The 144,179-nt window shown below is 43.0% G+C and overlaps 2 protein-coding genes across 4 annotated transcripts; one reads left to right on the top strand and one right to left on the bottom strand.

Annotated features, from left to right (window-relative positions):
- Positions 1-70,472: 70,472 nt before the first annotated feature.
- Positions 70,473-134,168, bottom strand: LOC311145922 (putative E3 ubiquitin-protein ligase RNF144A-A). 3 transcript variants are annotated; one of them, XM_084182306.1, is made up of 8 exons: positions 134,043-134,168; positions 95,491-95,641; positions 92,023-92,127; positions 86,545-86,605; positions 82,047-82,266; positions 77,535-77,682; positions 75,202-75,291; positions 70,473-72,161 (listed from the first exon to the last, which is right to left on the bottom strand). In XM_084182306.1, exons 2-8 carry the CDS (start codon positions 95,623-95,625, stop codon positions 72,030-72,032), a joined length of 891 nt encoding a protein of 296 aa, XP_084038432.1. In that variant the 5' UTR covers positions 95,626-95,641; positions 134,043-134,168; the 3' UTR covers positions 70,473-72,029. The 3 variants fall into 3 exon arrangements, with proteins under 3 accessions (XP_084038432.1, XP_084038434.1, XP_084038433.1); XM_084182308.1 differs by lacking the exon at positions 134,043-134,168 and adding an exon at positions 133,385-133,517 and having other exon boundaries at positions 70,494-72,161; XM_084182307.1 differs by lacking the exon at positions 70,473-72,161 and having other exon boundaries at positions 74,811-75,291.
- On the top strand, positions 87,108-91,189 carry LOC311145857 (leukocyte elastase inhibitor-like; the record flags this gene model as incomplete). The annotated part of the gene is made up of 4 exons (XM_084182199.1): positions 87,108-87,142; positions 89,849-90,219; positions 90,550-90,823; positions 91,177-91,189. 4 exons carry the CDS (start codon positions 87,108-87,110, stop codon positions 91,187-91,189), a joined length of 693 nt encoding a protein of 230 aa, XP_084038325.1.
- Positions 134,169-144,179: the final 10,011 nt, after the last annotated feature.

Here is a 144,179-nt window from a genome sequence, read left to right as displayed (position 1 = left end):
CCTTGTCGGGTGTGGCAGGGCTTGCAAACTATCACGGGTTACAAAGGGACATTTCAGCTGCAAACTGCCCAGTGATGCGAGCCCACCAGACAAGCTAATTGCCTTCTGTGCTTGCTTTGAGGCAAGCAACACTGAACCATGTGTGAGAGCACCAGCTGTTCCGGAAGACTGTGTGATCACGGTCTCCGTAGCCAATGTGAGTAAGACCTTTAAACAGTTTAACATTTACAAGGCCTAGGGCAGACGGGTTACCAGGACACATACTCAGAGCATGCGCTGACCAGCTGGCAATTGTCTTCACTGACATTTTCAATCTCTCTCTGACCCAGTCTGTAATACCTACATGTTTCAAGCAGACCACCATAGTCCCTGCGTCCAAGAACCTGTCCAAAGTAACCTGTCCAAATTACTATTGCCACATAACACTCTGTAGCCATGAAATCATCACAGACACCCTGGACCCACTCCAATTCGCATACCGCCCCAACAGATACACAGATGACGCAATCTCTATTGCATTCCACACTGCCCTTTCCCACTTGGACAAAAGGAACACCTACGTGAGAATGCTGTTCATTGACTACAGCTCAGCGTTCAACACTATAGTGCCCTCCAAGCTCATCACTAAGCTAAGGACCCTGGGACTGAAGACCTCCCTCTCTAACTGGATCCTGAACTTCCTGATGGGACGTCCCTAAGGTGTTGAGGGTAGGCAACAACACATCTGCCACTCTGACCCTCAACACGGGGGCCTCTCAGACAGTGTGGTGCCAGGACAACAACCTCTCCCACAACGTCAGCAAGACAAAGGAGTTGATCATGGACTACAGGAATCGGCGGGCCAAGCACGCCCCCATTCCCATCGATGGGGCTGAAGTGGACCGGGAGCATCAAGTTTCTCAGTGTCCACATCATTAAGGTTCTATCATGGTCCGAACACAGCAACACAGCTGTGAAGAGGGCACGACAACACCTACTCCCCCTCATGAGGCAGAAAAGATTTGGCATGGGCCCTCAGATCCTCCAAAAGTTCTAGAGCTGCACCATTGAGAGCATCTTGACTGGCTTCATCACCGCTTGGTATGGCAACTGCTTGGCATCTGACCACAAGGCACTACAGAGGGTAGTGCGTACAGCCCAGTACATACAGCTGAGCTCCCTGCCATCCCGTACCTCTATACCAGGCGGTGTCAGAGGAAGGCTCTATAAATTGTCAAAGATTCCAGCCACCCAAGTCATAGACTGTTCTCTCTGCTACTGCACGGCAAGCGGTACCGACGCACCAATTCTAGAACCAACAGGACCCTGAACAGCTTCTACCCCCAAGCCATAAGACTGCTAAATAGTTTCTTAATAGTTAACCAAATAGCTACCCGGACTATCAGCATTGATCCTTTTTCCACTAAAGTTTTTTACTCATCACAGATGCTGCTGCTACTGTTTACTATCTGTCACTTTGTTCCTAGTTATATGTACATATCTACCTCAGTTACCTCGTACCTCTGCACATCGACTCGGTACTGGTACCCCTTGAATATAGCCAAGTTATCGTTACTCATTGTGTGTCAATTATTACTTCTATTATTACGTGTTTTACTTTTCTATTGTTTCTCTATTTTCTTTCTCTCTGCATTGTTGGGAAAGGCCAGTAAGTAAGCATTTCACTGTTAGTCCACACCTGTTGTTTATGAAGCATGTGAAGAATAAAAATGTATTTGAATGTATTTACAGCACACAAGGACATCTACAGCCTGCATGTATAATGCATGAAATGACATGGGAGGGTGAACGTACTGTACAGAAGCACACCTTAGGTTTTCATCACAGGGGGTGGATTTGCAGTAAGGCTGCTTGATGCCACAATAATAGAGTCATGCACAGACAAGACAATCACAGTTTTTCGTCTCTCTCTCTCGCTCTCGCTCTCTCGCTCTCCCTCTCCCTCTCGCTCTCGCTCTCACTCTCAAACACACACACACACACACACACACACACACACACACACACACACACACACACACACACACACACACACACAGCCTGACAAAGGGGAGAGAATTAAATTGTTGTGACAGCCATTCATTCCCAGTTGCTACCTCCAGTGCCATTCTTCTCTAACTAAAGCAATTTACATGGTTTAATGATGCATCTGCAATGGTCCTGGGTGTAATGGAGACTTAAAGGCCCAGTGCAGTCAAAATATGTTTTATATATATACACACTATGAGGTTGGAAAAAATACTGTGACACTGTGGATAATGCCCTTTAAGTGTAAGACCTGTTTTAAAAGACTGCCTGAAATTTCAGCCTGTTTTGGTGGGATGGAGTTTTGGCCTTCCGTGGGGCTAATCACCATACGGTAAATTAGTTAACAGACCAAGAAGAACGTGAGTTTCAAACCTCTCTGCCAATAACAGCTAATTTTCAGTTTTCCCCTCCCCACTTTGCTAAGAAGCTATTTTTGTTTATTTTTTGCCTTTATAATTGAAAACAATCAAAGTAAGGTACTTAAAGGTCCAATGAAGTAGTTTTGTCTCAATATCAAATTATTTCTGGCTAACAATTAAGCTGGTGAGCCAAGGAGCCCCATCTATCTGCTTTTAATTTTGCTTAACAGGGGATGCAAATTACAGACCAATATCCTTACTTAATAGTGACATCAAGATAAAGTTTAGTTTCCTCACAATACAGCTAAGGTCAAAGTCACAGTGTATTGAGGTGCTAGGGCGGTAGCAGCATGTGCTGATTGCTCTCATGAAAAGTGCATGTAGATGGGTGAGGGGTCACGGGAGCTTCATTCTGTTTTCATGTACCCTATCTCCCTAGCCAAGCTGTAGGTGTCTGCGTGTGAGCTGCCGCTTGCTTTTGGCCTTGACAGCACACGCTGTAATTGGCTCACTAAGGTGATATGGTAATCGTGTGAGTGGCACCTTCTCTGGGAAAGTTTGAAGGTGGAAGAGGATGTGTAGAGTTTGGTACCGGGGGGCTGTAAACTTGTAGCAGGACTATATTTAGTGCAGATAGATATGGTGCTCCGCGTTATCCAATGCAAAATTACTTGAAGCCAATGATATTAAGCATATTTTCCTGATACAAAAGCAAATCCCCAAACACAATACCATGCATCCCTCTGAAACAGTGTTACAGCATGCGTCAAAATCACACAACCTACTGTTGGCATCATCAGTAAGAGAATTGACATGTTTCTCAATTGTTATGATTCTACTGCACTCTGCCCCATTCTATGTGGTCCTCTGTAGCTCAGCTGGTAGAGCACGGCGCTTGTAACGCCAAGGTAGTGGGTTCGATACCCGGGACCACCCATACACAAACATGTATGCACGCATGACTGTAAGTCGCTTTGGATAAAAGCGTCTGCTAAATGGCATATTATTATTATTATTATTACTATGAGCTGAAGTTGGACATGGCCCTAAGAAGTCTTCCCTGAGAGCTGAGATGTGTGTGTTTGTGTGTGTGTTTATGGCAAGAGTGGTCCTCCTCTCCTTCATCCCTGGCTTGTCCTGCCTAGCTTGGCTCCTGGCGTGGAGGAAGGAGAACTGTTCCTGTTCCTCAGGTCTGTCCTCATGCTGCACACAGATGGTTATTATGGAGCTGCACATAAATTGATTATGTTGGAAATTAACTGTTGCTGTCAAAGGCAGCTGCCAACCTGTCCCAGTGTGTCCCTCTGCCCGCTGATGCATAGGATCCAGCTGATAAGCCAGATGTTGCAAAGCATGCTGCTCATTTTAAGGTCAGCACAAAAGTGGTATGGGTCTCCGACTCGCTGGCTTTGAAGTCAGTGCACCGCTCACCCTCTCGCCTTTTTGGGGGATTCTGATGTTTGCCCTTACAAAAATGAATTTGTTGCAGCAAACTTCCCGCAAGTTTGCGGCAAATTTGCTGCAAACTAAATAGTGTTCCACAAAATGTTGCCATAAGGTTTTTTTCTGGCAAAAACCTGTGGCAGCAATACTTATTGCCACTAGCAGTTTACCAGAAGCAGTTTCTGGTGAACACATGAGTTCCAAGACCAGTAACCGTTGATGACCAATCATTTACAAAATAGCCTCCAACACTCTACTCAGCAAATTGGATGTAGTCTATCACAGTGCCATCCGTTTTGTCACCAAAGCCCCATATACTACCCACCATTGTGACCTGTACGCTCTTGTTGGCTGGCCCTCACTACATATTCGTCACCAAACTCACTGGCTCCAGGTCATCTATAAATCACTGCTAGGCAAATCCCCATCTTATCTTAGCTCACTGGTCACCATAGCAACACCCACCCGTAGTCTGCGCTCCAGTCTGCACTGGTCATCCCCAAAGCCAACACCTCCTTTGGCCGCCATTCCTTCCAGTTCTCTGCTGCCAATGACTGGAACGAACTGCAAAAATCTCTGAAGCTGGAGACTCTTATCACCCTCAATAACTTTAAGCGTCAGTTGTCAGAGCAGCTTACCGATCACTGCACCTGTACACAGCCTTGCTGAAATTAGCCCACCCAACTACCTCATCCCCATATTGTTATTTATTTTGCTAATTTGCACCCCAGTATCTCTATTTGCACATCTCTTTTGCACATCTATCATTCCAGTGTTAATACGAAATTGTAACTATTTTGCACTATGGCTTATTTATTGCCTTACCTCCATAACTTACTACATTCACACACACTGTATATATATTTTCTGTTGTATTTTTGACTTTATGTTTTGTTTACCCCATATGTAACTCTGTGTTGTTGTTTTTATCGCACTGCTTTGCTTGATCTTGGCCAGGTCGCAGTTGTAAATGAGAACTTGTTCTCAACTGGCTTACCTGGTTAAATAAAGGTGAAATAAAAAAATATTTTAAAATATTTAAAACAAACAGAGGGATTTGAAAAAACTGTTGTAAAATGTAAACCAAGGTACACTACATGACTAAAAGTATGTGGACACCTGCTTGTCGACGATCTCATTCCAAAATCGTTGGCATTTAATATGGAGTTGGTCCCCTCTTTGCTTTCCACTAGATGTTGGAACATTGTTGCAGGGACTTGCTTCCATTCAGCCACAAGAGCATTAGTGAGGTCGGGCACAGATGTTGGGCGATTTGACCTGGCTCGCAGTCGACGTTCCAATTCATCCCAAAGGTGTTCGATGGGGTTGAGGTCAGGGCTCTGTGTAGGCTAGTCAAGTTCTTCCACACCGATCTCGGCAAACCATTTCTGTATGGACCTCGCTTTGTGCACGGGGGCATTGTCATGCTGAAACAGGAAAGGGCCTTCCCCAAACTGTTGCCACAAAGTTGTAAGCACAGAATAGTCTATAATGTCATTGTATGCTGTAGCGTTAAGATTTCCCTTCACTGGAACTAAGGGGCCTAGCCTGAACCATGAAAAACAGCCCCAGACCATTATTCCTTCTCCACCAAGCTTTACAGTTGGCACTATGCATTTGGGAAGGTAGCATTCTCCTGGCATCCGCCAAACCCAGATTCATCCGTCGGACTGACAGATGGTGAAGCATGATTCATCACTCCAGAGAATGCGTTTCCAATGCTCTAGAGTCCAATGGTGGCAATCTTTACACCGCTCCAGCCGATGCTTGGCATTGCGCATGGTGATCTCAGACTTGTGTGTGGCTGCTCGGCCATAGAAATCCATTTCATGAAGCTTCCGACAAACTGTTCTTGTGCTGACGTTGCTTCCAGAAACAGTTTGGAACTTGGTAATGAGTTTTGCAACTGAGGACAGATGATTTTTACACGCTACGCGCTTCAGCATTCGCGCTCCCGTTCTGTGAGCTTGTGTGGTCTACCACTTCGTGGCTGAGCAATTGTTACTCCTAGACATTTCCACCAGCACTTACAGTTTACCGGGGCAGCTCTAGCGGGGCAACATTTTTATGAACTGACTTGTTGGAAAGGTGGCATCCTATGACGGTTCCACATTGAAAGGGACTGAGCTCTTCAGTAAGGCCATTCTACTGCCAATGTTTGTCTATGGAGATTGCATGGCTATGTGCTCAATGTTTTACACCTGTCAGCAATGAGTGTGGCTGAAATAGCCGAATCCACTAATTTGAAGTGGTGTCCACATACTTCTGTATATATAATGTATCTAGCTAGCTACTTACCAAAGTTGTCCTCTCTAACTTATTCAACTTCCTAATAAACTTTAAAATTGTGTTAGCTAATTGATGCCTAGTTAGCATGTCATTTTTTATTGGATAGAGTGAAACACATTTTGTTGATACCAGTTTCAATCTGCCAGCGCCACTGACTGGCTAGCTAGCGAATGTTAGCTATCATATTTTTGCACAATTAATGTGATAGCTAACTAATTAATTGCCTAAACACATTTTTGGTGAATATGTTGCTGTCTTTTAATACCAATATGCATGTCAATACATTGTCACTGTTCAGTAGCATGTTAGCAAGCACACCAGCTAAGGTAACAACAATATCAGATGTATACCCTTTCCCTACCCGTACTGTTGGAAGAGGTTATATTGGGCATCAACACCCTAGAAAGATGTTTGTGGTGCACTCACTCATAACACTTTTTTTGGTGATAAATCAGTGTATCATCTTCAAGCTTGATTAGGTAAGCAAATGCATGTATTATTCTCATAGATTTAGCCCGTACCCCCCCCCCCCCCCCCCTTCATTGGTCGCTGAGTCTACCTTTCAAGATGCCAAAATAGAAAATGTTTTCATTAAATGTTTTCAGTATCCTAATTTTATTTTGTGTTTTCTGATTCTTTCAGTGCATGCATTCAACAAGTTTCGGCCGCCATCTCCAAAAGTTCACTCAAAAAGGCAATAGTTCTGAACTGGGTTTGATTTGGTTTTTGTTGTTTTAATTATTACATTTGTTTTAATAATCTTTTAAACTTCCATTAGTTGAAAGCTAATGCTCAGTTATCACTTGGCTCATGTAAATTCTATAGTTGCCCCTTTAAACATCCTAAGGTCAACAACCCCATAGTGTTCACATTTCTCTCCTGTAAATGTTGTAGCTACATAAAAATAAACTTTTTTTTCATTAGCCTGCTGATGATTTGATGCGTTATTAGATTTATTTTGTACCTCCCGAGTGGCGCAGTGGTCTAAGGCACTGCATCGCAGTGCTAGCTGTGCCACTAGAGATCCTGGTTTGAATCCAGGCTCTGTCGTAGCTGGCCGTGACCGGGAGACCCATGGGGCGGCGCACAATTCGTCCAGGGTAGGGGAGGGAATGGCCGGCAGAGATGTAGCTCAGTTGGTAGAGCATGGCGTTTACAACGCCAGGGTTGTGGGTTTGATTCCCACGGGGGGCCAGTATAAAAAATAATGTATGCACTCACTAACTGTAAGTTGCTCTGGATAAGAGCATCTGCTAAAATGTAAATGTATCTGTGAATACATATTCATTTGGTATGTTTAATTTACTTTTCACTGTGAGAAGCAAGTTCATTTAAAGTTATATGTGATTTGGTTTATGTAGATACAACATTTCAATTTTGTTAACTTTCCCCCTTCTGATAACCAGGTGGCGAATCGCATCTCTGCATGTCTGGCAGACATATCAGTGTGGATGTCGGATCACCACCTCAAGCTGAACCTCGGCAAGACGGAGCTGCTCTTTCTCCCGGGGAAGGACTGCCCGCTCCATGATCTCGCCATCACGGTTGACAACTCCAATGTGTCCTCCTCCCAGAGTGCAAAGAACCTTGGCGTGTCCCTGGACAACACCCTGTCGTTCTCCGCTAACATCAAAGCGGATCCTGCAGGTTCATGCGCTACAACATTCGCAGAGTACGACCCTTCCTTACACAGAAAGCGGCACAGGTCCTAATCCAGGCACTTGTCATCTCCCGTCTGGATTACTGCAACTCGCTGTTGGCTGGGCTCCCTGCCTGTGCCATTAAACCCCTACAACTTATCCAGAACGCTGCAGCCCGTCTGGTGTTCAACCTTCCCAAGTTCTCTCATGTCACCCCGCTCCTCCGCACACTCCACTGGCTTCCAGTTGAGGCTCGCATCTACTACAAGACCATGGTGCTTGCCTACGGAGCTGTGAGGGGAACGGCACCTCCTTACCTTCAGGCTCTGATCCTACACCCAAACGAGGGCACTACGTTCATCCACCTCTGGCCTGCTAGCTCCCCTACCTCTACGGAAGCACAGTTCCCGCTCAGCCCAGTCAAAGCTATTCGCTGCTCTGGCACCCCAATGGTGGAACAAGCTCCCCCATGACGCCAGGACAGCAGAGTCACTGACCACCTTCCGGAGACACATGAAACCCCACCTCTTTAAGGAATACCAGGAATAGTATAAAGTAATCCTTCTTCCCCCACCCCCCATTTTAAAAAAAAGGTGGTTGTCCCACTGGCTATCATAAGTTGAATGCACCAATTTGTAAGTCGCTCTGGATAAGAGCGTCTGCTAAATGATGTAAATGTAAAATATAAATGTTAACACACAGTAACCAAAAACCTGATCTATTTTGCATATTCATACTGAGTTTGCAGCAAACAGTAGAATGTTCGCCACAATTTTTCCAGAATTGTTTGCCAGAAGTTACATTTCTGGCATTTAGCAGACGCTCTTAGCCAGAGCGACTTACAGGAACAATTAGGGTTAAGTGCCTTGCTCAAGGGCACATCGACAGATTTTTCACCTAGTCGGCTCGGGGATTAGAACCAGCGACCTTTCGGTTACTGGCACAACGCTCTTAACCACTAAGCTACCTGCCGCCCTAAGTTCACAAGTCGTTGCCAATTTGCCGCAACAGTTTGCCACAAAACTAATTTGGATGAGAAAATATGAGCTTGCTGCAAATTTGCGGAAAATTGGCCAAAGGTTTGCCACAACTGTTTGCTTGTTTTTTCGGTAAGGGTGATGTGTGAGATTTTTGTGTTATGTTGTGATTTAATGTTAGGGAGTGATAGTTGATGTAGTTTGATAATGTATTTTCTTTGTTGTCTTGATTGGTCAGTGATATGTTTTCAGGGTCAAGAGAAGACAACGGTTGTTTGAATCCCTTTGATTTTGTTTTCCTTCTACTGTAATTCAATTCCCTACTGAGGAAGTTTTTGTTGGGTCACCAGTGACTGTTTACTTTGTCCATGTGCATGGTCTATAAAAATGGCTTCTGCTAAATTACCTTTAACCCGTTGGAAAATTAAGTACGCCTTTGTAATGTGCCAAATGACAATGTATCCAACAGAATCTCCAAGCCAAGTGTCTTCTAAAGCGACCAGAAGCTCATTTCAGGTTTGCATGGATGAGCATGGGTCGCTCCCAGGTTCCTGCCTTGAGGGACAGGCGAGAAGACGCCAATTCAGCACAAACTCAGGTCTTAGGGGGGGGGCTTTACATTGTTATCCACGGCTGACCTTGATTCCAGTCCCATTCCTGGATGTTTCTTTATGCATGGCAGGGTACTGAGTGTTGCCTAATTGTGAGCCAAGCAGGGAGGAGAGAACCCCCTGTGATTCCAACACAGGCCAAATCCCTTCAAGAAGGCTGCCTTCCGTGGAAAAGCATATCAAGTTTTGATGAGGTGTCCCACTTCAGAGAGATGGATGCAATACATCCAAATAACAGGAAATACGAGAAAGGTCTTAAACTACTAATAGTACATTTTTGTGAGCTGGAAGTTCGGAAAAGCCCTGTTTTGGTTTCTTTGTTATGTGTTTTTGTTGTTTTCTTCTACAATGTCCTTTTGCATGATACATACAGTAAGTATGTCCAGCACAGGCCTTTAGTCGATCGAGCCGGTCGGATCCTGTTGCATACATTAATATGAATGATAGCAGGTGATAACATGTTGTGTCTCTGGGATGTGTGACGCTGTTGCTGACACATTCCTCTCACACCCCAGATGTACTGGAGCTAGGGAGGCTGTCACTCAATCTGCACACAACACCGTCACAACACCGCCCAACACCAAACAAGTGAGAGATATCTGAAATGGAGGCAAATAAAAATACTTTTTATAATTCTTCAGCTCTCTTATGTGATGATAAAGCTGCAATGCTGGTGTGTTTTGTATCTAATATTTCTGATTTATTTTAGTATAGGATCAAATCTTTCCTTGTGTGTGTTAGAGGTGACAGGACAGTGAGTCCTATCTTTATGTCTTACCAAGTCAGTGAGATGTGGGTGTAAACGATTCCACTCCCGTTGATGTTATCAAAACATCTTTTTTCATTAACCCACAAACTTTCCCCTTAGCTTCCTGAAATATGTAATTATGGGAGACATCAATAGTGGGGAATTATCTGTTTACTGAAAGCGCCATTCAGAGTAATCTATCTCCATCTTTGTAATTCACATATGAGTCAACATAATTTACTTCAACAGTGCTTAGTCAATCGACATTATTTGATGTGACTATGTACTGTAGTTATTTCTAAGATGTTGTGTCGGGGGTTGGTAGAAATGACTTGAACTTGTTTTGAATCGTTTGTCGACAGTGGTTTTGAGACTGTTACAGTAATGGTACTTGCAACAGAACTGCATTGCTTTGCAAAATGGAATTGCACTGTTCATATTGGATGGTGAAGCCTCACACATACAATATGTAAATGAGTTACAGCAACACTGATGTAGAAGTATAAATTGTTTTCCCAAAGGGGAATACTTATTAAATATGGGAAATTTAACATATTGAAGAATTCAATGTTTATCTTCTTCTACAAAAGGCGCTGCTTTAGAATATCTTTGAACATCCAGATGGGGGAAAAGCCAGGCAAAACAATGTGCGTTTATTGTTTCCCAACTTAGATTAAGAAAGAGATGGGAGGATTTCTGGTGATTTACACACCTCTTTAAAACGGCAGAAATATCTCTGCTGCTATATCAGGCTGGAACACCTTGGCAGATAGGGGCTCAGAGGTAGCACAGACCCAAATGAAACTTTTCCTGCTTAAATGGGAAAAAAGGGGAGATATTTTCCAATCACCGCTCCGCCAAGTTCTCATTGTTCTGGGGAGCTGTTTGCCATTCTGCACGATTAACAATATTATCTGTACCTGCCCGAGTCAGCCTGGCAGTCCTTGGGCCATTGTGTTCCCGTCATGGGTGACTGCTCTGGGCCCGGTGTGTCATGCATGCTCCCCCCTCCTCCCATCACTGGGGACAGGCTTGGCTGGGTCCAGGTGGGACGTGCTGGCATTTGGGCCTGCGTCCGCAGCAGGAGGGACCGGGCCTTCACAAGCGCCCCAGCCGTGGCAGCCCCAACACAGTGGCAAGGCAGGCAGGGAGGGGACAGGGTGAAGAGGGTGATCTCTAGGGGCCACATTTGTGTGCCCTGAGCATGCCGTCTCCATCTGGCCCCTCTGCAGTGAAGAGTGAGTGGCAGCAATATGGCATTCTCTCAAAATAAGTATCTCTCTCTCTCTCTCTCTCTCTCTCTCTCTCTCTCTCTCTCTCTCTCTCTCTCTCTCTCTCATACTGTTGCTTTCTTTCTCTCTCTTTCTTTATTTTTTCTTTCTTTCTTTCTCTCTCTCTGTCACACACACACATTGTAATTTGTAATGCACATCTTTAAAAATGGGTAATAGTCTATTCTATCAAAACCTAATAAATGCCACCACTTAAAGAGATTCTCTGGTACTTGTGTATACTTGTTAGCCAGTAGTTCTGAAAGTAGCATTCATGAGCCAAAAGTGGTCCCCGAAATTGCGTACTACATCACATATGTGCACCACATCATTGCTATCTCTCTCTCACTCTGCTGTGTGTGCCTCTTGCTAGCTGTCACTCAAATGGTGAGGTGCTGAAGCTCATTGGCTAGAACTGAAATTGCTAGGGGGCTGGCCCATATAGGGTAAGGTTTGTTTGGGTTTTCCCCAATCCCCACAGATGTAAATGTGAGATTAGTATACCTGCAAGGTCCTATTTGATTGTGAGCTCTCTCTCTCTCTCTCTCTCTCTCTCTCTCTCTCTCTCTCTCTCTCTCACACAAAGGGCTTTATTGGCATGGGAAACATATGTTTACATTGCTAAAGCAAGTTAAATAGGTAATGAACAAAAAAATGAACAGTAAACAATACACTCACAAAAGTTTCAGTGGAGTTTCCTTTGATTAAATCAGGAATTCATTGCCCAGGTGGCTGGTCCCTTCTCTACCTCATCTGCCCCCTCACCCTTCTCCCCTATACTGAATAATTGACTCAGCTGCAGCCTTTGTGATATAATAACCAGTTTACTCCACAGAATGACATTTCATAGGCCCTGCGCCGGCATAAAGCTAATTGTTCTAGCGAGAGGGAGCCGTGTGCCAGCTAATGATAAGAGGAGAAGCGGGTGGTTGTGTCTGTGCTGCAGGCCTGCGGATAGGGTGGAAGTGACATTTATCTCCTGCACTGAACCCCAACCCTATCCACACACACACACACACACACACACACACACACACACACACACACAGCAGAGCCAATGAGCTCCCTGCCACACTGTTACTGTAGTTGTATTACTTTTCAATAACCAACTGTATGTGTGTGTGTGTGTATGTGTGTATGTGTGTGTGTGTGTGTGTGTCTCTCCCAGGAGCTCAGTAGGCTGCCCTGCAGAGAACAGATAGGATGTTTAATTTTGGGGCGAAAGCTTCCCATTTTCTCCTCTCTCTGTTCCTCACAATGAGAAGAAATAGGGAAAATGAGATAGGGAGGGATGAGGGGGGAGGGGGGGGTCTTTTTATGTTTGATACATTTTCGAGCTCTGTGTTGGTTACTTTTGCATGCTGCTAGGCAACTTCTATGTGTCTTTGTTTGAAGAACAATGTGGAAACATGGTGGATAAGATATTCGGTCTAAACCACTCATTCTATTCTAAATAAGCAATGGCATGAATGGGATTTTCTCTCGTAGAATCCGCAAGATGTTCCTCTCAACAATACTTTCATCTTGATATACAATAATATGATATCCAATATATAATAACTTTCCATTTTAAGTAATTAAATTAAGAATAATGGTTTGATTTGAATGTTTCTCTGTTTGAATGGCATTTAACTATGGTAATGTGACATCCACTGGAATTCAAGCGCTGATGATAAGTCAACAGATGTAGATTTCTGAGCAGGGGTGTGTACTACACAAACTGTAGGCACAGTCTGTAAGGAAATGATTCCACTGTTGAAACATGACATTAATTGGATAGTGTCTGTCTTGACCTTTCAGTACAAGGTTGAGGTCTTTGCGGCCTCCATCTTGTGATTAAATCACATTCTTTATCGAGAGAACGATAACTCACAGCAGGAGAAACCTGCTGCATGAAATGTTTTGTATTGATCAAATGGTTCTGTCTAGAGTTTCAATAGATAGGAGAGGGAGGAAGGAGAGGGAGGGAGGGAGGGAGGGAGAAGAGGGAGGGAGGAGAGGGAGGGAGGGAGGAGAGGGAGGGATTAGAGGGAGGGATGAGAGGGAGGGAGGAGAGGGAGGGATTAGAGGGAGGGAGGAGAGGGAGGAGAGGGAGGGAGGAGGGAAGAAGAAAGAGAGAGAGAGGGATGGAGAGAGAGAGGGAGAGACAGAGAGAGAGAGGGATGGAGAGAGAGAGGGATGGATGGAGACAGAGAGAGAGAGGGATGGAGACAGAGAGAGGGATGGAGACAGAGAGAGAGAGATAGAGACAGAGAGAGAGAGGGATAGAGACAGAGAGAGAGAGGGATGGAGAGAGAGAGGGAGAGACAGAGAGAGAGAGGGATGGAGAGAGAGAGGGATGGATGGAGACAGAGAGAGAGAGGGATGGAGACAGAGAGAGGGATGGAGACAGAGAGAGAGGGATAGAGACAGAGAGAGAGAGGGATGGAGAGAGAGAGGGATGGATGGAGACAGAGAGAGCAGTAGCGCAGTAGCCTATCTGTAAGCCAGATAATGCATTGCATTTGGCTATATATTCCTTGTCATCTGTGATATGAAACACACTTACACTCTATTCAATCGTGAAAGTTCAGTTTTACAGCATGATTGAAATTTAAAGGCAATGTTCCTGCTTTAGCAGAGACTGCATTCACAGTAAATGTTTACATTTATATTGCAGAATCTGTAATGCTTAGAGCCCTTAGACATTTAGAGAATGAGTGAAAGAATATGTGAGCTCTCTAGACTGTAGCACATGAGAAATGACCTATGTCTGGTGTCAACATTGCTATTGATTTGAAGTCCTATAAAAGCATTGATTTGATTGAATTTCGACCATGCCCCTGACATTGGTACTGTCATCACAACGAGTATGCCACTTCAGCTCAGTCCTCTCACACATTTACATCAAATGCAAGTTGACGTCTACAGACCAAGTCATGTGACCTCTTTAGACACCCTGGAGGAAAGAGGTCTCAACGTAACCATTCCCACTTATACGAAGTGGCCGTAAGTGGGATTTTAATGCATATTGGTCTTAAGAATGTATTTCATAGGCCTAAAATATAACATAATATTTCAACATTTGTTGATATTAATCATATATTTGGAGATACTAGGACTATTTATATTCTTTAAGATCTAAGACAATAGTCTCTGGTTTAATCAGCAGATTTACAGCTACAGTAGGAGGCTGTCTGCAGCACATTGCTCCTCCCAATAGACCCAGCTGCTGCTCCCAAGAGGCCCAGTTGCTCCTCCCAAGAGGCCCAGCACTCAATAACCAACCAAGCAAGACCCTGCTTACTGTAGCTGTACTGTACAGCAACAGACTTAGGAGCCTATTGCAATTTCAGGACCTACAGTATATGAGTCTGTGGTATGATATACAGTTCAGTAGTATAGTACATGTCGCTCTCTTTGTCTACTGACTGCATGTGAGGGATTTAATGACACCACAACCTTGCACTGAAAGTCCTCTACCTACCAACCCTTAACAGAGCAAAAAGAGAGTCCAGGTGGAAAAAGTTCCAACTTTAGCACCTAGAATAATTATACCATCAGAAAAGAGCAGGCGGTATTGCTGATGTGTGGATATCTGTGGAGTTCTTATGACACCGCGTTTAGCCCTACCACATATCTGCTTCTCATCCTCAGCCTGAGCTGGTGTTTGACGTGAGAACACCGCACCTGCACCTGCACATGAGCCCTGCGACAGCTGTGTATGGTGGTGGCTCTGCAGTGTGGAGAGTGTTGCTACACACACACGCACACACGCACACACACACACACACACACACACACATATACGCACGCACGCACACACACACACACACACACACACACACACACACACACACACACACACGAAGGTTGGAATACTTTGCTAAACTGCACGACGCCTCCATACTGCACTTCTGCAGCTCAACTTCCCATCCACTCAGACAGGAAGAGAGAGTTCAAGTTCAGGCTGTGTTCAGTTCTTGCCCTGAAGACTTCACACACATCACTATGACAAGTCCTCAAAATCAAACCGATGGCCACCTCCCACACCTCTATAAACCATCACATCATCATCATCATCGTTATCATGATCATAGTCATCATCATCATCACAAAGTGATGTGTAATAAACTACCTGTAAACTACAGGTAACTGCCAAAATAAAGGAAACACTTGAGTAAATGAGGGATAAAAAGTATATTGAAAGCAGGTGCTTCCACACAGGTGTGGTTCTTGAATTAATTAAGCAATTGACAACCCATCATGCTTAGGGTTATGTATAAAGTTGCCCATTATTTTGGCTACCATGGCTAGAAGAAGAGATCTCAGTGACTTTTTGGACGACATGGTTCCAGTAATGCCTGGCGAAAACCAAACTCTGAATTCCACAGTAAGAACATCATACCAAAGGTCAATCATGGTGGTGGTGGTGTGATGGTTTGGGGATGCTTTGCTGCCTCAGGACCTGGACAACTTGCCTTAATAGAAGGAACCATGAATTCTGCTCTGTATCAGAGAATTCTACAGGAGAATGTCAGACCATCCGTCTGTGAGCTTAAGCTGAAGCGCAGCTGGGTCATGCAGCAAGACAATGATCCAAAACACATAAAGTCTACATGGAAATTGCTAAATAGCAACAAATTGGACGTTTTGGAATGGCGTAGTCAAAGTTCAGACCTAATCCCAATTGAGATGTTGTGGCAGGACTTGAAACAAGCAGTTCATGCTTGAAAACCCACACGTCACTGAGTTAAAGCAGTTCTGCATGGAAGAGTGGGCCAAAATTCCTCCACAGCAACGTGAGAGACTGATCAACAACTACAGGAAGCATTTGGTTGGAGTCATTGCAGCCAAAGGTGGCACAACCAGTTATTGAGTGTAAGGGGGCAATTACTTTTTCACACAGGGGAATTGGGTGTTGCATAACTTTGTTTATGAAATAAATGAAATAAATATGTAACTGTTGTGTTATTTGTTTACTTATGTTCCCTTTATCTAATATTAGGTTTTGGTTGAAGATCTGATAACATTCAGTAATACATTTACATTTACGTCATTTAGCAGACGCTCTTATCCAGAGCGACTTACAAATTCACAAATATGCAAAAGTAGAGAAAATTAGAAAGGGGGCAAATACTTTTTCATAGCACTGTAAATGCGAAAACACACACACACACATTTTGTGACTAAACTTCACAAAAATAATACATTATATTACCAAACCAAGATAAATGACATAAAAAAACTATGGAAAAAGACTTAGGAGTACCTTAAATGATATTATGGCCAGAAAACCCAATTAATCTCCATCATTCATTGAAGTTGATGGGTCAGTTATAACAAAACAACTGCCTAAAGGCATGGAAGGAAGCTAAAGTAATTCCACTGCCTAAAAAAAGCAAAATCACCCTTTGCTGGCTCTAACAGCCGCCCAATCAGTTTGCTGCCTGCTCTTAGTAAACTGATGGAGAGAATTGTGTTTGACCAAATACAATGCTATTTTTCAGAGAACAAGTCAACTACTTCAGCATGCATATACACTGAGTGTACAAAACATTCTGAACACCTGCTCTTTCCATGACATAGACTGACCAGGTGAATCCAGGTGAAAGCTACAGTGCCTTCAGACCCCTAGACTTATTCTAAATTGTGTTGTCTTACAGCCTGAATTCAAAATGGATTAAATTGATTTTTTTCTCTCACCCATCTACATACAATACTCTATAATGAAAAAGTGAAACGTATTGAAAATTAAATACAGACATCTCATTTGCATAAATAAATGCAAAATAAAAAAGTTGTAATACAAAATAAAAAAATAATATATTGACCCCCTGAGTCAATACTTTGTAGAAGCACCTTTGGCAGCTATTACAACTGTGAGTCTTTCTGGGTAAGTCTCTAAGAGCTCTCCACACCTGGATTGTGCAACATTTGCCAATTATTATTTTCCAAATTCTTCAAGCCCTGTCAAATTGGTTGTTGATCATTGCTAGATGATCATGTTCAGGTCTTGCCACAGATTTTCAAGTATACTGAACAAAAATATAAATGCAACATGTAAAGTGTTGGTCCCATGTTTCATGAGCTGAAGTAAAAGATCCCAGAAATGTTCCCAGAAATGTTCCATACGCACAAAAAGCATTATTTCTCTCAACTTTTCTTCACAAATTTGTTTACATCCCTGTTACTGAGCATTTCTACTTTGCCAAGATAATCCATCCACCTGACATTTGTGGCATATCAAGAAGCTGATTAAACAGCATCATTACACAGGTGCACCTTTTGCTGGGGACAATAAAAGGCCACTCTAACATGTGCAGTGTTTTCACACAACACAATGCCACAGATGTCTCAAGTTTTGAGGGAGTGTGCAATTGGCATGCTGACTGCAGGAATGTCCACCAGAGCTGTTGCCAGATAATTGAATGTTAATTCAAGGTCAATGTCTTTTTTGAGAATTTGGCAGTATGTCCAACTAGCCTCACAACCGCAGACCACATGTATGGTGTCAAGTGGGCATGTGGTTTGCTGATGTCAACGTTGTGAACAAAGTGCCCCATGGTGGCGGTGGGGTTATGGTATGGGCATGCATAAGTTACGGACAATGAACACAATTGCATTTATCGATGGCAATTTGAATGCACAGAGATACCGTGACGAGATCCTGAGGACCATTGTCGTGCCATTCATCCGCCGCCATCACCTCAAGTCTCAGCATGATAATGCACTGCCCCATGTCGCAAGGATCTGTACACAATTCCTGGAAGCTGAAAATGTCCCAGATCTTCCATAGTCTGCATACTCACCAGACATGCTCTGGATTGGGATGCTCTGGATTGACGTGAACGACAGTGTGTTCCAGTTCCCACCAATATCCAACAACTTCACACGGCCATTGAAGGGGAGTGGGACAACATTCCACAGGCCACAATCAACAGCCTGATCAACTCTATGCGAAGGAGATGTGTCGCGCTGCATGAGGCAAATGGTGGTCACACCTGATACTGACTGTTTTTTTCTGATCCATGCCCCTACCTTTTTTAAAAGGTATCTGTGACCAACAGATGCATATCTGTATTCCCAGTCATGTGAAATCCATAGATTAGGCCCTAATTTATTTATTTCAATTGACTGATTTCCTTATATGAACTGTAACTCATTCAAATCTTTGAAATTGTTTCATGTTGCGTTTATATTTTTCTTCAGTGTTATCTTATCTTGATTAGATAAGTATTCAACCCCCTGAATTAATACATGTTAGAATCACCTTTGGCAGTGATTACTGCTGTGAGTCTTTCTGGGTAAATCTCTAGGAGCTTTCCACAACTGGATTGTGCAACATTTACCCATTATCCATTTCAAAATTCTTCAAGCTCTGTCAAATTGGTTGTTGATCATTGATAGACAACCATTTTCAGGTCTTGCTATATATTTTCAAGCAGATTTAAGTCAAAACTGTAACTCAGCCACTCAGGAACATTCACTGTCTTCTTGGTAAGCAACTCCAGTGTAGATTTGGCCTTGTGTTTTAGGTTATTGTCCTGCTGAAAGGTGAAATAATATCCCAGTGTATGGTGGAAAGCGGACTGAACCAGGTTCAGGATTTTGCCTGTGCTTAGCTCCATTCCGTTTCTTTTTTTATCCTGAAAATCTCCCCAGTCCTTAATGATTACAAGCATACCCATAACATGATGTAGCCACCACTATGCTTGAAAATATGGAGAGTGGTACTCAGTAATGTGTTGTATTGGATTTGCCCCAAACATAAAACTTTGTATTCAGGACTAAAAGTGAATTTTTTGCCACATTCTTTGCAGTATAATTTAGTGTCTTGTTGCAAACAGGATGCATGTTTTTGAATATTTGTATTCTGTCACTTAGGTTAGTATTGTGGAGTACTACAATGTTGTTGATCCATCCTCAGTTTTCTCTTATCACAGCCATTAAACTCTGTAACTGATTTAAAGTCACCATTGGCCTCATGGTGAAATCCCGAGTGGTTTCCTTTCTCTCCGGCAACTGAGTTAGGAAGGACGCCTGTATATTTGTAGTGACTGGGTGTATTTTCTGAAAATGTAATTAATAACTTCACCATGCTCAAAGGGATATTCAATGTATTTTTTATTTTTTTACCAATCTACCAATAGTTGCCCTTCTTTGCGAGGCATTGGAAAACCTCCCTGGTCTTTGTAGTTGAATCTGTGTTTGAAATTCACTGCTCGACTGAGGGACCTTACAGATAATTGTATGTGTGGGGTACAGAGATTACGTACTTATAAAAAAATTATAATGTTAAACACTATTATTGCACACAGTGAGTCCATGCAACTTATTATGTGACTTGTAAAAAATGTTTTATTATGTTAATTGTTAAGCTATTTTTTTATCCTGAAATTATTTAGGCTTGCCAATAACAAATGGGTTAAATACTAATTGACTCAAGACATTTCAGCTTTTCATTTTTAATCAGTTTCTAAAACATTCTAAAAATATAATTCCACTTTGACATTATGGGGCGTTGTGTGTAGGCCAGTGACATATACAGTATCAGTCAAAAGTTTGGACAAACCAACTCATTCAAATGTTTTTCTTTATTTTACTATTTTCTACATTGGGGAATAATAGTGAAGACATCAAAACTATGAAAACTATGAAATAACACATATGGAAACACATAGTAACCAAACAAGTGTTAAACAAATATAAATATATTTTATATTTGAGATTCTTCAAATAGCCACCCTTTGCCTTGATGACTGCGTTGCATACTCTTGGCATTCTCTAAACCAGCTTCATGAGGTAGTCACATGGAATGCATTTCAATTAACAGGTGTGCCTTCTTAATTTGTGGAATTTCTTTCCTTCTTAATGCATTTGAGCCAATCAGTTGTGTTGTGACAAGGTAGGGGTGGTATACAGAAGATAGCCCTATTTGGTAAAAGACCAAGTCCATAATATGGCAAGAACAACTCAAATAAGCAAAGAGAAATGACAGTCCATCATTACTTTAAGACATGAAGGTCAGTCAATATGGAACATTTCAAGAACGTTGAACGTTTCTTCAAGTGCAGTCAAAAAATCCATCAAGCGCTATGATGAAACTGGCTCTCATGAGGCCCACCACAAGAATGGTAGATCCAGAGTTACCTCTGCTGCAGAGGATAAGTTCATTAGAGTTACCAACATCAGAAATTGCAGCCCAAATAAATGCTTCACATTGTTAAAGACATATCTCAACATCAACTGTTCAGAGGGGACTGTGTAAATCAGGCCTTCATGGTCGAATTTATGCAAAGAAACCACTACTAAAGGACACAGATAAGAAGAAGAGACCTGCTTGGGCCAAGAAACATGAGCAATGGACATTAGACAGGTGGAAATTAGTCCTTTGGTCTGGAGTCCAAATTTGAGATTTTTGGTTCCAACTGTCTTTGTGAGACGCGGAGTGGGTGAACGGATGATCTCCGTATGTGCAGTTCCCACCATAAAGCATGGAGGTGTGGGGGTGCTTTTCTGGTGACATTGTCTGTGATTTATTTAGAATTCAAGGCACACTTAACCAGCATGGTTACCACAGCATTCTACAGCGATACGCCATCCCATCTGGTTTGGGCTTAGTGGGACTATCATTTATTTTTTAACAGGACAATGACCCAACACACCTCCAGGCTGTGTAAGGGTTATTTTACCAAGAAGGAGAGTGATGGAGTGCTGCATCAGATGACCTGGCCTCCACAATCCCCCAACCTCAACCCAATTGAGATGGTTTGGGTTGAGTCGGATGGCAGAGTGAAGGAAAATCAGCCAACAAGTGCTAAGCATATGTGGGAACTCCTTCAAGACTGTTGGAAAAGCATTCCAGGTGAAGCTGGATGAGAGAATGCCAAGAGTGTGCAAAGTTGTCATCAAGGCAAAGGGTGGCTATTTGAAGAATCTCAAATTTAAAATATATTTTGATTTGTTTAACATGTTTTTGGTTACTACATGATTCCATATGTGTTATTTCATAGTTTTGATGTCTTCACTATTATTCTACAATGTAAATAATAGTAAAAATTAAGAAAAACCCTTGAATGAGTCGGTGTGTCCAAACTTTTGATTGGTGCTGTATATTTATTTCAATTGAATCCATTTTAAATTCAGCCTGTAACAACAAAATGTGGTAACAAGGGGTGTGAATACTTTCTGAAGGCACTGTATGATCCCTTATTGATGTTACTTCAATCAGTGTGCAGTCGTGGTCAAAAGATCTGAGAATGACACAAATACAAATTTTCACAAAGTCTGCTGCCTCAGTATTAATGATGGCAATTTGCATATACTCCAGAATGTCATGTAGAGTGATCAGATGAATTGCAATTAATTGCAAAGTCCCTCTTTGCCATGAAAATTAACTTCATCTCAAAAAAAACATTTCCACTGCATTTCAGCCCTGCCACATAAGGACCAGCTGCCATCATGTCAGTGATTCTCTTGTTAACACAGGTGAGAGTGTTGACGAGGACAGGGCTGGAGATCACTCTGTCATGCTGATTGAGTTAGAATAACATACTGGAAGATTTAAAAGGAGGGTGGTGCTTGAAATCATTGTTCTTCCTCTGTTAACCATGGTTACCCGCAAGGAAACACGTGCCGTCATCAGGCAAGGATATTGCTGCTAGTAAGATTGCACCTAAATCAACCATTTATCGGATCATCAAGAACTTCAAGGAGAGAGGTTAAATTGTTGTGAAGAAGGCGTCAGGGCGCCCAAGAAAGTCCAGCAAGCGCCAGGACCATCTCCTAAAGTTGATTCAGCTGCGGGATCGGGGCACCACCAGCGCAGAGCTTGCTCAGGAATGGCAGCAGGCAGGTGTGAGTGCATCTGCACGCACAGTGAGGCCAATACTTTTGGAGGATGGCCTGGTGTCAAGAAGGGCAGCAAAGAAGCCACTTCTCTCCAGGAAAAACATCAGGGACAGACTGATATTCTGCAAAAAGGTACAGGGATTGGACTGCTGAGGACTGGGGTAAAGTCATTTTCTCTGATGAATCCCCTTTCTGATTGTTTGGGGCATCCGAAAAAACACCTTGTCCAGAGAAAACAAGGTGAGCGCTACCATCAGTCCTGTGTCATGCCAACAGTAAAGTATCCTGAGACCATTCATGTGTGGGGTTGCTTCTCAGCCAAGGGACTGGGCTCAATCACAATTTTGCCTAAGAACACAACCATGAATAAAGAATGGTACCAACACATCCTCAGAGAACAACTTCTCCCAACCATCCAATAACAGTTTGGTGATGAACAATGCCTTTTCCAGCATGATGAAGCACCTTGCCATAAGGCAAACGTGATAACTTGGCTCGGGGAACAAAACATCAACAATTTGGGTTCATGGCCAGGAAACTCCCCAGACCTTAATCCCATTGAGAACTTGTGGTCGATCCTCAAGAGGCGGGTGGACAAACAAAAACCCACAAATTCTGACAAACTCCAAGCATTGATTATGCAAGAATGGGCTGCCATCAGTCAGGATGTGGCCCAGAAGTTAATTGACAGCATGCCAGGGCGGATTGCAGAGGTCTTGAAAAAGAAGGGTCAACACTGCAAATATTGACTCTTTGCATAAACTTAATGTAATTGTCAATAAAAGCATTTGACACTAATGGAATGCTTGTAACTATTCAGTATACCATAGTAACATCTGACAAAAATATCTCATTACACTGAAGCAGCGAACTTTGTGAAGACCAATACTTGTGTCATTCTCAGAACTTTTGACCATGACTGTAGATGAAGGGGAGGAGACAGTGTCACGATCGTCTACCAATGAGGAGGACCAAGGCGCAGCGTTGAAAGCGAACATATTTATTAAATTGGAATGATCACATGATCAAAACAACAGACGATAACGTGATGTCTACGGTTTTACACAAACCAAAATAGAACAAAATCCCACAAACCCGAATGAAAAACAGACAGTTTAAATATGGCTCCCAATCAGAGACAACCCACGACAGCTGACACTCGTTGCCTCTGATTGGGAGTCACTCTGGCCAACATAGAAATAAACACCCATAGAAACAAAACCCATAGATTTACACACCCTGGCTCAACATAACAGTGTCCCCAGAGCCAGGGCGTGACAGACAGGTTAAAGAATGATTTTAAAGCCTTGATACAACTGAGACATGGATTGTGTATGTTTGCCATTCAGTGTGTGAATGGATAAGACAAAATACTTAAGTGCCTTTGAAAGGGGTATGGTAGTACAGTATGTGCCAGGCGCACCAGTTTGTGTCAAGAACTGTTATGCTGCTGGGTTTCACACGCTCAACAGTTTCCTGTGTGTATCAAGAATGGTCCACCACCCAAAGGACACACAGCCAACTGTGGGAAGCATTGGAGTCAACATAGGCCAGCATCCCTGTGGAACGTTTTTGACACCTTGTAGAGTCCATGCACCGATGAATTGAGGTTGTTCTGAGGGCAAAAATGGGGGTTGGGGGGGGGGGGGGGGGGGGGTGGTGCAACTCAATATTAGAAAGCTGTTCTTAATGTTTTGTACAGTCAGTCTAGAGAAGGGCACTCAACTTGTACTGCACTGACTCAGATGACAGATGATTGATTAAAATGAATGATAGTTGGAGCTGTATTGTTAGATTTCAGTGAAGCCTTTAATGTTATTGATCATAAATGGTTATTAAAGAATCTCACTTGTTATGGCTATACATCACCTGTCATCACATGGTTGTAGAGTTATTTATCCAATAGAACACAGAGAGCGTTCTTTATTGGAAGCTTCTCTAACATCAGATATGTGACTCGTTTCAGGAAACTAGTCGCGGGTCACAGAAAATGTGTTTTTTGGCAAAAATGCCTTCTAGAACATGTGAACTTTCATGTGCCTTTATAACAAACGTGTTTGCCATCTGTAAATACAAATACAATTGTTAAATTATGAGCCTAGTTGGTTAAGCCACAGAAAAAGACAGCAACCTTCCCACTAGCCATGATTGGCTGAGATAATGAGTTCGGATTGGTCTGCCATATAGCACACTTCTGTCTATATTTGATTGCAAATATGTTGAAAAGAGAGCACACAGAAGGCTGTTGTATAAAACTCTTGATTACATCTTCAAACTAAGGGAAACCATGTTATCCGTGACAGAGAGGGAGAAGCGTCCATCCATGTACAGTGAGTGAAAAAATCCCCTGCTGATTTTGTACATTTGCCCACTGACAAAATAAATGTTCAGTCTATAATTTTAATGGAAGGTTTATTTGAACAGTGAGAGACAAATAACAACAACAAAAAACCAGAAAAACGCATGTAAAAATTTTTATGAATTGATTTGCATTTGAATGAGGGAAATAAGTATTTGACCCCCCTCAATCAGAAAGGTTTCTGAATCCCAGGTGTCTTTTATACAGGTAACGAGCTGAGATTAGGTGCACACTCTTAAAGGGAGTGCTCCTAATCTCAGCTTGTTACCTGTATAAAAGACACCTGTCCACAAAAGCAATCAATCATATTCCAAACTCTCCACCATGGCCAAGACCAAAGAGCTCTCCAAGGATGTCAAGGACAGGATTGTAGACCTACACAAGGCTGGAATGGGCTACAAGACCATCGCCAAGCAGCTTGGTGAGACGGTGACAACAGTTGGTGTGATTATTCGCAAATGGAAGAAACACAAAATAACTGTCAGTCTCCCTCGGCCTGGGGCTCTATGCAAGATCTCACCTCGTGGAGTTGCAATGATTGTCACGCCCTGACTCTGAGGACTTGTATTTGTTGAGTTAGGGTGTGTATGTTCCGTGTAAGGTATGTTGTTTGTATGCTACCTTGGCCTTCACGTTTCGTTTGTTGTTTTGTCGTGTGTTTAGTCGTTAATAAACATGTATGCTTATCACGCTGTGCCTTGGTCCGTCTCGTTCGTAAACGACCGTGACTATGATCATGAGAACGGTTAGGAATCAGCCCAGAACTACACGGGAGGATCTTGTCAATGATCTCAAGGCAGCTGGGACCATAGTCACCAAGAAAACAATTGGTAACACACTACGCCGTGAAGTCTGAAATCCTGCAGCGCCCGCAAGGTCCACCTGCTCAAGAAAGCACATATACAGGCCCGTCTGAAGTTTGCCAATGAACATCTGAATGATTCAGAGGAGAACTGGGTGAAAGTGTTGTGGTCAGATAAGACCAAAATTGAGCTTTTTGGCATCAACTCAACTCGCCGTGTTTGGAGGAGGAGGAATGCTGCCTATGACCCCAAGAACACCATCCCCACCGTCAAACATGGAGGTGGAAACATTATGCTATGGGGGTGTTTTTCTGCTAAGGGGAGAGGACAACTTCACCGCATCAAAGGGACGATGGAAGGGGCCATGTACCGTCAACTCTTGGGTGAGAACCTCCTTCCCTCAGCCAGGGCATTGAAAATGGGTCGTGGATGGGTATTCCAGCATGACAATGACCCAAAACACACGGGCAAGGCAACAAAGGAGTGGCTCAAGAAGAAGCACGTTAAGGTCCTGGAGTGGCCTAGCCAGTCTCCAGACCTTAATCCCATAGAAAATCTGTGGAGGGAGCTGAAGGTTCGAGTTGCCAAACGTCAGCCTCGAAACCTTAATGACTTGGAGAAGATCTGCAAAGAGGAGTGGGACAAAATCCCTCCTGAGATGTGTGCAAACCTGGTGGCCAACTACAAGAAACGTCTGACCTCTGTGATTGCCAACAAGGGTTTTGCCACCAAGTACTAAGTCATGTTTTGCAGAGGAGTCAAATACTTATTTCCCTCATTAAAATGCAAATCAATTTATAACATTTTTGACATGCATTTTTCTGGATTATTTTGTTGTTATTCTGTCTCTCACTGTTCAAATAAACCTACCATTAAAAGTATAGACTGATCATGTCTTTGTCAGTGGGCAAACGTACAAAATCAGCAGGGGATCAAATACTTTTTTCCCCTCACTGTATACGGGTAAAATAGTCTAGATAGCTACAGTGGCTTGCGAAAGTGTTCACCCCCCTTGGCATTTTTCCTATTTTTGGTGCCTTACAACCTCTTTGGGGGGTTTTATCACTTGATTTACACAACATGCCTACCACTTTGAAGAAGCAAAATATTTTTTTCTGTGAAACAAACAAGAAACAACACAAAAAAACTTGAGCGTGCACAACTATTCTGGGGTATGTCTCTATAAGCTTGGCACATTTAGCCACTGGGATTTTTGGCCATTCTACAAGGCAAAACTGCTCCAGCTCCTTCAACTTGGATGGGTTCCGCTGGTGTACAGCGATCTTTAAGTCATACCACAGATTCTCAATTGGATTGACGTCTGTGCTTTGACTAGGCCATTCCAAGACATTTAAATGTTTTCCCTTAAACCACTCGAGTGTTGCTTTAGCAGTTTGCTTAGGGTCATTGTCCTGCTGGAAGGTGAACCTAATGGAAGACAAACAGGTTTCCCTCAAGAATTTCCCTGTATTTACTGCCATCAATCATTCCTTCAATTCTGACCAGTTTCCCAGTCCCTGCCGATGAAAAACATACCCACAGTATGATGCTGCCACCACCATGCGTCACTGTGGGGATGGTGTTCTCGGGGTGATGAGAGGTGTTGGGTTTGCACCAGACATAGCATTTTCCTTGATGGCCAAAAAGCTCAATTTTAGTCTCATCTGACCAGAGTACCTTCTTCCATATGTTTGGGGAGTCTCCCACATGACTTTTGGCGAACACCAAACGTGTTTGCTTATTTTTTTCTTTACGCAATGGCTTTTTTCTGGCCCCTCTTCTGTAAAGCCCAGCTCTGTGGAGTGTATGGCTTAAAGTGGTCCTATGGACAGATACTCCAATCTCCGCTGTGGAGCTTTACAGCTCCTTTAGGGTAATCTTTGGACTCTTTGTATTCTCTGATTAATGCTCTCCTTGCCTGGTCCGTGAGTTTTGGTGGGCGGCCCTCTCTTGGCAGGTTTGTTGTGGTGCCATATTCCTTTAATTTTTTAATAATGGATTTAATGGTGCTCCGTGGGATGTTCAAAGTTTCTGATATTTTTTTATAACCCAATCCTGATCTGTACTTCTCCACAACTTTGTCCCTGACCTGTTTGGAGAGCTCCTTGCTCTTCATGATGCCGCTTGCTTGGTGGTGCCCCTTGCTTGGTGGTGCCCCTTGCTTAATGGTGTTGCAGAATCTGGGGCCTTTCAGAACAGTTGTATATATACTGAGATCATGTGAAAAATCATGTGACACTTAAATTTAGTCCACCTGTGTGCAATCTAACTAATTATGTGACTTCTGAAGGTAATTGGTTGCACCAGATCTTATTTAGGGGCTTCATAGCAAAGGGGGTGAATACATATGCACGCACCACTTTTCCATTATTTATTTAAGTTATTTTTTCATTTCACTTCACCAATTTGGACTATTTTGTGTATGTCCATTACATGAAATCCAAATAAATATTCATTTAAATGACAGGTTGTAATGCAACAAAATAGGAAAAACGCCAAGGGGAATGAATACTTTTGCAAGGCAGTGTACATTTTCAGATATTACACGTTTCTAATTTTGACAGAAAGGGGTTTCATTTCAAGTTAAAGTGTACTATTAGCTACCTAGCTAAAGTTAGCTGGCTGGCTCGCTAGCTAACGTTATGTGTATGATCTTATTATTCGTATCTCAGAGCCATTTGCTTGGCTAGTTATAGCCTAATGTTAGCTAGCTAACAATGAACCTGGTTGATTAGCTACCTGCAGATTCATGCAGGGTAGTAACATTATGAGTTGGTATTATGGTTCATTGTTTACCTACAGTTGAAGTCGGAAGTTTACACTTAGGTTGGAGTCATTAAAACTTGTTTTTCAACCACTCCACACATTTCTTGTTAACAAACTATAGTTTTGGGAAGTCGGTTAGAACATCTACTGTGTGCATGACACAAGTAATTTTTCCAACAATTGTTTACAGACAGATTATTTGATTTATAATTCACTGTATCACAATTCCAGAGGGTCAGAAGTTTACATACACTAAGTTGACTGTGCCTTTAAACAGCTTGGAAAACTCCAGAAAATTATGTCATGGCTTTAGAAGAATCTGATAGGCTAATTGACTTAGTTTGAGTCAATTAGATGTGTACCTGTGGATGTATTTATTTCAAGGCCTACCTTCAAACTCAGTACCTCTTTGCTTGACATCATTGGAAAATCAAAAGATATCAGCCAAGACCTCAGAAAAAAAATGTAGACCTCCACAAGTCTGGTTCATCCTTGGGAGCAATTTCCAAACGCCTGAAGGTACCACGTTCATCTGTACAAACAATATTACACAAGTATAAACACCATGTGACCACTCAGGAAGGAGACGTGTTCTTTCTCCTAGAGATGAACGTACTTTGGTGCGAAAAGTGTGAATCAATCCCAGAACAACAGCAAAGGACCTTGTGAAGATGCTGGAGGAAACAGGTACAAAAATATCTATATCCACAGTAAAAACAAGTCCTATATCGACATATTCCTGAAAGGCCGCTCAGCAAGGAAGAAGATACTGCTCCAAAACCGCCATAAAAAAGCCAGACTACGGTATTGGAGTGGCCATCACAAAGTCCTGACGTCAATCCTATAGAAGATTTGTGGGCAGAACTGAAAAAGCGTGTGCGAGCAAGGAGGCCTACAAACCTGACTCACCAGCTCTGTCAGGAGGAATGGGCCAAAATTCACCCAACTTATTGTGGGAAGCTTGTGGGAGGCTACCCGAAACGTTTGACCCAAGTTAAACAATTTAAAGGCAATGCTACCAAATACTAATTGAGTGTATGTAAACTTCGGACCCACTGGGAATGTGATGAAATAAATAAAAGCTGAAATAAATCACACGCTACTATTATTCTGACATTTTACATTCTTAAAATAAAGTGATGATCCTAACTAACCTAAGACAGGGAATTTTTCCTAGGATTAAATGTCAGGAATTGTGAAAATCTGAGTTTAAATGTATTTGGCTAAAGTGTATGTAAACTTCCGACTTCAACTGTATGTACAGTGCAGTGTCCCTCAGGGCAGTTGCCTTGGGCCATTACTTTTCTCTATTTTTACAAATGATTTGCCGCTGGTCTTACACAAAGCTAGAATGACTATATATGCGGATGATTCAACACTCTACATGCCAGCACCCAAAGCCAGTGAGACCACTGAAATTCTAAATGGGTTACAGTCAGTATCAGAATGGGTGGTTAAGAATAAACTGGTTTTAAATACATTTAAAAAAGCATTGTATTTGATTGAAAACATTCAAAGACCTAAACCTCAGCTGGAGTTGTACATGAAGGGTATGACCATTGAACAAGTTGAGGAAGCTAAACTCCTAGGTATAATATTGGATGGTCAATTATCATGGTCAAGTAATATTAACAACGTTGATGTGAAGATGGGGAGGGTTATGTCTGTTATATAAAGATATTCTGCATTTTTGACACAGAAATCAACTGTACTGGTTGTTTTGGCTCTGGGGCATCATTTATAAACCATGCGTACATACAAAATTTACCCCAAAATGTGCGTGCACCAGTTTTCAAGCAAAAATTTAACATGATGTGAGAATGTGCTCACCTCCCCACATACTTTAGACCATGCATACGCACATCTGCTAGTGGTTGAAATATTGTATTGCAAGCTGGCAAGTAAGTATTTTGTGCAAATGGAGGATATGATGAAAAGCTTATTCATAAAAAACTAAAAACAGGAAAAGATATTAACAAGAATGAAACCATTTGCCATTAGTAAGAAGAGCGAAAATCTATGAGTTTTATTTTTAGAATCTAAAATAATTAGACATAGGAATCTTACAATTAGACATAGGAATCTTTTTCCTATTTATTTTATTTTCATAACCATTGCAGAATATATTCCTCACCTTTTCTGTCCGTGATGGGTTCATATTCCTGAAGGAGCCATACAACAAATTACCATACACAATTCTCATTTAATTGTACCTAGTAGCCTAGTAAATATATACAGTCGTGGTCAAAAGTTTTGAGAATGACACAAGTATTGGTCTTCACAAAGTTCGCCGCTTCAGTGTTTTTAGATATTTTTGTCAGATGTTACTATGGTATACTGAATAATTACAAGCATTCCATAAGTGTCAAAGGTTTTATTGACAATTACATTAAGTGTATGCAAAGAGTCAATATTTGCAGTGTTGACCCTTCTTTTTCAAGACCTCTGCAATCCGACCTGGCATGCTGTCATTTAACTTCTGGGCCACATCCTGACTGATGGCAGCCTATTCTTGCATAATCAATGCTTGGAGTTTGTCAGAATTTGTGGGGTTTTGTTTGTCCACCCGCCTCTTGAGGATTGACCACAAGTTCTCAATGGGATTAAGGTCTGGAGATTTTCCTGGCCATGGACCCAAAATGTCGATGTTTTGTTTCCCGAGCCAAGTTATCACTTTTGCCTTATGGCAAGGTGCTTCATCATGCTGGAAAAGGCATTGTTCGTCACCAAACTGTTCTTGGATGGTTGGGAGAAGTTGCTCTCGGAGGATGTGTTGGTACCATTCTTTATTCATGGCTGTGTTCTTAGGCAAAATAGTGAGTGAGCCCACTCCCTTGGCTGAGAAGCAACCCCACACATGAATGGTCTCAGGATGCTTTACTGTTGGCATGACACAGGACTGATGGTAGCGCTCACCTTGTCTTGTCTGGACAAGGTGTTTTCCGGATGCCCCAAACAATCGGAAAGGGGATTCATCAGAGAAAATGACTTTACCCCAGTCCTCAGCAGTCCAATCCCTGTATCTTTTGCAGAATTTCAGTCTGTCCCTGTTGTTTTTCCTGGAGAGAAGTGGCTTCCTCGCTGCCCTTCTTGACACCAGGCCATCCTCCAAAAGTATTGGCCTCACTGTGCGTGCAGATGCACTCACACCTGCCTGCTGCCATTCCTGAGCAAGCTCTGCACTGGTGGTGCCCCGATCCCGCAGCTAAATCAACTTTAGGAGACGGTCCTGGCGCTTGCTGGACTTTCTTGGGCGCCCTGACGCCTTCTTCACAACAATTAAACCTCTCTCCTTGAAGTTCTTGATGATCAAATAAATTGTTGATTTAGGTGCAATCTTACTAGCAGCAATATCCTTGCCTGTGAAGCCCTTTTTGTGCAAAGCAATGATGACGGCACGTGTTTCCTTGCAGGTAACCATGGTTAACAGAGGAAGAACAATGATTTCAAGCACCACCCTCCTTTTAAAGCTTCCACTCTGTTATTATAACTCAATCAGCATGACAGAGTGATCTCCAGCCTTGTCCTCGTCAACACTCTCACCTGTGTTAACGAGAGAATCACTGACATGATGTCAGCTGGTCCTTTTGTGGCAGGGCTGAAATGCAGTGGAAATGTTTTTTTGGGATCATTTGATCACTCTTCATAACATTCTGGAGTATATGCAAATTGCCATCATAAAAACTGAGGCAGCAGACTTTGTGAAAATGAATATTTGTGTCATTCTCAAAACTTTTTACCACGATTGTAGGCTATATGTATGTACCAAATCATTTATTAAAACACACTGTTTTGCAAAGAAGGTCTACAGTACCCTCAGCAGCACTCTGTAGGGTAGCACCATGGTGTAGCCGGAGGACAGCTAGCTTCTGTCCTCCTCTGGGTACATTCACTTCAATACAAACCCTAGGAGGCTCATGGTTTTCACCCCCTTCCATAGACTTACACAGTAATTATGACAACTTCCAGAGGACGTCCTCCAACCTATCAGAGCTCTTGCAGCATGAACTGACATGTTGTCCACCCAATCAAAGGATTAGAGAATGAATCTAGTACTGAAAGCATAAGCTACAGCTAGCTAGCACTGCAGTGCATAAAATGTGGTGAGTAATTGACTCAAAGAGAGAGAAAGACAATAGTTGAACAGTTTTGAACGAATTAATTTATTCCAAAATTAAGGAGAAGCAAGAGAGAGAAAAAGCTGTATTTTTATTTTATTTTTTTACGTTCACATTCACTTAGCTATCATATGCAGCTAGCTAGTTTAGCCTACTCAAACACCCGGTTCAAACAGAGAGGGATGCTATGTTTGCTAGCTGGAACTCTTCCAAGTCAAGGTAAGCTTTTGATTTCATTAATTTATTGCCACCGGGGCCCAACGGTGTAACTGCTAAACTGCTTTCTGACTGTACACTGTACTACAAGATTGTAGTGGGTTTACTAACTTGTTAGTTCTAGTAGTTCTAGTTGACTATGACGTGACAACGATGTAGGCTGTGTGTAGAGGTTAGCGGTCATGATTTGAAGGTTTGGCTTTGAAAGGTTTTCTTGCCTGGTCACAGCAGCTGATGTGTTGTGCACTGAAGTCACAAGCGAAAGGAAAAGGTGAGAGGAGGAGAGTGCGTAGATAGTTGCGAGAAGGAATTATATATACAACAAGCAAAGTGATCATGTTTTTATGTGGCTGCCATGAATGTGAACTGCTTGCGTGTGATCAAGGATGTATTCATTCCACCGATTCTATTGAAAAACATTTCTTAAACGGAAGCAAACGGAACGAAATGGGGATAAATATACCTGAATTTGTCCAATAGAAACTCTCATTTGCAACTGTTGGACAAATGATTGCACCCTAGATCAGCTAGATGCAGGCAAGAGTGTGCAATGTGGTATTGAATGTGTCATTGTCTGCAGAGTTGTGGACTTAATGGACTTAAGTCACATGACTTGGACTCGAGTCTGACGAGTCGACTTGATAGAAAATAAAATAACTTGAGACTTGACTTGGACTTGGAGCCTCAAGACTCGGGACTCGACTTTGACTGGAGAGTGATGACTTGAAATGATCTGGTTAGGTTTTGTAATGTTTGTTTTGTAATGTTTTGTCACTCATTTTGTGGCGCAGAGTCTACTTGGATTACTCTACAGGCAGCCAGAGACTGTAGCCGCAGCATCACCCCTTGCAAAAAAACCTGCAACAGATTGGCTAGTGAAATGCACACTCGGCCCTCTGATTGGACCAGTAAACTGTCAATCAACACAGGTCCGGTGAGCTAGGGAACAGACTGATGATTTGCAGTACAGCTATAGGATCGTGTGCAGCGCAAATGTAAAATTGTAGAGAGAGAGGATTGCCATTATAAATAACTATGCAGCTCCAAAAATGTTGGGTGATCAAGAATATTAACTGTTTACTTTGCAAGCTCACCAGCAATGGGCCAACAATTCCTAGCAGAGGCCTACTGGTCTTTTGGTATGTAAAAATAGCTTGAAATTGATCATTTAATTATGAAGATTGCATTTGGAATTTGTTGTTAAAATAAATTACTGTGGCGAAGATGCACCATAGGCGCGGCTTTCCACTTGCGCTCTCCAAACTCCTGCCAGTGGAGAGTGCTTTTTTTTCTCCTGTTGAAATGTTTGCTGTTGCTTTCACACGTTAAAATGCACAGGCCCTATGTGGTAAATCTACATTCCATCTAATACTACAATAATTGCTAGCGTTTCATCATTCCATTTCCGTACCGTTTATTGCAACACTTAAGACATTTCTGTTATCTGTTTCATGTGTAGTAGGCCTACGATACATTGTCATTTAGCCAACCATTTCTTACCCTGCTCTGAGTGGGTGCAATGTTTATTGTGCACATGAACGTTCGCTAGACTCATGGAGGTAGAACTTCTGTTTATTCATTGTATGGTTCCCATTGTTCATATTTTCCGAGTTATGTCGGAGTTCAGTGTGTCTGTCCTAAGTCTCTGTCATTTTTGTGGCGCGTAATAGCACGGGCACCTCAGAAATAGGTTACGTGGCCTGGGATCCAGGCTTCGGAGTCAGAACGTTGAATACGATAAAATGATTGTTCCATGTATGCATGATGTTGAAATATCATTAATAATTAATACGTCTGATTAATACGAATGCACCAATGTAACAATGGATGTGGAAATTGCCTTTTACATTGTAGAACCAGTTTATTGGTTGTAATTGCCAATTGGGTAATTGTATGGTCCTGGGGGCCAAGTGCTTATATTATGTACCTGTTTGAGCTCCTGTTAGACAGATTCGATTTGGTTTCTCAAGGGGAGGTTGTACAGTCTTGCCCTCTACCTGTGGCCGTTCAGATAGGACAGGTTAAGCCTGATAGCGAGGCGATCTCTTTTGGGCTATTGCCCATGTATATTTGTTAAATATCAATCAATCAATCAATTTTATTTTATATAGCCCTTCGTACATCAGCTAATATCTCGAAGTGCTGTACAGAAACCCAGCCTAAAACCCCAAACAGCTAGTAATGCAGGTGTAGAAGCACGGTGGCTAGGAAAAACTCCCTAGAAAGGCCAAAACCTAGGAAGAAACCTAGAGAGGAACCAGGCTATGAGGGGTGGCCAGTCCTCTTCTGGCTGTGCCGGGTGGAGGTTATAACAGAACCATGCCAAGATGTTCAAAAATGTTCATAAGTGACAAGCATGGTCAAATAATAATCAGGAATAAATCTCAGTTGGCTTTTCATAGCCGATCATTAAGAGTTGAAAACAGCAGGTCTGGGACAGGTAGGGGTTCCATAACCGCAGGCAGAACAGTTGAAACTGGAATAGCAGCAAGGCCAGGCGGACTGGGGACAGCAAGGAGTCACCACGGCCGGTAGTCCCGACGTATGGTCCTAGGGCTCAGGTCTCTCAGTTGGCTTTTCATAGCCGATCATTAAGAGTTGAAAACAGCAGGTCTGGGACAGGTAGGGGTTTCGTAACCGCAGGCAGAACAGTTGAAACTGGAATAGCAGCAAGGCCAGGCGGACTGGGGACAGCAAGGTGTCAGCATGCCCGGTAGTCCTGACGTATGGTCCTAGGGCTCAGGTTCTCAGAGAGAAAGAGAGAACGAGAGAATTAGAGAGAGCATACTTAAATTCACACAGGACACTGGATAAGACAGGAGAAGTACTCCAGGTATAACCAACTAACCCCAGCCCCCCGACACATAAACTACTGCAGCATAAATACTGGAGGCTGAGACAGGAGCGGTCCGGAGACACTGTGGCCCCATCCGAAGAAACCCCCGGACAGGGCCAAACAGGAAGGATATAACCCCACCCACTCTGCCAAAGCACAGCCCCCGCACCACTAGAGGGATATCCTCAACCACCAACTTACAATCCTGAGACAAGGCCGAGTATAGCCCACAGAGGTCTCCACCACAGCACAAACCAAGGGGGGGCGCCAACCCAGACAGGAAGATCACGTCAGTAACTCAACCCACTCAAGTGACGCACCCCTCCTAGGGACGGCATGAAAGAGCACCAGCAAGCCAGTGACTCAGCCCCTGTAACAGGGTTAGAGGCAGAGAACCCCAGTGGAGAGAGGGGAACCGGCCTGGCAGAGACAGCAAGGGCTGTTCGTTGCTCCAGAGCCTTTCCGTTCACCTTCACACTCCTGGGCCAGACTACACTCAATCATATGACCTACTGAAGAGATAAGTCTTCAGTAAAGACTTAAAGGTTGAGACCGAGTCTGCGTCTCTCACATGGGTAGGCAGACTGTTCCATAAAAATGGAGATCTATAGGAGAAAGCCCTGCCTCCCGCTGTTTGCTTAGAAATTCTAGGGACAATTAGGAGGCCTGCGTCTTGTGACCGTAGCGTACGTATTGGTATGTACGGCAGGACCAACTCGGAAAGATAGGTAGGAGCAAGCCCATGTAACGCTTTATAGGTTAACAGTAAAACCTTGAAATCAGCCCTTGCCTTAACAGGAAGCCAGTGTAGGGAAGCTAGCACTGGAGTAATATGATCAAATTTCTTGGTTCTAGTCAGGATTCTAGCAGCCGTATTTAGCACTAACTGAAGTTTATTTAGTGCTTTATCCGGGTAGCCGGAAAGTAGAGCATTGCAGTAGTCTAACCTAGAAGTAACAAATGCATGGATTAATTTTTCTGCATCATTTTTGGACAGAAAATTTCTGATTTTTGCAATGTTACGTAGATGGAAAAAAGCTGTCCTTGAAACAGTCTTGATATGTTCGTCAAAAGAGAGATCAGGGTCAAGAGTAACGCCGAGGTCCTTCACAGTTTTATTTGAGACGACTTTACAACCATCAAGATGAATTGTCAGATTTAACAGAAGATCTCTTTGTTTCTTGGGACCTAGAACAAGCATCTCTGTTTTGTCCGAGTTTAAAAGTAGAAAGTTTTCAGCCTTCCACTTCCTTATGTCTGAAACACAGGCTTCTAGCGAGGGCAATTTTGGGGCTTCACCATGTTTCATTGAAATGTACAGCTGTGTGTCATCCGCATAGCAGTGAAAGTTAACATTATGTTTTCGAATAACATCCCCAAGAGGTAAAATATATAGTGAAAACAATAGTGGTCCTAAAACGGAACCTTGAGGAACACCGAAATGTACAGTTGATTTGTCGGAGGACAGACCATTCACAGAGACAAACTGATATCTTTCCGACAGGTAAGATCTAAACCAGGCCAGAACTTGTCCGTGTAGACCAATTTGGGTTTCCAGTCTCTCCAAAAGAATGTGGTGATCGATGGTGTCAAAGGCAGCACTAAGGTCTAGTAGCACGAGGACAGATGCAGAGCCTCGGTCTGACGCCATTAAAAGGTCATTTACCACCTTCACAAGTGCAGTCTCAGTGCTATGATGGGGTCTAAAACCAGACTGAAGCATTTCGTATACATTGTTTGTCTTCAGAAAGGCAGTGAGTTGCTGCGCAACAGCTTTTTCTAAAATTTTTGAGAGGAATGGAAGATTCGATATAGGCCGATAGTTTTTTATATTTTCCGGGTCAAGGTTTGGCTTTTTCAAGAGAGGCTTTATCACTGCCACTTTTAGTGAGTTTGGTACACATCCGGTGGATAGAGAGCTGTTTATTATGTTCAACATAGGAGGGCCAAGCACAGGAAGCAGCTCCTTCAGCAGTTTAGTAGGAATAGGATCCAGTATGCAGCTTGAAGGTTTAGAGGCCATGATTATTTTCATCATTGTGTCAAGAGATATAGTACTAAAACACTTAAGTGTCTCTCCCGATCCCAGGCCCTCGCAGAGCTGTGCAGATCCAGGACAGCTAAGCCCTGGAGGAATACGCAGATTCAAAGAGGAGTCCGTAATTTGCTTTCTAATGGTCATGATATTTTCCTCAAAGAAGTTCATGAATTTATTACTGCTGAAGTGAAAGCCATCCTCTCTTGGGGAATGCTGCTTTTTAGTTAGCTTTGCAACAGTATCAAAAAGAAATTTTGGATTGTTCTTATTTTCCTCGATTAAGTTGGAAAAGTAGGATGATCGAGCAGCAGTGAGGGCTCTTCGGTACTGCACGGTACTGTCTTTCCAAGCTAGTCGGAAAACTTCCAGTTTGGTGTGGCGCCATTTCCGTTCCAATTTCCTGGAAGCTTGCTTCAAAGCTCGGGTATTTTCTGTATACCAGGGAGCTAGTTTCTTATGACAAATGTTTTTCGTTTTTAGGGGTGCAACTGCATCTAGGGTATTGCGCAAGGTTAAATTGAGTTCCTCAGTTAAGTGGTTAACTGATTTTTGTCCTCTGACGTCCTTGGGTAGGCAGAAGGAGTCTGGAAGGGCATCAAGGAATTTTTGTGTTGTCTGAGAATTTATAGCACGACTTTTGATGCTCCTTGGTTGGGGTCTGAGCAGATTATTTGTTGCGATTGCAAACGTAATAAAATGGTGGTCCGATAGTCCAGGATTTTGTGGAAAAACATTAAGATCTACAACATTTATTCCATGGGACAAAACTAGGTCCAGAGTATGACTGTGGCAGTGAGTAGGTCCAGAGACATGTTGGACAAAACCCACTGAGTCGATGATGGCTCCGAAAGACTTTTGGAGTGGGTCTGTGGACTTCTCCATGTGAATATTAAAATCACCAAAAATTAGAATATGATCTGCTATGACTACAAGGTCTGATAGGAATTCAGGAAACTCAGAGAGGAACGCTGTATATGGCCCAGGAGGCCTGTAAACAGTAGCTATAAAAAGTGATTGAGTAGGCTGCATAGATTTCATGACTAGAAGCTCAAAAGACGAAAACGCCATTTTTTTTTTTTGTAAATTGAAATTTGCTATCGTAAATGTTAGCAACACCTCCGCCTTTGCGGGATGCACGGGGAATATGGTCACTAGTGTAACCAGGAGGTGAGGCCTCATTTAACACAGCAAATTCATCAGGCTTAAGCCATGTTTCAGTCAGGCCAATCACATCAAGATTATGATCAGTGATTAGTTCATTGACTATGACTGCCTTTGAAGTGAGGGATCTAACATTAAGTAACCCTATTTTGAGATGTGAGGTATCACGATCTCTTTCAATAATGGCAGGAATGGAGGAGGTCTTTATCCTAATAAGATTGCTAAGGCGAACACCGCCATGTTTAGTTTTGCCCAACCTAGGTCGAGGCACAGACACAGTCTCAATGGGTATGGCTGAGCTGACTACACTGACTATGCTATTGGCAGACTCCACTAAGCACTAAGCATACTTGTATATGTTGTATGATATGGCACTTTCACCATTGGATCAACAAGATCTGTAAATAAATCTACACTGAGCATGCAAACCTGCCTTGCCTTCTGCTGATTTCATGCCTTTATGACTGCTACAAGGTTCCCATTTTACAATTAGCCTACATAGGCTAATCAAAATGTGTTGCAGACAAAATAATAAAAATGACTGTCAGGTAGCGTCAATGAATAAACAAAGATTTGTAGTTTAACAAATTGCATGTATAGATTTTTTGTAACTTTACTTGAGACTTGACTTGAAAAAACGTTTGACTCGACTTGATTTGCTCCTAGAATGCAGGACTTGGACTTGACTCGAGTCTTGACCCGTTCTACTTGTGACTCGACTTGAGACTTGGACCTTGTGACTTGAGACTTGCTTATGACTCGAATAATAGTGACTTGGTCCAATGTCTGACTGTCTGTCACACTACTCAAAATTCTCTACCTGTGCACCTACATTGTAAACTTTCATTCATAGGCTAGGTTGCAGAAACCTCATGATGGGTACAGGAGAAAATGTGAGTATCATGTAGTAGCCTATTGATGTTACATTGAGCTGGGTGAATGAAATATGGATGACAGTCATCCAATATGCTGTAATAGAAATAAGGCCATGCTCATAAAAATGAAATGGCACTGACCGCCACTGATTTAGGTTGGGGGAAAAGTCGATACAAAACATTGGAAGAATAGCTGCTGCTTCTGCAATAGCTAATGGGGATCCAAATAAAGAAATACACACACACACACACACACAAACGGCCTCCTGTCTCGCAAAAGTCAACAGTTATCGGGAGCGATGGGAGGGACAGTTGAGATTTGCACGTCGTGGAGAAAGAACTACAAGTCCCAGCAGGCTCGGCGGTGGAAATAAACCAGCTGTCCATGGTTTGTAGATCAGATCCCCTTGGTTACCAAATCACAAAATAATGAGGACCAAAGTGGTAGGCATGTTACTAGTCTCCTTTGTTGTTTCCCTGCGCCAGAAGTTATTTTTCTTCCATTGCCTCCGAGCTGGGTTCAGTTTGTGCCAATGTTTGGTGCGCTGTGCTACATATGTACTCTCACACACTCACGCTCAGAGAAGGAGAAGACTTGTGCCCTGCCCTTCTAAAGCTGTCATCCAACTCCCGCCTTTTGTTTAATTTAGACTTGAGCGTGGTCCATAAATTCTCCTCACCAACTGGCTTCATCAAACATGCAGAGATCAGACACATTTTGGGGTTTGAGGAACTTTTTTTACAACCAAGTTTTGGTTGTGCCGACATCTCACATGTAAGGCCCGGTGCAATGGACTGGTTCATTGGATTTCTTGATTTATCTTGCAGGGTAGTCTATGTATGTCTATACCAACAGGTCATTTGAATGATGTTCCACTCATGTTACCCACACACCAACACAAAAATACGTGTGAAATGAAGCACAACATATAAAAAAACAACACTCTTCTTTTTAAACTACTACAACAGAAACGCAGTGGGTAGAAACATGCCTGCTGCTGAACTTTCAGTGGAATTAAACTAGAGGCCTGCCTGCCTGCCTACCTTTCAGTGGATTTAAACTAGAGACCTGCCTGCCTGCCTACCTACCTTTCAGTGGATTGAAACTAGAGGCCTGCCTGCCTGCCTACCTTTCAGTGGATTTAAACTAGAGACCTGCCTGCCTGCCTACCTACCTTTCAGTGGATTGAAACTAGAGGTCTAACTGCTTACTTTGAAACTAGAGGTCTAACTGCCTACCTTTCAGTGGTTTGAAACTAGAGGTCTAACTGCCTACCTTTCAGTGGATTGAAACTAGAGGCCTGCTTGCTTTGTGTGTTTTGGTGAGAAGCATCCGTCTCTGCGATTAAGAATACCTCTTCTTGCCAAGACAAACATCTGTCAGGACTGAAATAAATCAACACAAACGATGGCATAAAAGCTTAAACAGATATGGATTGAGTTCGTTATGGTAGGGGAGTAGTGGCAGGCACTACTGTATAATACCAATATAGTGTGTGGGTTTATGTATGATGTTGTGTTCAAAATGTTCTATAGGCCCATGCTGAGGTGACTGTATAAGTCTGTATACATCCAGCTGGATGTTCTTCTGTGATGATGCATTTTTTAAAAACATTTTAGTAATTTAGCAGACGCTACAGCAACTTACAGTACATCGTACTTTTACATTCTGGTCCCCCATGGGAATCAAACTCACAACCCTGGCATTGCAAGCCCAATGCTCTACCAACTGAGCCACATGGGTGCTGTAGGCTAAAGATTGATGTCTTCCAAGGCCTCATTCTCATATTACTGTTGGCTGGGAAACAATGAATTCTGCACCAATGATGGTGTCAGTAGACTAGGCCAGTTTCACAGCCATATATGAAGCATATTCATGGTTTAAATAAAACCTCTTAAGAATGTTGACAAACAAGTGTCTAATTATTGATAATGTCACAGCAACCCCTTCAGATAATTCATTAGAACAGGTCAGAATGTTCTCAGACTGTTACTGTACTTAACTTTGAACAAGTGATGCGCTTTTGGCAACTCTCAGGTTGTGATATTCTCAAATTATACTTTTATTTTACAACATTCCATTCCACACATCATACTTTCATACAACTGTGAGATACACTGTATGATAATCAACTAACTTTTCACACCTTTCCATGTTATGGGGGACACAAAATGAGCAAACAGCAGAATGTGGTTTGAATGTGCTGCAGGTGAAAGAAAAACAGATGTAAAAAGCTGACAAAGTTAATAGGGGAACCAAAAGGAGAGTGCAACCTGGCAGTCACTCAAATCCTGCACCTGCACCGTTCCAAAACAAGCTCTCCTGTGATTCTCTGGCTCTGACTCACTCTCCCATTTTCATTCTCCTCTGTGTGCTGTGGCTCGGGGCATTATCATTTTTTTTGTCATCGCCGTGGTGACCTCTGTGTGTTCATTGTGGGGGGGGGGGGGGGGGGGGGGGGTAGACAATGAGGAGGACCTGCTTGAGAGCAATCATGCCAGGTTCTACCGATGACACAGAGTGGAGCTACAGACACCTTGTCTGCCTGAAGGGCAAGCGGAAGACCTCCCTCTCCTCCTCTCCTCTCTCTCTTTCACTCTTTTCGCTAGGAGAAAACAACTGCTGTTCAACCGCTCACACATAGCTATCCCACCATACCGGCCTAACATATCCCATCAATCACCACACCGCTATGGATAGCATCAGATAGACTAGCGGTTAGGCGTGTTGGGCCAGTAACCAAAAGGTCACTGGTTTGAATCCTCGAGTCGGCAAGGTGGAAAAATCTGCTGTTCTGTCCTTGAGCAAGGCAGTTAAACCCTAACAACTGCGACGTGGATGTTGACTAAGGCAGCCCCCTGCACCTCTCTGATTCGGAGGGGTTGGGTTAAGTGCGATAGACACATTTCGGTTTAATGCATTCAGTTGTGCAACTGATTAGGCATCCCCTTTCCTTTGAGTGGAGAGCGATATCAGACCAAAATAAAAATTGTGTGAAAAGTAATTGCATTAACTAACATACGGAGGACTATTCCGGTACATTGAATTATTTTAGTGATTGAAGTTGAAAAGCCGTGAGCTAGTGACTGGATGGTAGTGGTAACTGAGGCAGGTGTGGTTTGGCTGTATCTGTATCTGTCCCCATCATCCACATCATCAAATACTCTGGTCATTCAACCAGTTGCAGTAGAAGTTGCGCTTAGGGACAAATCTAAGATCAGCCTACCTTCCCCATTTCCCAACCGTTTGGGGAAAATACACTAAAACTGACCCAAGGTCAGTGTCTAGAGCAGAGGTGGGCAAACTTTTTGGCTCTAGGGCTAAATCGAGATTTCAAAATTCAATGGACAACAGATCGTTTTTGACTGACTTGTTTGTCAAAATCAATTTGCGGACCAGAAAAAGGGCAGTTATATATATAGGCCCTTTAAAATGTCTACATACTTTCTATCTAGTTATAGACATTCAATTTTGTTTTATATACTGTATATACACTGAACAAAAATATAAATGCAACATGCAACAATTTCAAAGATTTTACTGGAGTTACAGTTCATTGAAATACATTCATTAGGCCCTAATCTATGGATTTCGCATGACTGGGAATACAGATATCTGTTGGTCACAGATACCTTTTATAAAAAGTAGGGGTGTGGATCAGAAAACCAGTCAGTATCTGTCTCATGCAGCGCAACACATTTCCTTTGCATAGAGTTGATCAGGCTGTTGATTGAGGCCTGTGGTAAATTGTCCCACTCCTCTTCAATGGCTGTGCGAAGTTCCTGGATATTGGCGGGAACTGGAACACGCTGTCGTACAAATCGATCCAGAGCATCCCAAACATGCTCAAATGGGTGACATGTCTGGTGAGTATGAACTGGGACATTTTCAGCTTCCTTGCGACATGGGGCCGTGCATTATCATGCTGAAACATGAGGTGATGGTGGCGGATGAATGGCACGACAATGGTCCTCAGGATCTCACCACGGTATCGCTACGCATTCAAAATGCCATCGATAAAATGCAATTGTATTCATTGTCCGTAGCCTCAAGATCTCGCCACGGTATCGCTATGCATTCAAATTGCCATCGATTAAATACAATTGTGTTCATTGTCAGTAGCTTATGCCTGCCCATACCATAACTCAACCGCCACCATGGGGCACTCTGTTTTCAACGTTGACATCAGCAAACCGCTCGCCCACACGACGCCATACACGCTTGTCTGCCATCTACAGTTGAAACCGGGATTCATCCGTGAAGAGCACACTTCTCCACCGTGGCAGTGGCCATCGAAGGTGAGCATTTGCCCACTGAAGTCGGTTACGACGCCAAACTGCAGTCAGGTCAAGACCCTGGTGAGGATGACGAGCACACAGATGAGCTTCTCTGAGACGGTTTCTGACAGTTTGTGCAGAAACACTTTGTGTAAACCCACAGTTTTATCAGCTGTCCGGGTGGCTGGTCTCAGACGATCCTGCAGGTGAAAGAAGCCGGATGTGGAGGTCCTGGGCTGGCGTGGTTACACATGGTCTGCGGTTATGAGGCAGGTTGGATGTACTGCCAAATTCTTTAAAACGACATTGGAGGATGCTTATGGTAGAGAAATGAACATTACATTCAATGGCAGCTCTGGTGGACATTCCTGCAGTCAATTGAACACTCCCTCAAAACTTGAGACATCAGTGGCATTGTATTGTGTGACACAACTGCACATTTTATGCTAGCTGTGCCACTTGAGATCCTGGTTTGAGTCCAGGCTCTGTCGCAGCCGGCCGCGACCGGAAGACCCATGGGGCGGCACACAATTGGCCCAGCGTCGTCCAGGTTAGGGGAGGGTTTGGCCGGCAGGGATGTTCTTGTCCCATCGCGCACTAGCGACTCCTGTGGCAGGCCAGGCACAGTGCACGCTGACACAGTCGCCAAGTGTACGGTGTTTCCTCCGACACATTGGTGCGGCTGGCTTTCGGGTTAAGTGGTCATTGTGTCAAGAAGCAGTGCGGCTCGGCTGGGTTGTGTTTCGGAGGACGCACGGCTCTCGACCTTCGCCTCTCCCAAGTCCGTACGGGAGTTGCAGCGATGGGACAAGACTGTAACTACCAATTGGATACCACGAAATTGGGGATAAAAATGGGTAAATAAATAAATAAATAAATAAATAAATAAATAAATAAATAAACTGCACATTTTAGAGTGGCCTTTTATTGTCCCCAGCACAAGGTGCACCTGTGTAATGATCATGCTGTTTAATAAACTTCTTGATATGCCACACCTGTCAGGTGGATGGATTATCTTGGCAAACGAGAACTGCTAACTAACAGGGATGTAAACACATTTGTGCAATACATTTGAGAGAAATAAGCTTTTTGTGTGAACAGAACATTTCTGGGATCTTTTACTTCAGCTCATGAAACATGTGACCAACACTTTAAATGCTGCGTTTATATTTTTGTTATATATACAGTTGAAGTCGTTAGTTTACACACACCTTAGCCAAATACATTTAAACTCAGTTTTTCACAATTCCTGACATTTAATCCTAGTAAAAATTCACTGTCTTAGGTAATTTAGAATCACCACTTTATTTTAAGAATGTGAAATGTCAGAATAATAGTAGTAGAGAATGATTTATTTCAGCTTATATTTCTTTCATAACACTCCCAGTGGGTCAGAAGTTCACATACACTCAATTAGTATTTGGTAGCATTGCCTTTAAATTGTTTAACTTGGGTCAAATGTTTCGGGTAGGCTTCCACAAGCTTCCCACAATAAATTGGGTGAATTTTGGCCCATTCCTCCTGACAGAGCTGGTGTAACTGAGTCAGGTTTGTAGACCACCTTGCTCGCACACGCTTTTTCAGTTCTGCCCACAAATGTTCTATATGATTGAGGTCAGGGCTTTGTGATGGCCACTCCAATTCCTTGAATTTGTTGTCCTTAAGCCATTTTGCCACAATTTTGGAAGTATGCTTGGGGTCATTGTCCATTTGGAAGACCCATTTGCGACCAAGCTTTAACTTCCTGACTGATGTCTTGAGATGTTGCTTCAATATATCCACATAATTTTGATTCGTCATGATGCCATCTATTTTGTGAAGTGCACTAGTCCCTCCTGCAGCAAAGCACCCCCACAGTATGATGCTGCCACCCCTGTTCTTCACGGTTGGGATGGTGTTCTTCGGCTTGCAAGCCTACCCCCTTCTTCCTCCAAACATAACGATGGTCATTATGGCCAAACAGTTCTATTTTTGTTTCATCAGACCAGAGGACATTTCTCCAAAAAGTACCATATTTGTCCCTATGTGCAGTTGTAAACCATAGTCTGGCTTTTTTATGGCGGTTTTGGCGCATTAGCTTCTTCCTTGCTGAGCGGCCTTTCAGGTTATGTCGATATAGGACTTGTTTTACTGTGGATATTGATACTTTTGTACCTGTTTCCTCCAGCATCTTCACAAGGTCCTTTGCTGTTGTTCTGGGATTGATTTGCACTTTTCGCACCAAAGTATGTTAATCTCTAGGAGACAGAACGCGTCTCCTTCCTGAGCAGTATGACGGCTGCGTGGTCCCATGGTGTTTATACTTGCATACTATTGTTTGTACAGATGAACGTGGTACCTTCAGGCATTTGGAAATTGCTCCCAAGGATGAACCAGACTTGTGGAGGTCTACCATTTCTTTTCTGAGGTCTTGGCTGATTTCGTTTGATTTCCCCATGATGTCAAGCAAAGAGGCACTGAGTTTGAAGGTAGGCCTTGAAATACATCCACAGGTACACCTCCAATTGACTCAAATTATGTAAATTAGCCTATCAGAAGCTTCTAAAGCCATGACATTTTTCTGGAATTTTCCAAGCTGTTTAAAGGCACAGTCAACTTAGTGTATGTAAACTTCTGACCCACTGGAATTGTGATACAGTGAATTATAAGTCAAATAATCTGTCTGTAAACAATTGTTGGAAACATTACTTGTGTCATGCACAAAGTAGATGTCTTAACCAACTTGCCAAAACTATAGTTTGTTAACAAGAAATTTGTGGAGTGGTTGAAAAACGAGTTTTAATGACTCCAACCTAAGTGTATGTAAACTTCCGACTTCAACTGTGTGTATATATATATATATATACACACACAGTGGGGAAAAAAGTATTTAGTCAGCCACCAATTGTGCAAGTTCTCCCACTTAAAAAGATGAGAGAGGCCTGTAATTTTCATCATAGGTACACGTCAACTATGACAGACAAAATGAGAAAAAAAATCCAGAAAATCACATTGTAGGATTTTTAATGAATTTATTTGCAAATTATGGTGGAAAATAAGTATTTGGTCAATAACAAAAGTTTCTCAATACTTTGTTATATACCCTTTGTTGGCAATGACACAGGTCAAACGTTTTCTGTAAGTCTTCACAAGGTTTTCACACACTGTTGCTGGTATTTTGGCCCATTCCTCCATGCAGATCTCCTCTAGAGCAGTGATGTTTTGGGGCTGTCGCTGGGCAACACGGACTTTCAACTCCCTCCAAAGATTTGCTATGGGGTTGAGATCTGGAGACTGGCTAGGCCACTCCAGGACCTTGAAATGCTTCTTACGAAGCCACTCCTTTGTTGCCTGGGCGGTGTGTTTGGGATCATTGTCATGCTGAAAGACCCAGCCACGTTTCATCTTCAATGCCCTTGCTGATGGAAGGAGGTTTTCACTCAAAATCTCACGATACATGGCCCCATTCATTCTTTCCTTTACACGGATCAGTCGTCCTGGTCCCTTTGCAGAAAAACAGCCCCAAAGCATGATGTTTCCACCCCCATGCTTCACAGTAGGTATGGTGTTCTTTGGATGCAACTCAGCATTCTTTGTCCTCCAAACACGACGAGTTGAGTTTTTACCAAAAAGTTCTATTTTGGTTTCATCTGACCATATGATATTCTCCCAATCCTCTTCTGGATCATCCAAATGCACTCTAGCAAACTTCAGAAGGGCCTGGACATGTACTGGCTTAAGCAGGGGGACACGTCTGGCACTGCAGGATTTGAGTCCCTGGCGGCGTAGTGTGTTACTGATGGTAGGCTTTGTTACTTTGGTCCCAGCTCTCTGCAGGTCATTCACTAGGTCCCCCCGTGTGGTTCTGGGATTTTTGCTCACCGTTCTTGTGATCATTTTGACCCCACGGGGTGAGATCTTGCGTGGAGCCCCAGATCGAGGGAGATTATCAGTGGTCTTGTATGTCTTCCATTTCCTAATAATTGCTCCCACAGTTGATTTCTTCAAACCAAGCTGCTTACCTATTGCAGATTCATTCTTCCCAGCCTGGTGCAGGTCTACAATTTTGTTTCTGGTGTCCTTTGACAGCTCTTTGGTCTTGGCCATAGTGGAGTTTGGAGTGTGACTGTTTGAGGTTGTGGACAGGTGTCTTTTATACTGATAACAAGTTCAAACAGCTGCCATTAATACAGGTAACGAGTGGAGGACAGAGGAGCCTCTTAAAGAAGAAGTTACAGGTCTGTGAGAGCCAGAAATCTTGCTTGTTTGTAGGTGACCAAATACTTATTTTCCACCATAATTTGCAAATAAATTCATTAAAAATCCTACAATGTGATTTTCTGGATATTTTTTCTCAATTTGTCTGTCATAGTTGACGTGTACCTATGATGAAAATTACAGGCCTCTCTGATCTTTTTAAGTGGGAGAACTTGCACGATTGGTGGCTGACTAAATACTTTTTTTTCCCACTGTATAGTGGGAAATATACCTGTCCACAACCTCAAACAGTCACACTCCAAACTCCACTATGGCCAAGACCAAAGAGCTGTCAAAGGACACAATAAACAAAATTGTAGACCTGCACCAGGCTGGGAAGACTGAATCTGTAATAGGTAAGCAGCTTGGTTTGAAGAAATCAACTGTGGGAGCAATTATTAGGAAATGGAAGACATACAAGACCACTGATAATCTCCCTCGATCTGGGGCTCCACGCAAGACCTCACCCCGTTGGGTCAAAATGATCACAAGAACGGTGAGCAAAAATCCCAGAACCACACGGGGGGACCTAGTGAATGACCTGCAGAGAGCTGGGACCAAAGTAACAAAGCCTACCATCAGTAACACACTACGCCGCCAGGGACTCAAATCCTGCAGTGCCTGAAGTTTGCTAGAGTGCATTTGGATGATCCAGAAGAGGATTGGGAGAATGTCATATGGTCAGATGAAACCAAAATATAACTTTTTGGTAAAAACTCAACTCGTCGTGTTTGGAGTACAAAGAATGCCGAGTTGCATCCAAAGAACACCATACCTACTGTGAAGCATGGGGGTGGAAACATCATGCTTTGGGGCTGTTTTTCTGCAAAGGGACCAGGACGACTGATCCGTGTAAAGGAAAGAATGAATGGGGCCATGTATCATGAGATTTTGAGTGAAAACCTCCTTCCATTAGCAAGGGCATTGAAGATGAAACATGGCTGGGTCTTTCAGCATGACAATGATCCCAAACACACCGCCCGGGTAACGAAGGAGTGGCTTCGTAAGAAGCATTTCAAGGTCCTGGAGTGGCCTAGCCAGTCTCCAGATCTCAACCCCATAGAAAATCTTTGGAGGGAGTTGAAAGTCTGTGTTGCCCAGCGACAGTCCCAAAACATCACTGCTCTAGAGGAGATCTGCATGGAGGAATGGGCCAAAATACCAGCAACAGTGTGTGAAAACCTTGCGAAGACTTACAGAAAACGTTTGACCTGTGTCATTGCCAACAAAGGGTATATAACAAAGTATTGAGAAACTTTTGTTATTGACCAAATACTTATTTTCCACCATAATTTGCTAATAAATTCATAAAAAATCCTACAATGTGATTTTCTGGAGAAAAAAAATCTCATTCTGTCTGTCATAGTTGACGTGTACCTATGATGAAAATTACAGGCCTCTCTCATCTTTTTAAGTGGGAGAACTTGCACAATTGGTGGCTGACTAAATACTTTTTTCCCCACTGTATGTGTGTGTGTGTGTGTGTGTGTGTGTGTGTATATATATATATATATATATACACACACACACACACACACACACACACACACACACACACACACACACACACACACACACACATACATACACACACACACACACACACACACACACACACTCAAACCTCACGCGAGCCGGATTGAATAGGCTCGCAGGCTGGATCCGGCCCAGTTTGCCCACCCCTGGTCTCAAGACAACTTCCTCCAACTCCAGCATACAGTCAAACATTTAAACTCAAGTCAAACACAACAGCTTGCCTCCTACTTTTAACTCCCACCTCTTTTCCTCTAAAGCACATGGCTTTTCTTGTCAACTCCTCAACTCTCGCTCATATGTGCACATGGAGGTTGAGCGCTGAGAGAAAAGTTTGTGTTCCATATTCACTTCGCCTGACATATTGAATAATGGAAAGTTGCTCGTGGATTGCTTGTGGGCAGAGCAAGTGACATACGGGCACAGGCACGTACACACACAACTTGGTCAGCACAGATGCGTTCTGGGAAAACAAGCAGCTGCAGGAGGAAGAATGGACCATAAGGTTGGATGGCTTGCCAAATTTCATCATCTATTATAGATTGCCTGAGAAGCACACTCCTCTGCGACCGGGGGCATGTTTCTGAATCAAATGCAATTACAAATGTGCATACTTCACGCAGACACCAGCCTCTTTTTGAACAAAAAAATTCATTTTATTGTATTGTATTTCATATTGTGTTGTTTTATAAAGGAAATTGCTGGCAAGTAATGTATACACCAATGTACTTACAAGCCTATATTATGATCGGTCAATGAATTGTAAATCAAAAAGAAATTAGAGTATAAAATTGGGAATAGATTACTACCATTATAATCATAATGGATAATGAATCACATATCAATCGGAGTGCATCATATTGACAAAATAACAACCATTATCAAACCATGAATTCATAATACAAATTCCTTTAAACAATGTAAATTCTACATCAACACTATCTCAGAGCCTAATATCAGGAGAAAGTTCAAAAGGTAGTCTATGTGGATGGTCCTTGTATTGGCCGTAAGGCAGGGTTTCCCAAACTCGGTCCTCGGGACCCCAAGGGGTGCACGTTTTGTTTTTTGCCCTAACACTACACAGCTGATTCAAATTATCAAAGCTTGATGATTAGTTGATTATTTGAATCAGATGTGTAGTGTTAGGGCAAAAAACAAAACGTGCATCCCTTGGGGTCCCGAGGACCGAGTTTGGGAAAGGCTGCCGTAAGGTAATGGTGCCTCCCAAACATTACCACTCAGCAGTCAAATGCATTGTAAATTACAGGGCCCGGGTAATAAACCAGATTTGTACATCAGCAGGAGTGGAGACTGTCGTTCTTGTAAATTTCATTAAACAGCAGGTGCAAAATCAGGTCATATGGCTTTGATGTGCCCATGTGAGGATGACAAGCAGACAAAGATTCTAATATGGGAAGCATTTACATATTTTTGCATGTGCACGCTTGTACGAGGGGAGCTGCCATCACCGTGTAGAGTATTACATTTCACCCAAATTAAGAGAGATTCAAATTAGCTGTCACCTCCAATTTGAATAGATCGTCGCCAAAATAAACGGTTAAGCTCTTCAAAAACAACCCCTGCTCGTCTAATGCAGCATAAACACACCTATTACCAACAGCTTGTCGAGACAGGAATATTTGCACTAATCGGGTCTAATAGCAAATAAAATAAAATGTTATTGGTTGCATACACATATTTAGCAGATGTTATTGCGGGTTTAGCGAAATGCTTGTGGAGCCATGAACAGGGCGACCATGTCTATCAGCACCATCTTGTCAAGTCTGTGCATGGCAACACAGAGAACCAGTGCCTACAATACAGTATAATCACATTTGATTTTCCAACCGATTAGTCAGCTCTTAATATAGACTTGATCCGGAGTGATGCGCAGTGAAGCTAGAAATCATCCTCTTACGGACGCGTGTGACCTGTGACACCGTCCACTCGCCGTCTCTCGCCATCGATTGAAGTTGACTAGCGAAATGTGTCAGCCACCTGACCTGACGGCAACACCTTCGCTTATTTTTGAGACGAAATGGTTGATAATTACCACCTAGGATGTAGCCATCTGTCCCACACTTTCACGGCCTGTTAGACTCGCTTTTCAAAAAGTTTACTGGTGACAGAGGGCACGTGTTGGAAAAGAGTGTGTACTCAAGCATTATTAAAGTCAGAGCGAAGAAGCTCATAGAAACATTCCTGTACTGTATATACAGCAAGCTGCTCTAAGAAATATGAAATTATTATGGGAAAACAAAGAAAGCTGAAGAGGGAAAAAATAAGATGTCAGAAAATATTAAATATTAATTTGAAGTAAAATGCTTAAGTGTATAAGAACCTAATTCAGTTGAACAGAACAAATAACTCACCCAAAGCAACCTAGGTGTCACCATGAGTTAATCATCGGTTCCTTCCTATTTCTCCCACGCGTCGCCATTAGTTTGACATCATTCCAGAGAGAAAGTCTGTGATTTTGCAACTTACATAAAACCCGACTATCAGCATTGTCAATTACATCTGGGTTTTGTCCCTAGTCTTCAGAGACACCTGTGTTTTCGCAGTAAAGCACCAGCTATCAACAACATGCTTGACGCATGTCTTTCTGTCTGTCTGTCTATCAGTTTGACAGTCTTTGTGGAAAGCCTCACTTGTCAGAACTATTTCTGTCATGTTTCGCTGAGTTTTTAATGAGAAACACCAAGCAAAATCCACAAGCAACGCGAGAGCAGGAGGAGGGAACAGGTGCATGGCTGGGAGCGCTGGTATAACTGAACATCATGTGGTACACATCTCTTCTGATTACTGCCACATCCAATCCCACTAATCAAACACACATCAAAGAGAATAAGTTACAGAGCGATGACTGACTGACACAATGTAAAGACTGGTGCAGTGTGAAATCTGCCAAGACTATCACTGGTGGTTTCAAAACAATGCATACGGTGTCCACCCACTCTGCCAAGAGTGGATGAAAACTCACTTTGGTGATGAACTTTCACTTCCTTATGTTATCAAATACATTTTACCAAGACAAATATGATTATTCATGTCTGAATCGTTCAGTGGGGTCTTTCTCTAACATATCATTAACATTATATCCAAAAAGTCGGATTTCGTAATCTAATACATACGACAATAAGCACCGAGCTCTGCTGACATAGTGGTACAGGTTTCTCATAACTTCTGAGGATTTTACATTTTGTGGTCGTCGTCTTCAAAGTTGTTTCAACGGGTCGCAAAAAGCAAAATTAGAATGAATTAAATGTAAAAGGATTTGATAATAAAAAGCTTGGAACGCTCAGTGCTCCGTTGACATTTTATAGAGAAACACTTGTTTTGTGAGAAATCATTGAAAAAGAACAGGAATTTCAAATTAATATGAAAAGCGTATACTAAAATATGAAATATGTCTCAAAATCAATATCCATCTTAGCTCTATATTGTTTTAAGTCCTGCGGATTGGAGAAGAAAGATGAAGAGTTCAACAGGAAAGTCAGCCTGTCAGGTAGCCAATAGCCTTCATTAGCGAAATGCTTGTGGAGCCATGAACAGGGCGACCATGTCTATCAGCACCATCCATGCACAGAATCCAGCCTAGCTGACATGATGCAATTTTCCTGATTTCTTAACACTTTTTTTTCCTCAGGCCTCTATTGATTTAGTCACTCTAATTCTGGCCATCCTACAAGGGTAAAAATTCCAATAACTTTTGAACGGGTTATGCTAGGGACATGAGGTTTGGACCATTGGCTTTCTTAGAGGATTATCTACACACGTTTATTTTACACATTGCTCAAAAAGATCAATTTTTGATTGGACACACTACAATGTGTCGAACTTGTGTGAATTCTGATTTTCTCTAGTGCCTGAGGCTATGCAGCAGTTTGAGAATGTAGAACATTTATTTTTAAGCCACATAGATCCATAACCAGGTGTGGTGTTTAGGGAAGGTGGATATAGTATATCAAATCAAATTTGTCACATGGGCCGAATATAACAGGTGTTGACCTTACAGTGAAATGCTTACTTGCAAGCCCTTAAACAACAATGCAGTTTTAAGAAAAATAAGTGTTAACCTCTTAAGGATCTGACCCTTTTTTTCAATTTTCGCCTAAAATGACATACCCAAATCTAACTGCCTGTAGCTCAGGACCTGAAGCAAGGATATGCATATTCTTGATACCATTTGAAAGGAAACACATTAGATCTGGTAAAAGATAATACAAACCAAAAAACATGCGTTTAAAAAAAAGTTTTTGTTTCATCATCTTTGAAATGCAAGAGAAAGGCCACAATATAATATTGCAGTTTAGGCGCAATTTGATTTTGGCCACTAGATGGAAGCAGTGTGTGTGCAAAGTTTCAGATCGATCCAGTGAAGTATTGCAATACTGGACTATTTTGTATCAAGTCTGCCCAAATGTGCCAAATTGGTCAATTGATACATTTTCAAGTACATAACTATAGAAAACATACAAAAATGATATGGTAATACAAAATGTAAGTTTACACACTCCCAGGAATGTCATACATGATGGATCATTAGCTTATAAACTAACTTTCACACATCTAGATGGCCTGGCGGGGTGGGTGTGGAGCCAGAGACAGCAGGGGTTCAAACTGTAGAACCCAGTTCCTACATTAGAATAAAAAAAAAGGATTTTATCAAACAAAACTATGCTACATAGGAGCCTTAGGATGACAAATCAGAGCAATATTACTGAATGTAAGTACATTATTTACCTTCATAGGTGAATGTTTCAAACCAGTTGCCGTGATAAGTTTTTTGTTGTTGTGCACTCTCCTCAAACAATAGCATGGTATTTTTTCACTGTAATAGCTACTGTAAATTGGACAGTGCAGTTAGATTAACAAGAATTTAAGCTGTCTATGTCCTGGAAAGTTTGCTGTTATTTACAACAGTCATGCTAATAACATTAGCACACGTTAGCTTAACCGTCCCGTATACGGGACACCGATCCCATAGAGGTTAAGTAAACTATAGATAAGTAAAAAATAAAAGCAGTAAAAATAACAGTAGCAGGCTATATACAGAGAGTACCGGTACAGAGTCAATGTGTGGGGGCACCGGTTAGTCGAGGTAATTGAGGTAATATGTACATGTGGGTATAGTTAAAGTGACTATGCATAGATAATAAACAAAGAGTAGCAGCAGCAGCGTAAAAGAGGGGGTGGGACCTAGATTTGGCGCTCCGGTACCGCTTGCCGTGCAGTAGACTAGGGTGGCTGGAGTCTTTGACAATTTTTAGGGCCTTCCTCTGACACTGCCTGGTATAGAGGTCCTGGATGGCAGGAAGCTTGGCCCCAGTGATGTGCTGGGCCGTACGCACTACACTCTGTAGTGGCTTGCGGTCGGAGGCCGAGCAGTTGCCATTCCAGGCAGTGATGCAACCAGTCAGGATGCTCTCGATGGTGCAGTTGTACAACTTTTTGAGGATCTGAGGACCCATTCCAAATCTTTTCAGTCTCCTGAGGGGGAATAGGCTTTGTCATGCCCTCTTCACGACTGTCTTGGTGTGTTTGGACCATGATAGTTTGTTGGTGATATGGACACCAAGGAACTTGAAGCTCTCAACCTGCTCCACTAAAGCCCCGTCGATGAGAATGGGGGCGTGCTCGGTCCTTCTTTTCCTGTAGTCCACAATCATCTCCTTTGTCTTGATCACGTTGAGGGAGAGGTTGTTATCCTGGCACCACACGACCAGGTCTCTGACCTCCTCCCTATAGGCCGTCTCATCGCTGTCGGTGATCAGGCCTACCACTGCAAACTTAATGATGGTGTTGGAGTCGTGTCTGGCCATGCAGTCATGGGTGACCAGGGAGTACAGGAGGGGAATGAGCATGCACTCCTGAGGGGCCCCCGTGTTGAAGATCAGCGTGGCAGATGTGTTGTGACCTACCCTTACCACATAGGGGCGGCCTGTCAAGAAGTCCAGGATCCAGAGGGAGGTGTTGAGTCCCAGGGTACTTAGCTTAGTGATGAGCTTTGAGGGCACTATGGTGTTGAACGCTGAGTTGTAGTCAATGAATAGCATTCTCACGTAGGTGTTCCTTTTGTCCAGGTGTGAAAGGGCAGTGTGGAGTGCAATAGAGATTGCATTATCTGTGGATCTGTTGGGGCGGTATGCAAATTAGAGTGGGTCTATGGTTTCTGGGATAAAGGTGTTGATGTGAGCCATGACCAGCCTTTCAAAGCACTTCATGGCTACAGACGTGAGTGCTACGGGTCGGTAGTCATTTAGGCAGATTACCTTAGTGTTCTTGGGCACAGGGACTATGGTGGTCTGCTTGAAACATGTTGGTATTACAGACTCTGTCAGGGACAGGTTGAAAATGTCAGTGAAGTCACTTGCCAGTTGGTCTGCGCATGCTCGGAGTACACGTCCTGGTAATCCTGCGGCCTTGTGAATGTTGACCTGTTTAAAGGTCTTACTCACATCGGCTATGGAGAGCGTGATCACACAGTCGTCCGGAACAGCTGATGCTCTCATGCATGCTTCATTGTTGCTTGCCTTGAAGCGAGCATGGAAGTGATTTAGCTCGTCTGGTAGGCTCGTGTCACTGGGCAGCTTGCAGCTGTTCTTACCTTTGTAGTCTGTAATAGTTTGCAAGCCTTGCCACATTACATTTACATTTTAGTCATTTAGCAGACGCTCTTATCCAGAGCGACTTACAATTTTTTTTCATACTGGCCCCCCGTGGGAAACGAACCCACATCCCTGCCGGCCAAACCCTCCCCTACCTTGGACAATGCTGGACCAATTGTGCGCCGCCCATGGGTCTCCCGGTTGCGGCCGGCTGCGACAGAGCCTGGACTCGAACCAGGATCTCTAGTGGCACAGCTAGCACTGCGATGCAGTGCCTTAGACCACTGCATCACATCCGACGAGCGTCTGAACCGGTGTGGTACGATTCAATCTTAGTCCTGTATTGACGCTTTGCCTGTTTGATGGTTGGTCGGAGGGCATAGCGGGATTTCTTATAAGCGTCCGGGTTAGAGTCCCGCTCCTTAAAAGCGGCAGCTCTACCCTTTAGCTCAGTGCAGATGTTACCTGTAATCCATGGGTTCTGGTATGTATGTACGTCACTGTGGGGAAGACGTCATCGATACACTTATTGATGAAGCCATCGGAAGAATCCCGGAACATATTCCAGTCTGTTCTAGCAAAACAGTCCTGTAGCTTAGCATCTGCGTCATCTGACCACTTCTTTATTGACCGAGTCACTGGTGCTTCCTGCTTTAGTTTTTGCTTGTAAGCAGGAATCAGGAGGATATAATTATGGTTAGATTTGCCAAATAGAGGGTGAGGGAGAGCTTTGTACGTGTCTCTGTGTGTGGAGTAAAGGTGGTCTAGATTTTTTTTCTCCTCTGGTTGCACATTTAACATGCTGGCAGAAATTAGGTAGAATGGATTTAAGTTTCCCTGCATTAAAGTCCCCGCTAGGAGCGCTGCCTCTGGATGAGCATTTTCCTGTTTGCTTATGGCCTTATACAGCTCATTGAGTGTGGTCTTAGTGCCAGCATCGGTTTGTGGTAAATAGTGTGGTCTACAGCTTATCATTAGATACTCTACCTCAGGCGAGCAAAACCTCGAGACTTCCTTAATATTAGATTTCGTGCACCAGCTGTTGTTTACAAATATACACAGACCGCCTCCCCTTGTCTTACCGGAGGCCGCTGTTATATCTTGCCGATGCAGCGTATATCCCGCCAGCTGTATGTTATCCATGTCATCGTTCAGCCACGACTCTGTGAAACATAAGATATTACAGTTTTTAATGTCCCGTTGGTAGGATATTCGTGATCGTAGCTCGTCAATTTTGTTATCCAATGATTGTTCGTTGGCTAATAGGACTGATGGAAGAGGCAGATTACCACTCGCCTTCGGATCCTTACAAGGCACCCAGACCTACGTCCACCATATCTCCGTCTCTTTCTCCTACAAATGACAGGGATTTGGGCCATGTCGGGTGTCTGAAGTAAATCCTTCGCGTCCGACTCGTTGAAGAAAAAATCTTTGTCCAGTACGAGGTGAGTAATCGCTGTCCTGATATCCAGAAGCTCTTTTCGGTCGTAAGAGACGGTGGCAGAAAAATTGTGTTCAAAATAAGTTACAAATAACGCAAAAAAACACACATAATAGAACAATTGGTTAGGAGCCCGTAAAACGGAAGCCATCTCCTCCGGCGCCATTATCAACAATATGCTTTTTTGTGACTATGAACATTAGCGTGTAATTGAGCGTTGAATTGTCACTTGACACCTTTAAAGAAAAATATGCAAATGCTGAGAACTAAAGCTAAACCATAGTCACCAAAATCCCTTTTCTTGTCCTACATATATAATCAATCTTCACTTGAAATGATCTAAGTCATAAGATATGAGTGTTTGCAGATTCAAACATGTTCGTGCATCTGCATTCACTACCAACAAGTTCCTCGGGCCTGCTCAGGTCTGAGGGTGTCAGAACAGATACAGAGAAACATCTATTTTTCCCCCTGCAGCAGAGAACAACATCTCCACGGAGGCCAGCAGCAGCAGATATGTCATAGCGAGAGAGATAGGACAGCTGAGAAGGTGAATGACTGCAGGCGTACTCAGAGGGAGAGGTAGAGGGTGGAGCCCAATGGGTTGGAACGCCCCCATGGAGAGGAGACATGTCAGCACTATTGACAGTTGTTACATAACATATTCTACTGTAGGTCATGAATGCACTACCTCTGGTATTTTAACATGACCTGGAAAGGTTAGACACTTGGTAGATATACTGTAGAACAGTAGGAGGTTGATATGAGGTGATTTGGTGAAATACAAAAGCAATTACTTTACAATTTAGTCATTCAGCAGACACTCTTATCCAGAGCAACTTACAGGAGCAATTAGGGTTAAGTGCCTTGCTCAAGGTGACATCGACAGAACCTTGTCGGCTTGGGAATTCAAACCAGCAACCTTTCAGTTACTGGCCCAATGGTCTAACCACTAGGCTACCTGCCGCCCGATCAATCTGATCAGTACTTGGACTGGTAATTGCATGTTTAGGTAGTAAAAAATACATTAATGTATTGAAAAACCACAAATAACTGCATCCTTTGTCAGTCGGAGGCCAAAGAGCCTTTTTTTCTTCTGCTAATGTCACACAGCATGGGAGGACCAAGGCCATGCCGAACCACAGGAAGTTAATAGGTGTCATTGGTGGCGTGGACAAAGAGCAGCACTGTAGCATGCTGGGAGAAAACTGATCAACATGTCATCTGGTCACTTAGTGATGCACAATGGCCTCTGGTCACAGCTTGAGTCACATCACCCCTCTTATTATTAACCTTTGACCTTTAGGTGGACTCCCCGATGGCAACCTGTGTTTACTCCATTCATCTATGTGTGGGAAACAAACAACCCCTGTCAACACATCATAGCAGGCCTGTATGCCTCCAGTGTGTTGGCTGTGGATACCGAGCAATATATGGGTATATGGTTCAGGAAGGTTGAAGCGTTACGAAATGTTTCTCAATATGGTGTAGAAAAGATAGCTCTCTGTCATGCAGAATGAGAAATCATATCAGCTCTATACGTTGCTTGTCTATATGCAACACTGAATGTTAGACGCTACTAAATAAGCCGTTTTGCTATGAGTCGTTCACCTGAAGCACCACTTGTGGTCAGGTTAGGTTAGCTCTATATTCTGATTATCAGTCACATAATGTGTGTTACTGTGGAACAGCGTTCTGGGTGGTTGGCTGGGGGCGGGGTGTTAGTCGGCATGTTTTCTGTATTCTGTGAGGTTGGCTGGGGGCAGGGTGGTGGTCGGCATGTTGTCTGTGTTCTGGGAGGTTGGCTGGGGGCGGGGTGGTGGTTGGCATGTTGTCTGTGTTCTGGGAGGTTGGCTGGGGGCGGGGTGGTGGTCGGCATGTTGTCTGTGTTGTAGATGATGGAACTCTAGTTCCCTCTCATGGCAAACGGATCTATAGCATTCACCTTGGAATTCTACATGTCCCTTGAATTAAAGCCCCAAAATATCCAAGAAGTACAGAGAAAACATAAAACACAAAAGTATCAAGTATCTACTGATTTAAATAACGTCAGCTGCGTTTAGACAGGCAGCCCGATTCTGATATTCTTTGACTAATCACATCAGATCTTTTCATATCAGATATTTTTCAGAGCTGATCTGATTGGTCAAAATACCAATTAGTGTAACAAAGATCAGAATTTGTCTGCCTGTGTAAACGCAGCCATCCTAGCATTTACCTAGACCACTGAGGTTAAGCAAATAACTGAGATTATCAGAACATTTAAATCCAGGTAGATAAAAACATCAACCTCACTGGGTCAGTAAACTTGTGAAATTCAACACCATTCATTTTTCCAGATGATGGCATGATACGGTTGAACAACAGAAAGTGTTAGTAATATTCTATTCGGATTATATGCATTTCTTACAGATCACTGCTCTGAATCTAATGTGTTGTAGGAGGTGGTAAGAAGAACAGATACATGTTAAATTAAGCAAATTAGCGAGTGTAAGTGATACTGATCATTTTAAAAGTTGGATACTGTAAGTAAATTTACTTTTAATTGCTGCACTCCTTAAATCTTTCAAAGTGAAAGTAGGAATGACAAAAATAACCACTTGCTACTTGTCAATTCAATTCAATTCAATACACAATATAGACAATTAAGAAAAACTAAGAACCAAAAATGGATCATCAGTGAGAACTTTTCAGTATTGGGTAATGTATTTAACCATGTGGTGTGTATATGAGGGGTGTGGAATGATGAACTACTTACATTGCAAATGTTAAGTTATGCTTTCTCACCCCCTTGAATCCTGAAGGTACTGAAAAAGAAACTGTACATGAAGTTAAGGCCTGAGTAAGTAATCAACTAATAAACTGTCGTCTGTGTTATTCTGTCAATCAGACTTTGTCAATCAGGGAGAAATACATTATATTACAGTTTATGATTGACCTATTACATATCATGTAAATCATTCAGTAACATATTCAATCAGTCATCACTGACAAACACACATTGCCTGAACATGGGTTGACAATTAACTGCCATTCAATGTGACATCATTATCTCAAGTTCTAACATAACTCAGAACTACTGACGACCAAAATGAGCTCTTTGCTTGCATTATTATCCAAGCAAAGCTATGCTCAAAGGGTTTCATTTCTGGGATGGGCTCACTCCAATACCAGCTGGGCAGCACCTGGAGCCTATTTTACAGTATCAAATCGCTTAGAGACATTTGATGGGCTATCCATCAAGTCACCACTTGGACAAGATGAGAAATTCCATCATCACCTCTCCAGCCCAGTCTCTACACAGCCAGGTCTACAGCTGCCTCCCAGTCCCATTCCTAGTAGCCTGTTATAATAATATATAATAATAATATGCCATTTAGCAGACGCTTTTATCCAAAGCGACTTACAGTCATGCGTGCATACATTATTTTTTTGTGTATGGGTGGTCCCGGGGATCGAACCCACTACCTTGGCGTTACAAGCGCCGTGCTCTACCAGCTGAGCTACATAGGACCACAAGAGAAAAGAAGAGGACCTCTGAGAGAACAGGCAGGTTCTGCAGAGCATCATATCTAAGGTAATATACACTGAGTGTACAAAATGTTAAGGACACTTTCCTAATATTGAGTTTAACCTATCTCCTCCCCTTCAGCTACACTGATTGAAGTGGATTTAACAAGTGACATCAATAAAGGAATCATAGCTTTCTCCTGGTCAGTCTACGCCAGGGAAAGAGCAGGTGTCCTTAATGTTTTGTATACCCAGTGTATAATCTATCATGGATAAGAAGAGGGCATGTTGGGGTAAAGTACAGATATATCATCTGTGTACATAAAAAGATAAACCTAAAACAAATGAAGACCTCATGAACCTCCCTGCCTGTATATTAGCACAATCCAATTACTATGCAGGTCCACTCTAGAGACAGTACAGCATTTTATTAGTGTGTGTAACATTTCACAGAAAGAAGTAACCTCTCCTTACCCCAAAGGATTAAGTCCAGGTGAGAGCAGAGGAAGGCCTTGGCAGAGCAGTGGGTAAACCCAGCCCTGCGGCCGGGCGGCCCGCACGTGTGATGTCAGGACTCTGTGTACCATACAGTACAGGTGTGAGGGCCTGGCTCTGGCTTCCTCTCCTCACTTCATTCGCTCCAGATAACCCATCAGCCTCAGCACCCGGAACCCTGTCGCCATGGAGCGCACAGATGGTGCTTCCTGAGGCCGGGCCCTACGATTGGTGGAGGCCATCCAAACAGAGAACAGCTGCTGGGGGATGATATATCACTTGGTTGTTATTTGGCGTTTGCACTTTCATTTCAGGCTCATCTGCTTGACACTCCCAGACCCACATCTGGCAGGAAATGGAAGCACAATGAGAGAGGGAGAGAGAGAACGAGAGACTGATTAACAAAGGGCTGAAGAGCAGGTGTTGGTTTGACTGGGCTACAATGTGAGAGGAGAAGTGGAGGTTGATGCAGAAGGCTTTTCAATAGCTTTAGTGAGCATATATTCTCTAGCTTCTTGTACGTCGCAGTTATTATAGCCTCCATACATTCAACTCTGTATGTGCAGTGCATTCGGAAAGTATCACCCCTTGACTTTTTCCACATTTTGTTACGTTACAGCCTTATTCTAAAATGGATTAAAAAAAAAATAATGTTCCCCCCTCATCAATCTACACACAATACCCCATAATGACGAAGCAAAAACATGTTTTTACAATTTTTTTAATAAAAAGAAAAACGGAAAAATATCACATATATACAGTGGGGAGAACAAGTATTTGATACACTGCCGATTTTGCAGGTTTTCCTACTTACAAAGCGTGTAGAGGTCTGTAATTTTTATCATAGGTACACTTCAACTGTGAGAGACGGAATCTAAAACAAAAATCCAGAAAATCACATTGTATGATTTTTAAGTAATTAATTTGCATTTTATTGCATGACATAAGTATTTGATCACCTACCAACCAGTAAGAATTCTGGCTCTCACAGACCTGTTAGTTTTTCTTTAAGAATCCCTCCTGTTCTCCACTCATTACCTGTATTAACGTCACCTGTTTGAACTCGTTACCTGTATAAAAGACACCTGTCCACACACTCAATCAAACAGACTCCAACCTCTCCACAATGGCCAATACCAGAGAGCTGTGTAAGGACATCAGGGATACAATTGTAGACCTGCACAAGGCTGGGATGGGCTACAGGACAATAGGCAAGCAGCTTGGTGAGAAGGCAACAACTGTTGGCGCAATTATTAGAAAATGGAAGAAGTTCAAGATGACGGTCAATCACCCTCGGTCTGGGGCTCCATGCAAGTTCTCACCTCGTGGGGCATCAATGATCATGAGGAAGGTGAGGGATCAGCCCAGAACTACACGGCAGGACCTGGTCAATGACCTGAAGAGAGCTGGGACCACAGTCTCAAAGAAAACCATTAGTAACACACTACGCCATCATGGATTAAAATCCTGCAGTGCACGCAAGGTCCCCCTGCTCAAGCCAGCGCATGTCCAGGCCCGTCTGAAGTTTGCCAATGACCATCTGGATGATCCAGAGGAGGAATGGGAGAAGGTCATGTGGTCTGATGAGACAAAAATAGAGCTTTTTGGTCTAAACTCCACTTGCCGTGTTTGGAGAAAGAAGAAGGATGAGTACAACCCCAAGAACACCATTCCAACCGTGAAGCATGGAGGTGGAAACATCATTCTTTGGGGATGTTTTTCTGCAAACGGTACAGGACGACTGCACCGTATTGAGGGGAGGATGGATGGGGCCATGTATCACGAGATCTTGGCCAACAACCTCCTTCCCTCAGTAAGAGCATTGAAGATGGGTCGTGGCTGGGTCTTCCAGCATGACAACGACCCGAAACACACAGCCAGGGCAACTAAGGAGTGGCTCCGTAAGAAGCATCTCAAGGTCCTGGAGTGGCCTAGCCAGTCTCCAGACCTGAACACAATAGGAAATCTTTGGAGGGAGCTGAAAGTCCGTATTGCCCAGCGACAGCCCCGAAACCTGAATGATCTGGAGAAGGTCTGTATGGAGGAGTGGGCCAAAATCCCTGCTGCAGTGTGTGCAAACCTGGCCAAGACCTACAGGAAACGTATGATCTCTGAAATTGCAAACAAAGGTTTCTGTACCAAATATTAAGTTCTGCTTTTCTGATGTATCAAATACTTATGTCATGCAATAAAATGCTAATTAATTACTTAAAAATAATACAATGTGATTTTCTGGATTTTTGTTTTAGATTCCGTCTCTCACAGTTGAAGTGTACCTATGATAAAAATTACAGACCTCCACATGCTTTGTAAGTAGGAAAACCTGCAAAATCGGCAGTGTATCAAATACTTGTTCTCCCCACTGTATAAGTATTCAGACCCTTACTCAGTACTTTGTTGAAGCACCTTTGCCAGCGATTACAGCCTCGAGTCTTCTTGGATATGACGCTACAAGCTTGGCACAACTGTATTTGGGGAGCTTCTCCCATTCTTCTCTGCACATCCTCTCAAGCTCTGTCAGGTTGGATGGGGAGCATCGCTGTACAGCTATTTACAGATCTCTCCAGAGATGTTAAAATCGGGTTCAAGTCCGGGATCTGGCTGTGCCACTCAAGGACATTCAGAGACTTGTCCCGAAGCCACTCCTACGTTGTCTTGGCTGTGTGCTTAGGGTCGGAAGGTGAACCTTCGCCCCAGTCTGAGGTCCTGAGCGCTCTGGAGCAGGTTTCCGTCAAGGATCTCTCTGTACATCTTTCCCTCGATCCTGACTAGTCTCCAAGTCCCTGCCGCTGAAAAACATCCCCACAGCATGATGCTGCCACCACCATGCTTCACCGTAGGGATGGTGCCAGGTTTCCTCCAGACATGACGATTGGAATTCAGGCCAAAAAGTTCAAACTTGGTTTCATTAGACCAGAGAATGTTGTTTCTCACATGCTGACCACACCGCTCACATTACGTGCACGAGCGTTGGACAATAAAATGTACACATACATGTTGTTCAATAATTTCATCCAAACTGCTTACGAATGTCTGCGTAGCCAGGCGCTAAAATAGAACTTTGTTCTATTTTTGACGCTTGACGCGCTGCAAGTCCTGCATCTCCCATCTCCTCATTGGTTTTTAGGAGCATATACACACACGTGGGTGATTGAAAGATGAACTGAGGTCCACAGTCCAGTCCAGTTGGTGGTGCTAATGCACCTCAAAGTTGGTTGCCAATCGCCATATTAAGTTCAAAGAAGAAGACTGAAGGAGGAAAGATTACTAGAAACGAACTCGGTTTACCCTTTTATCTTTGGATTAATTGTCGGAGTAGAGCACATTGTGCATTTCAGGTAAAATAACAACCCAATGTTTATATCCCATGACAAATTAGCTAGCAACAGCAAGCTAGCTAGCTAAATTGCCATAAATGTTTAATGTGTTTCGACCGGTCACCAAATTAATATAGTTGGTTCACTCCAAGCAGGCTGTCATGTGCCTTTTACTGAGGAGTGGCTTCCGTCTGGTCACTCTACCATAAAGGCCTGATCGGTGGAGTGCTGCAGAGATGGTTGTCCTTCTGGAAGGTTCTCCCATCTCCACAGAGGAACTCTAGAGCTCTGTCAGTGACCATCACCTCCCTGACCACGGCCTTTCTCCCCCGATTGCTCAGTTTGGCCAGGCGGCCAGCTCTAGGAGGAGTCTTGGTGGTTCCAAACTTCTTCCATTTAAGAGTGATGGAGGCCACTGTGTTCTTGGGGACCTTCAATGCTGCATACATTTTTTTGGTACCCTTCCCCCAGATCTGTACCTTGACACAATCCTGTCTCGGAGCGCTACGGACAATTCCTTCGACTTCATGGCTTGGTTTCAACTGTGGGACCTTATATAGACAGGTGTGTGCCTTTCCAAATCATGTGCAATCAATTGAATTTACCACAAGTGGACTCCAATCAAGTTGTAGAAACATCTCAAGGATGATCAATGGAAACAGGATGTACCTGAGCTCAATTTCGAGTCTCATAGCAAAGGGTCTGAATACTTATGTAAATAAGGTATGTTTTTCATATTTTTAATACACTTGCAAAAATGTCTAAACACCTGTTTTCGCTTTGACATTATGGGGTATTGTGTGTAGATTGAGATTGTTTTTTTGACATCCATTTTAGAATAAGGCTGTAACGTAACAAAATGTGGAAAAAGTCAAAGGGTCTGAATCATTTCCGAATGCACTGTATTTAACCCAAAAGCTATACAATACCTTGAGACCAAAACAATATTGCAATTGGTATCATACAAACATATTTAATTTATATGAACGGTACAGCTTTTATTTATGAGCTGGTACCAGGAAATCAATGTTGCCTATTCTGTTTCTAGGTACACTTTGCTTATTACTCACCTGTCACAGTGTAAAGCCAAGAGCAGGCAGAGAACGGAATGGAAGCAGCAAAATTGAATAGATGTGATTGAATGTCTCAAATGCATATGTGTATTATTTTATGTATCCCCTGAAAGCAGCATTACATCCATACAATAAGTAATGTGTACCACTGGAAGAGCCAAGGTTTACCTTCAAATAAGACCAACACATTGATGGAGGTTGTTCACTTACTTACAATCCATTTGCACATCTCTATTCAGTGACATTTAACATGACCCGAGCGCTGACTTAATGAAAATATCCTATTAAAGTGTTTGACCAATATATTTGTATTTATTATGGATCCCCATTAGCTGCTGCCAAGGCAGCAGCTAATCTACCTGGGGTCCAGCTAAATTAAGGCAGTTTAAACAATTTTGAAAACATTACAATACATTCACAACACACTGTGTGCCCTCAGGCCCCTACTACATATCTACAGTACAAAATCCATGTGTACGTGTGTGTATAGTGTGTATGTTATCATGTGTGTGTATGCATGTGTCTGTGCCTATGTTTGTGTTGCTTCACAGTCCCCGCTGTTCCATAAGGTATATTTTTATCAGTTTTTTAAAATCTAATTTTACTGCTTGCATCAGTTACTTGATGTGGAATAGAGTTCCATGTAATGATGGCTCTATGTAGTACTGTGCGCCTCCCATAGTCTGTTCTGGTCTTGGGGACTGTGAAGAGACCTCTTGTGGCATGTCTTGTGGGGTATGCATGGGTGTCTGAGCTGTGTGCCAGTAGTTCAAACAGACAGCTCGGTGCATTCAACATGTCAATACCTCTCATAAATACAAGTAGTGATGAAGTCAATCTCTCCTCCACTTTGAGCCAGGAGAGATTGACATGCATATTATTAATATTAGCTCTCTGTGTACGTCCAAGGGCCAGCCGTGCTGCCCTGTTCTGAGCCAATTGCAATTTTCCTAAGTCCCTTTTTGGGGCACCTGACCACACGACTGAACAGTAGTCCAGGTGCGACAAAACTAGGGCCTGTAAGACCTGCCTTGTTGATAGTGTTGTTAAGAAGGTAGTGCAACGCTTTATTATGGACAGACTTCTCCCCATCTTAGCTACTGTTGTATCAATATGTTTTACTCCAAGCAGTTTAGTCACCTCAACTTGCTCAATTTCCACATTAATTATTACAATATTTAGTTGAGGTTAAGTGAACGATTTGTCCCAAATACAATGCTTTTAGTTTGAGAAATAGTTAGGACTAACTTATTCCTTGCCATCCACTCTGAAACTAACTGCAGCTCTTTGTTAAGTGTTGCAGTCATTTCAGTCGCTGTAGTAGCTGACATGTATAGTGTTGAATCATCTGCATACATAGACACACTGGCTTTACTCAAAGCCAGTGGCATGTCATTAGTAAAGTTTGAAAAAAGTAGGGGGCCTAGACAGCTGCCCTGGGGAATTCCTGATTCTACCTGGATTATGGTGGAGAGGCTTCCATTAAAGAACACCCTCTGTGTTCTGTTAGACTGGTAACTCTTTATCCACAATATAGCACGGGGTGTAAAGCCATAACACGTTTTTTTTCTAGCAGCAGACTATGATCGATAATGTCAAAAGCCACACTGAAGTCTAACAAAACAGCCCCCACAATATATTTTTATCATCAATTTCTCTCAGCCAATCATCAGTAATTTGTGTAAGTGCTTGTTGAATGTCCTTTCTTATAAGCATGCTGAAAGTTTGTTGTATGAACGTACCATCCATCTTTTAACACCAGAGGGCGCACTTACGAGTTATGTTCTTGGGACCGATGAGGACTAGTGAGAACTTCCATATGAGCCAAAGACATCGAAAATACGTATTTTTGGATGAAAAGAAGTTGAAAATACCGCTTTCAACGTTTTGTGCTCAATGTATTCCCTTATTCACATCATACGGCCAAATCAAGTCAAGTTGTACTGAGCTGGCCTGCTTACACATCCCCCATAGTTGCTGGAAACGTGCTGAAAAAGGACCAGCATAGTACGATTCTGGTCGACGATACTGTGAATCAGCCATTAACGTCAATATGCCACATTTATGTCCAGAAAGGGAGAGAGAGGGGAAGGAGGGGGCGAGAGAGGGGGAAGGAGGGGGAGAGAGAGGGGGAAGGAGGGGGAGAGAGAGGGGGAAGGAGGGGGAGAGAGAGGGGAAGGAGGGGGAGAGAGAGGGGAAGGAGGGGGAGAGAGAGGGGAAGGAGGGGGAGACTACTAGTTTTTATGTCCAGAGGAGATGTGAGTCACAAAAAACAACCAACCAAATTTATTCCATGTCACAGTGTTGGTGAAAGAGTAGATACAAAGGAGAAGGTTTATCCAAGGCTGTCCACATGCCAAATTAAAAGGTTACATCTTTTGAAAAGTTGAACATTTGAATTCTTCCCTTCCACAGTTAACACAAATACAAGTCATTCATTTATGACTAACTGCATCAAAGCCAACAGAACGAGTATAACACAAAGGTATCTTAAATGTGAAAGGCAAACTTCAAAAGCGAGGATAAAGAGTATGTCATGACCAAAAACGTCCAGAATTTAAGGACTTGTTTCAGTCCCTAAAATGAAGAGGCATAGTTTGTCTTCTTAAAACACATAGAAACGGTAGAGTACAACATGCAATTTTAAAACCAAGAGCAACGTAATTTTTTACATAACCTAAATTTACTACAATAGAAATGTCAACAAAGCAAAATAAGTTTCAAGCCTTGGAAAATAATTGTGCAACATGCATGGCCTCACCTCAAGGTGAATGGCGTTTAATGTACGATTTTTGGCCCTTTGCTGCATAATGCTGAATGAAACCAGATGACACCAATGACCGTACGAGTCCTTGTAGTTTGATTGGTAGATACTGTGTAACCATATGAAAAGCCAACAACCTAATCAGTTGAGTCAGAGGACAAATATTCAAGATTTCTTCCCAGCTCAACATCCCACTAAACCAAATGGATAATAACTTGTTTCCAGTTCTCTGTTACATTTCCTATTGTCCCACAATGCCATCCTTCCAAGTCTCCGAGTTGTGAGGAAGCCTGGAAAGAGGCTACATTTTTTCTGATTACAATCTCCGAACCCCTTCAATAACTCAACCTTTCCAGAAAGAACTACAGTATTTAATGAACATACTACATCTTGAAAACCAAAACAATAGTACACCGTCATACTGTAGAGTATTCGAAGAAAGCTCAACCTCCAACATTAACATCCACACCATATAGACGCTTCATGCTATTCACTTACTCTACACCATTCAATTTCGCCATTGCCACCCAGGAGAGACTTGCTTGGCAAGATAGTCATACAAAGTCATGGTCAGCTCAGTGATCCACATGTTCAGTTGAGACCTTAATATTACTTACTGCCAGAAAAGAAGGTTCAATAAGATCAAGTGAAAAGTTTTGGAATTACAGGCTTTGATGCATTAAGGGTTAGAAGAAAATGAGGCTACAGACGAGGTACTCAAACATTTAGGCGAACATTCTCTTTGTGTTTTTAAAGTAAATGGCTACCATGAGGTAAGGTGATAGCTAATGCTAGTTCCAGTAACTGCCATACCCCCTATTTGAATGCTACATGGAGACCAATATGGAAGAGCAACATTAAAATCAGGAACTTCTGGGAAGAGTATCTCAGTATTCTGTATGTGTTCCAAAGTAGCTAAGTGATGGTTGAAATGATAATGACTCCTCGAGTTTAGGGGCAATCTGCAGTTCAAACAATAAAAAAAGTGGGCACCTCGCCACCGTTTCGGTAAACAGCAGAAGGAGAAATGTAACCAATCTTAAATTCATAAAACAGCTATGGATGCAAGGACTGACCATCCATGATATCAAAACTATAGTTAACAATTTTGAGGCTATACAATTATTGTTTATAAACAAAGGCGTAAAACAAGCTTATAGTTTGGTTTCTAATGGGGTTATACAGTTGCACTAAGCTCATGAGACAGTTATATTCTTCATGAATCAATGGCTATAATGAAATTAAAAGTCAAAAACTTGATGTAGCAGATTGCCCCTTTGAATGTGTTTCAGAGCGAGAAATGGTGTAGCTACATGCATCCTCACCACACGGTCTGATGGAACTACATAAGGACAAAGGATGGTGATTCAATCATGCAGGACTTCCCAGATAGGTCAAATCAAATCCATGATACATCTGATGTAAGTCAACCACCCTTTTGTAAAACACTACCGTATGATGAGATGATGGCACAGGGAATCTGGTATAACATACTGAACCACTTGCTATGACCACACTATTAGCAAGACCTAGTAAGATTGGAAACGTACAAACTTGCATAGATACAGTGATGTGTAGAGCAGCTTTCGGATGTGTCCAAAACAGTCTAGTGACGTTTTGATATCCTTGCAAAGGTTAGCTGCATGTAGAGAGAGATCGACTTTCTCCTAATGAAAACATTGACAACCATACCACTAACATATGCAAGTTTTCCACTGGTTCACACAACAAAAAACATTTGTATAGGATTATTGTTCATTACAGTAGTTGGATATATATGACCAACATCAATGTGATATGGATGATATGAAGAGACATCTTTGTATCAGAGAGACATGAATTCATCTCTTATGTTCTACCTGACAATAAACAGGTTTTAATGACTGATTGTGATGCATTACACAAATTCATAATTTAAGTGTGCTTTCATAAGGACGGAATTGGACAAAAGCCATATTCTTCAGACTACTAAAGGTGGCTTTTTGGCTACTTTTCTAATTTATTTAAGGCCATTTGTTTCTATTTGGCTAAGCAATATGCTTATCTGGGATTAGAGGAACTCGGAATGAATGGCATGACATCTATATTCAGGTATTCCATTCGACAACAGAAGCCGGAACCAGTTCCAAATGGTTTGTTCACATCTGTGTGGATGGGGACACTAAGGTTCAGGGCCTGTATTCACAAAGTGTTTCAGAGTAAGAGTGCTAATCTAGGATCAGTTTAGTCTTGCCTAGATCAGCAGTCCTACTCTGAGACCGTGTGAACACAGGGCCATGATTATCTTAATGGGACACCCTCACAAATACCTGCAGACACATATAAGAATTCGTAAAAGGAATACCTTCTTGCTGATAGTTGGAACAGAGCAAAATATTACAAAAACATTGACATCACCAAGTGAACGTGCTGAACAGGGGAGTGAGAGAGAGAAAACCTCCCAACTCCCGCCCCGGTCCTTAAAGTGACAAACGGAGTCTCATGTGCAAACAGAGTGAACACAAAAGGTGTGTCATCATGTAACTCCAGTGCTACTTCCTGTATGTTGAGAGCTACACAGAGAGCGAGCAGGGGGGTTGAAAGCTTTGTGTTCCACAAATGAACAAAAACAGAAACTCGATTAAAGTGAGTTCAAGTGAAAGGTCCTCTGATTTTAGCGGCTTCTGCGTGAAAATGTCCCGACGAGGGGATCTAGAACAGGGTTAGGCTCAATTCAAATTGAAGGCAGTAAATTCATGGAAGTGATTTGAATTTCTAATTCTGAAATGTAAAAACGTTTGAAATAAATAGTTTCTACTTTTCAGTTTATTGAGAAGTCATTAAAATAAATGCAATTTTTTCAATTATTGAATTGTAATTTTAGTTTACTTCCTGAATTGACTGCCTTCAATTCGAATTGACCCCAAACCTGATCAAGACATCCTAATGTGTTTATCCCTTGTCTTGATAAAACACCCTCCTCTTGTCTTGATAAAACACCCTCTTGTCTTGATAAAACATCCTCCTCTTGTCTTGTACTGCCTGAAGCACAGCTCAACGCCTCAGAGTGGCCCTGTAACAGTATACGTACACAAGCCCCCAAACCCATACAGAGAGGGGCATCATTGTCCTCCTCAAAGTCTGACCTCTGTGACCTTTGATCTCTTCCACCAGGCCAGGGGGCACAGGGTCTCCTCCTCCTCCTCCTCCTCCTCCTCCTCTCCCACCATGACACTGTGGAGTGAGATGGATCGGGACGCGGCTGGGCGAGACAGCACAGCTAGGCCCCAGTCCCGTTAAATGAAGCAGCGCTCCAAGGTTGGAGGGAGGAAACAGAAAAAGGAACAAAAAGGAAAAATGGCCCATGGCAGGGGAGGGGGGGGGACTATTCACCCGCCTGCTTGGTGGGGTGAGGTGGGGTTTAGGTGGGAAAGGGGTCGTCATCTCCTTTGCTGCACTTGCACTTGCAGCAGAGGATGAATGGTGTGGCCAGGAGGAGGAAGGGAGAGGCCACCAGCAGGAGCAGGCCAAAGCCAGCAAAGATCCCCACCACCTGGAGAGAGAGAGGAGATCGAGAGAGGAAGGGAGAGGAGAGAGAGTGAGAGGAGAGAGGGGGAGGGGAGAAGAGAGAAAGTAAGAGGGTGAGAGAATGCAACAACACAGAGGCGCCAGCAAATAAGACACTGTTTGTTTAGATACATAGAAAAAATATCAAAAGGACAACACATGTAGCACTATAGAGAAAATACTTTGAAAAGAGGACTAGCATCTGCGAAATCCCTTAACAGGATAATTAGACTCCAAGCCATTTTCACTTTCCTTCTCAAAACATTTTCTCGTTTGGCCTTATTGAACCTCTGTGTGTGCTGGGTATCCTCTTCTTTTCAGTCACCTATCTCACCACATGGTGGCATCTGATTCCAGCCCAACATCTCCTCAGCTACAAAATGGCATTCAAAACATGCATTTACAGGCAAGATCTCCTTCTTAGAATAACATAACGCAATTCTGCCAGTTTCAGAGCAGGAGTCAGAGATTCATTTTTGGGATCACCCCAGGGCATGTCTGTGAAGGACAAGATGGCAGAGAGCGAGATATAGTTATCATCAAAAAATAACTGCAAATTGACCATTTTGACGGTCAGCTAGATGGTTTAACGTAATACCCTTTGACAAAGACCTTTTAATTAAAGAGCACCATATGCATGGATACATATCATAGTTGCGATCCACTCTTGGGCGTTTCAGTTCTCTTCCTCTTGTGGAGATATTCATATTTACATTATTCCCCAGACGAGCACCACATGAACATTTAGTGGTGCCGGCATACATGTATTAACATGATATCCTGTTTGCTCATATCAACAAACCCTGACAACGCTATTGTATAGAATAGACCATGTCTGGTCTGAGAACAGTAAGCCTAGAGAGTAGAACAGTAAGCCCAGAGAGTAGAACAGTAAGCCTAGAGAGTAGAACAGTAAGCCTAGAGAGTAGAACAGTAAGCCCAGAGAGTAGAACAGTAAGCCCAGAGAGTAGAACAGTAAGCCCAGAGAGTAGAACAGTAAGCCCAGAGAGTAGAACAGTAAGCCCAGAGAGTAGAACAGTAAGCCTAGAGAGTAGAACAGTAAGCCCAGAGAGTAGAACAGTAAGCCCAGAGAGTAGAACAGTAAGCCCAGAGAGTAGAACAGTAAGCCCAGAGAGTAGAACAGTAAGCCCAGAGAGTAGAACAGTAAGCCCAGAGAGTAGAACAGTAAGCCCAGAGAGTAGAACAGTAAGCCCAGAGAGTAGAACAGTAAGCCTAGAGAGTAGAACAGTAAGCCCAGAGAGTAGAACAGTAAGCCTAGAGAGTAGAACAGTAAGCCCAGAGAGTAGAACAGTAAGCCCAGAGAGTAGAACAGTAAGCCCAGAGAGTAGAACAGTAAGCCTAGAGAGTAGAACAGTAAGCCTAGAGAGTAGAACAGTAAGCCCAGAGAGTAGAACAGTAAGCCCAGAGAGTAGAACAGTAAGCCCAGAGAGGTGACCTTCATTCCTCCTATGGCATCCCTAGTGGACACAATCCCAGAACTGATCTGAAGTCAGACAGCGGCTGAGCTTTCATAAAGGCTGGATTTGCCCTATCAGATCAGGGCCTTTATTCATAAAATGTCTCAGAGTAGGAGTGCTGATCTATGATCAGTTTTGCCTTTTAGATCACAATGAATATGATTACATGGACGGGGGGGACCTGATCCTAGAGCAGCACTCCTTTTGTGAATAAGGGCCCTGGCTGTGTTATGTATTCATGAGGAGTTAGAGAGAGCGACAGGTTTCTTAAGGTCTTTGGAAGCAGTGAGGTTGTATGGGCTGGGTAGGAAGAAGTGAGGATTGTATGGGCTGGGTAGGAAGCAGTGAGGTTGTATGGGCTGGGTAGGAAGCAGTGAGGATTGTATGGGCTGGGTAGGAAGCAGTGAGGTTGTAAGGGCTGGGTAGGAAGCAGTGAGGTTGTAAGGGCTGGGTAGGAAGCAGTGAGGTTGTATGGGCTGGGTAGGAAGCAGTGAGGATTGTATGGGCTGGGTAGGAAGCAGTGAGTATTGTATGGGCTGGGTAGGAAACAGTGAGGATTGTATGGGCTGGGTAGGAAGCAGTGAGGTTGTATGGGCTGGGTAGGAAGCAGTGAGGTTGTATGGGCTGGGTAAGAAGCAGTGAGGTTTGTATGGGCTGGGTAGGAAGCAGTGAGGTTGTATGGGCTGGGTAGGAAGCAGTGAGGTTGTATGGGCTGGGTAGGAAGCAGTGAGGTTTGTATGGGCTGGGTAGGAAGCAGTGAGGATTGTATGGGCTGGGTAGGAAGCAGTGAGGTTGTATGGGCTGGGTAGGAAGCAGTGAGGTTGTATGGGCTGGGTAGGAAGCAGTGAGGATTGTATGGGCTGGGTAGGAAGCAGTGAGGTTGTATGGGCTGGGTAGGAAGCAGTGAGGTTTGTATGGGCTGGGTAGGAAGCAGTGAGGTTTGTATGGGCTGGGTACAGGAGGTACACAAGCTGTAACCATGCTCATGACTCAGCCTGTCACACTGGGCAACAGATGTCAGTGTGTAAGCTAGCAGTCACAATACTCTATTAAACACAGGAAATGTGCTCGTCTATGAATAGATATGTGCTTGAAGATACTGTAGTTATAGCTGAAAAATGAGTTGGTGATGTAAGATGATTAATTTTTTTGTTGTTGCATTAAATCAATATTAAAATAACAATTCTAAAGGACATATGGACTTTGATTTTCCAATGTATAGCATGTGCTATGTAATGTATATGTTGCGACTGACTATCTCTCTATTTGTGCCAAACTAAAAGCTTTACTATGTCCCAGTGAATAGCAAATGTACACATATTATAGAAAGGAAATTACGTAGAAGATAGCAATGTAATGCCAGAGACATGTTCTAACCAACAATAATGGGCCAACACACGAACCAACCTGTGCTCTTCTACCGACCAGTGTTTTTACAGAGCACCATCCATGTGTATTCATGATGAACACGTGAAGTCCAGTGTGTGAAAGAGAGAGCGAAAGAAAGTTCCAAAGGAGAACACTGAGTGTGCTAACACACTAACTTACCTGTGTTCTGTGCCAGGTGACAGATGACCTGGAGTGACCCAGTTTGTTTCGACAGGGTCCTTTGTCAAAGTGGATCAGGAGGAAGTCATCCTGTGTCACACACACAGAGACACATGCACATACGCAAAACACACACAAGACATCACAGACAGAGAGAGAGAGAGAGAATAATTATCTATCATTAGTACTCAGAGGCAGCTGCTGGGAGAAAATTGCTTTTAAAATGGCCAGTGCAGTATAAATCGCCTGTGGTCTGTAATGAGGATTTACTTAAGACACTGCCAGTAAAGCCTCCTATCTTCCTACAAGCACAGATAAAATAAACTGTTCCGGACGACTGTGATCACGCACTCCGTAGCCGATGTGACTAAGACCTTTAAACAGGTCAACATTCACAAGGCCGCAGGGCCAGACGGATTACCAGGACGTGTACTCCGAGCATGCGCTGACCAACTGGCAAGTGTCTTCACTGACATTTTCAACCTCTCCCTGTCTGAGTCTGTAATACCAACATGTTTCAAGCAGACCACCATAGTCCCTGTGCCCAAGAACACTAAGGTGACCTTCCTAAACGACTGCCGTAGCACTCACGTCTGTAGCCATGAAGTGCTTTGAAAGGCTGGTCATGGCTCACATCAACACCATTATCCCAGAAACCCTAGACACACTCCAATTTGCATACCGCCCCAACAGATCCACAGATAATGCAATCTCTATTGCGCTCCACACTGCCCTTTCACACATGGACAAAAGGAACACCTATGTGAGAATGCTATTCATTGACTACAGCTCAGCGTTCAACACCATAGTCCCCTCAAAGCTCATCACTAAGCTAAGGACCCTGGGACTAAACACCTCCCTCTGCAACTGGATCCTGGACTTCCTGACGGACCGCCACCAGGTGGTAAGGGTAGGTAACAACACATCCACCACGCTGATCCTCAACACGGGGGCCCCTCAGGGGTGCGTGCTCAGTCCCCTCCTGTACTTCCTGTTCACTCATGACTGCATGGCCAGGCACGACTCCAACACCATCATTAATGTGGTCCTCTGTAGCTCAGCTGGTAGAGCATGGCGCTTGTAACGCCAAGGTAGTGGGTTCGATCCCCGGGACCACCCATACACAAAAATGTATGCACGCATGACTGTAAGTCGCTTTGGATAAAAGCGTCTGCTAAATGGCATATTATTATTAAGTTTGCCGATGACACAACAGTGGTAGGCCTGATCACCAACAATGACGAGACAGCCTATCGGGAGGAGGTCAGAGACCTGGCTGTGTGGTGCCTGGACAACAACCTCTCCCTCAACGTGATCAAGACAAAGGAGATGATTGTGGACTACAGGAAAAAGAAGAGGACCGAGTACCCCCCATTCTCATCGACAGGGCCGTAGTGGAGCAGGTTGAGAGCTTCAAGTTCCTTGGTGTCCACATCACCAACAAACTATCATGGTCCAAGCACACCAAGACAGTTGTGAAGAGGGCACAACAAAACCTATTCCCCCTAAGGAGACTGAAAAGATTTGGCATGGGTCCTCAGATCCTCAAAAGGCTCTACAGCTGCACCATCGAGAGCATCCTGACTGGTTGCATCACTGCCTGGTACGGCAACTGCTCGGCCTCCGGCTGCAAGGCACTACAGAGGGTAGTGCTAACGGCCCAGTACATCACTGGGACCTCTATACCAGGCGGTGTCAGAGGAAGGCCCTAAAAATTGTCAAAGACTCCAGCCACCCTAGTCATAGACTGTTCTCTCTCCCATCGCACGGCAAGCGGTACCGGCGCGCTAAGTCTACGTCCAGGAGGCTTCTAAACAGCTTCTACCCCCAAGCCATAAGACTCTTGAACATCTAATCAAATGGCCAACTGTTTTTTTGGCCAACTGTTTTTTTTTTGGTATTCTTTCTTAAAACTGCATTGTTGGTTAAGGGCTTGTAAGTAAGCATTTCACTGTAAGCTCTACACCTGTTGTATTCGACGCATGTGACAAATAACATTTGATTTGCAGCCTTATCACACCTCCTGCAGTGCTGTTACTCCCATGTAACACATTGAATCACTGCTAACACTGCTAACACCAGAACGAGTGAATTCTATGCAAATATCAGACTGCTGTATTGCAGTCAGGTCCAACATACTCTGTAAAGCTAAATAAAAAAATCATTTGCAAAGATACGCGTGTTTATTCTATAAGAACGTGAGCATGTTGTAGCAGTACTTGTGCGGAGGTGTTTCGGGCAAACATTGGGACAACGTTGTACTCACGTCCAGGAACTCTAGAAAGTACCAGCAGAAAGGCGTGTGTGTGAGGGAGACAGGGTTCTCTACTCACGTCCAGTGACTCCAGGCAGTACCAGCAGAAGGCGTGTTTGCAGTTCTTGCACATCATCTGGGCACAGCCCTCGTCTCTCTCTATGTACATCTTACACTTGGGACAGCGCTTGATGGGACCGTCGTCATCGTCACTCTTGTAGAAGGAGCTGAGGAGACACAGTGAGTGTGAGAGAGAGAGAGAGAGAGAGCGAGCGCAACGTTCATTTTGCTGAATAATGCTAACAAACATCAGAGACCCAGAACGCAGCCAGAGATGTTCCACCCATACAGTGCATCAAGCCACAGAGCTGTTATAGCCTTTGTAACTGTACAATAGATCCAAGCTTGCAATAAACAGCATTTTCCCCTAAACACTTGCAATGCAAATAAAATGAAAAAGCCAAAGTGTGCTCGTCTTGGCCTTTCTTTTTCCTACTCCTTTCAGTCCTTTCTTTCCCCTCATCACCTTAAAGGCAGGCATTTTCTCTCCATTTTGAATGCTGCTGACTCTTCAGGCCAGAGAGGAGGAGAGCAGGTGATGCTGTCGGATGTCCTCTCAAGAGTCTCAGAGAGCTGGACACAGAACAAGCCCAGTCATTTCCTGAGCCAATTCTCCAGCTATTGATCCCATATGGCCAGAGTGAATTAAGGCACACCTCTCACTTCCTCCTTAATTTGATACCCTGGCAGCCATTTTGCAACAAAACAGGACATTCGGATTCTAGCTTCTACTCTGGAAGGAAAGGGATGGAGGCCTGAATGTAATGGAATACAGGTTCAAGATCATAAGGTAAAATACCTGGATCGTGTGAGGATTGAGGAGAGAGCATCTTTCTCCTGAATGCTGTCTGTTTTGTCTGAGCAATGGCAACGGAGTGAAACTAAAACAAATATTATCAGCGAAAGGCAGCAAGCTCAGTGCAAAATGGGATCGGTCCACTGAGGATAACATTTGCCCTTTGTGATAATTGCTTCATATGTCAGCTGGGTGCAGATCTGGCTAATAGTGTAAGAGGAGGCCATGCAAATTAGGAGGCTAATTTCCCTCCCACACTCTCCGAGGGGAGAGAGGATAAGGAAGAATGTGCTCCAGAGCTCGTTGTTAAGACAACTGAAGCATGACAGTAAAAGCCATACAGTCTTGACAGCGGGGGTAAGAGAGGAGGCTGAGAGTTTAAAAGGGGCAATCTGCAGCTGATACATCCATTTTGGGATGGATAAATGAAATGTACCCATTGATTCTTGAAGAATATAAATTATAAAGCTGTCATACATACCCCATGAGAAACCAAAATAAGCTTGTTTTACTCTGTTTGTATACAATGTAAATGTAAACAAACACTGTAAAACATGGTTAAAACTACCATTTTGATATCATGGATGGTCAGTACTTGCATCCATAGCTCTGTCTATGAATTTAAGAGTGGTTACATTTCTCCAGCCCCATCCCTCAGCTTTTTACCGAAACAGGGGCAGGGATACGCTTTGTTATTGTTTCAACTGCTGATTGCCGCTTCAAAGAGGAAGTTCAGGATTTTACAACTGGATGTTAGTTGGTTCCTCAACCTGAAGGTAGTCTATGGGCCAGGAAAAACTGTAATCCCATGGTTCTATTTTTATTTAAACAGCCAATACAAACATCAGCTAACTATAGCCACCCCTAGCTAACAATCAATGGAAGTGATGGGGGCATGTGTGCATGTAAAAAAAAAAAAAATACTTTAAGTAGCATCAAACTAAATGTGGCGCTGATTTGAGTTTATTTGGCCATGGAATTTTGAAAATGTTTAGCTAAAGTTTGTTGTGGCTGTTTAGAGAAAACCGAACCATGGATTACAGTTTTTCCTGGCCCATAGACTACTTAAATTGTAAAATCCTGAACATTCCCTTTAACCACTGGGGCCTTTTGTGACATCTGAGGACAACTCAACAACACTCTCTCCCCTTCGCTCTACTTTTAGATGGCTTTAAAACTGGACCACCACATCCTATAGTTTTAAGTAGATGACTCGTCCAAATTCAGATTGGCTATGAGTTACAGTCATAAATTGATCTACTGGCTCCCTGTACGACTTCCTCTGTGACTTTAGTACTTGCATCCATAGCTCTTAACTGACACCATGGGTCCCAGCACTACCATCAGGCAATCTGCTCCAGCCAATACACTCAGTCATATTAAATATCCACTAGAATGTACTAGATGACTAGAGACTACTACATGATTCATGCCATAGGGTTATGCATGAGAGCAGCAGGCTTCCTGGAGCCATCAACAGCGGTCACTAGGCTGGTATCCAGGAACAGAGAGCTGACTGGATGGTAAATACAGGTTCCCACAGGGACCAGAGGTTGTGTCCTCACAGTATCCTCAGTAGAGAGGACAGAGGTTGTGTCCTCACAGTGTCCTCAGTAGAGAGGACAGAGGCTGTGCCCTCACAGTGTCCTCAGTAGAGAGGACAGAGGCTGTGTCCTCACAGTGTCCTCAGTAGAGAGGACAGAGGCTGTGCCCTCACAGTGTCCTCAGTAGAGAGGACAGAGGCTGTGTCCTCACAGTGTCCTCAGTAGAGAGGACAGAGGCTGTGCCCTCACAGTGTCCTCAGTAGAGAGGACAGAGGCTGTGCCCTCACAGTGTCCTCAGTAGAGAGGACAGAGGCTGTGCCCTCACAGTGTCCTCAGTAGAGAGGACAGAGGCTGTGCCCTCACAGTGTCCTCAGTAGAGAGGACAGAGGCTGTGCCCTCAGTGTCCTCAGTAGAGAGGACAGAGGCTGTGCCCTCACAGTGTCCTCAGTAGAGAGGACAGAGGCTGTGCCCTCACAGTGTCCTCAGTAGAGAGGACAGAGGCTGTGCCCTCACAGTGTCCTCAGTAGAGAGGACAGAGGCTGTGCCCTCACAGTGTCCTCAGTAGAGAGGACAGAGGCTGTGCCCTCACAGTGTCCTCAGTAGAGAGGACAGATGAGGGCAGATCATCAACATGAGAAGGAAACAATGAATAGGTGTGTGTGTGTGTGTGTGTGTGTGTGGATAATGGCACCAGGGTTTCCAAAACAAGAACATTATTCCCGTCAAACTTATGTTTATGCTCTCAACAAAACCATGTTTCCAGCAACTTATTAAAGCCAGTTACGCAGGTTGATTGAATAAGGCCCCAAGTGCTGCTTTTTGGGATGAAATGTCATTCAGTGGTCACGAGTGTAACCCTATTCAACTAGTTTGAGGTGATGGAAAGGAGAGCGTGATTAAAGTGGCACTCCAGTCTCTTTTTCACCTCATTTAACACCCAGATTTACTAAACAATAGGCACATCTCAATAGGTGGTGCAGGTATGTCATGACATGGCACATGTGGAGGGGTGAGCTTTCCTCTTTTGTTCTCTATTGCTCCTCAAGCAACGGGGGAGGCCGATGACATCACGACATCCCATCAGACCAACTCTGGCTCGAATGCCCTACTCCTTGAAGATTTCAGTTGTCAACCCCCCCCAAAATTTTTTTGCTCAAAACTTATTTTTTTTACCCTTTAGTGTGTGTACTTGACTGGATTTATACTTGGGATATCGCTTTTCAACAGTAAAAGTTCAAAGATGGCTGGAGGGTGTCTTAAATATGGTGAAGACAGAGGAGGAGGAAGAGGACAAACTCCAGCTCTATACCTGGTCTCTATGGGTAGGAAGGATGTGTTGGGGAGGAGAGGAAGTGATTGAGATGAAGAAAGAGGAGGAAAAAGAGGAGAAAGAGGAAAGTAGAGTCTTGGTTAGAGTATTGGGCGTTATCCTACCGACTTTGTACCATACCGGGATATTCAGTAATACCGGCAATGAACACAAGGATCACTGATACTCTGTAATCCAAATGTTAGCATTGCTAACAAGTACATGTCAAATCCCATAGAGAATGATAACTAAATGCCAACGAGCGCATTGCAAACATTTTGTACAGTTTCTGACCTAAACTATACAAGTAACAAAAAAACGCTACTCACAGTTTGCTGTACGCACAAAACTAATTTTAACCAGCAAGGCTCTTGATCAAGGAGGGGATTCTCTGCTGTTACCAAGCAAATGCTTGATTTTGGAAGAAGCTAACCACTTAGCTAGATAGCTAACTAGCTACTAAATTAGCAAACCAAATGCACAACTGCAGAGCATTTATCACATTTTAGACAGTTAACTTAATAGTTAAGATTTCTAGCTGGCAAACAGTTGTGAATTCCATACTGTAATTAGATCACCTGGTGCGTGCTGCACAACAGTGAGTGACTCACAAGGCCCTGGTCTCTCGTCGTTGGGGACTACCGTAAGCTTCAAAATAATGTGAGGGGTGAAATGAAGAACGCAATCTTCTTTATCTCCTAACGTATTGCACAAGTTGACTGCAGGTATTTACTTAAAAGTAGCTACAAATACTCATATTTATTAAAACACTTCAAATAAATAGTTTAAACGGTATTGACGTTATTGAAAAATCATCCCGTGGCTTTTTCCAAATACCCCGGTATAACGTCCAACCCTAGAGGAGACTGTCCACTTCCATACCTGGTCTCTCCAGGTAGGAAGGCGGTGATGGGCAGGTTGTTCTCCTGTGGTGGGCAGGCCTGCCCGGGGTGCCAGTTAGCCTTGCAGGCCGAGCAGAACTCCAGGGTGCACACGGCACACTGCACCAGCTGGGGCAGCGCCACCTCAGTCTCCTTCAGCTGGCACACTGACTGGCACGACGACGACGGGCACCACGTCAGACACGGGTCCAGAAGCACCTCTGTGGTGGCACAAAATCAGGTGTCACCACCAACAGACAGTACTGTAACCCCCGCCCACTTGTGTGGTAGTGGTATGGTGACTGCTGCCAAAGCATGCTGACATGAGGTGACATTAGGTCATGAGGTCATAAGTGATTGTAGTGCCTATGTCTCTACATGTCACACACGCACATTAAAATATTGTGGCAACACACACATTCAATGCAATGGCTTTTTGCAGAAATTACAGAGATATTAATGATGTGATTATAGTATTTGGATTGTTTTTGCTATGTATTTTTTACTACTTTATTGTTGATTGTTGTCTTCTTTCATGTATGTGTGTACAGTGAGATTGGTTTGGTTTGTAAAATTTTTTCTTACATTGCACTCTGACCTATGCACAAGTACACATACAATCGCATTCACAAGCACAATTGTGACTGACGTAAACACAAACTCCCAATCATGTGTAAGTTCACATACGCACACACAGACACAAATCTACTTCAGTTGGTTCATAACACGGCAGCTAAATACCCTTCAATTTTTCTCCATTTAAATTACATTTGCTTCTACCAAACTAAACAAAACTGGTAGATGCTCAAAGTTTGGTCTGTCGCTACAAAACAAACCCGACCATCCTGTCCCAATCGAAAACACACACTGCTTGTGTCCAATGTGACAGCCCCTTGCTTGCACGCAATTCCACATGCAGTCTTTGGCTCTGTCAAATATGGAACGGTTTCAGACGCTATTCTGCCTGGCTGGCCTGGAAAGTTGATGAGATGGCTGACTGCCTTTATCCACTCATCTCCCTGGCTTTTCTTAAATATTTATACTCATTTATGGGGATCTAATGTGGCCACGGTCACCATATTGTGTGTGTGTGTTTGTATGTGTATGCATGCACACTAGGGTTGAATATTTTCCCGATATTTTACAAAAAAACATTCCATCCCGAGAATAAATAACTTTTCACCCGGGTAACCCAGTATTTCCCGCCAAAACCGGAAGTGTCATTCAAAAGCATTATAAAGCATATAAATAGGCCTATGTCTGGATTTGATTAGAGCTTTGATAAGAAATTCAAGCCTGATGCAACCTGAGCCTGATTAAATATCCCTACATTAAAGACATTTCATGAGCCCAAGCCCCAAAAATCCCAAATGATTGTGCCGTTATCCAATACATAGGCTATATGATATATAGGCTACTGCACATTATGCACGACAGAAAAACATAAAAGCACATAGATGTAGCTAGCTATATGCTCTCTTGGGTAAATCAATGAAACTAGCTCCAGTAGGCTAATCTTTTTGAGTGTGAACTGTATTACTGTACTGTATTGTATTATACTGTATTATATGGACTGGAATTACGCACATCGTTCAAACCATTATAAAGCAGAAGAGAACATGCGTTTCTGGTGCAGCACCTGTGGCCTACAAAGTTACAAGTACATGCTAGAGAATTTGACTTTCATTTTTTATAATATTTCCCCTAATGTTATTAGCCTGCCTACCTCTTTCTCGCTCTAGTGTTGCTTCCTTCCTTCCTTCCTTCCTCGCTTTCAACAGTTAAATGAAATACGTTTTGTTGTCCTTATCTTCATCATTCTAATGACATGCTTGAATAATATAGGACTAGAATAAGATGAAGGCTTTCACTTCGAGAATGTTTATGGTCTGAAAAAAAAAAAACTGTTATAGCCTACCGTCATCGAGCGTTCGCTCTTCTTTCAAACTACCCGTGAGTTCTATTGGCTGCTCTATTTAACATTCAGCAAACAAGAGCTTGCGTCCCTCTTCGAATAGTCTATTGGTATACGAAGAGCAAAAAAAAAAGTCCAGCATGCTATTCTAGTCTAGCTTTTCCTGCATGGGACTCCAAGATGAGCGTTTTTTACAGAGAGAGGCCAGCGGAGCACAGGTGCATGTGTATTGCACAAGAGGTTTTTCTTTTTACGACATTGGAAAGGTATAGAAAGATCTACAGAGGCTATAAGTTAGAAGCTTTTTAAGCATAACCCATCATTCATTAGCTAAATATAAGGCTAATACTGCATTGAATGTATTACCTGAAAGAGGTAGTCTAGGACATCTATATATAGGCCTATATATCAATCTTGAACAGGATTATCTATTTTGGATGCAATTTGAACGTAATTGATGGAGAGAGAGAAAGACTGCGAGAGAGTGCTCGCTTGTGCACTGATTTAAAGCAACAATATACAAGTGTTTTAAAACTCTGCAGCTGCAATTTAAAAAAAGATATTTACAACAAACAAAAAAATAAGGTGACCCCGAAAGCCATATGGAGATGTGTAAATGACAGATGAATTTATAACAGAACACTGGGACCAAAGATTAAAGGCTTTGAGAGAAAATATTCATACATGTAAAGACATATTCCCCAGCCAGACATATTGTAGGCCATGATATACATTGCATTCGGAAAGTATTCAAACCCCTGGACTTTTTCCACATTTTGTTACATTACAGCCTTATTCTAAAATGGATTAAATTGTCCCCCCCCATCCCCCCTCAATCTACACACAATACCCCATAATGACAAAGCAAAAACAGGTTTTTAGAGATTTTTGAAAATGTATTATTAAAACTAAAAAACTGAATTATTTAGACCCCTTACACAGTACTTTGTTGAAGCACCTTTGGCAGTTTTTACAGCCTCGAGTCTTCTTGAGTATGACGCTACAAGCTTGGCACACCTGTATTTGGGGAGTTTCTCCCATTCTTCTCTGCAGATCCTCACAAGCTCTGTCAGGTTGGATGGGGAGCGTTGCTGCACAGCTATTTTCAGGTCTCTCCAGAGATGTTCGATCAGGTTCAAGTCCGGGCTATGGCTGGGCCACTCAAGGACATTCACAGACTTGTCCCGAAGCCACTCCTGCGTTGTCTTGGCTGTGTGCTTAGGGTCGTTGTCCTGTTGGAAGGTGAACCTTCACCCCAGTCTGAGGTCCTGAGTGCTCTGGAGCAGGTTTTCATCAAGGATCTCTCTGTACTTTGCTCCGTTCATTTTTTCCCTCAATCCTAACTAGTCTCCCAGTCCCTGCCGCTGAGAAACATCCCCACAGCATGATGCTGCCACCACCATGCTTCACCATAGGGATGGTTCCAGGTTTCCTCCAGATGTGATGCTTGGCATTCAGGCAAAAAAGTTCAATCTTGGTTTCATCAGACCAGAGAATCTTGTTTCTCATGGTCTGAGAGTCTTTAGGTGCCTTTTGGCAAACTCCAAGGGGGCTGTCATGTGCCTTTAACTGAGGAGTGGCTTTCAGCTCTAGGAAGAGTCTTGGTGGTTCCAAACATATTCAATTTAAGAATGATGGAGGCCACTGTGTTCTTGGGAACCTTCACTGCTGCAGAAATGTTTTGGTACCCTTCCCCAGATCTGTGTTTCGACACAATCCTGTCGTCTCGGAGGTCTACGGACAATTCCTTCGACCTCATGGCTTGGTTTTTGCTCTGACATGCACTGTCAACTGTGGGACATTATATAGACAGGTGTGTGCCTTTCCAAATCATGTCCAATCAATTGAATTTACCAAAGGTGGACTCCAATCAAGTTGTAGAAACATCAAGGATGCTCAATGGAAACAGGATGCACCGGAGCTCAATTTCCAGTCTTATAGAAAAGGGTCTGAATACTTATGTAAATAAGGTATGTTTTTTATTTTTAATACATTTGCAAAAATTTCTAAGAACCTGTTTTCACTTTGTCATCATGGGGTATTGTGTGTAGATTGATGAGGACAATGTTTTATTTAATACATTTTAGAATAAGGCTGTAACGTAACAAAATGTGGAAAAAGTCAAGGGGTCTGAATACTTTCCGAATACTTTCCTCTCTGTGGTTGTGGGTCGTGTTCAACTTTGATTAGGATTGAGACAGGATTGAAGCCAGGACACGATAGGTCAGCCAACAGGCCAAACATTCTGATATTGGGAATGACACTGATGATAATCCTGTGTGACATTGAGACAGTACTGCAGGTGACAGTCCGCCAGGACTGGAGACTGTGAGAGTCCAGGTAAAGAATGAGAGATGTTGTAGAGAGAGCGGCCAAAGGCTGTACACACATGACAAGGTAGAGGGTTGTCATTGTCCTCTTGGTCACTTTGAAATGGTGTGGAGACAAGGGAGCCAGGTGGGGCTCCTGTGACCAGAGTAGACACACGGACGCGAGCGAGACGCACAGACGCGCACGCCACACACACACACACACCAGGCTATGAGTGGTGAGGCTGTCACAGATCGGTTCCTCTCCCACTCACCCCTCTCAAACTGTAGCTTCTTGTGTCTCTGCATAACCTCTGAAGCCACCATGCACTCGATCTGCAGGAGGAAGAAAAGAGGAAGTTAGGAACATGTGCTTGTGATAGCAAGCGAATATCGGACAGGATGCTTTCAGCTACAACAGTCTGAAGATGATCAATTCCAAAACCCCACTCAATTCCAGCATCATTAGAACTTGCCCACCTGTTTTAAAAGAGAGGAATATATGCATACTGGCTAGGTATACTGAGGGTTAAATGTAGTCATTATGCGATGATGAAAATAACATTCGGTGGTGGGGGGGGGGGGGGGGGGGGGTAGGGGTTTATCAAAGACGTAGCTGTCATAGCGGCTGGATGAGTACACCGTCTGACTTCAGTTAAAAGCCGGGTCCTATTAAAGGCCAGTGACTTTGACTGATTGGCCGTGACACCAGCCTCCGAGACAGGGAGAGTGAGTCCATCAAGCAATGCCTGGAGAGGCGAGGAGCGGTGCCCTTGGATTGATCTCAAATCGGGGAGGGATGCAGGTGAGTAGAGCCCATCCACTCTATATAAGCACGATGACATGTTTAGATGGGGAGCCAGAGCTGAGCCGGTGATAGGCCAGATTGCTGTGGTGAGGGGGAGACGGTGCTAGGCCAGATTGCTGTGGTGAAGGGGAGCCGGTGCTAGGCCAGATTGCTGTGGTGAAGGGGAGACGGTGCTAGGCCAGATTGCTGTGGTGAAGGGGAGCCGGAGCTAGGCCAGATTGCTGTGGTGAGGGGGAGCCGGTGCTAGGCCAGATTGCTGTGGTGAGGGGGAGCCGGAGCTAGGCCAGATTGGTGTGTGGAGGCAGCTTTGGGGAAGGCTAATGTTTAAATCAGCAGGAAACCCCAATGAAACACTGTCCTTCTGCAGCCTCAGGTCTCAGGAATGGGGGTGGAGATCTTTGAAGCACATGTGAACACATTTCATTAATCTAAACAACTCACATACCTTATCTATATGTTCATAGTAATTGTTGTTCCAAAGGACTAAATGTAAATAAAAGTTGGGCCAGGAAAGACAATAATGCCTGATTTTTTTTTAAACCTATGTCCCCTTCACATCCAAGACGCCACCTTCACTTCTATTGTTTTTTATCAATGCTAATATTAGCAGTTGATAACAGGAGCTAAGTAATGAAAAATCTGAAGAGTGAATTAAAAAGTTTCTTGCCCACAGACTAAGTGTCAAGGTAAAGAGACATTAACTATCTGTAATTTGGGTGAACTATCCCTTTAAAGTGGAACTTCCCACTTCTCATGTGTAAATAACTATTGTACTGTGTGTGTGTGTGTGTGTGTGTGTGTGTATATATATATATATATATATACAGTCATGGCCAAAATTGTTGGCACCCCTGAAATTTTTCCAGAAAATGAAGTATTTCTCACAGAAAAGTATTGAAATTACACATGTTTTGCTATGCACATGTTTATTTCCTTTGTGTGTATTGGAATAACACAAAAAAAACAGGAAAAAAGCAAATTTGACATAATTTCACACAAAACTCAAAAAATGGGCCGGACAAAATGATTGGCACCCTTAACTTAATATTTAGTTGCACACCCTTTGGAAAAAATAACTGAAATCAGTCGCTTCCTATAACCATCAATAAGCTTCTTACACCTCTCACCCGGAATTTTGGACCACTCTTCTTTTGCAAACTGCTCCAGGTCTCTCATATTGGATGGGTGCCTTTTCCCAACAGCAATTTTAAGATCTCTCCACAGGTGTTCAATGGGATTAAGATCTGGACTCATTGCTGGCCACTTCAGAACTCTCCAGCGCTTTGTTGCCATCCATTTCTGGGTGCTTTTTGAAGTATGTTTGGGGTCATTGTCCTGCTGGAAGACCCATGATCTCGGACGCAAACCCAGCTTTCTGACACTGGGCCCTACATTGCGACCCAAAATCCTTTGGTAATCCTCAGATTTCATGATGCCTTGCACACAGTCAAGGCACCCAGTGCCAGAGGCAGCAAAACAACCCCAAAACATCTTTGAACCTCCACCATATTTGACTGTAGGTACTGTGTTCTTTTCTTTGAAGGCTTCATTACATTTTCGGTAAACAGTAGAACGATGTGCTTTACCAAAAAGCTCTATCTTGGTCTCATCTGTCCATAAGACGTTCTCCCAGAAGGAATTTGGCTTACTCATGTACATTTTGGCAAACTGTAGTCTTGCTTTTTTATGTCTCTGTGTCAGCAGTGGGGTCCTCCTGGGTCTCCTGCCATAGCGTTTCATTTCATTCAAATTTCGACGTATAGTTCGCGCTGACACTGATGCACCCTGAGCCTGCAGGACAGCTTGAATTTCTTTGGAACTTGTTTGGGGCTGCTTATCCACCATCCGGACTATCCTGCGTTGCAACCTTTCATCAATTTTTCTCTTCCGTCCACGTCCAGGGAGATTAGCTACAGTGCCATGGGTTGCAAACTTCTTGATCATGTTGCGCACTGTGGACAAAGGAACATCTAGATCTCTGGAGATGGACTTGTAACCTTGAGATTGTTGATATTTTTCCACAATTTTGGTTCTCAAGTCCTCAGACAGTTCTCTTTTCCTCTTTCTGTTCTCCATGCTTAGTGTGGCACACACAGAAACACAATGCAAAGACTGAGTCAACTTCTCTCCTTTTTATCTGCTTTCAGGTGTGATTTTTAGATTGCCCACACCTGTTACTTGCCCCAGGTGAGTTTAAAGGAGCATCACATGCTTGGAACAAACTTATTTATCCACAATTTTGAAAGGGTGCCAATAACTTTGTCCGGCCCATTTTTTTAAGTTTTGTGTGAAATTATGTCAAATTTGCTTTTTTCCTGTTTTTTTTTGTGTTATTCCAATACACACAAAGGAAATAAACATGTGCATAGCAAAACATGTGTAATTTCAATACTTTTCTGTGAGAAATACTTCATTTTCTGGAAAAATTTCAGGGGTGCCAACAATTTTGGCCATGACTGTATATATATATATATATATACACACACACACACACACACACACACACACACACACACACACACACACATATATATAGATCGAAGACAGAAAAATACATATTTGTTTGCTTTGTTACTTTATTTTTATTGAATACTTTTCACATTTGTATCTGTGCCATGCACTCTACACTGTCTCCTGTGCATGCTGCATTCATTTTTGCTGGAACTCCCATCCCACTTCCTGCTTTATAAATCAAACTGCAATTCCCTATTAGGCCATAATCATCCCTGCCTCTCAAGAGTAAGGATGTAATCTCTGTCTGTGGCAAACAGCTTTTCCCTGGATCTTTTCAAGAGGATCAGCGAGAGCAACAGAAAAGGAAACATTTTCTTCTCTCCTCTGAGCAGCTCTTCTTCTTTGGCCATGGTGTTCCTTGTGGCCAGGGGCAATACTGCCACATATATGTTACAGGCCCTGCACCTCCACAAAGCTGAGGGTGACATCCATCACGGGTTCAGAAAACTCTTGTCTGTGCTGAACAAAGAGGGAGCCCCATATGCACGGAGCCTGGCTAAATGCCTGTACGGAGACCAGTCTTACCAGTTTGCTGAGGCATTTCTCAGTGAAACCAAGAAGTACTACGGTGCAGAGTTGGAGTCTGTCAACTTCAAGTCCAGTGCAGAGGCTGCTAGGATGAAAAACAGCTAGGTGGAGAAACATAGGGGAAAATCAAGAACCTGTTGGGAGGGGACTGTCAACTCTAACAAAAATAATGTTGGTGAATGCCATCTACTTCAAGAGCCAGCGGAAAGAGGAATCTGAGTAGGCCAATACCAGAGAAGGTCAGTTCAAAGTGCCAGATTCTGAAGATGCTCAGATCATTCCCATCGTAGGGCATGCTCATCAAGCTCCCTGATGAGGGCTGGAAAAGCTGGAGTTTCACCACTGGGGTGGAGAAGCTGAAGAAGAATCTCATACATAAGAACTTTGCGGCGTGGACGGGGCCAGAAAGGATGCAGTACATGAAGGTAAGGGGTAAATCAGCCAAAATTTAAGTTGGAGGAGACCTACGACCTGAATGTAGTTTTGTCTAGCATGGGCATAGTGGACGCCTTCAACTCATCCAGGAGTGATTTCTCAGGCATGTCGCCCAACGACGACCTGGAGTTGTCTGATGTAGTGCACAAGGCCTTTATAGAGGTGAACGAGATGGGCACCGAGGCAGCTGCCGCCACCGCCAGCATACTTGTAGAATATGACTTATATGAATTACCTGCACTCCAGATCACCAAATCAGCCAATAGATGGTATGGCCATACTACTTTAGAACACATCCATCTGTTTATATCATCATGGGCTCCCAAGTGGGGCAGCGGTCTAAGGCACTGCATCTCAGTGCTTGAGGGGTCACTATAGACCCCCTGGTTCGATTCCAGGCTGTATCACACCGGCCGTGATTGGGAGTCCCATAGGGTGGCGCACAATTGGCCCAGCATCGTCCGGGTTTGGCCGGTGTAGGCCGTCATTGTAAATAAGATTTTGTTCTTAACTGACTTGCCTAGTGAAATAAAGGTAAAATATATGACAAAGTATAGATTTTGCTTAGATGTGCTCAATTTAAACAGTGTACCAAATTATTCACCTCTGTTTCTCCTTCAAGTACCATGTCGTAATCTTGTTTCATTTTATCGTTATAACATTTGTTCAAAAAAATATTGTTCAACACTGTTAATAATAGGAATTTGTGATGATATGCATGCAATGCATTTAGCCTCACTATGAAATAGTCAGAGTTTCCCTAGTTTGTAGTGTCCCCATAGCCAGGTCCCAGATCGGTTTGTTCTTGCCAACTCCATTGCTCATTGTCAAAACAGTGTCATAACAATGAGTGATACAGAGTTGGAATGTGGTCCTCTGTAGCTCAGCTGGTAGAGCACGGCGCTTGTAACGCCAAGGTAGTGGGTTCGATCCCCGGGACCACCCATACACAAAAAATTTATGCACCCACGACTGTAAGTCGCTTTGGATAAAAGCGTCTGCTAAAAATGGCATATTATTATTATTATTATTCTTATTATAGCACAAACAGACTGGTACTCAGTCTAGTTTGTTTCCCAATCATCCATCACATGACTGAGTTGTGTTATGTCTGTGTAACCTGCCTTTTGTCGATATGAACACATTTAACTTAAAACATTTCTGTCAATTCTGCATTTCTTCTGTTTTGCTGTTAACCGCAAGCAACAAGTCCACTAAAATCAAATGGAATGATCAACTTCCCACAACTTTGTGATCATGAATTCACTCACATGAATTCTGGTGTGTGTTTGTGTGTTAATGTAATATCATATTCTTAAAATGAAGCAACTGTACACTGAAAAGTACAAGCTTAAGTGTCATGGTACAATACATTTGGCTCTGGTCCCTTCAATACATCAATTCTGAATTACATGTGTCCCTGAAACAAATGATAAACAATTAAAATATATATTTTTGTAAATAATACCTCATTTTCCAGTAAGTGTCCTCGTTTTGGACAGGCAGAGTCTGGACAGCTAATAGCAGTTTCAAGGCCCTCTTTGATCAGGAGTTCCACATACTGCTTCAGGCACTGAAATAAAAACCAAGAGTATAACATTGACCTCATTCTTTGGCCACGCAGTCAATCAGAAAATGTGCAGGCACACTGCAGGGATGGGCAACTCCAGTCCTCGGGGCAAAAGTGCGACACCAATCAGGCCCCCCGAGGACTGGAGTTTCCCCATCCCTGGCATACTGTTTGGTGAGACAACCAATTCCAAATGTGCTTCTCCCCCTCTGAACCCCGTAGTAGAAGTTCTCTGCTTTTGGCATTAACTATTCATTCTGCTATCTATTACTGGTTTATTGAGCGTGTCTGGTTAGCTGAAGAGAAGCATGCTAACCACATAACATCCCAAATGGAAGTATTTTCAATGAATGAGACAGTGATAGAGGGACTTATGTCATGCAATAAAATGCAAATTAATTACTTTAAAATCATACAATGTGATTTTCAGAATTTTTAGATTCTGTCTCTCACAGTTGAAGTGTACCTATGATAAAAATTACAGACCTCTACATGCTTTGTAAGTAGGAAAACCTGCAAAATCGGCAGTGTATCAAATACTTGTTCTCCCCACTGTACATACACACATATATACACACACATATACACACATATATACACACACACACACAGTACCAGTCAAAAGTTGGGACACACCTACTCATTCAACTGTTTTTCTTTATTTTTACTATTTTCTACATTGTAGAATAATAGTGAAGACATTACAACTATGACAATTGGCCCAGCGTCGTCCAGGTTTGGCCGGTGTAGGCCGTCATTGTAAATAAGAATTTGTTCTTAACTGACTTGCCTAGTTAAATAAAGGTTAAAAAAAATAGTCACCTGGAATGCATTTCAATTAACAGGTGTGCCTTGTTAAAAGATAATTTGTGGAATTTATTTCCTTCTTAATGCGTTTGAGCCAATCAGTTGTGTTGTGACAAGGTAGGGGGGTATACAGAAGATAGCCCACAGGGTCGAATTGCTGCAAAGAAACCACTAGAAGAGACTTGCTTGGGCCAAGAAACACAAGCAATGGACATTAGACCGGTGGAAATCTGTCCTTTGGTCTGATCAATCCAAATTTGAGATTTTTGGATGCAACCACCGTGTCTTTGTGAGATGCAGAGTATGTGAACGGATGATCTCTGCATGTGTGGTTCCCACCGTGAAGCATGGAGGAGGTGGTGTGATGGTGTGGGGGTGCTTTGCTGGTGACACTATCAGTGATTTATTTAGAATTCAAGGCACACTTAACCAACATCGCTACCACAGCATTCTGCAGCAATACGCCATCCCATCTGGTTTGCGCTTAGTGGGACTATCATTTGCTTTTCAACAGGACAATGTCCCAATACACACCTCCAAGCTGTGTAAGGGCTATTTTACCAAGAAGGAGAGTGATGGAGTGCTGCATCAGATGACCTAGCCTCCACAATCACCCGACCTCAACCCAACTGAGATGGTTTGGGATGAGTCGGACCGCAGAGTGAAGGAAAAGCAGCCAACAAGTGCTCAGCATATGTGGCAACTCCTTCAAGACTGTTGGAAAAGCATTCCTCATGAAGCTGGTTGAGAGAATGCCAAGAGTGTGCAAAGCGTCATCAAGGCAAAGGGTGGCTTCTTTGAAGAATCTAAAATATATTTTGATTTGTTTAACACTTTTTTGGTCACTACATGATTCCATATGTGTTTCTACAATGTAGAAAATAGTAAAAATAAAGAAAAACCCTTGAATGAGTAGGTGTGTCCAGACTTTTGACTGGTACTATAACATACACACAGTGAGGGAAAAAAGTATTTGATCCCCTGCTGATTTGGTACGTTTGCCCACTGACAAAGAAATAATCAGTCTATAATTTTAATGGTAGGTTTATTTGAACAGTGAGAGACAGAATAACAACAAACAAATCCTGAAAAACGCATGTCAAAATGTTATAAATTGATTTGCATTTTAATGAGGGAAATAAGTATTTGACCCCCTCTCAATCAGAAAGATTTCTGGCTCCCAGGTGTCTTTTATACAAGTAACGAGTTGAGATTAGGAGCACACTCTTAAAGGGAGTGCTCCTAATCTCAGCTTGTTACTTGTATAAAAAGACACCTGTCCACAGAAGCAATCAATCAGTCAGATTCCAAACTCTCCACCATGGCCAAGACCAAAGAGCTCTCCAAGGATGTCATGGACAAGATTGTAGACCTACACAAGGCTGGAATGGGCTACAAGACCATCGCCAAGCAGCTTGGTGAGAAGGTGACAACAGTTGGTGCGATTATTCGCAAATGGAACAAACACAAAATAACTGTCAATCTCTCAAGGCAGCTAGGACCATAGTCACCAAGAAAACAATTGGTAACACACTACGCCATGAAGGACTGAAATCCTGCAGCGCCCGCAAGGTCCCCCTGCTCAAGAAAGCACATATAAAGGCCAGTCTGAAGTTTGCCAATGAACATCTGAATGATTCAGAGGAGAACTGGGTGAAAGTTTTGTGGTCAGATGAGACCAAAATTGAGCTCTTTGGCATCAACTCAACTCGCCGTGTTTGGAGGAGGAGGAATGCTGCCTATGACCCCAAGAACACCATCCCCACAGTCAAACATGGAGGTGGAAACATTATGCTTTGGGGGGGGGGGGGGGGGGGGGGGGTTTCTGCTAAGGGGACAGGACAACTTCACCACATCAAAAGGGACGATGGACGGGGCCATGTACCGTCAAATCTTGGGTGAGAACCTCCTTCCCTCAGCCAGGGCATTGAAAATGGGTCGTGGATGGGTATTCCAGCATGACAAGGACCCAAAACACACGGCCAAGGCAACAAAGGAGTGGCTCAAGAAGAAGCACATTAAGGTCCTGGAGTGGCCTAGCCAGTCTCCAGACCTTAATCCCATAGAAAATCTGTGGAGGGAGCTGAAGGTTCGATTTGCCAAACGTCAGCCTCAAAACCTTAATGACTTGGAGAAGATCTGCAAAGAGGAGTGGGACAAAATCCCTCCTGAGATGTGTGCAAACCTGGTGGCCAACTACAAGAAACATCTGACCTCTGTGATTGCCAACAAGGGTTTTGCCACAAAGTACTAAGTCATGTTTTGCAGAGGGGTCAAATACTTATTTCCCTCATTAAAATGCAAATCAATTTATAACATTTTGACATGCGTTTTTCAGGATTTCTTTGTTGTTATTCTGTCTCTCACTGTTCAAATAAATCTACCATTAAAATTATAGACTGATCATGTCTTTGTCAGTGGGCAAACACACAAAATCAGCAGGGGATCAAATACTTTTTTCCCTAACTGTACCTGCCTATTCCAGTTAGCCACAGTCACTATGGTGCACACAGAGGACATATTGACAAGATGGGGAACAGACGATGACAGGGCACTCACCAGTGTACAGAAGACACATCGACACTGAGTGATGGTGGTCATCTGCTCCAGGGGAAACTCTCCAAGGCACAGTTTGCAGGAGACCAGGGGGTCCAGGGTCAGGTCCCAGGTGGGCCGATACCTGGCTGTGGTCATCTTGTCCGGCACAGAGCTGAGAGCGAGAGAGAGGAGACATGGTTAAAAAAACATTTCCTGAGATGGATCCCAGAATTTGATGCTCTTCCATCTCTGCAACTGGTGTTTTTATAATATATTTACAATGCAGGATGGCTAATGTATGTCATTTCACAGACAAAAGGAAAACTGATGAGATTCACAACGTGTGAATGAAGATAGCTCAGTAATGAGCGTGTCTACATGATCTGTCCCCATGTCCAAGACATGCATTTATTTGCGGTTTCATTACGCATTGGCCAAAAAGGCAGTATGACAACAGCTCTTTGCCTAAACGCCCCTTGTCAGTAACTATCACTTCCCTTCTGGATGCTCTCAGACAGAGAACAAATACATCTCTAAACAGCTACTCCTGCAGCGAGCGTCATGTTGCTTTTTGCCCCGTGATAAAAGCAGTCGTATCAAAAGAACACTTTCCCTTCGCTGTCATCTCCTCTCTCTTTTCTATTTCGGAGAAAGGGGTTTATTTTGGGCCTTCTCAACTATGATTCTAACTGCCTTTCTTCCACCCCGGCTGAGAGTGGAGGAGAGGAGAGAAAGAGACAGTCACTTAATGTCTGAGTGTTTCCAGGAACTGCCCCCCGTGCAGGCAATGTCAACACTGTCAAACTCTCCCATCGCTGCTAGGCAACTGGGGAGAGACGAGGAAAAGAAGAAGGAAGGGCAGATGCTTAGAGCTCACTGCTCAGACTACTGAAAGCTAACACAATAGCTTCCCTCTCAGACACCAAAAGTGGAAGGAGGCGGAAAGGAAGAGGGGCTGGATAACTAATATAAAATGCACCGCGTCTGTTAAATGTATATAGTATGTATAAGCTGGAAGTAGAAGCCTAAGATTTGTTGTCCATTAGTTCACTTCAATTAGGGGAGGGGTGGTAGGGTTAGGGCTAAATAATAAAGAAGGAAAATACATGGGGGATTGGAAATGATGCAGACAATTACATTGATAGAACCCACAATCTGCAATATTAAAGCTGATCTACCCCCTAAAAAAATACAAAAAGGAGGGGCTACTGTAGGGACTGAGAATGAGTCAACATTGGCCCAACGCTGTCTACACATGCTGCAGGGAGAGAACATGTCCTGACATGCCTAGTTGACAACACACTGGCCAGTGGAACTCGTTTATAGGAACAGTGTTGTTCATCTGGTTGTGTCAAGGTCAACGTGATGCATGGGGAGTCACTAAACAGACAACAGACAGGGAGACAGACAAGGAGAAGAGTTCTGGGAATCATGTGTGGTCAATTATTAAACTAGTGACATAGCAACTGAAATGGGCACCTCCTGACTATTAAGTGATTCCCCTTGATTTGTGGACTCTAGTCTTCCCTTCAGCGGGCACAAGAGTGGCAGAAAGAGAGAGAGGGGGGAGAGGGCGCGTGAGGAGAGCCTCCTATCCATTAGTGCAGTACACTGGGCCTGCTTTCATCAGGGCAGGCAGTGAGAGGCTAGCCAGGAGAGCTAAAAGCCAGTCTACTCTACACCAACCAGACGTGCCAAGACAAGCCTCACTGGCTGCTGAGTGAAAACCTGCCAGGGCCAGCCATCACAGCAGCAAGTGGAATCACATTAGCACTATAGATCGCCATAGGATTGATGAAATGGTATGTGCATTATAGAGTCAACGAAGACAAATGAGAGATTCTCTAAGGCGAGCCGGAGGAGAGGAGAGAGCAGAGTTTTCATGACAATGGGTGGTGCAATTCGAAAGGGAGCGCTCCCACCGCTGAATTATTGCCCAGCGAGACACACACCTGCTTTTAAAAATAGACAGACTGCATGTCTGGCATGACACATTATGGCACCAATCAATATGCAGGAGTGTCGTAAGTCAACATGGTTAACCACGGCTACAGACAAGGAAGTTTACTTTCTTATATTATAGATTAACTAACAAATGAGTGGGGGTGCCGGAGTCTGGTCTGCAGGAGTTGCAGTCTAAGCTTCCGACCACATACAGTAATGCTTCCTGGCGACGAGGGTTAGAGCCTGTCAATAACAATACAAATATGTAAAAGGGGGGTTGGAATTCTGAGCTCTTTAAAAAAATAAAAACTGTGTGTGTGTGTGTACATTATGTAGTATCCTAGGGGGGATTTGAGACCAGTTCTAGCATTCTGTTGCTATAACTGCACAGAATGTATACATCTGTTTACGAATGTACAATGTTGAACTATTCCATAACACGTGAGCAACCTAGATAGTGAATGTGTACAGTAGAGAGTAGGGCTGGACAGAAAGTGGGGCAGTGGTCCTTTCTGAGGAGCTAGCCAAGTAACTATAAATGGACATATCCTGTATACTACAGTATGATGAACTACAGTATCCCTACTGTCTCTACATAATTCATCTTACAGAAGAAATGGGCCATCTTCACATGTATAGTCCATGACCCGGACTATGATACGCAGAAATATACAGTGCCTTCAGAAAGTATTCACACCCCTTTTCCACATTTTGTTGTGTTACAGCCGGAATTTAAAATGGATTAAATTGATATTTTGTGTCACTGATCTACACACTATAGCCCATAATGTCAAAGTGGAAATAAGTTTAGAACAATTTACAAATTAAATAAAAAATGTACATGTCTTGAGTCAAGAAGTATTCAACCCCTTTATGGAATACCTAAATATGTTCAGGAGTAAGACATTTTTTGACAAGTCACATAATAAGTTGCATGGACTCAGTGTGCAATAATTGTGTTTAACATGATTTTTGAATGACTACCTCATCTATGTACTCCACACATACAACTATTTGTAAGGTCCCCTCAGTCGAGCAGTGAATTTCAAACAAAGATTCAACCACACAGACCAGGGAGGTTTTCCAATGCCTCGCAAAGAAGGGCACCTATTGGGTAAAATGATGGGTAAAAATAAAATAAAAAGCAGACATTGAGAATCCCTTTGAGCATGTAGAAGTTATGAATTACACTTTGGATGGTGTATTAATACACCGTCACTGCAAAGATACAGGCGTCCTTCCTAACTCAGTTGCCGGAGAGGAAGGAAACCGCACAGGGATTTCACCATGAAGCCAATGGTGACTTTAAAACAGTTACAGAGTTGAATGGCTGCGATAGGAGAAAACTGAGGATGGATCAAACACATTGTAGTTACTCCACAATATTAACCTACAGTGGGGAGAACAAGTATTTGATACACTGCCGATTTTGCAGGTTTTCCTACTTACAAAGCATGTAGAGGTCTGTAATTTTTATCATAGGTACACTTCAACTGTGAGAGACGGAATCTAAAACAACAATCCAGAAAATCACATTGTATGATTTTTAAGTAATTAAATTGCATTTTATTGCATGACATAAGTATTTGATCACCTACCAACCAGTCAGAATTCCAGCTCTCACAGACCTGTTAGTTTTTCTTTAAGAAGCCCTCCTGTTCTCCACTCATTACCTGTATTAACTGCACCTGTTTGAACTCGTTACCTGTATAAAAGACACCTGTCCACACACTCAATCAAACAGACTCCAACCTCTCCACAATGGCCAAGACCAGAGAGCTGTGCACGGACATCAGGGATAAAATTGTAGACCTGCACAAGGCTGGGATGGGCTACAGGACAACAGGCAAGCAGCTTGGTGAGAAGGCAACAACTGTTGGCGCAATTATTAGAAAATGGAAGAAGTTCAAGATGACGGTCAATCACCCTCGGTCTGGGGCTCCATGCAAGATCTCACCTCGTGGGGCATCAATGATCATGAGGAAGGTGAGGGATCAGCCCAGAACTACACGGCAGGACCTGGTCAATGACCTGAAGAGAGCTGGGACCACAATCTCAAAGAAAACCATTAGTAACACACTACGCCGTCATGGATTAAAATCATGCAGCGCAGGCAAGTTCCCCCTGCTCAAGCCAGCGCATGTCCAGGCCCGTCTGAAGTTTGCCAATGACCATCTGGATGATCCAGAGGAGGAATGGGAGAAGGTCATGTGGTCTGATGAGACAAAAATATGGCTTTTTGGTCTAAACTCCACTCGCCGTGTTTGGAGGAAGAAGAAGGATGAGTACAACCCCAAGAACACCATCCCAACCGTGAAGCATGGAGGTGGAAACATCATTCTTTGGGGATGCTTTTCTGCAAAGGGGACAGGACGACTGCACCGTATTGAGGGGAGGATGGATGGGACCATGTATTGCGAGATCTTGGCCAACAACCTCCTTCCCTCAGTAAGAGCATTGAAGATGGGTCGTGGCTGGGTCTTCCAGCATGACAATGACCCGAAACACACAGCCAGGGCAATTAAGGAGTGGCTCCGTAAGAAGCATCTCAAGGTCCTGGAGTGGCCTAGCCAGTCTCCAGACCTGAACCCAATAGAAAATCTTTGGAGGGAGCTGAAAGTCCGTATTGCCCAGCGACAGCCCCGAAACCTGAAGGATCTGGAGAAGGTCTGTATGGAGGAGTGGGCCAAAATCCCTGCTGCAGTGTCTGCAAACCTGGTCAAGACCTACAGGAAACGTATGATCTCTGTAATTGCAAACAAAGGTTTCTGTACCAAATATTAAACTCTGCTTTTCTGATGTATCAAATACTTATGTCATGCAATAAAATGCAAATTAATTACTTACTTTTTGTTTTAGATTCCATCTCTCACAGTTGAAGTGTACCTATGATAAAAATTACAGACCTCTACATGCTTTGTAAGTAGGAAAACCTGCAAAATCGGCAGTGTATCAAATATTTGTTCTCCCCACTGTGCATACATACATGGATTGTTATTGTTCCCACTGTTCGAAAGTATAAATTATAGGAGGATTGGTTTTAGAGATCGCCTACCAAAACATTACAATACATTCAGTTTCTTGCTACTGAATTCATATTCAATATATCAATTACAGACAAAACACAATACATTTGATGTAGGCCCACCGACTGGAAGTCCCTTTAAGTCCTAACTAAGATATTTGTCACAGTTTACTTTTTATAAATAATATAATAATATGCCATTTAGCAGACGCTTTTATCCAAAGCGACTTACAGTCATGCGTGCATACATGTTTGTGTATGGGTGGTCCCGGGGATCGAACCCACTACCTTGGCGTTACAAGCGCCGTGCTCTACCAGCTGAGCTACAGGTTCGGCAAACAAATCGTTAGTCATGTTTTGACTTTACTTTCTCCCACTCTCAAAAAATACTAAAATTAAAGGGGATAACAGCGGCTGGATTATGCCGAGTTTTCAAGCATGTTCAGGCTTTCCCATGCTGGGAGAGTCGTGGCCGTGGTCCCAGCTTGAGGACAGGTCAAAAGTCAATGTGCCTCTCCTCTGTGAATTCATGCAACTGGATGGCAGTCCACATTGACTGTAGGATATATTTAGTTCAGTTTAGTTAAATTATGACCAGTATTGTGTTTCTGTTGATATTTTTGATTTCTGTAAATATATTGTACTTCATAGATATGCATTGTATTTCTGTAGATACAATACAAATAAAATTGCAAGATCAGGAAGGGAGTTGAAGTCGCAGTGAGGTTTCAGTGTTTGACCCAGGTAGCCGAATTACCATGGACTGACGTGTATAGGAGTTGCTCACTCCTAGAGCTAGGTATAAACTAGGTATGTGAACACAACCTCCAGCCATGTAATAATTCCTTTCACTTAGTTGATAGTTATATTGTTACATTGTTCTGTGCATTCAAAAGCAGTGATAAACACTGGATCTGTATGGATCAAAGAACTGCATAGTATTCACTGCTAGGACGTCACTATCCACATATTGCAAATGTGAAAAGAAAGAAGCCTGTACAGAATTCAAAAACATGCATCCTGTTTGCAATAAGGCACTAAAGTAAAACTGCAAATATTTGGCAAAGAAATGAAATGTATGTCCTGAATACAAAGCGTTATGTTTGGAGCAAATACAACACGTCACTGAGAACCACTTCATATTTTCAAGCATGGTTGTGGCTGCATCATGTTATGGGTATGCTGGTCATCGGCAAGGCCTAGGGACTTTTTTTGGGGATAAAAAGAAGCAGAATAGAGCTAAGCAGACACTGGGAGACATATTCACCTTTCAGCATGATAATAACCTAAAACACAAGCCCAAATATACACTGGAGTTGCTTCCCTAGACAACATAGACAAGTTTGAAAATATATGGCAATACTTGAAAATGTCTGTCTAGCAATGATCAACAACCAACTTGACAGAGCTTGAATAATGTGGAAAGACTGTACAATACAGGTGTGCAGATTTCTTAGAGACTAACCCAGAAAGACTTGCAACTGCCAAAAGGTATTGACTAAACGGTGTGAATACTTATGTAAATGTGATATTTCTGTATTTAATTATTTTGCAAAAATTTCTAAAAACATGTTTTCACTGTCATTACGGGATATTGTGTGTAGATGGGTAAAAAAAAAAAAAAGTAATTCATTTTGAATTCAGGCTGTAACAACAAAATGTGGAATAAGTCAAGGGGTATGAATACTTTCTGAAGGCATTGTACACTTCATCATATAGGCCTAGACATTATATCATAGAGGCCTACACCTAATCATTAGGGTTTGGGGGAAAATTGATAGTTACATGTCGGGATATTATTTTGATATATCATATCGTTTTGACAGTATTCTTTTTACGCTAGTTGGCTGTACCTGCACAGAAACGTCTGTTTTTTTCATTCACAGCTTGTTCTACAATTTGTTTTCAGCACTTTATTTTGATGACTGATCAAAACTATTTTTCTCATGTCTCTCTCTTGTCCCTCTGCAGCATACATATGGTGAGCAATGTTTGGAACATCAAATCACAATAAAATCACAGTATCGAATCGCAATACATCGTATCGGCACCTACAGCGCATTCGGAAAGTATTTCACTTTGTTACCTTACAGCCTTATTCTAAAAAGGATTCAAAAAAAAATTTGTCAATCTACACACAATACCCCATAATGACAAAGCAAAAACAGTTTAGACATTTTTGCAAATTTATAAAAAAATTATAAAACTGAAATATTACATTTACATAAAAGTATTCAGACCCTTTACTCAGTACTTTGTTGAAGCACCTTTGGCAGTGATTACAGCCTCAAGTCTTTTTGGGTATGACGCTACAAGCTTGGCACGCCTGTATTTGGGGAGTTTCTCCCATTCTTCTCTGCAGATCCTCTCAAGCTTGGATGGGGAGCGTCGCCGCACAGCTATTTTCAGGTCTCCCCAGAGATGTTCGATGAGGTTAAAGTCCGGGCTCTGGCTGGGCCACTCAAGGACATTCAGAGACTTGTCCCGAAGGCACTCCTATGTTGTCTTGGCTGTGTGCTTATGGTCATTGTCCTGTTGGAAGGTGAACCTTCACCACATTCGGAGGTCCTGAGCGCTCTGGAGCAGGTTTTCATCAAGGATCTCTGTACTTTGCTCTGTTAATCTTTCCCTTGATCCTGACTAGTCGCCCAGTCCCTGCCACTGAAAAACATCCTCACAGCATGATGCTGCCAACACCATGCTTCACCGTAGAGATGGTGCCAGGTTTCCTACAGACGTGACGCTTGGCATTCAGGCCAAAGAGTTCAATCTTGGTTTCATCAGACCAGAGAATCTTGTTTCTCATGGTCTGAGAGTCCTTTAGGTGCCTTTTGGCAAACTCCAAGCAGGTGGTCAGGTGCCTTTTACTGAGGAGTGGCTTCCATCTGGACACTCTACCATAAAGTTCTGATTGGTGGAGTGCTGCAGAGATGGTTGTCCTTTTGGCAGGTTCACCCATCTCCACAGAGGAACACTGGAGCTCTGTCAGTGTGACCATCGGGTTCTTGGTCACCTCCCTGACCAAGGCCCTTCTCCCCCGATTGCTCAGTTTGGCCAGGCGGCCAGCTCTAGGAAGAGTCTTGGTGGTTCCAAACTTCTTCCATTTAAGAATGATGGAGGACACTGGGTTCTTGGGGACCTTCAATGCTGCAGAAATAGTTTGGTACCCTTCCCCCAGATCTGTACCGACACAATCCTGTCTTGGAGCTCTACGGACAATTCCTTCGACCTCATGGCTTGGTTTTTGCCCTGATATGCACTGTCAACTGTGGGACCTTATATAGACAGGTGTGTGCGCCTTTCCAAATCATGTCCAAACAATTGAATTTACCACAGCTGGACTCCAGTCAAGTTGTAGGAACATCAAGGACGATCAATGGAAACAGGATGCACCTGAGCTCAATTTCGAGTCTCATTGCAAAGGGTCTGAATACTTATGTATATAAGGCGTCTGTTTTTTATTTGTAATACATTTGCAAACATTTCAAAAAACCTGTTTTCGCATTGTCATTATGGGGTATTGTGTGTAGATTGATGAGGATTCATATTTATTTCATCCATTTTAGATTCACGCTGTAACGTAACAAAATGTGGAACAAGGGAAGGGGTCTGAATACTTTCCGAATGCACTGTAAGTATCATGATAATATCATATTGTGAGGTCCCTGGCAATTCCCAGTCCTACTAGTCATCATAAAGGCCTAGTCATCATAAAGGCCTAGACCTAGTCATCATAAAGGCCTAGACCTAGTCATCATAAAGGCCTAGACATCATAAAGACCTAGTCATCATAAAGGCCTAGACCTAGTCATCATAAAGGCCTAGACATCATAAAGGCCTAGACCTAGTCATCATAAAGGCCTAGTCATCATAAAGGCCTAGACCTAGTCTTCATAAAGGCCTAGACATCATAAAGGCCTAGTCATCATAAAGGCCTAGACCTAGTCATCATAAAGGCCTAGACATCATAAAGGCCTAGACCTAGTCATCATAAAGGCCTAGACATGATAAAGGCCTAGACCTAGTCATCATAAAGGCCTAGACATCATAAAGGCCTAGTCATCATAAAGGCCTAGACCTAGTCATCATAAAGGCCTAGACATCATAAAGGCCTAGACCTAGTCATCATAAAGGCCTAGACATCATAAAGGCCTAGACCTAGTCATCATAAAGGCCTAGACATCATAAAGGCCTAGACCTAGTCATCATAAAGGCCTAGACATCATAAAGGCCTAGTCATCATAAAGGCCTAGACCTAGTCATCATAAAGGCCTAGACCTAGTCATCATAAAGGCCTAGACCTAGTCATCATAAAGGCCTAGACCTAGTCATCATAAAGGCCTAGACCTAGTCATCATAAAGGCCTAGACCTAGTCATCATAAAGGCCTAGACCTAGTCATCATAAAGGCCTAGACAAGCCTCCCGTCCCACTCCCCATCTGTCACTGCACCCTACCGCTCAAATGACACCATAGCCGAGCTCTGCTTTAAATCGATGTGATAAGCACTGCCATCACTCGTTAATATCAATATCCAACGCCTCCTCGGCTGCGATACAGACAGATTGGTCAAGAACGGCTCTTATTTGAACCTGGGTCTAGCAGCTCTCTCTGTAATTACATAATGTCATATCAAACTGGATTACGTAAGATCTATTTATACACTACCTAGGCTCCTCTCGGAGCAGATGCACTCTACTAGGGATGGGCAAGGTTAACCAAATATTTAGATAGCAGAACGGACGTTAGTGTTCAATCACCTGAGTGAGTTAATTTTAGATTTTTTTAGGCCTATTTTAACAATGAAAAAGCTTTCAATTAAATTATTAATGTGACATTTGTACCTACAAGGACATACCGTGACATTTGAAACACTTAATTTAATAAAACCAACTTTTGAATGTAGTTTTTATAACGGTGCGTTGAGCTACTGCTGCACATTGAGCCCTCCAGGCTGCCTTGACATCGGTATGCTATTTCCCCCCACTTTAAATAGTAATTACAGATGCAGTATGAAAAATGTATGCACTCACTAAGTTGCTCTGGATAAGAGCGTCTGCTAAATGACTAAAATGTAAAATGTAATGCTCATCTAACAAAGTTTCCACAATACCTGACACCGATCAATGCAAAACGTCACCAGAAAATATATTTTTTGTAACAATCAATTCTATCATGGCAAAAATCAGACTTCTCTTTTGCTGTTGCTACTAGAGAAAAAGCTGAAAAGCAGCATGTCTGCTGTTAATCTCTACCATGTGCATTTGCGTCATTCTGATTGCTATTGACTCTCAACCAATTAATTTTATCAGAAGAAATGTCATTATTTGAATAGTAAAATAATGTAAAATGCCCATCTCTACACTCTACTGTGTTCCACACTCCAAAATGCAGGTTCCCGTTTGTGAAGCGGCCAAACCACAAGCCGTCCTTGTGTGTTAGTGCAAAATGCAGGGGATGTGATGGTGGAAAGTGTTGACCTTTCTCAAAGAGACCAAAGTGCTGTCAAACAACTCTGATGACTTGTCCCTGGTCAATTCAACCTTTGAAAGCAAGAAACCTTTTTTGAAGACACAAAAATAAACAAAAATATATATTTTTTAAATGGGTCAGAGATGTGATACAATTGCTGCTGGAAGTGCTTCCTGCTCAAGTGAACTCTGGAGCAGTGTATGGAAGATGCATTTAATCCTGTGAGGAAAGCTGTCATTCTGAGGAGAGTTATTCATTGTCTTCCACTGTGGAGGGGATGGTGAAGAGACAACTCAAGGTTGGTGTGCATTCAGTCGGAAGGGATATGAATGGCAGTTGAAATGGTTGGAACCAGAGCATGTGAGCGGAGTGGAGCGGGAGCGAGCGGGCGGATTTTGGACAGAGCGCAGAGCTGCATTTTTAAAAGGACGGAGCGTCGCCCTATGTCCCGCTCCAATTTCGCTCGCTCACACCACGAGTCTGAAGCATGCTCAAGCCTGACCCAGAATCCATCTGTGTCTTGCACAGTCATCAACAGTCGACTATTTTCAGTCAAAACTCGGCTCAATAATGGAGTTCACCAAGTACTACAAAAAGGAAAATGAGAAGTCATACAGGTGTACTATTAATATAAAACGAACTAACAATGATAATGTGCTACAAGAAAAAGAATGTGGTGACATCGTTTCAGTCAGTAAAGATTCATTTTGGAATCTAAAAAGACATCTCTCGAAAACACGAAAGTGTGCTACGTGAACACGCTGGGAAGAAAGCAAAAGGTAAATATAGCCTAATATTCAAATAAATTCGTTTTGTTATTCAAAGTAGGCCTAATATATCGTTCGTTTAATTTAATTTGTGTCGTCCATGGATTTGTATTTTATAGAGCGAGAGGAGCAGCAGCAGCAACAAGAGAAAACGGTTGAGGAATTCAAAAGTTTCTTCAATGCACACAAAGGCCCAACCATAACAAGGGAGAAAAAAGAGAGTTGGATGTAGCATTTTAAAAAATGATTTACCATGATTATGAACCGCTGAGTAAAGGAGAACGCAAAGGGATGCAACACTTTGCCAGCGCAGCTCAACCGGGCTACACCCCCCCATGCTACAACACCGTACGGGACACGCTCATGCCACATGCCCTGGAAGAGATGGAAGACCTACTAAAAAATGGTGATGGGCTCGTTCTGTCAGTGGACATTTGGACCAGTAGAAGAGGGCACCGCTTCCTTGGCATCGTGGCCAGTTTCATTGATGGGACGTTCCGGGGGCACACGGTTTTGTTGGGCTGTGAGCACATACAGGGCACCATACCGCAGATATATTTACCAAAAGTATGAAAGTGTACTGAAATATTGGAACGTGCAACGACATGTGATTTGGGTCGTCACTGACAGTGCCAGCAACATGATCAAGGCGTTTAAACTCCTCCCTGGCACTGAAGAGGAGGCGGAGGGTGAAGTGACCGCGGATGCCTGCAGCAGCGCAGAACATGAAGAGGAGGATGAGGCACCACCTGCGCCGTCGCAAGTCCATGTGGAAGTGATAACCACTAATGTAGGAACTATGATAAATCAATACTTTACTGTGTCAAATTTACATCTGAGGTGCCCCATTCACATGATTCAGCTGGCGATCAAAGACGCCGTTAACGAGCACGACAACATTAATAGGCTGATAGTGAAAGTCGGGCACCTGGTGAAAAGTGTATGCAAGAGCACCCTGAACACAGAGGAAACCGACCAATTAGGTGTCCGCCCCACAAATGCCTGCGCCACTCGATGGAGCAGCAAGCTGCGGATGATTCAGTCGTTCATCCGGTTGTTCCAAAAAGACCCGTTATGGCAAAACAAACTCAAGTCTAATGTTGCTAACATCACCCTGAATCAAGTACAGCAGCTGACGCACCTTGTCAGTGTACTGACACCACTGGCAGACCTCACAGACAAAATGCAGAAGGAGCTGGGAAACCTGGGGATGATCCTCCCTGCTGTCACAGAAATCAAATCCCTGCTCACCGATGACACTCACGCTGCACTTCCAATGGGCATCGCTGCTTTTGCAGAAACATTGGCAAACAACGTGTCAATTCGGTATGGAATATACTATACTGATAAACATCTCATTTTTTTCCTTTTTTGGAGCGAGCGGGGGGGCGATTTGAGTGGAGCGCGATGCAAACTGCGTTGAGCGATAATGAGCGGACTGGCCTGATGTGGCTTTGAGCGGGGGGAGCGGAGGGGTGAACAGCTCCGTGAGCGAGGAGCTGAGATTCTCACCGCTCCACTCCGCTCATATGCTCTGGTTGGAACCATGGTGATGACCCAACCTTCAGGGAAATGGTTTCACACAAATATTCCTATGGTGAAATCATAATAAGTTTTTTTTTGCTCTCTATGCAAATTCAAAGCTCAAGGACCATATCAATGAAGCACTAAGAAGACCATAGAGGCTGACTGCTGAGTCAAACCACATGCTGGCCAACCAAAAGCTGCCACACTAATCTCATTGAACGTTTAGTTCCTCAACATCACACACACAATGATCTCAACCTAATAGGAGTTCAAAAATCTTTCCAGAGTTCAAGTCCAAACCACAAAAACAAAAAATTACAAAGCTAAAAGGCTAAGCTAGGTTAACCGACTAGGCTAACAGGCTAATTGAGGCTAAAAGGCTAACAATCACAACACTATTATGTCCACAGGGTGATTAGTCAGATCAAGGCCTCTAATGGACGTGCTTAGTGGGCCTGCCATCGTCTCGTGTTCCTCCCTCGCTGCACTCCTTGCTCTAGACAGCTAATTAAGAGAGGCTTTGGCGCTCATTTGTGTCATGTCTCCTCAGCGTCGCGTTTCCGTCACACCGTGGCCATCTGCCAATTTCCTCAGTCACCTGGTTTTTGGCGGCGCTGCCATTTTCTGTCACCTTGCTGCGTAGCTCCCACTGGACATACGCTGTACGACAGAGTACACATTTACCTGTTAGCAGTCAAGCCCTTCAAACAAGAAGACAGACACTGTATTATATATCTAACAGCTGATTTGAAGCCTGCATGTACTTTGATGTATGGCTGTGAACATTTTGCAATGACAAGTGTTTTTCCATTGTTTACAAAACTAACATTTCCATAAAATACATTGCATTGGAATAAGGGAGGATACTGCAATGTCTTGGAATCATAAAATAACAAGATGACAGCAGCGTTGACACATTGAAGTGGAATGACGACTTCTCTGAGAGGCAGTCAGAGTATGACATCCTTGATGTTGCAAGCTAGACAGAGGGCAAGTCAATGCCATGTCATTGTCTTGATGTTGCAAGCGAGACAGAGGGCAAGTCAATGCTATTTAATTGTCTTGATGTTGCAAGCGAGACAGAGGGCAAGTCAATGCTATTTAATTGTCTTGATGTTGCAAGCGAGACAGAGGGCAAGTCAATGCTATGTCATTGTCTTTGCCAAGGGATGTTTTGTATGCAGAGATCAGGCGATGGAAACGTCCCAGCTACAACATGAAGACCTGAGAAACATCTCTTCATCTCTAGCCTGGGCATACTACAAAAGGAAGGATGTCATCTTCTCTCATCCCTCAACTACAATCAACCATAATACATGTTGACAGGAACCACCTACTGTAGGCTACAAGCCTATTCACAAAGGAAATGAATTAACACAATATATTTTGCAACCCGTGGTAAATGCTCTCCACGCTGCATTAGTTACTAACTCGTTCATCAATACGAGCAGATGAAGATGAACTCAATCAGGAGAATATTCCATCAAATGCACCATAACCTAGTGGCCTCATTCTCATGCATGTTTGGCCGTGTGTGTGGGTGTGCGCGCCAGGCTGGTCTGAGGGCCAAGGGCCACCGGCATGGTGGACTCTGGTGTCAAACTACTCCTAATCTGTCTTTCTCTGTGAAGGTCACCCCTGGCCCTGTGACAAGAACACGGTGACTCATTAAACTTCTGGTTGCCATGGAAGTCATGCATTCAACGTTTCAGAATGAGTGGAAAACCGTGGATAGGAGCAGGTGATAAGCACATTGCAATATGCGACAGTAACACTGACAGTATTGTTCGAAATGCAGCTGGGTTTCATTTAGACCATTTTCTCGCAAACAGGTAAATTGAGAGTGATTACTCGATTTCTCTACCCATCTCCCCCCCAACTGTTAGCTCAAGGTTTACAATGGCACAAATGATTCAACACACAGCATTATGAAAGCAATAAGATAATCCAAAGAATGGAACACTCTTTATGCCAGGCCGTTATCGAAACAAAATGCTGTGACTGAAAAGCTGCGTATTACGAACATCTCCCTCACCGGTCACAAATGTAGAATATAGGACATAGGTTTCCATTCCACCGTCACCAATGCTTCTGTAATATAGGGGCCAGTGATCTCAGGAGGCCACACTTCTTCACCGCTCTCCAGTTCCCTTCTGCCCCAGCCAACTGACCTAAATTCATAACCCAGAGGGATGCAGAGGTCCTTTATTTTGGGCACACTTTTTTTTCCCCCCTCGATGAGGATCTGAGGTGACATGACATGCCGAGTGTAGTGTAGTATAGTATAGTGCAGGGCGGGCCCGGATATCAAACAATTGGCCTTTTGTCCTTAAAAGGAAAGGTTCACCCATTTTGAATGTAATATTGTTTTTGTGCATCTCTGAGTGATGTTCTATCGATTCCCTGGGTCATTGCATGTGTATCTGAGTTACTGGCATTGAAGCAGGCAGAAAACCAGGCCGGTATGACGTAGCACCGTGAGAAAGTCGCTCTGGAAGTTAATAGGAATACAATTTTTATCTGGCGAAAACGTCTACCATACATGTCAGATTTCAATACTGGCCGATGTCATAACTCGGGAGGATCTCTTTTCTCAAATGAGCCATTGATCATATTTTACCGATATTCCTACCTTGAAAACTTGGGACTATAACGGAGGGTCTAGCACATTTTTCCTATTGGCCTGCCTCTTTAGTCCAGGGTGCGTTGCATGGTGCCGTTGCCAGAGATATTATAGAAAGGAGAAAGGAATCCAATGAATGAATGAAGGAACGTATAAACGCCCCACCCAGCAAACTGTTGACCAATTGTGTTCACGTTTCATGCTGCGTTTCGCGGTTGCTAAGCTAATCATCATGCAATCCCTTCTCAAAATCAGTGTGTATGTGGAGAAACAAGCCTATTTTCTTCAAAAGTACGTAATGTCACGATTCCAAAGCTATACGATACTACAGATAGAAAGTTAATTATCTCACATCTCTGAAAAGATTGGTAATGTTGTACTTCTTGTTGACGGAATTTGTGCTAAATGTTGGGTTTTTGAGCAAGCAGCCAATAGACTCCCATTCACTCCTTGATGGAGAGCGCTCCTTGTCCCAGAATCGCCCAGAATGCACAAGGCGGCCCATTGACGTAGCATGGGCAATGTTTCCCCATCTCCTCAAAAGGATATCTGCCGTTGCAAATGTTAGACTCCACTCTGAGGCACATCGATCTGCAGGTTGAACATGGTGAGAATGTTTATGCGATTTTATAGCTAATTAGCTATGTTACATGCTGATTTGAGCTGACTTGAGCTGCAACAGATTTTCCATTTTGCTACCAACCCTATTATAAAAACGCCAAAATGAAACATATGTTTACAAAAAATATTGTTCTCACATAGTGTTATTTAAAACTGTAAATTAAAGGAATGAGTGGTTTTGGGTGGATTTTTTCCTTTAATGCTGTGGGGGAACTGAACTGGATGCTTAGTTAAAGTGTGACAGTAAAGGTCTATTTACTCCATGGCTGGACAGACAGACCACCCTCCAGATGTAGAGTTGTAGCTTTGATGGAAGGGTAGACTAGGCTATACAGTGTTGTGCTGTTTGGGAGGGAGGCAGTCACAGGCCCACGGACAGACAGACAGACGTCATGCACGGGTAACTAGGACACAATCAGTCTCATGCCTACTGGGCACGTCGCCATCCCTTTGCAGTACAGTCATGGTGCTGTTTTCTCTATTCTCGAGACAAGAGGGAGGAGAGAAGGAAAAGGGTGGTGGTAAAGAATGCCGTCGTAGGCCCCGGTCCAGTTTCCACACCTTGGTAAACCTCCTAAATGTGCCATTACACAAACGAGCCGGGGTTTAGGCAGCGCTCAAATGACACAGCGTAAATATTCATGAGATTGTGGCGCTTTAAATGGGACTCTGATTATTCCTTTCAAATCCCCAAAAAGTGGAGGCAGGGACACGATGCATCTTTCATCAGCTGTGTCTGATTGAAATCCCTCTAGGTTTTGGTTGGCAGTGTGCGACTATGGCTCAAAATGCATTTCCCCCCCCCATACCCTGTTGCTTACTAAGTGCTGACACCCTCAACTAGACGGCAGTGTTACCGTCAGTGCTATATTTTGTTTTTCTCATCCATACTACTATGTCAACAACAGACAGCTTGACAACAGTGTTGTTGCCATAGAGACATTGTGCATGCTGTACACCTACTAACTTCACACAGCCTTAGAGAGTATGACAACCACAGATCAAACAAAGGCCTGGGTTGTTTTGATTTTGAGAAGGAATGAAAATAAAATACCACTCTTTCCACAATCTTAAACTGAGCGGTAGACGACCTCTCCCCAGTCTCTTTGGCACATGCAGAGAGCAAGGGTCTAGGGTTGACTGTGCTGACAGTCTTGTCTCCCAATGCTCTGTGAGCTCTACTTCTCAAAACAGCTCAAGCCGCATCACAATCACATCTATTTGCTCTGACAGGGAAGTACTTTTTAAAATGTGGTTTTGATTCGCTTTCTTTAATAGAAATGACTTTAAATTTCACTGTAATGTCAGGAGACTTGTATGCATTTAAAAAGCCTTTCTAAACACTCCACAATGATGCATCATTGTATACATCTGGCCCTTCATTGGACACTGTGTTAACAAACCTCCAAACGAGCTTCAACGCCATACAACACTCCTTCCGTAGCCTCCAACTGCTCTTAAACGCTAGTAAAACTAAATGCATGCTCTTCAACCGAACGCTGCTTGCACCCGCCCACCCGACTAGAATCACTACTCTCGGCGGGTCTGACCTAGAGTATGTGGACAACTACAAATACCTAGGTGTCTGGTTAGACTGTAAACTCTCCTTCCAGACTCACATTAAGCATCTCCAATCCAAAGTGAAATCTAGAATCGGCTTCCTATTTCGCAACAAAGCCTCCTTCACTCATGCTGCCAAACATGCCCTCGTAAAACTGGCTATCCTACCGATCCTTGACTTCAGCGATGTCATTTACAAAATAGCTTCCAACACTCAACTCAGCAAATTGGATGTAGTCTATCACAGTGCCATCCGTTTTGTCACCAAAGCCCCATATACTACCCACCACTGTGACCTGTACGCTCTTGTTGGCTGGCCCTCACTACATATTCGTCGCCAAACCCACTGGCTCCAGGTCATCTATAAATCACTGGCAAATCCCAGTCTTACCTTAGCTCACTGGTCACCATAGCAACACCCACCCGTAGTCTGCGCTCCAGCAGGTATATCTCACTGGTCATCCCCAAAGCAAACACCTCCTTTAGCCGCCATTCCTTCCAGTTCTCTGCTGCCAATGACTGGAACGAACTGCAAAAATCTCTGAAGCTGGAGACACTTATCTCCCTCACTAACTTTAAGCGTCAGTTGTCAGAGCAGCTTACCGATCACTGAACTTGTACACAGCCATTCTGAAATTAGCCCACTCAACTACCTCATCCCCATATTATTTATTTTGCTAATATGCACCCCAGTATCTATTTGCACATCTATCATTCCAGTGTTAATACGAAATTGTAACTATTTTGCACTATGGCCTATTTATTGCCTTACCTCCATAACTTACTACATTCGCACACACTGTATATATATTTTCTGTTTGTATTTTTGACTTTATATTTTGTTTACCCCATATGTAACTCTGTGTTCTTTTTAATCGCACTGCTTTGCTTTATCTTGGCCAGGTCGCAGTTGTAAATGAGAACTTGTTCTCAACTGGCTTACCTGGTTAAATAAAGGTGAAATAAATAAAATAACAATATTACACATATATACAGTGCATTCGGAAAGTATTCAGACCCCTTCCCGTTTTCCACTTTGTTACGTTACAGCCATATTCTAAAATCAATGAAGTCACCCTCAATCTACACAAAATACCCCATTCTGACAAAGCAAAAACAGGTTGACATTTTTGCAAATTTTTAAAAAATTTAAAAAACAGAAAAAAGTTATTTACATAAGTATTCAGAATCTTTGCTATGAGACTCGAAATTGAGGTCAGGTGCATCCGGTTTTCATTGATCATTGACAGTGCATGTCAGAGCAAAAACCAAGCCATGAGGTCGAAGGAATTGTCTGTAGAGCTCAGAGACAGGATTGTTTAGAGGGTAACAAAAATTCCCCAAGAACACAGTGGCCTCCATCATTCTTAAATGGAAGAAGTTTGGAACCACCAAGACTCTTCCTAGAGCTGGCCGCCCGGCCAAACTGAGCAAATCGGGTGAGAAGGGCCTTGGTCAGGGAGGTGGCCAAGAACCCAATGATCAATCTGACAGAGCTTCAGAGTTCCTCTGTGGAGATGGGAGAACCTTCCAGAAGCACAACCATCTCTTCAGCACTCTACCAAAATCAGGCCATTATGGTAGAGTGGCCAGACGGAAGCCACTCCTCAGTAAAAGGCACATGACAGCCCGCTTGGAGTTTACCAAAAGGCACATAAAAAAGAACTCTGACCATGAGAAACAAGATTCTCTGGTCTGATGAAACCAAGACTGAACTCTTTTGGCTGAAAGCCAAGAGTCACGTCTGGAGGAAACCTGGCACCATCCCTACAGTGAAGCATGTTTGTGGCTTCATCACGCTGTGGGGATGTTTTCAGGGGCAGGCAGTGGAAGATTAGTCAGGATCGAGGGAAAGATTAACTGAGCAAAGTACAGAGCGACGCTCCCCATCTAACCTGACAGAGTTTGAGAGGATCGGCAGAGAAGAACGGGAGAAACTCCCAAAAACAGGTGTGCCAAGCTTGTAGCGTCATACCCAAGAAGTGGTCCTCTGTAGCTCAATTGGTAGAGCATGGCGCTTGTAACGCCAGGGTAGTGGGTTCGATCCCCGGGACCACCCATACGTAAAAATGTATGCACACATGACTGTAAGTCACTTTGGATAAAACAGTCTGCTAAATGGCATATTATTATTATTATAAGACTCGAGGCTGTAATTGCTGACAAAGGTGCTTCAACAAAGTACTGAGTAAAGGGTCTGAATACTAATGTAAATGTGATATTGAAGTTTTTTTTTTTTTTTTTATACATTTGCAAAATTTTCTAAAAACCATTTTTTACTTTGTCATTATGGGGTATTGTGTTAAATTTTTTAAAATCCATTTTAGAATAAGGCTGTAACCCAACAAAATGTGGAAAAAGTCAAGCGTTCTTAATACTTACCGAATGCACTGTGTGTGTGTACAAACTACCGTTCAAAAGTTTGGGGTCACTAAGAAATGTCCTTGTTTTCAAAAGAAAAGCAATTTTTTTGTCCATTAAAATAACATCAAATTGATCAGAAATACAGTGTAGACATTGTTAATGTTGTAAATGGCTATTGTAGCTGGAAACGGCTGATTTTTTATGATATATCTTCATAGGCATACAGAGGACCATTATCAGCAACCATCAGTCCTGTGTGCCAATGGCACATTGTGTTGGCTAATCCAAGTTTATCATTTTAAAAAGGCTAATTGATCATTAGAAAAACCTTTCGCAATTATGTTAGCACAGCTGAAAACTGTTGTGCTTATTAAAGAAGCAATAAAACTGGCCTTCTTGAGACTAGTTGAGTATCTGGAGCATTGACATCATTTGAGTCAATTGGAGGTGTACCTGTGAATGTATTTCAAGGCCTACCTTCAAACTCAGTGCCTCTTTGCTTGACATCATGGGAAAATCAAAAGACAAATCACCAAGACCTCAGAAAAAAAATTTGTAGACCTCCACAAGTCTGGTTCATCCTTGGGAGCAATTTCCAAATGCCTGAAGGTACCACGTTCATCTGTACAAACAATAGCACGCAAGTATAAACACCATGGGACCACGCAGAAATGTCCTCTGGTCTGATGAAATAAAAATAGAACTGTTTGGCCATAATGACCATCATTATGTTTGGAGGAAAAAGTGGGTCGCTTGCAAGCCGAAGAACACCATCCCAACCGTGAAGCACAGGGGTGGCAGCATCATGCTGTGGGGGTGCTTTGCTGCAGGAGGGACTGGTGCACTTCACAAAATAGATGGCATCATGAGGAAGGAAAATTATGTGGATATATTGAAGCAACATCTCAAGACATCAGTCAGGAAGTTAAAGCTTGGTCGCAAATGGGTCTTCCAAATGGACAATGACCCAAAGCATACTTCCAAAGTAGTGGCAAAATGGCCTAAGGACAACAAAGTCAAGGTATTGGAGTGGCCATCACAAAGCCCTGACGTCAATCCTATAGAAAATTTGTGGGCAGAACTGAAAAAGCGTGTGCGAGCAAGGAGGCCTACAAACCTAACTCAGTTACACCAGCTCTGTCAGGAGGAATGGGACAAATTTTACCCAACTTTTTGTGGGAAGCTACCCGAAACGTTTGACCCAAGTTAAACAATTTAAAGGCAATGCTACCAAATACTAATTGAGTGTATGTAAACTTCTGACCCACTGGGAATGTGATGAAAGAAATAAAAGCTAAAATAAATCATTCTCTACTATTATTCTGACATTTCACATTCTTAAAATAAAGTGGTGATCCCAACTGACCTAAGACAGGGAATTTTTACTAGGATTAAATGTCAGGAATTGTGAAAAACTGAGTTTAAATGTATTTGGCTAAGGTGTACAGTGGGGAGAACAAGTATTTGATACACTGCCAATTTTGCAGGTTTTCCTACTTACAAAGCATGTAGAGGTCTGTAATTTTTATCATAGGTACACTTCAACTGTGAGAGACAGAATCTAAAACAAAAATCCAGAAAATCACATTGTATGATTTTTAAGTAATTAATTTGCATTTTATTGCATGACATAAGTATTTGATACATCAGAAAAGCAGAACTTAATATTTGGTACAGATACCTTTGTTTGCAATTACAGAGATCATATGTTTCCTGTAGGTCTTGACCAGGTTTGCACACACTGCAGCAGGGATTTTGGCCCACTCCTCCATACAGACCTTCTCCAGATCCTTCAGGTTTCGGGGCTGTCGCTGGGCAATACGGACTTTCAACTCCCTCCAAATACTTTCTATTGGGTTCAGGTCTGGAGACTGGCTAGGCCACTCCAGGACCTTGAGATGCTTCTTATGGAGCCACTCCTTAGTTGCCCTGGCTGTGTGTTTCGGGTCGTTGTCATGCTGGAAGACCCAGCCACGACCCATCTTCAATGCTCTTACTGAGGGAAGGAGGTTGTTGGCCAAGATCTCACGATACATGGCCCCATCCATCCTCCCCTCAATACGGTGCAGTCGTCCTGTCCCCTTTGCAGAAAAGCATCCCCAAAGAATGATGTTTCCACCTCCATGCTTCACGGTTGGGATGGTGTTCTAGGGGTTGTACTCATCCTTCTTCCTCCAAACATGGCGAGTGGAGTTTAGACCAAAAAGCTATATTTTTGTCTCATCAGACCACATGATCTTCTCCCATTCCTCCTCTGGATCATCCAGATGGTCATTGGCAAACTTCAGACAGGACTGGACATGTACTGGCTTGAACAGGGGGACCTTGCGTGCGCTGCAGGATTTTTATCCATGACGGCGTAGTGTGTTACTAAAGGTTTTCTTTGAGACTGTGGTCCCAGCTCTCTTCAGGTCATTGACCAGGTCCTGCCGTGTAGTTCTGGGCTGATCTCTCACCTTCCTCATGATCATTGATGCCCCACAAGGTGAGATCTTGCATGGAGCCCCAGACCGAGGGTGATTGACCATCATCTTGAACTTCTACCATTTTCTAATAATTGCGCCAAGAGTTGTTGCCTTCTCACCAAGCTGCTTGCCTATTGTCCTGTAGCCCATCCCAGCCTTGTGCAGGTCTACAATTTTATCCCTGATGTCCTTACACAGCTCTCTGGTCTTGGCCATTGTGGAGAGGTTGGAGTCTGTTTGATTGAGTGTGTGGACAGGTGTCTTTTATACAGGTAACGAGTTCAAACAGGTGCAGTTAATACAGGTAATGAGTGGAGAACAGGAGGGCTTCTTAAAGAAAAACTAACAGGTCTGTGAGAGCCAGAATTCTTACTGGTTGGTAGGTGATCAAATACTTATGTCATGCAATAAAATGCAAATTAATTACTTAAAAATCATACAATGTGATTTTCTGGATTTTTGTTTTAGATTCCGTATCTCACAGTTGAAGTGTACCTATGATAAAAATTACAGACCTCTACATGCTTGTAAGTAGGAAAACCTGCAAAATTGGCAGTGTATCAAATACTTGTTCTCCCCACTGTATGTATGTAAACTTCCGACTTCAACTGTACACACACACACACACACACACACGTCAGTCAAAAGTTTGGACACCTACTCATTCAAGTGTTTCTCTTTATTTTTACATTGTAGAATAATAGTGAAGACATCAATACTATGAAATAACACATATGGGTTCATGTAGTAACCAAAAAAAGTGTTAAACAAATCTTAAAATGTGAGATTCTTCAATGTAGCCACCCTTTGCCTTGATGACAGCTTTGCACACTCTTGGCAATTCTCTCAACCAGCTTCATGAGGTAGTCACCTGCAATGCATTTCAATTAACAGGTGTGCCTTGTTAAAATTCGTGGAATTTCTTTCCTTCTTAATGCTTTTGAGCCAATCAGTTGTGTTGTGACAAGGTAGGGTTGGTATACAGAAGATAGCCCTATTTGGTAAAAGACCAAGTCCATATTATAGCAAGAACAGCTCAAGTAAGCAAAGAGAAACGACAGTCCATCATAAGACATGAAGGTCAGTCAATCCAGAAAAACTTTGAAAGTTTCTTGAAGTGCAGTCGCAAAAACCATCAAGTGCTATGATGAAACTGGCTCTCATGAGGACCGCCACAGGAATGGAAGACCCAGAGTTACCTCTGCTGCAGAGGATAAGTTCATTAGTTACCAGCCTCAGAAATTGCAGCCCAAATAAATGCTTCAGAGTTCAAGTAACAGACACATCTCAACATCAACTGTTGAGAGGAGACTGCGTGAATCAGGCCTTCATGGTCAAATTGCTGCAAAGGAACCACTACTTAAGGACACCAAAAATAAGAAGAGACTTGCTTGGGCAATGGACATTAGACCAGTGGAAATCTGTCCTTTTGTCTGATGAGTCCAAATTTGAGATTTTTGGTTCCAACCGCCGTGTCTTTGTGAGACGCAGAGTAGGTAAACGGATGATCTCCGCATGTGTGGTTCCCACCGTGAAGCACGGAGGAAGAGGTGTGATGGTGCTTTGCTGGTGACACTGTCGGTGACTTATTTAGAATTCAAGGCACACTTAACCAGCATGGCTACCACAGCATTCTGCAGCGATACACCATCCCATCTGGTTTGGGCTTAGTGTGACTATCATTTGTTTTTCAACAGGACAATGACCCAACACACCTCCAAGCGGTGTAAGGGCTATTTGACCAAGAAGGAGAGTGATGGAGTGCTGCATCAGATGACCTAGCCTCCACAATCACCTGACCTCAACCCAATTGAGATGGTTTGGGATGAGTTGGACCACAGAGTGAAGGAAAAGCAGCCAACAAGTGCTGGGCATATGTGGGAACTCCTTCAAGACTGTTGGAAAAGCATTCCAGGTGAAGCTGGTTGAGAGAATGCACAAAGCGGTCATCAAGGCAAAGGGTGGCTACTTTGAAGAATCTAAAATATATTTTGATTTGTTTAACACTTTTGTGGTTACTACATGATTCCATATGTGTTATTTCATAGTTTTGATGTCTTCACTATTATTCTACAATGTAGAAAATAGTAAAAATTAAGAAAAACCCTTGAATGAGTAGGTGTCCAAACCTTTGACTGGTACTGTATAAATTAATTAATAAAATAGGCTCACTTATTTTCACTTCTTTTCTAGAGCCTTTTGTAAAATGATTTTGTTTTCCATTATATATATATGACTCCATGAGAGGGCCTGCCATGACTGTTAACTCATTCTTAATGCACATTTAACCCTGTGGGCACAGCCACATGCTTCTGCCCGGACTTCCCTCTCACCCCTGTTGTGTTGACTTGTCAGCCATCACGCACACAGGCTAGCACATAGCATGTTCACACACAATGCTCACTGCTCTGCCTCCAGACTTCGTGTCCTCAGCGTCCTCTCAGACCGCAGCAGACTCACACTCTCCCAGAGCCCTGGGACACACACACACACACACACACACACACACACACACACACAGGCTGGAAAAGCCAATATGCTATGCTAGGCCACATGCTGATGCTAGAGTAAAGTGCCGGATGAGACTGGGCAAAACACATAACATTGGATTAAGACACAATTGGATAAAGATAAAAAGTCCAGAAATAACCATACTAGGTCCAGCTAATGAGAACCTCTTTATTTGCGATGCATAGTGTAGGTAAAATCTAATTTACTATTTCTAACACCAATTTGACATGTGGTGCTGCAGATTGCTAGCTGGCAAAATGGTAAGCAATCTGCCTATATACAACCAAATCTCTCTGGCCTAGCCTGCTTAACGGGGTCCTGAGAGAGAGGCTCTCATCCTGCCTGGGCTCAGAGACCGAGACAGAGACAGAACTGGTTACATCGTCAACACCTGCATTCCACAGGAGCCTGTCTGCCTGGAACACTGAGCTAGCTGTTCTGGTGCAGGGCTGAGGGAAGGGCCCGGGCAGGCAGGCACCATGCCACTTTAACAACGACAGAGATATATAGAGGGGAGAGGGAGAGAGAGAAGGTGCAGATAAAGTGGGAATGAGAGAGGAGGGGAGAGAGCGTGAGAAAGAGAGAGAAAGGAGGGGGGGGGGGAGAGGGTGAGAGAATTTCAGATTGTTTATTACAGTTTTGCTTATCTATTGCACTTGCTTTGGCAATGTAAACATATGTTTCCCATGCCAATAAAGCCCTTTGAATTGAACTGACAGAGAGCGGGAGGGAGATAAGAGATAGTTACAGTGCATTCTGAAAGTATTCAGACCCCTTCCATATTTTGTTACGTTACAGCCTTATTCTAAAATTATTTAAATCGTTTCCCCCCCCCTCAATCTACACACAATACCAAAGCAAAAACTGGTTTAGAACTTTTAGCAAATGTATTAAATTTAAAACTGAAATATGTAATTTACATAAGTATTCTAACCCTTTACTCAGGACTTTGTTGAAGCACCTTTGGCAGTGATTACAGTCTTGAGTCTTGGGAATGACGTTACAAGCTTGGCACACCTGTATTTGGGGAGTTTCTACCATTCTTTACTGCAGATCCTCTCAAGCTCTGTCAGGTTGGATGGGGAGCGTCGGTGCATAGCTATTTTCCAGTCTCTCCAGAGATGTTCGATCGGGTTCAAGTCCGGGCTCTGGCTGGACCACTCAAGGACATTCAGAGACTTGTCCCGAAGCCACACCTGCGTTGACTTGGCTGTGTGCTTACGGTCGTTGTCCTGTTGGAAGGTGAACCTTAGCCCCAGTCTGAGGTCCTGAGCACTCTGGAGTAGGTTCCCATCAAGGATCTCTCTGTACATTGCGCTGTTCATTTTCCCCTCGATCCTGACAAGACTCGCAGTCCCTGCCGCTGAAAAATATCCCCACAGCATGATGCTGCCACGACCATGCATCACCGTAGGGATGGTGTTAGGTTTCCACCAGACGTGACGCTTGGCATTCAGGCCAGAGTTCAATCTTGGTTTCATCAGATCAGAGAATCTTGTTTCTCATGGTCTGAGAGTCTTCAGGTGTCTTTTGGCAAACTCCAAGCGGGCCGTCATGTGCCTTTTACTGAGGAGTGGCTTCTGTCTGGCCACTCTACCATAAAGTTCTGATTGGTGGAGTGCTGCAGAGATGGTTGTCCTTCTGGAAGGTTCTCCCATCTCGACAGAGTAACTCTGGAGCACTGTCAGAGTGACCATTGTGTTCTTGGTCACCTCCCTGATCAAGGCCCTTCTCCCCCGATTGCTCAGTTTGGCCGGGCGGCCAGCTCTTGGAAGAGCCTTGGTGGTTCCAAACTTCTTCCATTTAAGAATGATGAAGGCCACTGTGTTCTTGGGGACCTTCAATGCAGTACCCTTCCCCAGATCTGTGCCTGGACACAATCCTGTCTCAGAGCTCTACAGACAATTCCTTCTACCTCATGGCTTGGTTTTTGCTCTGACATGCACTGTCAACTGTGGGACCTTATATAGACAGGTGTGTGACTTTCCAAATCAATTGAATTTACCACAGGTGGACTCCAATCAAGTTGTAGAAACATCAAGGATGATCAATGGAAACATCATGCACCGGAGGTCAATTTCGAGTCTCATAGCAAAGGGTCTGAATACTTATGTAAATAAGGAATCTGTTTATTTTGTTATAAATTTGCAAACATTTCTAAAAACCTGTTTTTACTTTGTCATTATGGGGTATTGTGTGTAGATTGATGAGAAAAAAATAGTTAATCCATTTTAGAATAAGGCTGTAACAAAATGTGGAAAAAGGGAAGGGGTCTGAATACTTTCTAAATGCACTGTAGATAGAGGAGAGAGAGAGCGACACACACACACACAAAACAAAAATGAACGCAAACATTTCAATGATTTTACAGAGTTACAGTTCATATAAGGAAATCAGTCAATTGAAATAAAATAATTACGCCTTAATCTATGGATTTCACATGACTGGGCAGGGGTGCAGCCATGGGTGGGACTGGGAGGGCATCAGCCCAACCACTTGGCAGCCAGGCCCAGCCAATCAGATGGAGTTTTTACCCACAAAAGCGCTTTATTACAGACAGAAAAACTCCTGATCAGAAATGATCACTAACAGGGATAAACAAATTTGTGCACATTTCAGATAAATAAGCTTTTTGTGCATATGGAACATTTCTGGGATGTGTTTTTCAGCTCATGAAACATGGGACCAACACTTTATATGTTGCATTTATATTTTTGTTCAGTGTAGACAGAGAGAAGGACAGAGACAGTGACATTAGACCCACTTACTCAAATCAGAGCACTGATTTTGCTAGAGGACTACCTAGAGGACTACACTGACTGCACGTAAAGCACTGGACAATGGTGTCTTCATTGGCACTTTGAGGGAGGGTTACTGACTGAGACACTGAGTCTAATCCGAAAGGCATGGCACAGGGTTATTTTCTTGAGTGTAATGCAGTTTAGTAAATTGACAGGAATTTGAAGATTTCTAACTGCTAGAACTGCAGTGACGGTGAAAGCCCTCTTAAACAAAGGACACTGTCCCTCGATATAGACGTCTATTGTGTCATCCCAGCACACAGGCCATGGGACTGCCCCTTTAAGGCATTTTCTAAATCCCTACAGCAGCACTTGAGGGATAATCAGTGTCCAGACAGACAGACAGTGGGCAGAGTCTGACTGAGCTCTCCCTTCTGCTAAACACATCCATGTGGTCTGAATGAGATCCAGCAAGGCCACTCCGGGCCATCCTCAAGTCAAGAACTACTTAGCGGTTCTGGTCAACAACACGATTCAACACACAGTAAACACAACGGGAGAGTAAAAGGCATTTCAGATAGCATGCCGTAGAGGTGTGGACTCGAGTCACATGACTCGATTCACAAATTTGATGACTCGAGGCTCGACTTAATAGAAAATAAAAACTTGAGTTGATTTGGACTTGGAGCCTCAAGACTTTGTAACGTTTTATCAGTCATTTTGTGCCAGATTCTCCATAGATTACTCTCCAAGCAGACAGAGAAGCCGCAAGCAGCATCGCACATGCAAATAATTTTTTTTTGCAACAGATTGGCTAGTGAAACGCACACTCGGCCCTCTGATTGGACAAGCAAACTATCAATCACAGGTCGGGTTAGCTGGCGCAGTGTTTCCCAAAGGGTTAGTGCTATCCAGAATCCTTGGGACGTCCCTGCCCTAAACCCTAACCTTAACCATAACCTAAACTTAACCCTTCCCTTAACCATTTGAAATATCAACTTCAATGGGGTAACGTCAGAGTTGGGAAGTTCTTAAAGTGGAGAATGAAAGGAGTATGAAACTGAATAGGAAAAATACATACTTTTCATACATTTAATTGGCTACATATGCATACCATTTCTATTTTATATTTCTACCTTTGCCTATTTGATCTGGTTTCTAACATAGGTCTACGGTATTGCACCATAGGTCTACGGTATTGCACCATAGGTCTACGGTATTGCACCATAGGTCTACGGTATTGCACCATAGGTCTACGGTATTGCACCATAGGTCTACGGTATTGCACCATAGGTCTACGGTATTGCACCATAGGTCTACGGTATTGCAGCAACCTATTGTCTAAAAAACGTATAATCTGTGCTTCAGAACCAATAAGATGCACGTCTTGTTGGTGACCAATGACCAGTCGTCAGCATTAGCGCACAAAGGCGAGCACGCATATGCAGAAAACGCTTCATTTTCTGTTTTATCAGGCAAAACCGGAGTAGGCCTACGTCTACATTATCCATATATAGTTTAGCAATCTACTACAGATGCATCTTTACCAGAAACAGAACGTTAGGCTACCTGCCGATTTCATTGATAATTTTTATATATTTCAGACAGCCAAAGTTGGACTACTGGCTATATGTCTGAAGATCGCTGTAACATCGCACTACCTTCAAGATTATGGGAAAATGTAATAAATTAGCCAGAATATGTTATGATATTTGTGAGGAAGAAAGGGTCTACCCAGTTGGCAACAATCATTCTACAGGCAGGCAGCATGGTGACAGACCATGCATTCCATTCATCTCCTGCAACCTCCGCTGCATACAGGTAGGGTAGGTATTATCCTGCTTGCTCTTAACTCCAGAGAAGTGACAATGTGACATGATATTGACTGCTAACATGAATGACTTTCAGCTCAAAATGCAGGTGTAAAACAGTTTGTGTCGTGCGTTTTGAAAATGCTTCACCGTTTATGGCTGTAATGACAGGCTGCATTTGCGCAGTAATTTTGTGCGCATGCATGTGCGAGGATCACGGGTCAAAAAGTTTGGGAACCACTGAACTAGCAAACAAATTGGTGATTTGCTGTACAGCTAGCTATAGGTTTGGGTGCAGCACAAATGTCAAATTGTAGGAAAGAGAGGATTACCATAAATAAATATGCAGCTCCAAAAATGTTTGGTGATCAAGAATATGAAATGCTTACTTTGCAAGCTCACCAGCAATGGGGCATCAAGCAACAATTACTAGCATAGGCATACTGGTCTTCTGGTATGAAATTGCTTGAAATTGATAATTTACTTATGAAACTTGCATTTGGAATGTGTTAAAATTGGGACATTATCAAAATATGTTGTAGACAAAAATAATGAAAAGGGATGTCTCGTAGCCTCAAATACACAAAGACTTGTAGTTGAACAAGTCATTGCATTTTTTAAAAACTTTACTTGTGACTCGACCCGTTCTACTTGGAACTCGACTTGAGACTTGAACCTTGAGACTTGCTTGGGACTCGAATAAGTGACTTGGTAACATTTCTAGTAAGCAGTGTTCTATGTAGAGTAAACACCAGGAGAGTACAAGGTCTTTCAGATAGTAAGCAGTGTATTAAGTAAAGCATGTATTGTATTGTCCACAGAAAGGATGGCATTCTGTACTGACAATGTTGTACATACCCATGGCCTTGTGACACATAATGGTAGTCAGTGGAAACGAGTCTTACCTTCCTCTCCCTTGCTCTTTTCCCTTGATCTCCCTATGAGGCTAGGCAGACAGCCTGGGACAACACCTTACACAGCATGTTGACTCACATCTGCCCAACACCCTATTTCAGAATCCAAGTAAGAAAAAAGATAGATGAACAAGCACAATGTGCTTCTCCTCTTCCCATTCACTCAGACTAGTTCTGCTGCTGTGGCCCTCTCTGGTGTCGACCACAGAAGATGACTTATACACAAGGCCTGGGTTGTGTTCATTAGGCACCAAATGGAAGAAAACTGACTGAATCAGGAAGGGACTACCTGAACCTGTCCAATAAGAAATGTCACATTTCGAAAAGCTTTGCTGCCATGTGCCCTGATAGGGCTAGCACAGTTACTGTATAACCGACGGTTATGGATGAAAATAAACTAACCGTCATAACTTTAAAAATTAAAACTAACATCTGACTACAGACGGGACGGCCAGGCCTTCTTGTGGTTGAATTTGTTTCTGCTGTAACATGGACTCTTAACGTGATGAAACTTTGTTGCTCCTGAAACAAGCAAAGTGTTGTAGCAAATGAGTCATCGGTTGCCTAGGCAACGCACCCCTTCCTGCAGCAGCCGGACACAGAAATTGAATTAATTAAAATGGGTTTGGAACCTCTAACCCTGGCAATTTGACTGTTAAATTAATGGGTACACTCGCAATGGCTGCCTGGTATTGTGATCCAATCATTTTCATGGTAATGTAGAATGTTCATGCAAATGATGTTAACTGATGTGGCTCATGCAATGAAATTTATTTTTTGTAATGTCAGTTGAGTTGAATCAACAAATCACAACACATATTGATGGGTACACTTCCTGCTTTGCTCCTATGGGTACACTCGCAATGGCCGCCAGTCCACCCATTATGCCACCATTGACTTGAATGGGGATGCCCTATTTATTCATTCTATTTCTATGGCAACCAGGAGCAGAGGAGAAGAGAAAATGTGCGTTACACACACACAGAGCATTCAGAAAGTATTCAGACCCCTTAACTTTTTCCACATTGTTACGTTATAGCCTTCTTCTAAAATTGATTAAATGGGGGGGTTTTCCACCACATCAATCTACACAGAATACCCCATAATGGCGAAGCAAAAACAGGTTTAGAAATGTTTGCAAATGTATACAAAAAAACTGAAATATATCACATTTACATAAGTATTCAGACCCTTTACTCAGTACTTTGTTGAAGCACCTTTGGCAGTGATTACAGCCTCAAGTCTTCTTGGGTATGGCACACCTGTATTTGGGGAGTTTCTCCCATTCTTCTCTGCAGATCCTCTCAAGCTCCGTCAGGTTGGATGGGAAGCGTCGCTGCACAGCTTTCTTCAGGTCTCTCCAGAGATGTTCGATCAAGTTCAAGTCCGGGCTCTCTGTACTTTGCTCTGTTCATCTTTCCCCCGATCCTGACTAGTCTCCCAGTCCCTTCCACTGAAAAACATCCCCACAGCATGATGCTGCCACCACCATGCATCACCTTAGGGATGGTGCCAGGTTTCCTCCAGACGTGACACTTGGCATTCAGGCCAAAGAGTTTAATCTTGGTTTCAACAGACCAGAGAATCTTGTTTCTCATGGTCTGAGAGTCCTTTAAGTGCCTTTTGGCAAACTCCAAGCCTTTTGGCAAACTCCATGTGCCTTTTACTGAGGAGTGGCTTTCGTCTGGCCACTACCATAAAGGCCTGATTGGTGGAGTGCTGCAGAGATGGTTGTCCGTCTGGAAGGTTCTCCCATCTCCACAGAGGAACTCTGGAGCGCTGTCAGTGACCATCGGGTTCTTGGTCACCTCCCTGACCAAGAACCTTCTCCCCTGATTGTTCAGTTTGGCCAGGCGGCCAGCTCTAGGAAGAGTCTTGGTGGTTCCAAACTTCTTCCATTTAAGAATGATGGAGGCCACTGTGTTCTTGGGGACCTTGAATGCTGCATACATTTTTTGGTACCCTTCCCCAGATCTGTGCCTCGACACAATCCTGTCTCAGAGCTCTATGGACAATTCCTGCGACATCATGGCTTGGTTTTTGCTCTGACATGCACTGTCAACTGTGGGACCTTATATAGACAGTTGTGTGCCTTTCCAAATCATGTCCAATCAATTGAATTTACCACAGGTGGACTCCAATCAAGTTGTAGAAACAGCTCAAGGATGATCAATGGAAACAGGATGCACCGGAGCTCAATTTGAGTCTCACAGCAAACCCTGTTTTTGCTTTGTCATTATAGGGTAGTGTGTGTAAATGTATTTAATCCATTTTAGAATAAGGCTGTAACGTAACACAATATGGAAAAAGGGAAGGGGTCTGAATACTTTCCGAATACACAGTATGATATTTATTCTTTGCTATTCTAACGGTTATTTGGTTGGCCAATAACCGTCATCCAAAACTCCATGACCGTCACAGCTCTATGCCCTTACGAATATGACCCCGGTTTCTCAGGCCGAACATAGGGCTGAAAGGAGAGAGAAGAAGTGAAAAGCACAAACAAAAGTATGTCAACACCCCTTCAAATTAGTGGATTCGGCTATTTCAGCCATACCCGTTGCTGACAGGTGTATAAAATCTAGCACACAGCCATGCAATCACCATAGACAAACATTGGCAATAGAATGGCCTTACTGAAGAGCTCAGTGACTTTCAACGTGGCACTGTTATAGGATGCCACCTTTCCAACAAGGCAGTTCGTCAAATTTCTGCCCTGCTAGAGCTGACCCGGTCAACTGTAAGTGCTGTTATTGTGAAGTGGAAACGTCTAGGAGCAACAATGGCTCAGCCGTGAAGTGGTAAGCCAAACAAGCTCACAGAACGGGACCGCCGAGTGCTGAAGCTCGTAGCGCGTAAAAAATAGTCTGTCCTCGGTTGCAACACTCACTAACGAGTTACAAACTGCCTCTGGAAGCAACGTCAGCAAAATAATTGTTAGTCGGGAGCTTCATAAAATGGGTTTCCATGGACGAGCAGCCGCACACAAGCCTAAGATCACCATGCGCAATGCCAAGTGTCGGCTGGAGTGGTGTAAAACTCGCCGCCATTGGACTCTGGAGCAGTGGAAACGCGTTCCTTGGAGTGATGAATCACGCTTCACCATCTGGCAGTCCGATGGGCAAATCTGGGTTTGCTAGCTGCCCTAACGCATAGTGCCAACTGTAAAGTTTGGTGGAGGAGGAATAATGGCAGAGCCCTGACCTCAACCCCATCGAACACCTTTGGCATGAATTGGAACGCCGACTGCGAGCCAGGCCTAATCCGCCAACATCAGTGCCCGACCTCACTGCTCGTGGCTGAATGGAAGCAAGCCCCCGCAGCAATGTTCCAACATCTAGTGGAATGCCTTCCCAGAAGAGTGGAGGCTGTTATAGCAGCAAAGGGGGGACCAACACCATATTAATGCCTATGATTTTGGAATGAGATGATCGACGGGCCTCAAATACATGACCAGTAATAACTAATGCATGCACTTATAAAAGCATTGTCACCCTTTTCTTCAGTGAAATTACATAAGTGTACAGTATGCTGCTCACTACTGGTTCGCTTGACCCCTTAATGGGTCTTTATCATCACCCAGCCTACAGAGCTGCAGGCCTATCACCTTTTGCTTCAAATCACATCAGAATCAAAGCCTATATGGCTATAATGTTCTAAAGATCTGGGTTTGTAGTTCCACTGAGCATATGTGTAAAGCGTGTATCCATTTTAAAGATGCAGTATTACTTTAAACTCCACTGCTGCAGTAGTGTCAGGCAGGCCAGCCTGAGGCTTATTGACAGAGATTCATGTATATACCTTTGCAGTGTACAATTTGATCAGGGATTAAACATACTGTTGATGTGCTCTAGAGTTAGACCTGGAGGGTGTTCATGGCACTGCACACTATGTTCCCTATTCAAAACACAAACCTAGAGATGCTAGTCTGTTGTGGATCATGGTGTATTGACTGCATTCTTTGCATGAGCGTCTTACTTGACTTCACAAAGGCTAACCTGTCTGACGAGCAAGCTACAGCTGAGGGAGCCATGCACTCCAAAATGCCAAGCACTGTGAGCGAGCATTGTCGAAAAGGTAATTACAGTACAATAACATTAGCGATTCCTCCAAATACTGTTATGATTGTTTGGCTGGATGCAGGCCATTAGGCAAAGCACCACTTGGAGCAATAAACATTTCAGGAACCATTCAACACCCAATCATTGTGTTTCCCGACTCGCTCCACGTTCCCCACCACTTGGGCCCGGCAGTCTGCTGAATGCAAATGACACTGAAAACTATTAGGTAATCTAACCACATACAACTTGAACGAACAATTTTACCCACACCCAAGAGTCATATAACGGCAAATTATTATATAACATCTAGCCAGGAGTGACAATGAATTTTCTCCACATTTCCAATGCAGCAAAACACACAGACTTTGAGAGTGACACACACCCCCACATCCCTGTGAAGACAGCCTAATTGGATTAAAAAAGGTAATGAGTAGGCATTCATTAGCGGGGTACGTGCTTCTGTTTAAACTGAATGGGTGTCACATTTCTGGCATGGCTGTGCAGTCACAAGCAGCCTGGGATTTGTATTTATTAGGGATCCCCTGAGCTACTTACATTAGTAACTTGTCATGTTTAACAAGTTCAATGGCGATAAACAGATTTATCGCATTCCAACTCTAAAGCCTTGTTCACACTGCAGGCCTTAATGCTCAAACCAGTTTTATTTTTCAAATCCATTTTGGAATACTGACTGCCCAAACAGCAAGTTACAAGTGGCCAAGTTGTTCAGACAGCAGTCATTTTGCTGACATGGCTACGCTAGTTGTCATAGAAACAATAGGTGTGCACACAGTGGTGTAGGCTGATTGGTGGTGCTCATGCTTCCTATCACTCAGATGTTATGTAGCAAGCTAAGGAGACAATGCCTGCCATGGACGTTTACCAGTTGCTTTGAATGTTCAAAATCACGATTCCTTTTTGGCTAGCCATGACAATCAACTAGCTAGGTAGCCGTTTAGCTTTCTAGCACATTCACTCATTTGTAAATAAATAATCAAAAGCTAGCTAGCTACACAAGTTCTTGCCAAAACTGTCAGAGTAGCAAGCAACAAGATACACCATATAACAGTCTAAAACCACTTGAGGGCAAATAAATCAGATTTGACCATTCAGAAACAAGTCACATGGCCAGGAATCTGATTTGTATCTGATTTCAAACCACCTAAGAAGGTGAAATGTTGCTTGAAATATCTGATTCCATGTGCTTTTTGACTGTTCAGACTGCAGGAAAAAAAGAACAGATTTGAGTCAGATATGCAACAAAAAACTATTTGATTTGAGTCACTTCAAACTGCCAAAGTGAACAAGGTTTAACTGTGTCAAGGCCTGAGCAGTGTTTTTAGTTACATCCACACCATACTTGTGTGATTACATTGTGATCGAATGTGGCAACCTTAAAACTACTTAGGGTAGGGCAGTGCATGGCGTCAGTTTACCCACAATTTCAACATGCTAGAATTGCCCAGTTATGTATAACGTTGATATGGCATATCTTTATAGAACTAGCCTAACAGAGGAGACGGCAAAGTTGGCCCTAATTTTTATTTAGTGACAATGATCAATACATTATGATTGGGTAGCCTAAATGTACAGCAGTCAAGAATCCCTTAATTCAATAAGACACCATTAGAGGTTATTTTCTCAAAACCAAGCAACTTATCATTCAGTAGCAGTCTTAAAACCCACAGCAGTTCATGTTACACGCTAAGCCAAGCCCAACAACCATAAAATGCTTAGAGGCACATTGTGAAATGCCCAAGTACTTATTACTGAAAAGGGGGCTTGTACTATTTGAAGCCAACACAAAACACACTCCCACACCCAGGTGCATTCAGTGCCTGATTAAATTAAAAGGAATACTCAAGGCTGCAGTCAGTCAGTATTATTCCCTGGGGCTTTCTGATGGTACAGGTGGCTGTTTGAGCAGGACTCACAGTTCTGAGGGATTGGGGAGAGTAATGTTGATTGTGTTCCCAAGAGGCTGGCAGGTACACTGTGTTCTCAGCCTGCCTCTCATTACCAGCATATCACATCCATTGAAAAACATTATTCCCCTCATGCAAATCCAGGTCCATTTCCCCTGAGAGTGGCTTGTCACTCAGTGAATGGATTTCAATGCAACCATTTTTCTCAGAACAATCTTTTAGCCATGTATAGCTGGAGATTGATGTGTTTTGTTCCTTGATGGATATAATGCCTGCCTCATATCTTAAGGATAGAAAATCCATCACCTTGCATGCCTGTCTGACTGCCTGCCAGGCTGTATTCACCATTCAAGTGTGAGATGATCTTCCCAGCACGCTATTACAGCTCACATGTAGTTCAGCGAAACAGAATCAAATTGTACAGTATGGGCAAGATGCGGAAGTGACGGTGCTATAGAGAATGGGTATGTCTGTATCATTGCATGAGTCCTCAGCTTTGACCGTGACTGTGCAGACATGGTCTTTGTTCATGGCTAGGCCTAATCTGGGGGGGGGGGGGGGGGGGAGCCTAGCTGCTTCAAATGGAAACGCCATGGCAAGGCACCATATGACCTTTCAGAGCTCAGAGAGAGCAGTCAACCAGTCCAAACAACACAGGTTGAAATTAATATTGAGATGTACTCATGTATTACGGTGGGTCATCTTTTGTTTTGTTGGACTATGTTTTCCTTGATGAATGTCATGGATTCACATTACCTGGAATCTTCGATATTCATTTTGTATAGTATCACTACATAGCGTTTACATTCCCCTTATTCTGGTTGATGACACTCACCAGAACAATCCCCTAGGGGAATAATCAACTCTCAATAATGTTTTAGGGTGTCACCTTGCTGTGCATCATATATCCAACATAAACACTAGCAGCCTATCTGACATCAGCACTGCATCAGTCCCATGGTTTCTGAAGAGCCACTGTGCTTGAATAATGATAATGTGGTTGCAGTGTCAGCAACACAAAAATCAGCAGCTCATAAAATCAACAGGGTCGTCCTCCTGAGTGGATGAACAAATAGTCTTGGCGAAACAAGTTGGAGAGCTCGGAGTATCGACAAGACATGCAAATGACAAAACGCAAAATACAGCTTGCTATAGACTATAGGTAATTCCAGAACAACTGCCAATCATGTTGGCTCCCTCCTATAATGCCTCAGGTAATTTTCAGTAGGTCTAATATTATAACAAAAAGCCTACAGTAGGCTGCAACACTATTGAACACTATTTTCCTGCACCAAAAGTGTTACTTCTGCCTACCTGTACGATATAAACGGTTAGGTCTATTTAATCTGAAATTGTGTTACATTTTGCACGCCCTGACTGGAGGGCAGCTGACAATATCAGCCTGTATATTGCAAAGCAAATCCGTTCTAATTGTCCTTCTCAGTTTATAAAACGATACAACAACGTTACAGCAACCGTGTAGCCTCGACTGTATGGGAAACGCAGCTACTGTTAAGGTTCTCAGACAGAACTGTCATGTGGACGACTCGGTCGTGCAAATGTTTGGAAATAAACACAAAATTACCTGGCCTTTTGTGACAGCGCCGTGTTGATTATAAAATAACCCCAGGAGCGATGAAAGCAGAACTTCAAAAGGTTAACTCCTGGATAAAATGTAGGTGGCTGATTGCTGCTGCTGCTACTAGAGACGAATTGTGACAGACAGAGTATCGTTATAGGTGTGTATTCATTACGCCAATTCTGTTACAAAACGTTTCTTAAAGGGCAGCAAACGGAACGAAACAGGGAGGGACCTACCTAAATTTGTCAAATAGAAACTCTCGTTTCAGTCCGTTTTGCAACTGTTTGGACTAATTATTACACCCGTGGTTACAGAGTATTGTTTTTGGTGGTGACTTCTAAATGTATCCGTCCAAAACGGAGAGGCTGAAACATTCGACCATGTATCACCTGGAAAGAAACTAACAGGATATTCAATGCAAAAAAATTCAAAATAAAAGACTGCGTGGATAACGAAACCAGACAAATCAAAACCACAGCTGACGAGCAGTATCGAATGACAGTTAAAGTAGCTGCATGAGGAAATCATGAAAACAATGTCTGAGGACTCCCTTGCAACTGAGCAACATCCCTTTCACCCACCTCCAAACCGGTGGCTCACATACCACAAACCGAGGTTAAATCGGCATAATATTGTAAATATCCCAAGGTGATATGCCTACCTTGAAAATGCCTAGCAGCTCTACAAAAAATCAGCTGCTCCGCGCGACGCACTGGAAGGACCCCATTTGTTAGCGAACGTTTTTGTTGAGTTATGAGCCTGCTTCTTCTTCTTCTTCTTCTTCTTCAAGGTTAATTGGGAGACTACACCCATAAAATGTATTACCGCCACCTACTGTACGGGGTAGTATGAGTGCACGTTCACTATCAAATGTTCACTCATCATCGGCCTACTTCTTCTTCAGTGGGGTTTATTGGCGGTTGGCATCCAACATTATGTTGCATTACCGCCACCTATCGTACTGGAATGTTGGCCAGAGACAGGGAGAAACTAAATCCTACCTTCCAACCCCGTTTCTCTTAAAAAAAGATAGGTGTTAGCCCATTACACATTTACATTTACAGCTACCAACAAGCTCAGAGACCGTTTCTATCTACAAGCCATCAGACTGCTGAACACTTCAAATGTACTGACCACCTGCACTGACTCTGCACCTTAGCACATATGTACTCACTCACACACACACCCACACACACGCGTACAGTTGAAGTCGGAAGTTTACATACACCTTAGCCAAATACATTTAAACTCTGTTTTTCACAATTCCTGACATTTAATCCTAGTAAAAATGCCCTGTCTTAAGTCAGTTAGGATCACCACTTTATTTTAAGAATGTGAAATGTCAGAATAAGGTAGAGAGAAATATTTATTTTCTGCTTTTATTTCTTTCATCACATTCCCAGTGGGTCAGAAGTTTACATTCACTCAATTAGTATTTCGTAGCATTGCCTTTAATTGTTTAACTTGGGTCAAACGTTTCGGGTAGCCTTCCACAAGCTTCCCACAATAAGTTGGGTGAATTTTGGCCCGTTCCTCCTGACAGAGCTGGTGTAACTGAGTCAGGTTTGCAAGCCTCCATGCTCGTACACACTTTTTCAGTTCTGCCCACACATTTTCTATAGGATTGAGGTCAGGGCTTTGTGATGGCCACTCCAATACCTTGACTTTGTTGTCCTTAAGCCATTTTGCCACAACTTTGGAAGTATGCTTGGGGTCATTGTCCATTTGGAAGACCCATTTGCGACCAAGCTTTAACTTCCTGACTGATGTCTTGAGATGTTGCTTCAATATATCCACATCATTTTCCTTCCTCATGATGCCATGTATTTTGTGAAGTGCACCAGTCCCTCCAGCAGCAAAGCACCCCCACAGCATGATGCTGCCACCTCCGTGATTTACGGTAGGGATGGTGTTCTTCGGCTTGCAAGCTCCCCCTTTTTCCTCAAACCATAACGACGGTGATTATGGCCAAATAGTTCTATTTTTGTTTCATCAGACCAGAGGACATTTCTCCAAAAAGTACGATCTTTGTCCCCATGTGTAGTTGCAAACCGTAGTCTGGCTTTTTTATGGCGGTTTTGGAGCAGTGGCTTCTTCCTTGCTGAGTGGCCTTTCAGGTTATGTCGATATAGGACTCGTTTTACTGTAGATATAGATACTTTATAACCTGTCTCCTGCAGCATCTTGACAAGGTCCTTTGCTGTTGTTCTGGGATTGATTTGCACTTTTCGCACCAAAGTACGTTTATCTCTAGGAGACAGAACGTGTCTCCTTCCTGAGCGGTATGATGGCTGCGTAGTCCCATGGTGTTTATACTTGCGTACTATTGTTTGTACAGATGAACGTGGTACCTTCAGGCGTTTAGAAATTGCTCCCAAGGATGAACCAGACTTGTGGAGGTCTACAATTGTTTTTCTGAGGTCTTGGCTGATTTCTTTTGATTTTCCCATGATATCAAGCAAAGAGGAATTGCGTTTGAAGGTAGGCCTTGAAATACATCCACATGTACACCTCCAATTGACTCAGATTATGTCAATTAGCCTATCAGATTCTTCTAAAGCCATGACATAATTTTCTGGAATTTTCCAAGCTGTTTAAAGGCACAGTCAACTTAGTGTATGTAAACTTCTGACCCACTGGAATTGTGATACAGTGAACTATCAGTGAAATAATCTGTCTGTAAACAATTGTTGGAAAGATTACTTGTGTCATGCACAAAGTAGATGTCCTAACCGACTTGCCAAAACTGTAGTTTGTTAACAAGAAATGTGTGGAGTGGTTGAAAAACGAGTTTTAATGACTCCAACCTAAGTGTATGTAAACTTCTGACTTCAACTGTATATACACTACAAGTAAAAAGTTTGGACACACCTACTCTTTCAAGGGTTTTTCTTAATTTTGACTATCTTCTACATTGTAGAATAATAGTGAGACATCACAACTATGAAATAACACATATGGAATCATGTAGTGTTAAACAAATCAAAATATATTTAATATTTGAGTTTCTTCAATTAGCCACCCTTTGCCTTGATGACAGCTTTGCACACTCTTGGCATTCTCTCAACCAGCTTCATGAGGTAGTCACCTGGAATGCATTTCAATTAACAGGTGTGCCATCTTAAAAGTTAATTTGTGGAATTTCTTTCTTCTTAATGCATTTGAGGCAATCAGTTGTGTTGTGACAAGGTAGGGGGGTATACAGAATATAGCCCTATTTGGTAAAACACCAAGTCTATATTATGGCAAGAACAGCTCAAATAAGCAAAGAGAAATTAATCCATCATTACTTTAAGACATGAAGGTCAGTCAATACGAAAGTTTTTGAAAGCCAAGTTAACAAACAGATCACCGATCCCACCGTACCTTCTCCGCTATGCAATCCTGTTTCCGAGCTGGTCATGGGTGCACCTCAGCCACGCTCAAGGTCCTAAACAATATTATAACCGCGATTGATAATAGACAGTACTGTGCAGCCGTCTTCATCGACCTGGCCAAGGCTTTCGACTCTGTCAACCACCGCATTGTTATTGGCAGACTAAATAGCCTTGGTTTCTCAAATGACTGCCTCGCCTGGTTCACCAACTACTTCTCAGATAGAGTTCAATGTGTCAAATCGGAGGGCCTGTTGTCTGGACCTATGGCAGTCTCTATGGGGGTGCCACAGGGTTCAATTCTTGGGCCAACTCTTTTCTCTGTGTATATCAATGATGTCGCTCTTGCTGCTGGTGACTCTCAGATCCACCTCTACCATTTTGTATATATCCGGCCCTTCATTGGTCACTGTGTTAACAAACCTCCAAACGAGCTTCAAAGCCATACAACACTCCTTCCGTAGCCTCCAACTGCTCTTAAACACTAGTAAAACTAAATGCATGCACTTCAATCGAACGCTGCTGGCACCCGCCCACCCGACTAGAATCACTACTCTCAACGGGTCTGACCTAGAGTATGTGGACAACTACAAATACCTAGGTGTCTGGTTAGACTGTAAACTCTCCTTCCAGACTCACATTAAGCATCTCCAATCCAAAGTGAAATCTAGAATCGGCTTCCTATTTCGCAACAAAGCCTCCTTCACTCATGCTGCCAAACATGCCCTCGTAAAACTGACTATCCTACCGATCCTTGACTTCGGCGATGTCATTTACAAAATAGCCTCCAACACTCTACTCAGCAAATTGGATGTAGTCTATCACAGTGCCATCCGTTTTGTCACCAAATCCCCATATACTACCCACCACTGTGACCTGTACGCTCTTGTTGGCTGGTCCTCACTACATATTCGTCGCCAAACCCTGCTGGGCAAATCTCCGCCTTATCTTAGCTCCATCAGGTATATCTCACTGGTCATCCCCAAAGCCAACACCTCCTTTGGCCGCCATTCCTTCCAGTTCTCTGCTGCCAATGACTGGAACGAACTGCAAACATATCTGAAGCTGGAGACGCTTATCTTCCTCACTAACTTTAAGCATCAGTTGTCAGAGCACCTTACCGATCACTGCACCTGTACGCAGACCTTCTAAAATTAGCCCACTCAACTACCTCATCCCCAAATTGTTATTTATTTTGCTCATTTGCACCCCAGTATCTCTATTTGCACATCATCTTTTGCACATCTATCATTCCAGTGTTAATACTAATTGTAAATATTTTGCACTATGGCCTATTTATTGCCTTACCTCCATAACTTGCTACATTTGCACACACTGTATATATATTTTCTGTGGTATTTTTGACTTTATGTTTTGTTTTACCCCATATGTAACTCTGTGTTGTTGTTTTTATTGCACTGCTTTGCTTTATCTTGGCCAGGTCGCAGTTGTAAATGAGAACTTGTTCTCAACTGGCTTACCTGGTTAAATAAAGGTAAAAAAAAAAATATATATATATATATATACGAAAATATTGAAAAAACATCAAGAGCTATGATGAAACTGGCTCTCATGAGGACCGCCACAGGAATGGAAGACCCAGAGTTACCTCTGCTGCAGAGGAAAAGTTCATTAGAGTTACCAACCTCAGAAATTGCAGCCCAAATAAATATTTCACAGAGTTCAAGTCACAGACACATCTCAACATCAACTGTTCAGAGGAGACTGTGTGAATCAGGCCTTCATGGTCGAATTGCTGCAAATAAACCACTACTAAAGGACACCTATAAGAAGAAGAGACTTGCTAGGGCCAACAAACATGAGAAATGGACATTAGACTTTTGGAAAATGTGTCCTTTGGTCTGGAGTCCAAATTTGAGATTTTTGGTTCCAACCTCTGTGTCTATGTGAGATGCGGTGGGGGTGAACGGATTATCTCTGCATGTGTACAGTCGTGGTCAAAAGTTTTGAGAATGACACAAATACTAATTTTCACAAAGTCTTCTGCCTCAGTTTTGATGATGGCAATTTGCATATACTCCAGAATGTCATGAAGAGTGATCAGATGAATTGCAATTAATTGCAAAGTCCCTCTTTGAAACTGAACTTAATCCCCAAAAAACATTTCCACTGCATTTCAGCCCTGCCACAAAAGGACCAGCAGCCATCATGTCAGTGATTCTCTCGTTAACACAGGTGAGAGTGTTGATGAGGACAAGGCTGGAGATCACTCTGTCATGCTGATTGAGTTAGAATAACAGACTGGAAGCTTTAAAAGGAGGGTGGTGCTTGAAATCATTGTTCTTCCTCTGTTAACCATGGTTACCTGCAAGGAAACATGTTCCGTCATCATTGCTTTGCACAAAAAGGGCTTCACAGGCAAGGATATTGCTGCTAGTAAGATTGCACCTATATCAACCATTTATCGGATCATCAAGAACTTCAAGGAGAGAGGTTCAATTGTTGTGAAGAAGGCGTCAGGGCGCCCAAGAAAGTCCAGCAAGCGCCAGGACCGTCTCCTAAAGTTGATTCACCTGCGGGATCGGGGCACCACCAGTGCAGAGCTTGCTCAGGAATGGCAGCAGGCAGGTGTGAGTGCATCTGCACGCACAGTGAGGCGAAGACTTTTGGAGGATGGCCTGGTGTCAAGAAGGGCAGCAAAGAAGCCACTTCTCTCCAGGAAAAACATCAGGCACAGACTGATATTCTGCAAAAGGTACAGGGATTGGACTGCTGAGGACTGGGGTAAAGTCATTTTCTTTGATGAATCCCCTTTCCGATTGTTTGAGGCATCCGGAAAACACCTTGTCCGGAGAAGACAAGGTGAGCGCTACCATCAGTCCTGTGTCATGCCAACAGTAAAGCATCCTGAGACCATTCATGTGTGGGGTTGCTTCTCAGCCAAGGGAGTGGGCTCACTCACATTTTTGCCTAAGAACACAGCCATGAATAAAGAATGGTACCAACACATCCTCCGAGAGCAACTTCTCCCAACCATCCAAGAACAGTTTGGTGACGATCAATGCCTTTTCCAGCATTATGGAGCACCTTGCCATAAGGCAAAAGTGATAACTAAGTGGCTCGGGAACAAAACATCGACATTTTGGGTCCATGACCAGGAAACTCCCCAGACCTTAATCCCATTGAGAACTTGTGGTCGATCCTCAACAGGCAGGTGGACAAAAAAAAACACACAAATTCTGACAAACTCCAAGCATTGATTATGCAAGAATGGGCTGCCACCAGTCAGGATGTGGCCCAGAAGTTAATTGACAGCATGCCAGGGCGGATTGCAGAGGTCTTGAAAAAGAAGGGTCAGCTCTGCAAATATTGACTCTTTGACATTTATGGAATGCTTGTAATTATACTTCAGTATACCATAGTAACATCTGACAAAAATATCTCATAACACTGAAGCAGCGAACTTTGTGAAGACCAATACCTGTGTCATTCTCAAAACATTTGACCACGACTGTAGTTCCAACTGTAAAGCATGGAGGAGGAGGTGTGATGGTGTTGGGGTGCTTTGCTGGTGACACTGTCTGTGATTTATTTAGAATTCAAGGCACACTTAACCAGCATGACTACCACAGCATTCTGCAGCGATACGCCATCCCATCTAGTTTGGGCTTAGTGGGACTATCATTTGTTTTTCAACAGGACAATGACCCAACACAACTCCAGGCAGTGTAAGTGTTATTTTACCAAGAAGGAGAGTGATGGAGTGCTGAATCAGATGACCTGGCCTCCACAATCCCCCGAACTCAACCCAATTGAGATGATTTGGGATGAGTCGAACGGCAGAGTGAAGGAAAAGGAGCCAACAAGTGCTCAGCATATGTGGGAGCTCCTTCAAGACTTTTGGAAAAGCATTCCAGGTAAAGCTGGTTGAGGGAATGCCAAGAGTGTGCAAAGCTGTCATCAAGGCAAAGGGTGGCTATTTGAAGAATCTCAAATATAAAACATATTTGATTTGTTTAACACTTTTTTGGTTACTACATGATTCCATATGTATTATTTCATAGTTTTGATGTCTTCACTATTATTCTACAATGTAGAAAATAGTAAAACATTTAGAAAAACCCTGGCATGAGTAGGTGTGTCCAAACTTTTGACTGGTACTGTATATATATATATATATATATATATATATATATATATCTATATATATATATATATATATATATTTCCTGAGTTTTCTTATATCTCTTAGATTTAGGACAGACTCTTCAAAACATTGTTTCTTATGATTTTCTTTTTGACTGCCCTTTTTGCCCTCAGAACAGCCTCAATTCGTCAGAGCATGGACTCTACAAGGTGTCGAAAGCGTTTCAAGGTGATGCTGGCCCATGTTGACTCCAATGCTTCCCACAGCTGTGTCAAGTTGGCTGGATGTCCTTTGGGTGATGGACCATTCTTGGTACACACGAGAAACTGTTGAACATAAAAAAAACAGCAACGTTGTAGTTCTTGACACAAACCGGTGCGCCTGGCACCTACTACCATATCCCTTTCAAAGGCACTTAAATATTTTGTCTTGCACATTCACCCTCTGAATGGCACACATATACAATCTATGTCGCAATTGTCTCCAGGCTTAAAAATCCTTCTTTAACCTGTCTCCTTCCCCTTCATCTACACTGATTGAAGTGGATTTAACAAGTGACATCAATAAGGGATCATTGCTTTCACCTGGATTCACCTGGTCACCTACATCATGGAAAGAGCAGGTGTTGTTAATGTTTTGTACACTCAGTGTTAATGTGTATTGAAAGGGGAGGCTAATGTGTGTTTTTGTGCATTCATGGACAGGTGTGGGCATGTTGTGTTGTGGCGTGTATCGGGTGTGGTGGTTGTGTTGTTTTTGTGATGTGTTTATACGTTTATAGATGTGTTGGGTATCATTTCAAACATTTAACAAAAAGGTTTTTAAATATAGTATATGTCGCTACAAATAGTGAAAAAAATACTCTACAACTAAAGCAACTGTTGAAGGTCAACATCGTTAACAACATGAGTGAGAAAGATGCAAGGAGCACCAGAGGGAGAGACAACAAGAAAGAGTCTGACTCAGCTGGCTTACTGCATGAGCTGAAGAGGATTAACGACAAAATAGACAGTATGAGTTTAAGCTTAGAGAAACAGCTGAACAGTAAAGTTGACAGTCTGCAAGTGACCCTAGAAAAATGTATCTGTGCAAACAGAGACAAGCTTAAGACAGAGATTGAAAGAAAAGCCAAAGAAATCCAAGATAACTTAGACTTGGATATAGGGCATCTAGCAGCAAGAATAGACAATATGGAAGCCAAAATGACCGGCACAAACCCAAATCCATTAACTAAATTCGACCCTGAGGTGTCCATCATTATAGCAGGCCTACCGTTCGAAGAGGGAGAGGATGCAATGGCGAGAGCGAGGGTACTTCTGACAGAGGGGATCCAGTGTGACTCCGATGCCTGTGCTAGTAGCGGGCGGAGCGGATGCGGGCGAGGGGCCAGGACCCAGGCGTGATCAAGCTGGAACTGCGCGCTGTCCAGGAGAAAGTGGCTGTTATTTGGCAAAAAAACAAATGCTGAAGAGCAACGAAAAGGTTCAGCAGAGTCTATTTACAATCGGCAAAGTCACACACGGAACGACTCATTAATCTGAACTTCAGAACTCTTCTGCGGCCTGGAAGAACTTCTACATCCCTGGAAGTGGGCGAGTGATGCAACGGCCTTCATCTGGTCCTGATGATGGTAGCAGGGACCAGTAGTTGTGGAGGAGGGATAGCGAAGAGGACTGAGACTCACCTGCCCAGCCAATAAGTGCCGACCAGTTTACTCTTGTTCACTGGAACGTTAATGGTTGGACAGCTTTGAACTGTGAGCTAAGACAATTGATGTTAGTTTCACTGAATCCTGACATATCCCTGAATGAGACACATCTAACAGTTCCGCATTCAATTGAAATGGACGGGTACACTTGGTTTGTACATAATAGGAAAATGCATGTAAGAGCACCTAAAGGATCTGGTGGAGTAAATGTGACTGACAAATCAGTGGATGGCATACTGGGACTGACATTTGAGCATCGAGTATCGGAATATTGTTTTGTTATTTTCTCCTGTAATTTGCCTCCTGAGGGCTCTACATGGAGACGTGACTCTCATTCTTTCTTTAGCCACCTGCTGGCTCAAATGTATATTTTTTATGCGGTTGATGCTATTTAACTCTGTGGAGATTTAAATAGCCATATTGCTGGTTTGGAAGATTCAGTGGCGACGTGTCGTTCAGGGCAGGTGGGGAGTGTTCTTTTGGCATTAATACATGTCACATATAAGTTTGCAAACAATATTTACAAAAATATTGAGTTAATAAATCCGCATACAAACATTTCAGCCTAAATCAGTGCTTTATGTGGTGGTGGGGCAGCCAGCGGAAATACAGAGCGTAGGGGTTGGTAATGTTCTCTAGTTGCGCCGTGATTGGCTCAGTGTTCTGTCACTCATGGGGACACTACGTCACCGCAAAATCTACGGGGAGAAAATTCAAGACCCTTGGGTGCTGCCATAGAGTTACATTAGAAGTGCCCATCCAAGAAGGCTCAAGGTCATTGGCCAAGATAAAATGACATCAAATCACGTTATATCTACAGCAGCTTTGATTGGACTGATCATGTCAACATCATACTTTTAAAATCTTAGCTAGCAAGCTAGCAGTCATCATCATGAATCAAGTCGACAATCTACTGGCAAATCCATTTCAATCCTTGTCATATGAAGATAAATTAGAAATAAAACCTCTCTGTGCTCATCGGCCACTGGACATAAACATTACACAACAAGTCGGAAATTGCAAATTCAACAATGAGTAGTTTGGAAGGAAGCGGTGCTAGCATCGCAAAGTAATCACTATTTTGCTTCCCCTGCCTGCTATTCAGTGGAGGGTGCACGGTCCAAGTCTGGGTTTAAGGATTTAAAACATCTGTCTGAAAGGGTCTCAAAACATGAGAACTGTGCATCACATATAGACAACGCTTTTAAACTGGGATTACTGGGGAAATTAAACGTTGTGGCTCAGCTAGACACCACATATAGATGAGCCATCGACCTTCACGACCTTCACAACCAACAAATGGAGGAAAATAGGTATGTCGTTTGCCAGAATTATAGCATATATTAAATTGTGTGGCAATTGTGAGTCAGCTGTGGGGCCATGACGAGTCGGCATACTCCTTGAACCCAGGCGTTTTCAGGTGTATTTTTGAGACCATGTGTGAAGGAAATTACAGGCTACAAAGGCATTATGATGACCAACCAATTTTTAAGGGTACATCAAGCACGATCCAAAACAAACTTTTGCATTGTATGTATGAAGTGTACAGAGAAGCTATTGCTAAGGAAGTGTCTGAGACTTTTGCGTCTGTACAAGCAGACAAGACCA

This window comes from Coregonus lavaretus (assembly GCF_964263955.1).
Source record: "Coregonus lavaretus genome assembly, chromosome: 18".
Lineage (NCBI taxonomy): Eukaryota > Metazoa > Chordata > Actinopteri > Salmoniformes > Salmonidae > Coregonus > Coregonus lavaretus.
Note: the sequence above shows the minus strand (reverse complement) of the source record. Positions and strands in the feature narration are given on the sequence as shown.

Excerpts from the sequence above, each read along its gene's own strand:
- LOC311145922 (XM_084182306.1), bottom strand. The coding sequence starts at position 95,625 with ATGACCACAGCCAGGTATCGGCCCACCTGGGACCTGACCCTGGACCCC. Across the intron at positions 77,683-82,046 it reads TTCCTACCTGGAGAGACCAG|CTCCTTCTACAAGAGTGACG; the intron begins GTATGGAAGTGG and ends GTGTCTCCTCAG. Across the intron at positions 72,162-75,201 it reads TCACCTGGCACAGAACACAG|GTGGTGGGGATCTTTGCTGG; the intron begins GTAAGTTAGTGT and ends CTCTCTCTCCAG.